General features: G+C 34.6%; 8 protein-coding genes, 3 long non-coding RNA genes and 2 pseudogenes across 22 annotated transcripts in view; 7 read left to right on the plus strand and 6 right to left on the minus strand.

Annotated features, from left to right (window-relative positions):
- The first annotated feature begins 49703 nt into the window (after positions 1-49703).
- On the plus strand, positions 49704-53404 carry LOC146953371 (uncharacterized). The gene is made up of 5 exons (XM_085741448.1): positions 49704-49868; positions 50074-50140; positions 52209-52294; positions 52773-52996; positions 53281-53404. Exons 1-4 carry the CDS (start codon positions 49704-49706, stop codon positions 52992-52994), a joined length of 540 nt encoding a protein of 179 aa, XP_085597574.1. The 3' UTR covers positions 52995-52996; positions 53281-53404.
- Positions 53405-54237: 833 nt separating this feature from the next.
- Positions 54238-59336, minus strand: LOC146953372 (beta-amyrin 11-oxidase-like). Its single transcript, XM_085709276.1, has 8 exons — positions 58946-59336; positions 58046-58526; positions 57667-57921; positions 56429-56518; positions 55887-55965; positions 55681-55787; positions 54971-55092; positions 54238-54609 (listed from the first exon to the last, which is right to left on the minus strand). Exons 1-8 carry the CDS (start codon positions 59167-59169, stop codon positions 54510-54512), a joined length of 1458 nt encoding a protein of 485 aa, XP_085565402.1. The 5' UTR covers positions 59170-59336; the 3' UTR covers positions 54238-54509.
- Positions 59337-71655: 12319 nt separating this feature from the next.
- Positions 71656-77097, minus strand: LOC146953373 (uncharacterized). Of its 8 annotated transcripts, none has more exons than XR_015010088.1 (9): positions 76734-77096; positions 75956-76060; positions 75421-75500; positions 74961-75038; positions 74451-74647; positions 74307-74354; positions 73090-73156; positions 72532-72577; positions 71656-72085 (listed from the first exon to the last, which is right to left on the minus strand). XR_015010088.1 is itself a non-coding variant. In XM_085709298.1 (9 exons), the coding sequence occupies exons 4-9, from the start codon at positions 74976-74978 to the stop codon at positions 72052-72054; spliced, it is 327 nt and encodes a 108-aa protein (XP_085565424.1). In that variant the 5' UTR covers positions 74979-75038; positions 75421-75500; positions 75956-76060; positions 76734-77096; the 3' UTR covers positions 71656-72051. The 8 variants fall into 8 exon arrangements, 3 of the variants coding, with proteins under 3 accessions (XP_085565424.1, XP_085565413.1, XP_085565435.1); XM_085709298.1 differs by having other exon boundaries at positions 74451-74564; XR_015010090.1 differs by lacking the exon at positions 75421-75500 and having other exon boundaries at positions 74451-74564; positions 74914-75038; positions 76734-77097.
- On the plus strand, positions 72085-74653 carry LOC146953374 (uncharacterized). The gene is made up of 2 exons (XR_015010096.1): positions 72085-72858; positions 74263-74653. It is a non-coding gene; the product is annotated as an uncharacterized LOC146953374 (long non-coding RNA).
- An 863-nt stretch (positions 77098-77960) lies between the features above and the next one.
- LOC146953375 (uncharacterized) lies at positions 77961-79224 on the plus strand. Its single transcript, XR_015010097.1, has 4 exons — positions 77961-78193; positions 78306-78414; positions 78539-78703; positions 78803-79224. It is a non-coding gene; the product is annotated as an uncharacterized LOC146953375 (long non-coding RNA).
- Positions 79225-79814: 590 nt separating this feature from the next.
- LOC146953376 (receptor protein kinase TMK1-like) lies at positions 79815-84427 on the plus strand. Of its 3 annotated transcripts, none has more exons than XM_085709364.1 (3): positions 79815-80256; positions 80634-82524; positions 83717-84427. In XM_085709364.1, the coding sequence occupies exons 1-3, from the start codon at positions 79870-79872 to the stop codon at positions 84250-84252; spliced, it is 2814 nt and encodes a 937-aa protein (XP_085565490.1). In that variant the 5' UTR covers positions 79815-79869; the 3' UTR covers positions 84253-84427. The 3 variants fall into 3 exon arrangements, with proteins under 3 accessions (XP_085565490.1, XP_085565497.1, XP_085565482.1); XM_085709371.1 differs by having other exon boundaries at positions 79815-80198; positions 80567-82524; XM_085709356.1 differs by having other exon boundaries at positions 79815-82524.
- A 1444-nt stretch (positions 84428-85871) lies between these two features.
- On the minus strand, positions 85872-86980 carry LOC146953377 (uncharacterized; annotated as a pseudogene).
- A 4601-nt stretch (positions 86981-91581) lies between these two features.
- Positions 91582-95364, plus strand: LOC146953378 (receptor protein kinase TMK1-like). The gene is made up of 2 exons (XM_085709391.1): positions 91582-93871; positions 94597-95364. Exons 1-2 carry the CDS (start codon positions 91621-91623, stop codon positions 95130-95132), a joined length of 2787 nt encoding a protein of 928 aa, XP_085565517.1. The 5' UTR covers positions 91582-91620; the 3' UTR covers positions 95133-95364.
- Positions 95365-97161: 1797 nt separating this feature from the next.
- Positions 97162-99100, plus strand: LOC146953379 (uncharacterized; annotated as a pseudogene). Its single transcript, XR_015027576.1, has one exon. The product of XR_015027576.1 is annotated as an uncharacterized LOC146953379 (transcript).
- Positions 99101-105709: 6609 nt separating this feature from the next.
- On the minus strand, positions 105710-109541 carry LOC146953380 (receptor protein kinase TMK1-like). Its single transcript, XM_085709402.1, has 2 exons — positions 107270-109541; positions 105710-106451 (listed from the first exon to the last, which is right to left on the minus strand). Exons 1-2 carry the CDS (start codon positions 109539-109541, stop codon positions 105916-105918), a joined length of 2808 nt encoding a protein of 935 aa, XP_085565528.1. The 3' UTR covers positions 105710-105915.
- Positions 109542-112081: 2540 nt separating this feature from the next.
- LOC146953381 (putative pectinesterase 29) lies at positions 112082-115614 on the minus strand. The gene is made up of 5 exons (XM_085709412.1): positions 115379-115614; positions 114870-115029; positions 113457-113663; positions 112839-113086; positions 112082-112360 (listed from the first exon to the last, which is right to left on the minus strand). Exons 1-5 carry the CDS (start codon positions 115612-115614, stop codon positions 112198-112200), a joined length of 1014 nt encoding a protein of 337 aa, XP_085565538.1. The 3' UTR covers positions 112082-112197.
- A 19072-nt stretch (positions 115615-134686) lies between these two features.
- LOC146953382 (uncharacterized) lies at positions 134687-139121 on the plus strand. The gene is made up of 3 exons (XM_085709421.1): positions 134687-136002; positions 136497-138655; positions 138747-139121. Exons 1-2 carry the CDS (start codon positions 134808-134810, stop codon positions 138617-138619), a joined length of 3318 nt encoding a protein of 1105 aa, XP_085565547.1. The 5' UTR covers positions 134687-134807; the 3' UTR covers positions 138620-138655; positions 138747-139121.
- A 3526-nt stretch (positions 139122-142647) lies between these two features.
- LOC146953383 (uncharacterized) overlaps positions 142648-144179 on the minus strand; it is an 8927-nt gene continuing 7395 nt past the window's right edge. The window contains exon 3 of one of the 2 annotated variants that reach the window (XR_015010170.1): positions 142648-142980. This is a non-coding gene — a long non-coding RNA (uncharacterized LOC146953383). Of the gene's footprint in view, positions 143069-144179 lie in introns of both variants that reach the window. The other variant, XR_015010167.1, reaches the window with a different exon arrangement.

Here is a 144179-nt window from a genome sequence, read left to right on the forward strand (position 1 = left end):
TATTAGATCAACTAAAAAACATATTTTTATAATAGACCGTCAGTATCAAATCTAACACCCACCCCCTACAAACTCATCTTCCTCCTTGGCACACCCCATTGATGATGATTCATAATTTGACGCTCTCAGTCTATATCTAACCAGGTGCAACTCGTCTCCCTTCTTGCCCATCATCACACCAACAAACTCAAAATGCAATTGTTCTCGTTAAAGCAGAGTTTTCACTGCACGACAAATCCAGTCAAAACCTCGACATTTTCAAGTTGTTCAGGCACCACCATGAGATTTATGAGGTACCAATGTTGTCTTTGAAAACTTCTCAGTTTAATAAATAGTTACATTGTACTTGCAGTGAGTACATTATCTGAAACTAAGGTTTAGTCTGTTTAGGTCATACCTTGAGAATGATCTATGTAACACCCCGAATTTTATTATTAATTAACAATATTATTTATACGTAATATTAATATTATTTTTGGTTGAGAAATAATAGAATGGAGAATGAGATAATAATGAGATAAAAGGTGTAGGGGGTGTGAAATAGAAGTAATAAAATAAACGGGGGAAGAGGGAGTAAAATTACGATAGGTAGAGGAGAGAAAAGTAATAACAGATGGTTAACCTAGTTTCCTAGTATAAATAGAGGAATAGAGAGTCAGAAATAGATTATTGTTGCACGTGAAAACCAGAAATAAGAGAGGAAATGAGGTAAACCCTAGCTAAGGAGAAGAGAGCCAAACATCACGTTTTCGGAGAATTCGAGGTAAGGGGGAGAATCCTTTCAATTTAGGGCATCTTATTCTATGGTGGGGGTTGTTTATCTTTTATGATGATGTTCTTATTATGATGTGAATTTTTATGAGAGATTAATGATGAAAGTGCATGACGATGTTGTTGGAAGATTAGACTCGAGGAAAATTTGCATAGAGTTTTGAATGGAGTATTTTAACCCTAAATAGAGTTTTTGGTTCAGTAGGTTAAGGGAAAATTTGAATTTAGCTTTTCTTCATTCAAATAAGAATCTTTTAGGCATTTTGTTGTGTTGGTGGATAAATTGTAACAATCCTTTTGACTGACATGAGTGATAAATTTTTCTTACTCTATGCAGATATCATAAGTACTAACTATTATGCTGCTTTTAGTTTGCAACATGGCCAAGATACCAATGTTCTACCTCATTACTTTTACATCATGATAATTGGAAATGCTTTGTCTCTTTTACATCATTTGTAGTTATTTACAATAAGATGCATCTTATTCTTAGTCCTTAGCCACATTGGTTTATTTGTTTTGGTGTTTGTATATCAGCATAGGCCCTGAGCCAACACCAGAGGATTGCTTCCCTGATGCTTCAAAGGGTTGGTGTTTTGGATTTGTAATGATTATTAATGCCAATAATTGATTGTAGTTGTTTGGCTCAGAAATTAAACGTTGATTTTTCTAGGTTTTGACCATTCAAGCAATGTGTTTGGCAGAGCTATGAGTCTTAGTGGTCAGGACATTGTTACTCTATATGGTAGGCACATCACTGAATGTTAGTTTAACAAAAAAATAAAAATAAAATACCTATGTCACTTTTCTTCCTCATCTCTCTTTCTCTTTCATTTTTAATCCTTATGACATATTACTACTATTGTTTCCTTATGTTTGTCTTTCTAAACTTATTTCCTTTTTTTTTTTGACATATTTCACATCTATGGATCTCTTTTTAGCTCTCTATTTTTCTGTTGATATAAAGGGTATCAGGACAAATTAGTTTGTAATTACTGTGTGTTAGCCACATGGTTTTGTTACAATGAATAGGGAATGAAAATTGGACATAAAGAATTGTAAAGTGTTAACGTGTCATTGAATTCTTCAAGGCTTCATCGGATTGGATTATGATGTATTTTCTTATAATATTTAGTGACTATTCTTATATTAGACAACATAATATAGGTAAAGATGATAAAACGTTGGATTTTATGTAACTTCAAGAAATTATCAAATGCTTCTAGCAAGTGTTACTATTTTACTCGTGGCATAAACTTTAAATTAACATTATGTATTCAATTTCCATCAAAAATTTGTGGTTAAGGGATGACTTGGCAACAAAACATTTCTTTGTAATTATATCACAAACTTTGATCCCCTGCTCTTTTTAATTTTGATAACCGGTGAAGAATATGATGAACATAGTAATATAACTTCAAATGTGTTCTATTAAAAAGTTTTTCATAATTTATTACTAAGTACGTTAATGTATTATCAATTGTATTATACAGCTTATTTAACCTCAAATCTTATATACTTTATTCGTATTCAAATTGACTCGTGCGACGTATGGTTCGAAGTTCTAGTAACAATTTAATTTGGACATTTTTCTAGGGTTTCATCTCATAGCATGTGCACCGCTTTTTTCCTTTGATTCACATCCACTTAATTTTTCCACAATCAACACGGCTTTTGTTTTCCAATCAATTGATAATATCATTCGAACATGGCTTTCTACAATCATTTGATTTCTTTCCACTTCGTTGATTGAAATCAAATAACACATATTCACTCGGTTGTATGGTTTCTAGTTAGTTGTGTGAAATTGTTGTAAATTAAATCATATGAATTATCTCTAAATAATAATCAGCATAAACATATAAGCATTAAAAAACAATAAGCAAAAGAGAGAGATCATAGACTTATCTATCTTTAAATTGCGGTGACTTGAAGCCGGTAATGGTGAAGTAAACAAACAAGAAATCATGAACAGAGATGACCTGCAACATAGTAAATCGTTAAATAACCTGAGGTGTGACATAGTCACTGTCCTTGAGGATTTTATCCGCCTCATAAGCGCATATCCTCCCAGGATACAACAGTTCTTCCCCGTTATGAATCATAACCGGAGGTGACAGAACAACTCAAATTTATCTTATAGATATCAGGAAGTATTTGTGAGTACATAAAAACATGAAGTGAAAGAGTATGTATCTGTGGTTATTTTTCTGTACTGACAATTGCTAAGCGTCTTGTTTGGAGAAATAAAAGAAGGATATATATATATATATATATATATATATATATATATATATATATATATATATATATATATATATATATATATGAGAGTTTTGGTGAGTTGTTCCTTATATTAAGGAAGTAATTAACACATGGTCAAAGCAAAAAATAATTGTAAACGTTGGGAGAGAAAAACTACAAATAAGGCTAATTTCAAGCACCAATACCAACCCACATTTACAACTTTGACCAAGTATATCAACATGTGGTCAAAATAGTAGTTTAGTAAAATAAAACATATTTCTAATTAACTTTTGAAATAAAATAAAACTCTAAAATTACAACAAATCCATCCAGCGTCGTCATCCCAATTCACGTCAGATTTAGTGCTTGCTCGATGGCAAAATCACCAATACAGGCGCCCATCTACCCTCGGAAATTTGAACGGTCACTAATGAATGCAATTTCGAAAAAGAATATTTACAAGCCTCATTCATTTGTTCATGTGCAACCGAGTCATCCTCCAAAACTGTGTGTTAAGGGTGATTATGTGTACATAAAGACTTTGAAAGAAGAGTATGTTCAGGGTTTGAAAGATTGTAGGTACAACCGTCATGGTTGTGTCATTCATTGAAAATGATGCAAGCGTACTAAGGATCTGTTTACCGGTGTTTTTAGTAAACAACATGTCTAGTTTTGATTATTACAAGATTCAAACCAGAAATCTAGGACATGTTATGCAATCCTTTTTCCAGAACATACATGAATATTCATCATATTCATAGGTTGTTTTATGAGTTTTATGAACAAGATGAATAAAACTGTTTTTTGTATGAAGGTAATGTCTGTTTTATCTTGGTTTTCGGGTGTCAAACATTGATTACGTTTGAACCTTTTTAACCTTTGATATCTCATTTTTCTTGGGAAGGGAAAAATAAGCAAAACCCTTGAGAATCGAGGTCCGGGAGTTGTTTTCGCTACGGGGAGGTGTTAGGCACCCATAACGACTATAGTATCCTATAGGAACCGTCTTTACTTTCTACGCGCGCGCTTTATTTTTAAATGCTATTTGAAAAAAATGATATTTACACCTAAGAGTTTACTAAGTGAAGAATTGGAGGGAGAAGAAGATGTTTGAATTTTTATTTTATTTGAATTGAAGGAATTTTGATTCCTTGCCTACGTACCCTTTTAAGGGATCAAATCCACCGTAGTTCTCTTCCAAAAAAATGTTTTTTGTTTTTGTTTGGTTGATTTTAAGTTTGAAAATTGGAATTTGAAGAATGAGAGAGAGAGGCCTCAAGGACATAAGATTGTGAAATTGTGAGGTTGAACTAGTTATTTTGCAAAAGAAAGTCAAAGTATGATTAAAATTCATTAAGATTTTATTTAAGGAAAGAAAGGGAAAATTCAATGGGATTTGATCCCAAGGTTTATTTAGAAAATGATTTGAGTGATATTGTTCATATTTATTTGGAAAATAATTTTTTTCTAAGTGTAAATCCTAGGCATTCATCTAAACATTCAATCCTAAACATACATCTAAACATGCATAACCTAAGCATATATCTAAAGATATCTATGTGATGTGTGTGCATGTGTCGGTGCTTGTGACGGTGTACATCATTAGAGTCCATTGTCCTTTACATCATTGGCCTAGATACATTCTATGGTCTTGCAAGAATTTAAAATTGCATGAAGTAAAATACAAAATTCCTAAGTCTTTACATTCTAAGTATTGCATGAATTGTAAAATGCAAGAAAATAAGGGCTAAGAATGTGAGAGGGTAGCATAAGGTGTAATATGGTAAAAGTAAAGCAAGAGAAACACTATAACAAGAGCATAGAAATTAACACAAGATAATGCAAAATATAGCTAAAAATCCCACTTCAAAAATACAAGGATCCTATGGCCTATGATTCTCATGATTCACCACATTTTTTAAAGGCATAAACTCAAATTTTAGAATGAGAATCAAGACAACATGAGGAACTTGACATTTTTAAAGTGAAATTAGACATATATGCATTATTTATTCACAAACATAACTTGCAAACCAAGCAATTGAGCAAAGTTCACACACATGCAGCAAAAGCACATACAAACAGTAGTCAAAGCTTCACAAAATCATATGGTAATAGATCACAAACATTTATCAAGAAATTGGAACTAGAATCAAGCAATTTTCACAAGTTTTTAATACAAAACATCACAAAATTAGCAAGAAAATCATCACATTATTTTTATCAATTTTTATCATGCAAAATCATCACACAAATATCACACAACTAATAAAAAATATACATGAAATTTCTTAGGATTTTTAAAAGATTTTTACACTCAAAAATATACAAAAAAAAATTCACAAGTTTTAACAAAAATAGTAAACAAATTAACAAGAAACACTACATATATTTTCCTCAAGTTTTGACACATGAAAACATCACAAAAAGGTCAAGAAAAATATCAAACACATATGGAAAATTTTATGGAATTTTTATAAGAATTTTTGAGTGAATAGGGGCGCAGGAAGCAACACAGCAAGTGTACATAGCAAAAAAACCAAAACTAACAAAGAAACCAAGCCCAAACCCAAACCTGCATGGATCCTGGATCATCCAAACACATCAGGGACGTTGGATTGATCCAGGATCCCAAACCCTAGATCAGACGGTGGCAATCAAGGTCCAGGAGTGAACCAGACTGGTTCAGGTGAACCGGTCTGGTTCACGTCCCTTTTAAAAGCACAAGGACCGGTCCACAACTCATTTCCCACCTCGCTTTCTCTCTCTTCTCTCAAACCTAGTGAGAGAAGCTCTCACTTCTCTCTAAGATTTCGTCGTCTTCTCCGACGAGCACAACGGTGCAGGTACGGTGGCCCGCCGGTGGCGCCGCCGTACCTGAAGCTTTTTCTGAAAATTTTAACACCGTTACGTTCGTCTTCGCCTCCTCTTTAAGGTTTAAGGTTCTGAGACTAAATTTTTGAAACGAGGCTTTGATAAGAGCAGATCTGAACTTGAACCTTACGTTCTTTAGGTTTTCGAAACTTCTTGAACTAAAACCCTAATCTACACTATTTTCTTTGCTGATTATGATTATGAGCTTGAAATTACAAAATAAACGGTGAATCTTCACAGATTACGTTTCTAGGGTTTCGGTTTGAATTTCTTTTCAAATCTTTTTAGAGTTTCTGCTTCGATTCACCGTTTATTTGAGTTTACAAACCTTCAATGATGATTTAAAACGAAAGACGAGAAGGATTTCTATGTTTACCTGGATTTGAGTGGGAGATTCGAACAAATAGATCCTTGCGAAGGCTTCTGGTAAGTTCTTGAACTGAAAATAAATCAGTTATCCTCTTCTTCTTCTTCTTCACTGATGTGATTTTGCTTCGATCCTCTTCTTCTCACTCTCTTCGCTTCTGTGATCGTTCAAATTTGTCACTCAGGTGATGACTTTGAGCTTCGAATTGCAGAAATAAAAGTTCGATGATGAAGATTCTTCAGTGAATCTCTGAGAACTGCTTTGAATTCATTGCAATTGATTGAAATTTTTGTTACTGGAAAGTTAAGGTTTGTGTGTGTTCTTCATGTTCTTGAAGTTTCTGTGTTTTGATCGTAACTGAATGGAGAGAGAAAGTATGGAACTGTTTGTGATGATTTGGCACTGAATGAATGGTGTGATTCTGACACATGTGATGAGTTGGCCTGTATTTATAGGCCAGCTGTGATATCTGAACCAATGAGCTCTTGACACCTGTGCTGGACTGTAACTAACTCGTCCTTGGCTTGAAACTGGCTTGAGGACCATTCTGCAATTTTTAAAAGTTTGGGACCAATCTGTAAATTAAAAAAAAGGACTATTCTGTAATTTTTTAAAACTTTGGGATTGAAATGCAATTGACCTAAAAAAGGACTTAAAACAAAAGTTTGACTTAAAGGACTAAAAATTAAAATAAGAAAAACCTTAAAAGAAATAAAATGAAATAAAAGGACTAAAGTGCAATTTTAACAACTTTGAGGGACTAAAATGAAAATTAAAATAAAATTGGTAAAAAAATGTAATCTGACAATAACGTAAAGTGAAACGATTAAAAACAACAAAACGGACTAAAATGAACCAATTACTTAAATGAGGTACTTTAAAGTAACCTCTCTCTGTCGAAATTTTGTGTGAAAAGACCAAAATGCCCCTGGGGACTAAAACGACTCAGAATGACTCTGATGTAATTTTAAAATGGCTTTTAACAAGGAAATTAAGCAAAAAACTTATACAAGCACATTGAAAAGACTCAGGGACCATTTTTAGAAATTAAACAGAGCTTTAACACCTGAAAGGACTAAAATGCCCCCTAGGGGCTAAACTGACTCAAAATGACTTTAAATGCAATTTTTGTAATGGATTTTGACATGGAATTGAAATAAAGACTTATTCAAACCATTTGAAAAGACTCAAACAATTTTTAAGGACTAAAATGAGTTTTGAATGCAGGAAATGACTAAAATACCCTTTTTCATGAATTTTGCAAATAACATTGAAATAAAATGCAGAGACATATGCAATTGATCAGAGACCAATTCAAATGACTTGAAATGCAAGAAAACATGGACAAATATACAGTTGAAAAGATTTGTAAAGCTAAGTTGAGAGATAAAGCAGAGTGAAATGTCAGTGTAAACAATAACAAATTGGCAAATGTTCAAGAATAATTGACATATATCAAAGATGAAAGGAAATTTTGAACAAGTATTTTTAGGTCCAAAATTAGGGTATAACAGCTGCCCCTATTTAAGTTTCTTTGTCCAGAGAGTCAAGAGACGAAGTCCTTGATTTGACGGGACGAAGATACTTAAATATTAACATTTGCACTGTTTTTGGACATAAAAATACGCTCTTAGATTTCAAAATATGAATACCATGCAACCTTTTTGATTATGTATGCAAGACAAACAAATTGGAGTCTACAGAGCATGTCATATCACTGGGGATTTAAGTAGACATTGACAGGGTAGACAAACCAGGGGACCAAAGATAGGTACAAGCTGTCCTTTGGATCGAACTTGCCACTTGACCGAGAGACACAAACAAGAGATGGGTACAAGCGGTTCTTTGGATCGAACTTGCTGCTTGACCGGGGACAGAAGTACACAAGACAGGTACAAGCTGCTCTTTGGATCGAACTTGGCACTTGACCGGAAACATAGACATACAGAAAGATACAAGCTGTTCTTTGGATCGAACTTGTCGCTTGATTGATGATACAAACAGATAGACCGGTACAAACTGTTCTTTGGATCGGACTTGCCGTCTGGCCTGGAGGCATAGACAAAAGGCTGATACAAGCTGTTCTTTGGATCGAACTTGCTGCTTGATCAATACCACAACATATAGATAGGTGCAAACTGTTCTTTGGATCGAACTCGCCGTTTGACCAATAACAAACATAAGTAGGGTACAAACTATTCTTTGGATCGAACTTGCCGTTTGACCGGAAACATAGGCATATAAGCAGGTACAAGCTGTTCTTTGGATCGAACTAGCCACTTGACCAATAACGAGGTTGATATTGACTTGACTTGAAAATAGACATGACCATTATTGTTGGCCCAAAAGCAAATTGAGAGTGGATTGGAAGTTGATATTGAAAGAGACATAGTCAAAGACATAGACATTGAATTGGAGAGTTGAAATTGAGTTGAATTGGAGATTGAAATTGAGTTGAATTGGAGATTGAAATTGAATTGAATTGGAAATTGAAATTGAGTTGAATTGGAGATTGAAATTGAGTTGAATTGAAAATTGAAACTGAACTGAGTTAAATTGACATTGAGATTGGATTGAAAGTTGAGATTGAATTGAATTTGACAGTTGAAATTTGAATTGAATTGGAATTGAGATTGGATTGAAATTGGAGATTTGAGTTGAATTGAAAATTGAGATTGGGAATGCAACATGTATGTATGGTATAACAAGATTATTAAATGTATGAGCACATAAAATGCATGATTATGCATGCATGAATGCTTGAAATGCATGATTGGTTTGTAATTTGACAAAGAAGTTTCACAGAGACAGACAAAACATTGGAAGATTGGGCACGTAGTGACTCGTGCTATAACATATTCACATGGAAATCCTCTTTGGAGAGACCGTCGTTGAAAGACGTATCAAAACCATGGCTGAGGGCAATAAAACTTGTAGAGGAGGGACCTCGGAAGAATTCTTTGATACAGGTCGCCGTTGCTAGGCGTGTCAGTGCTGAGTAAACATTGGATGTTCGCATCTGTGGTCAATGCTTTTTATATCATTTTCATTCTTTCATTTTTCAATCCCATTTTTGCCTGAACCGCCCTTTCGGGTTTTCGATTCACCGGGAATAAATTCTTTTCATTGCCCCATTTTTGCCTGAATTGCCTTCATAGGTTGTCAATCAGCGGGGTGCTCATTTTTGCCTAAGCCGCCCTTCCGGGTTTTCAACTTAGCGAGCTTTTCATTTGTATTTTTTTTTCAAATTTCCATTCTGTTTTTTCATTCTTGCCATTGACCACAGATCATCTTGGGGAACAACCTGCTTGTAACACGTATTGGAATAGACATTGACACTCATTTATTCATGCATGTTTCACTGGAATGTACCTTATTGCTCAGGTTTGTTTTCAAAATAGACGGAAATGATTTTTCAATTTTCAAAAATGTTTGTTTCAGACATTGACATTATCAAAATGGAACGAAAATATTTTGTATATAGCATTGAAAATAGAAAGAAAAATAGAATTTCAAATAAAAGCACAGGCTCAAATTGATGTAGAAGAGTGAGAGTCAGCCAAAGGCATGACTACTACACGGATTTTCAAAGCTTGGAAAATGGTAATTTTATTGGTTGGTGGTACATTGAACACGATGACCGCTACATTTCATAGAAATTTTGAATTCACCAGTGCAGAAGCTTCTGATGAAGACGATCATTGACAGTTGCAGATGCCCCAAGGAGTGATGGTGATTTTCCAGATATAGTTACTTGTCTTTTATTGTCAATCTCATTTTTGCATGAACCGCCCTTTCGGGTTTTCGGCTCATCGAGACGCTCATTCTTGCCTGAGTTGCGTACAATCTCAGCGTGCTTTTTCATATTCATTTTTTTTGTCCCTAACTTTTGCCTGGATCGCCCTTTCGGGTTTTCGATCCACCGGGAAGCGCATTTTTGCCTAGGCCGCCCTTTCGGGTTTTCGACCTACCACGTGTTTTATCTTGGTTTTTCGGGTGTCAAACATTGATTGCGTTTGAACCTTTTAAACCGGTGATATCTTATTTTTTCTTGGGAAGGGAAAAAAGTAAGCAAAACCCTTGAGAATCGAGGTCCGGGAGTTGTTTTCGCTACGGGAAGGTGTTAGGCACCCATAACGACTATAGTATCCTATAGGAACCGTCTTTAATTTCTACGCGCGCGCTTTATTTTTAAATGCTATTTGAAAGTGTTTATTTAACCTTAAGAGTTTCTAAGTGAAGAATTGGAGGGAGAAGAATGTTTTTGGATTTTTATTTTAGTTGAATTGAAGGAATTTTGTTCCTTGCCTACGTACCCGATTAAGGGATCAAATCTACCGTAGTTCTCTTCCAAAAAATGTTTTTGTTTTGGTTGGTTGATTTTAAGTTTGAAAATGGAATTTTGAAGAATGAGAGAAAGAGGCCTCAAGGGCATGAGATTATAAAATTGTGAGGTTGAATTAGTCATTTGCAAAATGTGGTCTAAACATGATTATTTTCATTGAAATTTGATTAAGAAAATGAAAAAGGAAAATACAATGGGATTTTGATCCCAAGGTTTATTTCAAAAAATGGTTTGAGTGAAGTTTGTTCATATTTTTTTTGGAAAATGATTTTTCTAAGTATAAGGCCTAAACATACATCTAAACATACAATCCTAAACATACATCTAAACATGCATATTCTAGCTATATAGTGATGTGTGTGCATGTGTCGGTGCTTGTGTCGGTGTACATTATTAGAGTCCATTGTCCTTATTACATCATACCCTAGATACATTCTATGGCCTCTTTGCCAAGAAAATTAAAAGTGCATAAAGGAAAAATATTACAAAACTCCTAAGTGTTACATTCTAACTTTGGTACAAATTAAATTGCAAGAAAGAAATAGAGATGAATATGGGATGAAATGGAGATGCTTATGAAATGATGAAACATGAAATGAAAGGAGTTAGTAGCACATGACAATATCAAAGGAAATAAAGCAAGAGAAACACTAGAACATAAAGGATAGAAAATGAGTGCAAACATGGCTAAAATTTGTTCATAGAATGCAAGAATCATATGACCTATAATTCTCACATTCCAATAAATTTTTAAAGGTTTAGAATCAAGTCTTGGAATGGGAATTAAGGCAACATGATTTACTTGGCATTTTAAAACAAACTTCAAGCATATTTGCATTATTTATTTACACAAGTAACTTGTAAACTAAGTAACCTATCAAGATTCATTCTCATGTGTTAATATCAAACACAAACAGTAGCTAAAATCCTATGAAATCAAGTGGTATAGGTCACTAATATTCATCAAGCAATTTGGACTAGAATCAAGCAAATTTTCATTCATTTTTAGCACAAAATATGACAAAAATAGCAAGAAAATTAACACCTTATTTTTTAACCAATTTTGACAAGTGAAAATCATCACAAATTGCTACAAAACTATCAAGAAACCTATATGAATCTTTTTTGGAATTTTATAAAGGTTTTTTGGACTAAAAAGTGCAAGAAAATTACTAATTCTAACAAAAATAAGGAAAAAAATGCTTCAAATATTTTTTCACAGGCTTTAGCACAAAAAAGGTCACAAAAATGTTAAGGAAAATATCAATAACACATAGAAAAAGATTCAAGGATTTTTGTGAAGAAAATTGGACGGGTAAGGGTGCAAATAGCAAGAAACCAGTAGAACATGCAAGATACAGGGGTGTGCATAGCAAAACGTGTGCCGGCATGGCAACTGGGCTTAAAACAAACGGAATGGACCGGGTAGGGTCAAGAAACGGGTTGATCCATGGGGCGAACCGGTTCAGTGGCCTATATAAGGCCATGAACCGGTTTTTTCTCATTTCCACTCCCTCTTTCTCTCTCTAATGTCGCAAAGCTCTCTTTCTTCTCTCTAACCATACAGCCTGGGAATTCATGAAGATGGAGGAAGATCTTCATCTTCTCCGGCGAGCTTGATTGCTCCGGCGTGGTGGTTGCCGGCGGCACCACCGCCGGAAAAGTCAAACTCCATCTTTTTTTAAAAACTTTTGATGAAAAATCTTCCTCTCCTCTTCCTCTTTCCGAATTTAAGCCTCAATTTCACAGATTCAACGTAATATGTCCTAGATCTAGACTTAGGGTTTCGTAAATTTTTTGCATGAAACTGGTGAATTAGAAGCTAAGGACGAAATCATTACCTTGAACTCAGATTGGAGACGATGAGAACACGAGGGAGAGTCTTTGAGCACCTTTGATTCTTGCCTTCGTATTTTCGCACCTGATTTTGTTGTGATTCGTCTTGAATGATCTTGTGTGTGTTGAATCCGTTTCGTTTTCGCGTTTCTTGATCCCTTCTTCTCTGATTCACTGCAAACTTCGAATTCCTCTTCTTCTCTGATCTAACACGCGCCTCTGTGATCGGTGCTGGAGTTTGTTACGCTTCGTAACGAATTCGCACCTTGAATTGCAGAGTTGATGCTGTTCTTGCTCGATGATGATGATGATTCTGAGAGCCTCGGCGAATTTCGTGGAACCTTCGTGATTTTCAGTTGAATTCGGTTAGAATTTGTCGAATTTGGAATCTGTTTCGATGAAATGCTTGCTGAAATGGATTTGTTATGGTTGAATTGGTGAAAATTGATGTGAAATTGCAATGATTCTGAGGATTTTTGTGGTGATTTTGGTGCGGTTAGGGTTGAGGATGAAGATGAATCTTCTTCATCTTGTTCTTGCTGGTTTTTGCAGATTTTCGTTTTTTGATCTGAATGAAGAAGAGAGAGAAAAGAAAAAGTTGTTAGTGCTGAGTTGTTAGAAAATGAATGGTATCCTTGACCTTTTGACTGTGATGTGGCTTATATAGCTGATGACTGTACTGCCTGGACCAATGACAAACTGCCATGTGGCGTAACTAACTCTTGGACAAAAATGGACTAAAAATGCAATTTTTTAGGAATTTAGGACTAAAAAATAAAAATAAAATGAATTAAAATTGGTAATTGGAAAATAACGTAAAGTGAAACGATTAAAATTGACAAAACGGACTAAAACGAACCAATGGCCTAAATGAGGTACTTTAAAGTAACCTCTCTCTGCCGAAATTTCGTGCGAAATGACCAAAATGCCCCTGGGGCTAAAACGACTGAAAATGACTCAGATACAAATTTTAAAATGGATTTTTACAAGAAACTGAAGCAAAGACTCATACAAGCAAAATTAAAAGACTCAGAGACAATTTTTAGGATTTAAACAGTGATTTAACACATGAAAAGACTAAAATGCCCCTAGGGGCAAACTGACTCAAAATGACTTCAAATGCAATTTTTAAAATGGATTTTGACATAGAATTGAAGCAAGGGCTTATTCAGACTATTTGAAAGGACTCAAACAAAATTTTGAAAGACTGAGAGAAAATTGACATAGGAAATGACTAAAATGCCCTTGCATGTAAATTTTGCAAATAACATTGAAATAGAATGCAGAGACAGATGCAGTTGATCAGAGACAGTTCAAATAGCTTGAAATGTAAGAAAGGAAAGATTGATTAGTATTTTTAGGTCCAAAATTAGGGTATAACACCACGGTGTTCTTTTCTTTTGAGACAAAGTATTTCTTGACTATATCGGCATTAACAGGATTCGGAAGTTCGACACCATCCATGTGTGTAAGAATCAAAGCACCACCAGAGAAGGCCTTCTTGACAACATAAGGACCTTCATAGTTAGGTGTCCACTTGCCCCTTGGATCGGGTTGCTGGCTTATTCTTCTTTTCAATACAAGTTCGCCTTCCCTGAATTCTCGAGGTCGGACTTTCTTGTCAAAAGCATTCTTCATTCGCACTTGATACAATTGTCCGTGAGCCATAGCATCCATACGTTTTTCTTCAATCAAATTCAATTGATTGTACCGACTCTGACACTATTCAGCCTCAGTTAGTTTTGCTTCCATGATCACTCGAAGAGATGGAATCTCCACTTCTAGAGGGAGAACTGCTTCCATACCGTATACCAAAGAGAAAGGAGTTGCCCCGGTTGAACTGCGCACTGTAGTACGGTAACCATCCAAGGTAAACGGTAGCATTTCATGCCAGTCTTTGTAAGTAGTGACCATCTTCTGAACAATCTTCTTGATATTCTTGTTAGCGGCCTCAACTGCACCATTCATCTGAGGTCTATAAGGAGAAGAGTTGTGATGTTCAATCTTGAATTCTTCACATAAAGCTTGCATCATGCTGTTGTTCAGATTGGAACCATTGTCAGTGATGATTTTGTTGGGAACACCATATCGACAGATGATGTTATTCTTGATAAACTTCACTACCACTTGCTTGGTCACATTTGCATAGGAGGCAGCTTCAACCCACTTGGTGAAATAGTCAATTGCCACTAGAATGAAACGATGTCCATTGGAAGCTTTTGGTTCAATTCTTCCGATCATGTCAATGCCCCACATAGAGAAAGGCCATGGGGAAGAGATAACGTTGAGGGCATGTGGAGGCACATGAATCTTGTCAGCATAAATTTGACACTTGTGGCATCTCTTGGCATGTCTGTGGCAGTCATGCTCCATAGTTATCCAGTAATAGCTGGCTCTTAACAGTTTTCTTGACATAGTGTGACCTGTAGCATGGGTCCCAAAGCTACCGTCATGTACATCATGCATCAATTTCTCAGCTTCTTGTTTATCAACACATCTCAATAAGACCATATCATAATTCCTCTTGTATAGGATTTCTCCGTCCAGAAGGAATCTGCTAGCCCATCTCCTCAGGGTCTTTTTATCCCTGTTGGAAGCACCAGGTGGATATTCATGACTTTGCAAGAACTGTTTGATATTATGATACCAAGGTTTTCTATTATTCACATCTTTATCAGCTTGATCTGGCATATTTTCAATAGTAAACACATGAGCGGGTCTATCAAGGCATTGTACTTTGATTACAGGCACGTCATTCCAATGGTTCACACAAAACATGGAAGACAAAGTAGCAAGAGCATCAGCCATCTGGTTTTCATCTCGAGGGATGTGGTGCAGCTCAACCTTGGTAAAGTATGTCAACAGACGTCTTGCATAGTCACGGTAAGGGATCAGCTTCTCATGATGAGTCTCCCATTCACCCTTTATCTGATTAGTAACAAGTGCAGAATCTCCATAGATGTCAAGGTACTTAATTCTCAGATCAATGGCTTCTTCAATTCCCAAGATGCATGCTTCATATTCAGCTATGTTGTTCGTGCATTCAAAAGTTATTCGAGCAGTGAAAGGAATGTGGTGCCCCTGCGAAGTTACAATAATGGCCCCAATTCCTTTACCATAAGCATTGACAGCACCATCAAATACTAATCCCCACTTGCTATTGGGATCTGGCCCCTCATTGATCAGTGGCTCTTCACAGTCTTTTGCTTTCAGATACATAATCTCTTCATCAGGGAAATCAAACTTAATTGGCTAGTAATCATCGAGAGGTTGACAAGCAAGATGCTCAGCAAGGATGCTTCCTTTGATTGCTTTCTGAGCTTTGTACACAATATCATATTCAGACAACAACATTTGCCAACGTGCAATCTTTCCAGTAACAGCAGGCTTTTCAAAGATGTACTTGATTGGATCCATTCGGGATATCAACCAAGATGTACGATTCACCATATAATGACGCAGGCGTTTGGCAGCCCAAGCTAAAGCACAACAAGTCTTTTCAAGCATTGTATACCGAGTCTCACAGTCGGTGAATTTCTTGCTCAGATAGTAGATAGCATGTTCTTTCTTTCCAGTCTCGTCTTGTTGACCGAGTACACAACCCACGGAATCATCTAATACTGACAGATACATGATCAAAGGCCTTCCTTCCACTGGCGGGACAAGGATAGGTGTTTCCAACAAGTATTCTTTAATGCTATCAAAAGCTTCCTGACATTCATCATTCCATACAACAGGCTGATTTTTTCTGAGCAATTTGAAAATTGGTCCACAGGTAGTGGTCATGTGAGATATAAATCTTGAAATATAATTCAGGCGTCCGAGGAAACCTCTGACTTGCTTTTCAGTTTGAGGGGCCGACATCTCTCTGATGGCTCGGACTTTGTCAGGATCAACTTCAATGCCTCTTTGACTGACAATGAAGCCTAGCAACTTTCCAGATCTTACACCGAATGTACATTTGTTAGGATTCAACCGCCGCTTGTACTTTCTTAATCTTTCAAACATCTTTTTCAAATATACAACATGCTGCTCTTCATCACTTGATTTCACAATCATGTCATCAACATACACTTCAATTTCTTTGTGAATCATATCATGAAACAGAGTGGTCATACCCCTTTGATATGTTGCACCAGCGTTTATCAAGCCGAACGACATCACTTTATAACAGAATGTTCCCCATGGAGTGATGAAGGACGTCTTTTCTCTATCTTCTGGTGACATTCGTATCTGGTTATAGCCAGAGAAACCATCCATAAAAGAGAACACTTTGGATTGAACAATACTGTCAACAAGCACATCAATATGAGGCAATGGGAAGTTATCTTTCGGACTGACTTTATTCAGATCCCTGTAATCGACACACATTCGAACTTTCCCATCTTTCTTTGGCACTGGTACAATGTTGGCAATCCACTCAGGATATTCAGCTGTCATGAGGAAACCCGCATCAATCTGCTTCTGCACCTCAGCCTTGATCTTAAGAGCCATGTCTGGACGAGACCTTCTCAATTTCTATCTGACAGGAGGACATTCAGGTCTTGTCGGTATCCGATGTTCCACAATCTTGGGGTCTAGACCCGGCATATCTTCATAGGACCATGCAAAGACATCTGGATAATCATGGAGAAGCTGAGTAATCTTCTTTTTCACTTCTGGCTCAAGTGCAGCACCAATCTTGATTTCTCGCTTGTTTTCTTCAGTACCCAGGTTGATAAGCTCAATTTCTTCCTGGTGAGGCTGAATGGCTCTTCTTTCTTGCTCAAGCAATCGAGTGATCTCATATGGTATCTCTTCATCATCTTCAGCTTCATACACAGGGAATTCAAAATTTGGAGGAACCATAGGGTCACTGTGTTCAACGGGTTTATTGTGGTTCAATCTGCATAATATGATTGGGATGATTTTAGAAAAATGTTTTTCATGCAGATTTTTGAAATTAATAAGAAAATACAGATGTTTTGGTTTTTTCTAGCATTACCATTATTTCCAAAAAAAGGCACTAAAAAGTAAAAAACAAAGAGTCGCGGAAAAGACGACAACTTTTATTGATAACGGCAATGCCGAAACAAACATGCCCTTACAATGATATCACTTTCGCCTTGGGCAGGGCGAAAGGATTGTTATTTTGAAAACAAAGAAAAACATGAGCAACATGACACATTACATGGAAGCATGCATGACTAAAGGAACATCAATGGCCTCCCAATTCCTCACAGTGCCTCCTGGTACAACAAATGTGGGCACATAACTACTTTCAGCAGCATCTTTAGCAACAGCATTGATAAACCCAGCACTATAGAAAGTTCCTGTTGAAATGCCTGAGGTCGGGGAGAACCCAAGGCCCTCTTTACGCTTGTTTTCCAAAATCTGTATCACTTTGCCCCAGCCAGCAGCTTGCCCTTCTTGAACAGCCTTCTGGGCGTCTTTCAATGAAGCCATACTAGCACCAACTCTCCGGGGTTCTGCACCTTCAATAGTCAAGCCTTGAAATGACGTCCCTTCGGCGTATCCTGCTTCAACACAAGAGAAGGATGACACATGGCTAACCAGATATGCTTCTTCACCATGTACAGTGACAAGCTTACCATTCCTCACAAACTTGAGTTTCTGATGCAGCGTAGAAGTTACTGCCCCAGCGTCGTGAATCCACGGTCTTCCGAGGAGACAACTGTAAGAAGCATTGATGTCCATGACCTGGAAAGTGATCTGGAATGTCTCAGGACCAATAGTAATTGGTAGATCTACCTCCCCAAGAACATCCTTGCGAGATCCGTCAAAAGCCTTAACCAGATATCTGCTTCCCCTTAGGGAGAGTCCATGATGACTCAACTGTCTCAGCGTAGACTCAGGAATTACATTTAAGGATGATCCAGTGTCCACCAGCACATTGGATATCATGTCAGACTTGCAGTGTACTGAGATATGCAGAGCCAAGTTGTGGTGTTTCCCTGCTTCGGGGAGCTCATCATCACCAAACCCCAAGCTGTTGCAAGCAGTAATGTTACCCACTATTCCGTTGAACTGATCCACGGAGACTTCATGATCAACATAAGCCTGTTCCAGTACCTTCATTAACACTTTCCTGTGAGCTTCTGAGCTCAAGAGTAGAGACAAGATGGATATCTTTGACGGAGTTTGCAGCAGCTGGTCCACAATCTTATAATCGCTCTTTTTTATAAGCCTCAGAATTTCGTCCAGATTAGACTCCTCAATAGATTGGCCTGTTGGGCCGGTGTTCTTGTCAACAGGAGGAGCAACTGGTGGAGTTATTGTAGCAACAAGTGTAACCACCTTCTTTTGGAACAAGGGTGGACGGACTTTTCCGCTTCTCAGAGCTGTAATTTCACCGGCAACATTATCAACCGTAGCTGAGGATAGTAGAGGCACTTCCACTCCATTCTCAATCATGGTTGCACCATACTTGTAAGGGATTGCCTTTGTAGAGGCATAAGACACCGGGCCAGGTAGCCTGATTACTAAGGGTTCAACATTCCTTGTCTGAGATGCACTTTCAACCGGGGAATCGTGAAACACTGGCACAATCACGCAAACATCACTGGCAATCAAGTGCTTGGCATCCATTAGGCTTTGTATATCATCCTGCACCACACAACAACCCATAGGATTGTGAAGACATTCTGAACAAGAAGCATGATCGTGATTGAACAAAGAAGCCTGACAAAGTTTGACATGTAGCGGTACCAAGGGAGTAGCAACATTACGGACATCCAGCATGGGAGCCTCTCTAGGAACAGGAACTCTTTCGAAAGCCTCAACCATGTTAACTGCGGCATGATTTGGAAGTGGGTTGTCAAGAACATGAGGAACACTATTTTCAAAAGTCAACCGTCCTCTGTCCATTAGGTCTTTTACAATATACTTCAGAGCATAGCAACCTTCAACATCATGGCCTTGAGCACCCTGATGGAATTCACATGTGAGAACCTGGGAGGCAATGGTGTAGGCGGAGGCTTGCCTGGTCTGGTGACGCAGTGGCCTTTAGCAAGTAGAGTTGGGAGCAGATCAGCATACCGCATTGGTATTGGTGGAAAATAAGTCTTGGGCCGAGGACCCTGTTGTTGCTGCTGTTGCTGTTGAGCAGGAGGATGCTGTTGTACTTGTTGAGCAATGGCATTAACGGGCACTGGTGGTTGGCCCGGTGGCATAGGATATTGCTGGTAGAATGGCGGGAAGAAAGGATGTTGAGAGTACTGCATGTATTGGTAGGGTAGAGGTGTTTGAGTAGCCGCTATAGACTGGTTACCAGACACCATCCCGACTTCGGATTCTTTCTTCTTATGGTGGCCATTACCATACTTCTTAGGTGCACTAGCTGAAGATTCACCCTTTTCAAGAACAATGATACCTTCTCTGACAGCCTCCTCTAGACGAGTTCCCATAGTAACCATGTCGGAGAAATTATTCGGAGCAGAGACTATCATTCTTTCAACATATTCCTTCTTCAAGGTTTTCAGGAATGTTTGTGTTAGTTCTTCCTCATCATGCCGAGGAGAAACACGGGCAGCTGCCCCTCTCCATCTCTGAGCATATTCACGGAAAGTCTCGCCTGACTTTTGAGACAAAGACTTAAGCGAATCCCTATTCGGCTTCAAGCGGTTGTTAAACTCATAATGATTTTCAAAAGCAGCAGCAAGTTCCTCAAAAGTATGGATATTTTCTTTGCTCAAACCAGTGTACCAGTCTGCCGCATCTTCCATCAAGCTATCCTGGAAGCAGTGGATCATCAGCGCATCATTATCTGCGTAGTTGGCCATCTTTCGGACATACCGAATGACATGGCTATGTGGACAAGAAGTTCCATTGTATTTGTCAAAATCTGGCACTTTGAATTTCTTAGGAACCTCAAATCGGGATACCAAACATAGATCACGAGCCTTAGCAGAAACACCGTTCCCACGGCTAGCCTTGACCTCACGGAGTTCTCCAGCCAACTCTCTTAACTGTTGTCTCATAGCCTCCATTATAGGGTCTTGTCCACGCGGAGTATCAACATCAATTATCTGTTGCACAGTGTGTACAACAGGGTCGGTAACAACAGTAGTCACTTGAGGCATAGAAGTAGGTGTAGTAGCAAAAGTTGTCACAGGAATCTGTCCTTGATTGCCAATACCAGAAATACCAGCCGCAGTGTTAGGAGCATAGAAAGCTGAGAGTCCGTAAGGATGTCCATTGGGCATGACAAACCGAGCATCGGACATCACAGTAGATAGTGGGATAGATGGAATCACCTCAGTAGAAGCCGGAACAGATGTGGCTGGTTGTTCTTGTGCAGCCATCATAGTGGACATAACGTCATGAGCCTTAGCCAAGGCTTCTTTCATAGCAGCCAATTCGGCACGAAGCTGATCATTTTCTTCTTCAAAGTTAGCCATGTTTCTTCTCTTGTACAATCTTGTTTGATGAACTCTATCTGGTTGATAGACCTTACGAGCACGAGCCACTTTTCAGACTGCGGCAGAAGAACCAGGAGACAATGAGCACGAGGGAAGTCTTTTGTGACCAATGAATGCATATGATGCATGAGATGTGTTAATGCATATGCAAAAAGACTCTTTTTTGTGTTATCGAAGGGTTTTAGACAAATTAGAAACTTGTAAACATTACTAAACAATCAAAACCAGGCAAAACAATCAAACATCACAGAGTCTTACAAGATGATTCACTTTGAAATACTAAGCCAAGGGATAGACTTTGAAATGTAAAACAGTAATAACAACTGGAAATAACAACAGGAAACAGAAATCCTCAAGCATAGGAAGTGGAAGCATCATCCTCAGACTCAGACCCAGACTCATAGCTGCAGTATCGTGCATAGAAGTTACGGGTACCCCTAGCCCTCTTGGAGTCCCTCATGAGTATCTTATCCTTTTCTTCAATTTCCTTCCGAGCTTTGGCCAATTCTCTCTTCAGTGTCAACACCTCATGAGTCTTCTGTTCATCTTTTCCATCCAGAGTCATGATCAAGTTCTCAGCCTCGTAGTATCTAGTCTTCCACTGATGCTTCTCCCGACTCTCCATAGCTAGATGCTCCTGATACATCTCCTGAGTAGGTGGAAGTAGAGGCAAAGGCATGGTTGGAATAGATGCAGACACATATCTCATGGTGGGGTAAGGCATACCAATCTTCTCAGCTTGGTTTATCACCCACTGTGTATAGGCCTCATGAGCAACACCGGACCTTACACCCATATGCTTCACCTCTTTCTTCCAGAGCTTGGACCAAGCCTCTATGAAATCTTCTCTTATTCCTGCGGGAGCATTGGAGTAATGGAAGAAGTAAGGAGATGTAGCAAGATTGATGGGCTTTTCTTTCATCGGGAAACCAAATTGTCGCAAGGCGAGCTCCGGGTTATAGTTGATTCCACCCCGGGTACCAAGAAGAGGTACATTAAGAAACTTCCCACCACCGAAGATGATTTCCTTAACTCTAGCAGCGGGAGTGAGCCAAACCACTTCATTAGGGGTGAGAGCCATGATCCTTTGCGAAATAGACCAATTCTCTGGATTATCATGGAAAGACTTCGGGAGGTGCGAAATAAACCACCTATAGAGGAGCGGTACACAACAAAGAATGTATCCACGACCCTTGCCAGATCGATCGTGAATAGCATGGTATGTGTCAGCTAGCAAAGTAGGAACTGGATTCTTGGAGTGGAAGATCGTAATAGCATTCATATCCACGAAGTCATCAAGATTTGGAAAGAGAATAAGCCCATAGATGAGTAGTGCAAGGATAGCCTCGAGAGTGTCCTGACAAGTGGTCTTGAGGTTGGCCTTCTCAAGTAGATACTCCAAAGTGAACCCTCGGATGTGAGCCTTAGTGACAAGATTCTTGGAGACATCGGTGGTCTTGAGATAGAGATCTTTAGCAATAACCAATGGAGTAGGAGGATTCTCAAGTCCCGCGAAGGGTACCCCCTTAGCAATAGATAGATCCATCAAGCGAGAATAAGCCTCGAGTGTGGGCACTAACTGAAAGTCGGGAAAAGTGAAGCATCGATAGTCCCGATCATAGAATTGCACTAGAGTGTGCACAAGCTTCTCATCCGCATTAGTCTGGAGAAGAGTAAGTAAAGCCCCGTAACGATGTCGGAAACCAGTCGGATCCTCGATCTTGAGTTCCAAATCTCTCAAACTAGCCAAATCCACTTCCTTGAACTTGTAGGACTTAGTCTTCCCCATTCCTACAATGTTTACAAATTCAATTTGTCTAATCCCTTCGATAAATGCATGGAAAAAAGTTTATGCATGTATGCATGAATGCATGATTATGTTCAAGTACGGAGAAAACATGGTGGGTTGAAATTCAAAGTCGAGGAGTCATGGGTGGACACGGTGTCCGGTGAAACAAGGGCTTTGGATAATAGTAACCGGGTTCTAAAAAGGTTCCTAAGTTTCAACCTCTCCGACGTATATCATGGTGCCACGAGACGAACACTCGCTCCATGATTATCCGTAAGAAGGTCTAACTTGAGAGTAGTATCCCGTGACGACTAAAATTCGAGACAACACTCGATTTAGCCTCCGCACTACATCCTAGAAAATGGCCATGGATAGGTTCGGTTATCTACGGTTCATAGTGTCATAGAACAATTAGAAGTAAAGTGCCTAAACGCGACAACACGCGCCGACAACATCACCCCCAAAATGCCTCAACTATGTGGGATTGATCGCATAATCCAATGCACGAGGCAACCCCCGGAATGAATTGTCGATTATATCCCTCCTAAATCCTAAGTTCACTCAGCCCGGGTGTAGGACTTTTGATATTCTCACCCCACACGTTTGCAAGAAATTAAACATTTATTCACATAGGAAAACAAATAAAAGAAACAAGTAAAAACAAAGCGCAAGCGTGGAAATAAAGACTAGGCGTAACTCTCGAATCCCCCAGCGGAGTCGCCAGCTGTTTTATCTTGGTTTTCGGGTGTCAAACATTGATTACGTTTGAACCTTTTTAACCTTTGATATCTCATTTTTCTTGGGAAGGGAAAAATAAGCAAAACCCTTGAGAATCGAGGTCCGGGAGTTGTTTTCGCTACAGGAAGGTGTTAGGCACCCATAACGACTATAGTATCCTATAGGAACCGTCTTTACTTTCTACGCGCGCGCTTTATTTTTAAATGCTATTTGAAAAAAATGATATTTACACCTAAGAGTTTACTAAGTGAAGAATTGGAGGGAGAAGAAGATGTTTGAATTTTTATTTTATTTGAATTGAAGGAATTTTGATTCCTTGCCTACGTACCCTTTTAAGGGATCAAATCCACCGTAGTTCTCTTCCAAAAAAATGTTTTTTGTTTTTGTTTGGTTGATTTTAAGTTTGAAAATTGGAATTTGAAGAATGAGAGAGAGAGGCCTCAAGGGCATAAGATTGTGAAATTGTGAGGTTGAACTAGTTATTTTGCAAAAGAAAGTCAAAGTATGATTAAAATTCATTAAGATTTTATTTAAGGAAAGAAAGGGAAAATTCAATGGGATTTGATCCCAAGGTTTATTTAGAAAATGGTTTGAGTGATATTGTTCATATTTATTTGGAAAATGATTTTTTTCTAAGTGTAAATCCTAGGCATTCATCTAAACATTCAATCCTAAACATACATCTAAACATGCATAACCTAAGCATATATCTAAAGATATCTATGTGATGTGTGTGCATGTGTCGGTGCTTGTGACGGTGTACATCATTAGAGTCCATTGTCCTTTACATCATTGGCCTAGATACATTCTATGGTCTTGCAAGAATTTAAAATTGCATGAAGTAAAATACAAAATTCCTAAGTCTTTACATTCTAAGTATTGCATGAATTGTAAAATGCAAGAAAATAAGGGCTAAGAATGTGAGAGGGAGGATGAAATGTTTTATGAAATGAATGGAACACAATGAAATTGTTAGTAGCATAAGGTGTAATATGGTAAAAGTAAAGCAAGAGAAACACTATAACAAGAGCATAGAAATTAACACAAGATAATGCAAAATATAGCTAAAAATCCCACTTCAAAAATACAAGGATCCTATGGCCTATGATTCTCATGATTCACCACATTTTTTAAAGGCATAAACTCAAATTTTAGAATGAGAATCAAGACAACATGATGAACTTGACATTTTTAAAGTGAAATTAGACATATATGCATTATTTATTCACAAACATAAATTGCAAACCAAGCAATTGAGCAAAGTTCACACACATGCAGCAAAAGCACATACAAACAGTAGTCAAAGCTTCACAAAATCATATGGTAATAGATCACAAACATTTATCAAGAAATTGGAACTAGAATCAAGCAATTTTCACAAGTTTTTAATACAAAACATCACAAAATTAGCAAGAAAATCATCACATTATTTTTATCAATTTTTATCATGCAAAATCATCACACAAATATCACACAACTAATAAAAAATATACATGAAATTTCTTAGGATTTTTAAAAGATTTTTACACTCAAAAATATACAAAAAAAAAATTCACAAGTTTTAACAAAAATAGTAAACAAATTAACAAGAAACACTACATATATTTTCCTCAAGTTTTGACACATGAAAACATCACAAAAAGGTCAAGAAAAATATCAAACACATATGGAAAATTTTATGGAATTTTTATAAGAATTTTTGAGTGAATAGGGGCGCAGGAAGCAACACAGCAGGTGTACATAGCAAAAAAACCAAAACTAACGAAGAAACCAAGCCCAAACTCAAACCTGCATGGATCCTGGATCATCAAAACACATCAGGGACGCTGGATTGATCCAGGATCCCAAACCCTAGATCAGACGGTGGCAATCAAGGTCCAGGAGTGAACCAGACTGGTTCAGGTGAACCGGTCTGGTTCACGTCCCTTTTAAAAGCACAAGGACCGGTCCACAACTCATTTCCCACCTTGCTTTCTCTCTCTTCTCTCAAACCTAGTGAGAGAAGCTCTCACTTCTCTCTAAGATTCCGTCGTCTTCTCCGACGAGCACAACGGTGCAGGTACGGTGGCCCGCCGGTGGCGCCGCCGTACCTGAAGCTTTTTCAGAAAATTTTAACACCGTTACGTTCGTCTTCGCCTCCTCTTTAAGGTTCTGAGACTAAATTTTTGAAACGAGGCTTTGATAAGGGCGGATCTGAACTTGAATCTTACGTTCTTTAGGTTTTCGAAACTTCTTGAACTGAAACCCTAATCTACACTATTTTCTTTGCTGATTATGATTATGAGCTTGAAATTACAAAATAAACGGTGAATCTTCACAGATTACGTTTCTAGGGTTTCAGTTTCAATTTCTTTTCAAATCTTTTTAGAGTTTCTGCTTCGATTCACCGTTTATTTGAGTTTACAAACCTTTGTTTTATCTTGGTTTTCGGGTGTCAAACATTGATTACGTTTGAACCTTTTAAACCGGTGATATCTTATTTTTTCTTGGGAAGGGAAAAAGTAAGCAAAACCCTTGAGAATCGAGGTCCGGGAGTTGTTTTCGCTACGGGAAGGTGTTAGGCACCCATAACGACTATAGTAACCTATAGGAACCGTCTTTAATTTCTACGTGCGCGCTTTATTTTTTAAATGCTATTTTGAAAGATGTTATTTAACCTAAGAATGTTCTAAGTGAAGAATTGGAGGGAGAAGAATGTTTTTGGATTTTTATTTTAGTTGAATTGAAGGAATTTTGTTCCTTGCCTACGTACCCGTTTAAGGGATCAAATCCACCGTAGTTCTCTCTCAAAAAATGTTTTTGTTTTTGTTGGTTGATTTTAAGTTTGAAAATGGATTTTGAAGAATAGAAAGAGGCCTCAAGGGCATGAGATTAGGAAATAGTGAGGTGGAATTAGTGAATTGCAAAATATGGTCAAAGTTTGATTATTTTCATTGAATTTTTGATTAAGGAAAACAAAAGGAAAATTCAATGGGATATTGGATCCCAAAGTTTATTTGAAAAAAGATTTGTGTGAAGTTGTTCACATTTGTTTGGAAAATTGGTTTTTTCTAAGTAGAAGTCCTAGGCATTCATCTAAACATACAATCCTAAACATACATCTAAACATGCATATTCTAGCTACTTAGTGATGTGTGTGCATGTGTCGGTGCTTGTGTCGGTGTACATCTTTAGAGTCCATTGTCCTTTACATCATACCCTAGATACATTCTATGGCCTCTTTGCCAAGAAAAATAAAGCATGAAAGAATATTACAAAATTTCCTAAGTGTTTACATTCTAACTTTGGTACAAATTAAGTTGCAAGAAGAATAGAGATGAAAATGGGATGAAATGGTGATGCTTATGATGAATATGAAATATGAAATGAGAAGGTTAGTGGTATAAGGCAATATCAAAGAAATGAAGTAAGAGAAATACTAGAAGATAAAAGATAGAAAATAAGTGCAAGCATGGCTAAAATTTGTTCATAAGATGCAAGAACCAAGTGACCTATAATTCTCACATTCCAATTACATTTTAAAGGTTTAGAAACAAGTTTGGAATGGGAATTAAGGCTATATGATTTGCTTGACATTTTTAGAACCAATTTTAAGCATATTTTCATTATTTAACTATACAAGTAACTTGTACTCTAAGTAACCTACCAAACTTCACAATTGTGCAACAAAACTAAACACAAACAGTAGCTAGACTCCTAGGGATTCAAGTAACTAAAACACCAACATTCATCAAGCCATTTGGATCAAAATCAAGCAAAAATCCACTTATCTTTAGCACAAAATATGACAAAAATATCAAGAAAATTGACACCTAATTTTTTTAACCAATTTTAACATGTGAAAGTTATCACAAAATACTACAAAAATATCAAGAAGTCTACATGAATTTTTAGGAATTTTTTAAAGGGTTTTTTGGGCTAAAAAGTGTAAGAAAATATTAATTCTAACAAAAAAAATAAGAGAAAAAATGCTTCAAAGATTTTCCACAGACTTTAGCACAAAAATACCACAAAAATGTTAAAGAAAATATCAAGAACACATGAAAAAATGGTTTAGGAATTTTTTAAAGGATTTTAGGCAAGGCAGTGGTGTAAGCAGCAAGATTCAGTGGTGCACATAGCAAAAAAAACACAAGAAAGCACGCAGGAAATTAAGCCCAAACCCAAGCCCAAGGGGTGAATGGATCCTGGATCCTCAGGGAGTTCAGGGACCGTTGGATTGATCCAGACGGATCAACCCTAAATCCAACGGTGGCTAGCACAAGGTTCAGGAGTGAACCAGACTGGTTCAGGTGAACCGGTCTGGTTCACGCTCCTTTAAAAAGCCAGAAGACCGGTCCAAGGTCACTTCTCACCTCTCCTTCTCTCTCTTCTCTCAAAACTAGAGTGAGAAGCTCTCACTTCTCTCTAGAGTTCCGTCGTCTTCTCCGACGAACACTACGACGGAGGTACGGTGGCCGCCGGCGGCGCCGCCGTACCTGAACCTCTTTTTTGAAAACTAAATACGTCGTTGTGTTCGTCTAGAAGTCCTCTTCATGATTCTGGTACTGGTTTTTGGAATAGAGTCTTAGATTCGAGCAGATCTAAGCCTGAAGCTTACGTTCTTAGGGTTTTGAAAAAGTTCTCTGATCTTCTTAGAATCAAACCCTATCTTGACCTATTTTTCATGCTAATGATGGATTCAAGCTTTGATTTGAAAAAATAAACGGTGGATCTTCATGATTTTGCTTTTTAGGGTTCGGTTTTCAATCTTTTTCAAATCCTTTCGAATCTTTATATCAATTCACCGTTTATTTTCCATTTTAAGCCTTCGATGACGAACATGAATGCAAACGAGAGGGTTTTTGTGTATTTACCTGGATTTGTTTGGAGATTCGAACAAAAAGATCCTGCGTTCGTTCTTGATTGTCCTGGTAAGCTTTCGAAACCTTTGCAACCGAAAATAAATCGGTGAATCTTCTTCTTCTCTTTCACAAAACCCTTCGTGATCGCAACGAATTCGTCTCCGATGAGTTCTTGCTTGAATTGCGAAGGTGAAGGTTCAGTGATGACAATTCTCTGAGAACCTTCTATGAATTTGCATCGATGCTTCTGCTTTGATTGTAGAATTAGATTGATTTGTGATGGAATTGGTTCGAATCTATGATGAATTGATGAATTGAGTTCTGGAAATTTTCTAGGGTTCTATGGTGTTCTTGATGGTTTCTGGAAACGGTTACAGTTTTGATCTTTGAAATTGGAGAGAGAATGATGAAGTGTGTTTATGATGATTTGTCACGTAATGATTGATGATCTCTCTGTGACTGGTGATGTGGCCTTTATATAGGTGACAAGTGTGATAATTGGACCAATGTGAAAGCGCCACCTGGACTTGGAATAATTCGGCCTTGGGCTATTTTTTTGGACTTGGGGACCTGTTTGCAATTTTGAGAAATAAAGGACTGACCTGCAAAAACTAAAACTTAAAAAGAAATGACCTGGACACAAAAAGGACCACATTGCAATATTTGGAACTTTGGGACTAAAATGCAATTTTGACCAAGAGGACTTAAAGGAAATTTGACCTAAGATAAAAAGAAATCTTAAAAAAAAAATAAGAGAAAATGACATGAAGGACCAAAGTGCAATTTTAGGGACTTTAGGACTTAGGAAAAAAAACTAAAATAAAATTGGAAATAAAAAAAGTAATTTGACTAAACGTAAAGTGAAACGTCTAAAATTTGACAAAACGGACTAAAACGAACCAATGGCCTAAATGAGGTACTCTAAAGTACCTCTCTGCCGAAATTTCGTGTGAAATGACCAAAATGCCCCTAGGGCTAAAAATGACTCAGATGCAAATTTAAAATGAATTTTTAACAAGAAAATGAATCAAAGACTCATACAAGCAAAATTAAAGGACTCAGAGACAATTTTTAGGGTTTAAACAGTGACTTGGCACTTGAAAAGGCTAAAATGCCCCTAGGGGCAAAACTGACCTAAAATGACTTCAAATGCAGATTTTGGAATGGATTTTGACATAGAATGAAACAAAGACTTATTCAACCTATTTGAAAGGACTCAAAACAAAATTTTGAAAGATTGAGAGAAATTTGACATAGGAAATGACTAAAATGCCCTTACATGTAAATTTTGCAAATGGAATTGAAATGAAGTGCAGAGAAAGATGCAATTGATCAGAGATAGTTCAAATAACTGGAAATGCAAGAAAAGAAAGATTGATTAGTATTTTTAGGTCCAAAATTAGGGTATAACAGCTGCCCCTATTTAAGTTTCTTTGCCCGGAGAGTCGAGAGACGAAGTCTTAGAGTTGACGGGACGAAGATACTTAAATATTAACATTTGCACTGTTTTTGGACGTAAAAATACGCTTTCAGATTTTCAAAATTATGAATGCTATGCAATATTTGATTATGAATGCAAGACAAACAACTGGAGTCTATGGAACCTATCATGTCACTGGGGATTCAGATAGACACTGACAGGGTAGACAAGCCAGGAAGTAGAAAATAGGGTACAAGTTGTTCTTTGGGTCGAACTAGTCACTTGACCGAGGAATACAAAAACAAGGGATAGGTGCAAGCTGTTCTAGGGATTGAACTTGGCACTTGACCGGAAACATAGACATATAGGCAGATACAAGCGGTTCTTTGGATCGAACTTGACACTCGGTTGAAGATACAAACAGATAGGCAGACACAAACTGTTCTTTTGGATTGAACTGGCCGTTTGGCTGGAGACATAGACAAAAGGGTTGATACAAGCTGTTTCTTTGGATCGAACTTGCTTGTTGGGTTATCACCACATCATGTGGGAGAGTACAGACTGTTCTCTTAGAACGAACTTGTCGTTTGACCGATAACAAAGCATAAGCTGGGTACAAACTGTTCTTCAGATTGAACTTGCCGTCTGACTGATAACAAAGCATAAGCTAGGGTACAAACTGTTCTTCAGATTGAACTTGCCGTCTGACTGATAACAGAGCATAAGCTGGGTACAAACTGTTCTATCGAACTTGCCGTTTGACCGATAACAGAGCATAAGCTGGGTACAAACTGTTCTATCGAACTTGCCGTTTGTCCGGAAGCATAGGTATACAAGTAGGTACAAGTGGTTCTTTTTTGGATTGAACCCGGCACTTGACCAGCAATGAGATACCAATTGAAAGTCTGGCTTAACAAGATACCAATTGAGGGTAAATTGTTATTGACTTGATTTGAAAAATAGACATGACCATTTTTGTTGGCCCAAGAGTAAATTGAGAGTAAATTGACATTGATTTGAGTTGAAAAATTGACATGACCATTTTTGTTGGCCCAAGAGTAAATTGACATTGATTTGAATTGAAAATTGACATTGGCAGAGACATAGACATAGACATTGAAATTGGAATTGAAATTGACATTGACATGGAAATTGGAATTGAATTTGACATTGACATGGAAATTGGAATTGAATTTGACATTGGATATTGGAAAGTTGCAATTGACATTGAGATTGGATTGAAATTGGAATTTGACATTGAAATTGGATTGAAAATTGACATTGACGTTGTCATTGGATGTCAACATTGGAATTGAAAGATTGACATTGACATTGTCATTGGATGTCAATACTGGAATTGAAAGATTGACATTGACATTGTCATTGGATGTCAATACTGGAATATGAGATTGACATTGACATAGTCATTGGAATTGAAATTGGAAATTGACATTGGAATTGGATTGAAATTGGAATTTGACATTGGAATTGGATTGAAATTGGAAATTGACATTGGAATTGGAAATTGGCATTGGAATTGGAGTTGGAGATTGACATTGACATTGTCATTGGATGTCAACATTGGAATTGGAGATTGACATTGACATTGTCATTGGATGTCAATATTGGAATTGGAGATTGACATTGACATTGTCATTGGATGTCAACATTGGAATTGTTATTGGAGTTGAGATTGCTTCGAATTCGACATTTGACATGGTTTGGAATTGAGATTGGAAGGTTGAAATTGCATCGAATTTTGACAATTGAAATTGAATTGGATTTGACAGTTGAATTTAAAATTGGAATTGACAGTCGGAATTGAGTTTGACAGTTGAAACTTTGATTGAATTTGGCAGTTGAAAGTTGGATATGCAACATGTATGTATGATATAGCAAGATCATTGGATGCATGAGCACATAAAATGCATGATTATGCATGTATGTATGCTTGAAATGCATGATTGGTTGGCAACTTGGCAGAGAAATTTCACAAAGGCAGACAAGACATTGGAAGATTGGGCACGTAGTGGCTCGTGCTGCAACATATTCACAGGGAAAAAACCTCTTTGGAGATACCGTCGTTGGGAGACGTATCGAAACCATGGCTGAGGGCAATAAAACTTGTAGAAGAGGGACCTTCGGAAAGTCCGTGGATACAGGTCGCCGTTGCTAGGCGTGTCAGTGCTGGATAAACATTGGATGTTCGCATCTGTGGTCAATGCTTTTTCAACATTCTTTCATTTTTCATTTTCAAACCCCATTTTTGCCTGAACCGCCCTTTCGGGTTTTCGATTCACCGGGGAGTAAAGATTCTTTTCATTGCCCCATTTTTGCCTGAATTGCCTTCATAGGTTGTCAATCAGCGGGGTGCTCATTTTTGCCTAAGCCGCCCTTTCGGGTTTTCAACTTAGCGAGCTTTTCATTTTTTCATTTTTTCATTTTCATTCTGTTTTTTTCATTCTTGCCATTGACCACAGATCATCCCGGGGAGTAACCTGTTTGTAACATGTATTGAAATAGACATTGATATTCATTTATTCATGCATGTTTCATCGAAATGTACCCTGTTGCTCAGGTTTGCTTTCAAAAATAGACAGGAAAAGATTTTTCAATTTTCAAAGATGTTTGTTTCAGACATTAACATTATCAAAATAGAGAGAAAACGTTTTGTATATAGCATTGAAAGTGGAAAGAAAAATAGAGTTTCAAACAATAGAAAGGCTCAAATTGATGTAGAAGAGTGAAAGTCAGCCAAAGGCATGGCCTCACGGATTTACAAAGCTTGGAAAATGGTAATTTTATTGGTTGGTGATACATTGAACACGATGACCGCTACATTTCATAGAAATTTTGAATTCACAAGTACAGAAGCCTCTGATGAAGAAGATCATTGACAGTTGCAGATGCCCCAAGGGGTGATGGTGATTTGCCAGATATAGTTACTTGTCTTTTATTATCAACCTCATTTTTGCATGAACCGCCCTTCCGGGTTTTCGGCTCATCGAGGCGCTCATTCTTGCCTGAGTTGCGTACAATCTCAGCGAGCTTTTTCATATTCATTTTTTGTCCCTAACTTTTGCCTGGATCGCCCTTTCGGGTTTTCGATCCACCGGGAAGCGCATTTTTGCCTAGGCCGCCCTTTCGGGTTTTCGACCTACCACGCTGTTCTTTTCTTTTTAGACAAAGTATTTCTTGACTATATCGGCATTAACAGGATTTGGGAGTTCAACACCATCCATGTGTGTAAGAATCAAAGCACCACCAGAGAAAGCCTTCTTGACAACATAAGGACCTTCATAGTTAGGTGTCCACTTGCCCCTTGGGTCGGGTTGCTGACTTATCCTTCTTTTCAATACAAGTTCGCCTTCCTTGAATTCTCGAGGTCGGACTTTCTTGTCAAAAGCATTCTTTATTCGAACTTGATACAACTGTCCATGAGTCATAGCATCCATACGTTTCTCTTCAATCAGATTCAATTGATCGTACCGACTCTGACACCATTCAGCCTCAGTTAACTTTGCTTCCATGATTACTCGAAGAGATGGAATCTCCACTTCCAGAGGGAGAACTGCTTCCATACCATACACAAGAGAGAAAGGGGTTGCCCCGGTTGAGCTGCGCACTGTAGTACGGTAACCATGCAAGGCAAAAGGTAGCATTTCATGCCAGTCTTTGTAAGTAGTGACCATCTTCTGAACAATCTTCTTGATGTTCTTGTTAGCGGCCTCAACTGCACCATTCATCTGAGGTCTATACGGAGAAGAGTTGTGATGTTCAATTTTGAATTCTTCACATAAAGCTTGCATCATGCTATTGTTCAGATTGGAACCATTGTCAGTGATGATCTTGTTGGGAACACCATATCGACAGATGATGTTATTCTTGATAAACTTGACGACCACTTGCTTGGTCACATTTGCATAGGAAGCAGCTTCAACCCATTTGGTGAAGTAGTCAATTGCCACTAGAATGAAACGGTGTCCATTGGACGCTTTTGGTTCAATTCTTCCGATCATGTCAATGCCCCACATAGAGAAAGGCCATGGGGAAGATATAACATTGAGGGCATGTGGAGGCACATGAATCTTGTCAGCATAAATTTGACATTTGTGGCATCTTTTAGCATGTTTGTGGCAATCACGCTCCATGGTTATCCAGTAATAGCCGGCTCTTAACAATTTCCTTGACATGGTATGACCCGAAGCATGGGTCCCAAAGGTACCATCATGTACATCATGCATCAATTTCTCAGCTTCTTGTTTGTCAACACATCTTAACAAGACCATGTCATAGTTCCTCTTGTATAGGATTTCTCCGTCCAGAAGGAATTTGCTAGCCCATCGTCTCAAAGTCTTTTTATCCCTGTTGGAAGCACCAGGTGGATATTCACGGTTCTGCAAGAATTGCTTGATGTTGTAATACCAAGGCTTTTTGTCATTCACATCTTTGTCAGCTTGATCTGGCATTTTTTCAATGGTAAACACATGAGCGGGCCTGTCAAGACGCTGCACTTTGATTACGGGCACATCATTCCAGTGATTGACACGAAACATGGAAGACAGAGTAGCAAGAGCGTCAGCCATTTGATTTTCATCCCGAGGGATATGGTGCAGCTCAACCTTGGTAAAGTATGTCAATAGACGTCTTGCATAGTCACGGTAAGGGATCAGCTTCTCATGATGAGTCTCCCATTCACCCTTTATTTGATTGATGACAAGTGCAGAATCTCCATAGATGTCAAGATGTTTGATTCTCAGGTCAAGGGCTTCTTCAATGCCCAAGATGCATGCTTCATATTCAGCTATGTTGTTTGTGCATTCAAAAGTTATTCGAGCAGTGAAAGGAATGTGATGCCCCTGCGGAGTTACAATGATGGCTCCGATTCCTTTACCGTAGGCATTAACAGCACCATCAAACACCAATCCCCATTTGCTATTGGGATCTGGCCCTTCATTGATCAGCGGCTCTTCACAGTCTTTTGCTTTCAGATACATAATCTCTTCATCAGGGAAATCAAATTTAATTGGCTGGTAATCATCAAGAGGTTGACAAGCAAGATGCTCAGCAAGGATACTTCCTTTGATTGCTTTCTGAGCTTTGTACACAATGTCATATTCAGACAACAGCATTTGCCAACGTGCAATCTTTCCAGTAACAGCAGGCTTTTCAAAGATGTACTTGATTGGATCCATTCGGGATATCAACCAAGTTGTATGATTCACCATATAATGACGCAGGCGTTTGGCAGCCCAAGCTAAAGCACAACAAGTCTCTTCAAGCATTGTATACCGAGTCTCACAGTCGGTGAACTTCTTGCTCAGATAGTAGATAGCATGCTCTTTCTTGCCGGTCTCATCTTGCTGACCGAGAACACAACCCACTGAATCGTCTAACACTGACAGATACATAATCAAAGGCCTTCCTTCCACTGGTGGGACGAGGATGGGTGGCTCTAACAGGTATTCTTTAATGCTATCAAAAGCTTCCTGACATTCATCATTCCATACAACAGGCTGATTTTTTTTTTGAGCAATTTGAAAATTGGTCCACAAGTAGTGGTCATGTGAGATATGAATCTTGAAATGTAATTCAAACGTCCGAGGAAACCTCTGACTTGCTTCTCAGTTTGAGGGGCCGGCATCTCTCTGATGGCTCGGACTTTGTCAGGGTCGACTTCAATGCCTCTTTGGCTGACAATGAAGCCAAGCAACTTTCCAGATCGTACACCAAATGTGCACTTGTTAGGATTCAACCGCAGCTTGTACTTTCTCAATCTTTCAAACATCTTTTTTAAATACACAACATGCTGCTCTTCATCACTTGACTTCACAATCATATCATCAACATACACTTCAATCTCTTTGTGAATCATATCATGAAACAGAGTCGTCATACCTCTTTGATAGGTAGCACCAGCATTTATCAAGCCAAACGGCATTACTTTGTAACAGAACGTTCCCCACGGAGTGATGAAGGACGTCTTTTCTCTATCCTCAGGAGACATTCGTATCTGATTATAACCAGAGAAACCATCCATGAAGGAGAACACTTTGGATTGAGCAGTACTGTCAACAAGCACATCAATATGAGGCAATGGGAAGTTATCTTTCGGACTGGCTTTATTCAGATCTCTGTAATCAACACACATTCGAACTTTCCCATCTTTCTTTGGTACTGGTACGATGTTGGCAATCCACTCAGGATACTCAGCTGTCATGAGGAAACCCGCATCAATTTGCTTTTGTACCTCAGCCTTGATCTTAAGAGCCATGTCTGGACGAGATCTTCTCAATTTCTGTTTGACAGGAGGACATTCAGGCCTTGTCGGTATCCGATGTTCCACAATCTTGGGATCCAAGCCCGGCATATCTTCATAGGACCATGCAAAGACATCTGGATAATCATGGAGAAGCTGAATGATCTTCTTTTTCACTTCTGGCTCAAGTGCAGCACCAATCTTGATCTCTCGCTTGTTCTCTTCAGTACCCAGGTTGATAAGCTCAATCTCTTCCTGGTGAGGCTGAATGGCTCTTCTTTCTTGCTCAAGCAGTCGAGTGATCTCATACGGTATCTCTTCATAATCATCATCCTCATCTTCAGCTTCATATACAGGGAATTCAAAATTTGGAGGAACCATAGGGTCACTGCGTTCAACGGGTTTATTATGGTTCAATCTGCATAATATGATTGGGATGATTTTTAGAAAAAGTTTTTCATGCAGATTTTTGAAATTAATAAGAAAAATACAGATGTTTTGGTTCTTTCTGGCATTACCATTATTTCCAAGAAAAAGGCACTAAAAAGTAAAAAACAAAGAGTCGTGAGAAAAACGACAACTTTTTATTGATTAACGGCAATGCCGAAACAAACACGCCCTTACAAAGATATCACTTTCGCCTTGGGCAGAGCGAAAGGATTGTTATTTTGAAAACAAAAAACATGAGCAACAAAACACATTACATGGAAGCATGCATGACTAAAGGAACATCAATGGCTTCCCAATTTCTCACAGTGCCTCCTGGTATAACAAAGGTAGGCACGTAACCACCTCCAGCAGCATCTTCAGTAATAGCATTGATGAACCCAGCACTGTAGAAGGTTCCCTTTGAAACAGCAGATGTCGGGGAGAATCCAAGGCCCTCTTTACGCTTGTTTTCTAAGATCTGAATCACTTTGCCCCAGCCAGCAGCTTGCCCTGCCTGGACAGCCTTCTGGGCATCTTTCAATGAGGCCATGCTAGCACCAGCCCTCCGGGGCTCTGCACCCTCAACAGTCAATCCTTGAAACGACGTTCCTTCTGCGGACCCTGCTTCAACACAAGAGAACGATGATATTTGGCTAACCAGAAATGCCTCCTCACCATATACAGTGACAACCTTACCGTTCCTCATGAACTTGAGCTTCTGATGCAAAGTGGATGTGACTGCTCCTGCGTCATGGATCCATGGTCTTCCGAGGAGACAGCTGTAAGAGGCGTTGATATCCATGACTTGGAAAGTTATTTGAAATGTCTCGGGACCAATGGTAATTGGCAAGTCCACTTCCCCGAGGACATCTTTGCGGGATCCATCAAAAGCTTTAACCAGATAGCTGCTACCCCTCAGAGAAATTCCATGATGGCTCAATTGCCTTAGCGTTGATTCGGGCATTACGTTCAGAGATGATCCAGTGTCTACCAACACGTTGGATATCAGGTCAGACCCACAGTGCACCGAGATATGTAGAGCCAAGTTGTGGCGTTTCCCTGCTTCGGGGAGCTCATCATCACCAAACCCCAAGTTGTTGCAGGCAGTAATATTGCTCACTATCCCATCAAATTGATCCACAGAGACTTCGTGGTCGACATACGCTTGCTCCAGTATCTTCATTAACACCTTCCTGTGAGCTTCTGAGCTCATGAGCAGAGACAAGATGGATATCTTTGATGGGGTTTGTAGCAGCTGGTCAACAATCTTATAGTCACTTTTCTTGATAAGCCTCAGGATTTCGTCCAGATTGGACTCTTCAATAGATTGGCCCGCTGGGCCGGTGTTCTTGTCAACGGGAGGAGCAACTGGTGGAGTTACCGTAGCAATGGGTGTGACCACCTGTCTTTGAAACAAGGGTGGACGGACCTTTCCGCTTCTCAGAGTTGTGATTTCACTAGCAACGTTATCAACTGTAGCTGGGGATACGAGTGGTACTTCCACCCCATTTTCAATCATGGTTGCATTGTATTTGTAGGGAATTGCTTTGGTAGAGGTATAAGGTACAGGACCAGGTAGCCTGATCACCAGAGGCTCGACATTCTTTGCACTTTCAACAGGAGAATCATGGAACACTGGTACAATCACACATACATCGCTGGCAATCAAATACTTGTCATCCATCAGGCTCTGGATATCATTTTGCACAACACAACAGCCCATAGGATTCTGCAGACATTCCGAACAAGAATCATGATCATGATTGAACAGAGAAGCCTGGCAAAGTTTGACATGTAATGGTACCAAGGGAGTAACGACATTGCGGACATCCAGCCTGGGATCCTCTTGATGGACAGGAACCCTTTCAAAGGCCTCAATCATATTGACAGCAGCATGGTTTGGAAGCGGGTTGTCAAGGACGTGAGGAACACTATTCTCAAAAGTCAACCGTCCCTTTTCTATCAGATCTTTCACAATATACTTCAGAGCAAAGCAATTTTCAATATCATGGCCTTGAGCACCCTGATGAAATTCACATGTTAGGTCCTGACGGAACCTGGGAGGCAATGGGTTAGGCGGAGGCTTGCCTGGTCTGGTGACACAGTGCCCCTTAGCAAGTAGAGTTGGGAGCAGCTCACCATAAAGCATTGGTATTGTTGGAAAAGAAGGTTTGGGCCGGGGACCCTGTTGTTGCTGCCGTTGCTGTTGAGCAGGAGGCTGTTGTTGTACTTGCTGAGGAATAGCATTGACGGGCATTGGTGGTTGACCCGGTGGCAGAGGGTATTGCTGGTAGAATGGTGGGAAGAAAGGATGCTGAGAGTATTGCATGTAGTGATAAGGCGGAGGTAGTTGCATGGCTGTTGCAGACGGGTTACCAGACACCATCCCTACGTCAGATTCTTTCCTTTTGTGATGACCGTTACCGTACTTCTTTGGTGCACTGTTTGAAGATTCACCCTTCTCAAGGACAATAATACCATCTCGGACAGCCTCTTCTAGACGGGTTCCCATTGTAACCATATCAGAGAAGTTGTTCGGAGCAGAGACTATCATTCTCTCCTTATATTCCTTCTTTAGAGTCTTCAGGAATGTCTGCGTTAATTCTTCCTCATCAAGTCGAGGAGAAACACGAGCAGCTGCCCCTCTCCACCTCTGAGCATATTCTCGGAAGATTTCATCTGATTTCTGAGATAGGGCTTTAAGAGAGTCCCTGTTTGGCCTTAGACGGGTATTGAATTCATATTGACCTTTGAAAGCAGCAGCGAGTTCCTCAAAAGTATGAATGTTGTCTTTGCTCAGACTAGTGTACCAATCCGCTGCATCATCTGTCAAGCTACTCTGGAAGCAGTGGATCATCAGTGCATCATTGTCGGCATAGTTAGCCATCTTTCGGACATACCGGATAACATGGTTGTGTGGGCAAGAAGTCCCATTGTACTTGTCAAATTCTGGCTCTTTGAATTTCTTAGGAACCTCAAATCGGGACACCAAGCACAGATCACGAGCTTTAGCAGGAGCACCATTGTTTCCTCGGCTAGCCTTGACCTCACGGAGTTCCCCAGCCAACTCCCTTAACTGTCTCTTCATAGCTTCCATTGCGGGATCTTGTCCACGCGGAGTATCAACATCAATCACCTGTTGCACAGTGTGTACAATAGGGTCGGTAACAACGGTGGTTACTTGAGGCATAGCAGTAGACACAGGAATCTGTCCTTGACCAGCAAACCCAGAGACACCAGCAGCAGTATTAGGAGAGTAGAAAGGTGGGAGTCCGTAAGGACGGCCGTTGGGCATAACAAAACGAGCATCAGTAGCCACAGTAGACAGTGGGATAGAGGGAATCACCTCAGCAGTAACTGGAATAGAAGTGGCCGGTTGTTCCTGTGCAGCCATCATGGTGGACATAGCGTCATGAGCCTTAGCCAGATCTTCTTTCATAGCAGCCAATTCGGCCCGGAGCAGAGCATTTTCTTCTTCAAAGTTAGCCATTATCCTTCTCTTGTGAAATCTTGTCTGATGAATTCTATCTGGTTGGTAGACTTTGCGAACACGAGCCACTTTTCAGACTGCGGCGGACAAAACCAGGAGGCAATGAGCACGAGAGAAGTTCTTTGTGGTCAATGAATGCATATGATGCATGAAATGTGTAAATGCATGCAAAAAAGACTCTTTTTGTGTTATCGAAGAGTTCTAGACAAATTATAAACTTGTAAACATTACTAAACAACAATTGACATAAACGGGAAACAAACAACCAACATATGGTTTTACAAGACCATTTCAACATAAACAAAAGGAAATAACAAACAGGAAATGGAAGTCCTCAAGCATAGGAAGTGGAAGCATCGTCCTCAGAGTCGGACTCATAGTCGCAGTATCGTGCATAGAAGTCACGGGCCCCCCTAGCTCTCTTGGAGTCCCTCATAAGCAGTATATCTTTCTCTTCAATCTCTCTCTTAGCTTTAGCTAACTCTTTCTTCAGTGTCAAGACCTCATGAGTCTGCTGCTCACCCTTTCCATCCAAAGTCATGATCAAGTTCTCAGCCTCATAGTATCTAGATCTCCACTGATGCTTCTCCCGACTCTCCATAGCTAGATGCTCCTGATACATCTCCTGGGTAGGTGGGAGTAGAGGCAAAGGCATGGTAGGAACAGTTGCAGACACATATCTCATAGAAGGGTAAGGCATACCAATCTCCTCAGCTCGGCTTATCACCCACTGTGAATAGGCCTCATGAGCAATACCGGACCTTACACCCATATGCTTCACCTCTTTCTTCCGAAGCTTAGTCCAAGCATGCATGAAATCTTCTCTAATTCCGGTGGGAGCATTGGAGTAGTGAAAGAAGTAAGGAGCCGTAGCAAGATTGATGGGCTTATCTCTCATCGGGAAACCAAACTGTCGCAAAGCAAGCTCCGGGTTATAGTTGATTCCACCCCGGGTACCAAGAAGAGGTACATTAAGAAACTTTCCACCATCAAAGATAATTTCCTTAACCCTAGAAGCCGGAGTAAGCCAAACCACTTCATTAGGAGTAAGAGCCATAATCCTCTGTGAAATAGACCAATTCCTCGGATTGTCGTGGAAAGACTGCGGAAGGTGCGAAATAAACCACCTATAGAGGAGAGGCACACAACAAAGGATGTATCCACGACCTTTGCTGGAACGATCGTGAATAGCATGGTATGTGTCAGCTAGCAAAGTAGGAACCGGATTCTTGGAGTGGAAGATCATAATAGCATTCATGTCCACGAAACCATCAAGATTCGGAAAGAGGATAAGCCCATAGATGAGAAGTGCAAGAATAGCCTCAAGAGTATCCTGACGAGTGGTATTGAGGTTGGCTTTCCCAAGAAGATACTCTGAAGTGAAACCTCGGATGCGTGCCTTAGTGACAAGATTCTTGGAGACATCGGTGGTCTTGAGATAGAGATCCTTAGCAATAACCAATGGAGGAAGAGGATTTTCAGGTCCTGAGAAAGGTATCCCCTTAGCAATAGATAAATCTGTCAAGGAAGAATAAGCCTCTAGAGTAGGCACCAACTGAAAGTCTGGAAAAGTGAAGCACCGACACCCCGGATCATAGAATTGCACTAGAGTGTGCACAAGCTTCTCATCCACACTAGTATGAAGAATAGGAAGTAAAGCCCCGTAACGGTGTCGGAAACCAGTCGGATCCTCAATCTTGAGTGCCAAGTCCCTCAAACTAGCCAAATCCACTTCCTTGAACTTGTAGGACTTAGTCATCTTCATCCTACAATGTTTACAAATTCAACTTGTCTAAGCCCTTCGATAACAATGCATGACAAAAAGTTTATGCATGTATGCATGTATGCATGGGTGCATGATTATGTTCAAGTTCGGAGAAAACATGGTGGGTTTGAAGTTCAAAGTCGAGGAGTCATGGGTGGACACGGCGTCCGGTGAAACTAGGGTTTTAGGATAATAGTAACCGGGTTCTAAAAAAGGTTCCCAAGTTGCAACCTCTCCGACGTATCTCATGGTGCCACGAGACAACACTCGCGCCATGATTATACGTGGAAGGTCTAACTTGAGTGTAGTATCGCGTGACGACTAAAACTCGAGACGACACTCGGTTTAGCCTCCGCACTACGTCCTAGAAAATGGCCATGGATGGGTTTGGTTATCTACGGTCCATAGCGTCATAGAACAATTAGAAGCAAAGTGCCTAAACGCGACAACCCGCGCCGACAACATCACCCCCAAAATGCCTCAGCTATGTGGGATTGATCGCATAATCCAAAACACGAGGCAACCCCCGGAATGAATTGTCGATTATATCCCTCCTAAATCCTAAGTTCACTCAGCCCGGGTGCAGGACTTTTGATATTCTCACCCCACACGTTTGCAAGAAATTAAACATTTATTCACATAGGAAAGCAAGTAAAAGAAGCAAGTAAAAATACAAGCGCAAGCGTGGAAATAAAGACTAGGCGTAACTCTCGAATCTCCCCAGTGAAGTCGCCAGCTGTTTTATCTTGGTTTTCGGGTGTCAAACATTGATTACGTTTGAACCTTTTAAACCGGTGATATCTTATTTTTTCTTGGGAAGGGAAAAAGTAAGCAAAACCCTTGAGAATCGAGGTCCGGGAGTTGTTTTCGCTACGGGAAGGTGTTAGGCACCCATAACGACTATAGTAACCTATAGGAACCGTCTTTAATTTCTACGTGCGCGCTTTATTTTTTAAATGCTATTTTGAAAGATGTTATTTAACCTAAGAATGTTCTAAGTGAAGAATTGGAGGGAGAAGAATGTTTTTGGATTTTTATTTTAGTTGAATTGAAGGAATTTTGTTCCTTGCCTACGTACCCGTTTAAGGGATCAAATCCACCGTAGTTCTCTCTCAAAAAATGTTTTTGTTTTTGTTGGTTGATTTTAAGTTTGAAAATGGATTTTGAAGAATAGAAAGAGGCCTCAAGGGCATGAGATTAGGAAATAGTGAGGTGGAATTAGTGAATTGCAAAATATGGTCAAAGTTTGATTATTTTCATTGAATTTTTGATTAAGGAAAACAAAAGGAAAATTCAATGGGATATTGGATCCCAAAGTTTATTTGAAAAAAGATTTGTGTGAAGTTGTTCACATTTGTTTGGAAAATTGGTTTTTTCTAAGTAGAAGTCCTAGGCATTCATCTAAACATACAATCCTAAACATACATCTAAACATGCATATTCTAGCTACTTAGTGATGTGTGTGCATGTGTCGGTGCTTGTGTCGGTGTACATCTTTAGAGTCCATTGTCCTTTACATCATACCCTAGATACATTCTATGGCCTCTTTGCCAAGAAAAATAAAGCATGAAAGAATATTACAAAATTTCCTAAGTGTTTACATTCTAACTTTGGTACAAATTAAGTTGCAAGAAGAATAGAGATGAAAATGGGATGAAATGGTGATGCTTATGATGAATATGAAATATGAAATGAGAAGGTTAGTGGTATAAGGCAATATCAAAGAAATGAAGTAAGAGAAATACTAGAAGATAAAAGATAGAAAATAAGTGCAAGCATGGCTAAAATTTGTTCATAAGATGCAAGAACCAAGTGACCTATAATTCTCACATTCCAATTACATTTTAAAGGTTTAGAAACAAGTTTGGAATGGGAATTAAGGCTATATGATTTGCTTGACATTTTTAGAACCAATTTTAAGCATATTTTCATTATTTAACTATACAAGTAACTTGTACTCTAAGTAACCTACCAAACTTCACAATTGTGCAACAAAACTAAACACAAACAGTAGCTAGACTCCTAGGGATTCAAGTAACTAAAACACCAACATTCATCAAGCCATTTGGATCAAAATCAAGCAAAAATCCACTTATCTTTAGCACAAAATATGACAAAAATATCAAGAAAATTGACACCTAATTTTTTTAACCAATTTTAACATGTGAAAGTTATCACAAAATACTACAAAAATATCAAGAAGTCTACATGAATTTTTAGGAATTTTTTAAAGGGTTTTTTGGGCTAAAAAGTGTAAGAAAATATTAATTCTAACAAAAAAAATAAGAGAAAAAATGCTTCAAAGATTTTCCACAGACTTTAGCACAAAAATACCACAAAAATGTTAAAGAAAATATCAAGAACACATGAAAAAATGGTTTAGGAATTTTTTAAAGGATTTTAGGCAAGGCAGTGGTGTAAGCAGCAAGATTCAGTGGTGCACATAGCAAAAAAAACACAAGAAAGCACGCAGGAAATTAAGCCCAAACCCAAGCCCAAGGGGTGAATGGATCCTGGATCCTCAGGGAGTTCAGGGACCGTTGGATTGATCCAGACGGATCAACCCTAAATCCAACGGTGGCTAGCACAAGGTTCAGGAGTGAACCAGACTGGTTCAGGTGAACCGGTCTGGTTCACGCTCCTTTAAAAAGCCAGAAGACCGGTCCAAGGTCACTTCTCACCTCTCCTTCTCTCTCTTCTCTCAAAACTAGAGTGAGAAGCTCTCACTTCTCTCTAGAGTTCCGTCGTCTTCTCCGACGAACACTACGACGGAGGTACGGTGGCCGCCGGCGGCGCCGCCGTACCTGAACCTCTTTTTTGAAAACTAAATACGTCGTTGTGTTCGTCTAGAAGTCCTCTTCATGATTCTGGTACTGGTTTTTGGAATAGAGTCTTAGATTCGAGCAGATCTAAGCCTGAAGCTTACGTTCTTAGGGTTTTGAAAAAGTTCTCTGATCTTCTTAGAATCAAACCCTATCTTGACCTATTTTTCATGCTAATGATGGATTCAAGCTTTGATTTGAAAAAATAAACGGTGGATCTTCATGATTTTGCTTTTTAGGGTTCGGTTTTCAATCTTTTTCAAATCCTTTCGAATCTTTATATCAATTCACCGTTTATTTTCCATTTTAAGCCTTCGATGACGAACATGAATGCAAACGAGAGGGTTTTTGTGTATTTACCTGGATTTGTTTGGAGATTCGAACAAAAAGATCCTGCGTTCGTTCTTGATTGTCCTGGTAAGCTTTCGAAACCTTTGCAACCGAAAATAAATCGGTGAATCTTCTTCTTCTCTTTCACAAAACCCTTCGTGATCGCAACGAATTCGTCTCCGATGAGTTCTTGCTTGAATTGCGAAGGTGAAGGTTCAGTGATGACAATTCTCTGAGAACCTTCTATGAATTTGCATCGATGCTTCTGCTTTGATTGTAGAATTAGATTGATTTGTGATGGAATTGGTTCGAATCTATGATGAATTGATGAATTGAGTTCTGGAAATTTTCTAGGGTTCTATGGTGTTCTTGATGGTTTCTGGAAACGGTTACAGTTTTGATCTTTGAAATTGGAGAGAGAATGATGAAGTGTGTTTATGATGATTTGTCACGTAATGATTGATGATCTCTCTGTGACTGGTGATGTGGCCTTTATATAGGTGACAAGTGTGATAATTGGACCAATGTGAAAGCGCCACCTGGACTTGGAATAATTCGGCCTTGGGCTATTTTTTTGGACTTGGGGACCTGTTTGCAATTTTGAGAAATAAAGGACTGACCTGCAAAAACTAAAACTTAAAAAGAAATGACCTGGACACAAAAAGGACCACATTGCAATATTTGGAACTTTGGGACTAAAATGCAATTTTGACCAAGAGGACTTAAAGGAAATTTGACCTAAGATAAAAAGAAATCTTAAAAAAAAAATAAGAGAAAATGACATGAAGGACCAAAGTGCAATTTTAGGGACTTTAGGACTTAGGAAAAAAAACTAAAATAAAATTGGAAATAAAAAAAGTAATTTGACTAAACGTAAAGTGAAACGTCTAAAATTTGACAAAACGGACTAAAACGAACCAATGGCCTAAATGAGGTACTCTAAAGTACCTCTCTGCCGAAATTTCGTGTGAAATGACCAAAATGCCCCTAGGGCTAAAAATGACTCAGATGCAAATTTAAAATGAATTTTTAACAAGAAAATGAATCAAAGACTCATACAAGCAAAATTAAAGGACTCAGAGACAATTTTTAGGGTTTAAACAGTGACTTGGCACTTGAAAAGGCTAAAATGCCCCTAGGGGCAAAACTGACCTAAAATGACTTCAAATGCAGATTTTGGAATGGATTTTGACATAGAATGAAACAAAGACTTATTCAACCTATTTGAAAGGACTCAAAACAAAATTTTGAAAGATTGAGAGAAATTTGACATAGGAAATGACTAAAATGCCCTTACATGTAAATTTTGCAAATGGAATTGAAATGAAGTGCAGAGAAAGATGCAATTGATCAGAGATAGTTCAAATAACTGGAAATGCAAGAAAAGAAAGATTGATTAGTATTTTTAGGTCCAAAATTAGGGTATAACAACCTTCAATGATGATTTAAAACGAAAAACGAGAAGGATTTGTATGTTTACCTGGATTTGAGTGGGAGATTCGAACAAATAGATCCTTGCGAAGGCTTCTGGTAAGTTCTTGAACTGAAAATAAATCAGTTATGCTCTTCTTCTTCTTCACTGATGTAATTTTGCTTCGATCCTCTTCTTCTCACTCTCTTCGCTTCTGTGATCGTTCAAATTTGTCACTCAGGTGATGAATTTGAGCTTCGAATTGCATAAATAAAAGTTCGATGATGAAGATTCTTCAGTGAATCTCTGAGAACTGCTTTGAATTCATTGCAATTGATTGAAATTTTTGTTACTGGAAAGTTAGGGTTTGTGTGTGTTCTTCGCGTTCTTGAAGTTTCTGTGTTTTGATCGTAACTGAATGGAGAGAGAAAGTATGGAACTGTTTGTGATGATTTGGCACTGAATGAATGGCGTGATTCTGACACATGTGATGAGTTGGCCTGTATTTATAGGCCAGCTGTGATATCTGAACCAATGAGCTCTTGACACCTGTGCTGGACTGTAACTAACTCGTCCTTGGCTTGAAACTGGCTTGAGGACCATTCTGCAATTTTTAAAAGTTTGGGACCAATCTGTAAATTAAAAAAAGGACTATTCTGTAATTTTTTAAAACTTTGGGATTGAAATGCAATTGACCTAAAAAAGGACTTAAAACAAAAGTATGACTTAAAGGACTAAAAATTAAAATAAGAAAAACCTTAAAAGAAATAAAATGAAATAAAAGGACTATAGTGCAATTTTAACAACTTTGAGGGACTAAAATGAAAATTAAAATAAAATTAGTAAAAAAATGTAATCTGACAATAACGTAAAGTGAAACGATTAAAAACAACAAAACGGACTAAAATGAACCAATTACTTAAATGAGGTACTTTAAAGTAACCTCTCTCTGTCGAAATTTCGTGTGAAAAGACCAAAATGCCCCTGGGGACTAAAACGACTCAGAATGACTCTGATGTAATTTTAAAATGGCTTTTAACAAGGAAATTAAGTAAAAAAACTTATACAAGCACATTGAAAAGACTCAGGGACCATTTTTAGAAATTAAACAGAGCTTTAACACCTGAAAGGACTAAAATGCCCTCTAGGGGCTAAACTGACTCAAAATGACTTTAAATGCAATTTTTGTAATGGATTTTGACATGGAATTGAAATAAAGACTTATTCAGACCATTTGAAAAGACTCAAACAATTTTTAAGGACTAAAATGAGTTTTGAATGCAGGAAATGACTAAAATACCCTTTTTCATGAATTTTGCAAATAACATTGAAATAAAATGCAGAGACATATGCAATTGATCAGAGACCAATTCAAATGACTTGAAATGCAAGAAAACATGGACAAATATACAGTTGAAAAGATTTGTAAAGCTAAGTTGAGAGATAAAGCAGAGTGAAATGTCAGTGTAAACAATAACAAATTGGCAAATGTTCAAGAATAATTGACATATATCAAAGATGAAAGAAAATTTTGAACAAGTATTTTTAGGTCCAAAATTAGGGTATAACAATGTCTTTCGATAGAAAGCACTAAAGAGTAAAGAAAATGCAAGTAAAATTACTTAAAGTTAAGATTAAACGCAGAAACTTAAAGAAATGTAAATTGCATTGCATTTGAATGTAAAGGTGGTTCAACAATTCAAGTTACATACATTTTGTGACTCTTTTCTCTATGCGCTGGTACTTCGAATGCTAGAACTCTATAAATAATTTGTGACCCGTTTTTCCTATGAAAAAAATATTATTTATACATAGAAGAAATGACTGCAAAAATTAAACCGCTAAGAATTGCACTTCCTCGACCAAAAACTGTCTATCTCCCACGTCCTTGACTTTTAAAACCAACCTCTTCACTAAATTAACTGCATGTCGAACTCTGGTTTCTGTCGAACGATCTCAATATCAGTTGAACCCAGCAACCTCCAATCATGGACTTAGAGAATTTTGCAGTTTTCAACCTTCTTTTACCTGTCGAATGTACATAAGATAAAATACGGTCCAACATATGCATTGACATTAATGGTGATTCAAATTCTAATATGGAGGATAACCGTGAAAAGGATCCTCTTGTTAATGCAAATGAGGAGACCATGTGTAACAACAATCACATCAAATAGATCCATGTGAACAATGAGGTTGGTATTTCAATTTCTTCTCGTAGTAATTTACTTGATCAGAGTTATGCATGTGTTGTTATCGTTGAAATGGAAGTGATTTTTATAAGTACGGAGGTGGAAACAATATTGATGCTAATCAGAGGACATCACATAATGTTATTGATAAGGCATTGGGTATTCAACTACTAGACGAGCATGACTATAGGGTGCCACCTGATGGGGATAAACTCATTCCCAAGACACCGATCGATGTTCCAATTCTAACTTCCTAGTCTAAGGTTGTTGGTAATGTTGTTCATAAGGAAGTATCATTCACACCTTATATTTCAAACAATCAAAGGAAGAAGATTAAATCAAGAAGCATATAAATAACAACTGCAACACCCGCTCTAGGGGTGCACCATTTCATCATTCCATACGATGTCGTTTTTCTTAGGTTTTTCATTAGGTTTGTTTTCCTTCTTTTATTTATTTCTTTCTTTTTTCGTTTTTATTTTATTTTTACTTTTTCTATGGGTAAGGTTTGACCCCCCACATTTCTAGATGTAGTTGTTTGTTCTTTTTTTAATACAATATTACGCGTATGCATGCATCTGTTTTTTGTTTCATGGGTGTATCGACCTATCTGAGATGTCTATCAAACATTTTGTTGCAAATTAATACTCTTAACTGACCTAAAAAATCATCTCTATTTCACTTTCATCTCACATTGATATTATAATTTTTTAATAATTCTCTATTTCTTAAAATAAATTATTGATTATTATTTTTATTTTTGAGAAAAAATAATACTCTATTCATAAAATAAATATTTAATGTTTACATTAATTGTTCATAAAACTAATTAAAACACCTGTTTACTTTTTTGACCGTAATTAAAGCACTTGCTATTATTTTATAATTAAATATAAAAGTTGGTCTTTTTTGCTTATAATTTGGGACAAAGAAAATGAGTTTTTTTTGCTTATAATATGGGACGGAGGGAGTATAATTTTTTACTTTCTTGACTGCAATTAAAGCACTTGTTATGATTTTAAAATATATGCTTTTAAAAAAAGTATACTAATACAATTAATTTCGTCAAAGTTATTTTTTTTTCCATTACTTTACCTTCTCTCCCAACTTCTCAAAATCATTATAAATTGGGAGCACAAAACTATCTTTATTTCACTCTCAAATTATCTATCCAATCTTGGTTTAGGGTATGTTTAATCACCCTGTTTTTCTTTGCATCAATCAAATTGAAACGTGTTTTTGTGTATAAATGTTTTTCATGTATACTCTAATTTTGTTTTTATATCATTGTATTGATTGATTGTTAAATAAACTTCTTCATACTCTTCAATTTTTAGGATTGAACTATTGAAATATGAGCTCTAGGAATTTGAGGAGTAACCAACAAGAAAAGACAACCTTGCAACCTATGGAGTCTTCACAGGAGAAAGGACCCTCTGAACAACATCACGTTCCCGTTATTGATTGCGACGAAAATGATGATGACGTCATTGAAAGTTCACCTGGAGCTTTTGCAGAGGTTTACATCTTTTTAGTTTTCTTTAAATTTTACTTCTGCATTTTAAATCAGTATTGCGAAATGTGCAATTTATACATACACAATAATATTAAAAGTTATCATTTTTTTTTTATCATTAGTACTTTATTATTTAGTGGATGTTTAAGAATTATTTGTTAAAACATGTATTCTCATTTTTTGTTTGTTTTATATTTCTTCATCTTAGGCAGTGGCTAATGCGAAGAGAACTCGCAGGAGGACTCGCAGGAGGACTGAAGTTGAATCGAATACAGGTAACATTGTACTCCATTTATTTTGAGCAATAATCCATTTTTTTATATAAATAAAAATATATACATATTTGGACCAAACAAATGTATACATGGAATTGTTTTTTTTTTTATAAGGGAAATATATTGAATTGTTGGTTATATAGAAATCTAGAGGAGTATTACTTTTCAAATATAATAATATGTTTTTGTAGTTATAATTTTCATATGAAAATAATTATTATGATGTTCTTTTTTATCATAATTAAAATTATGACTAGTTATTTGTGGTAAGGGGAAATGAACTTTGTGAAATCACACAATCATTTTGTGAATTTGTATTTTTTTTTTATCATCTTGATTTGATTATTTGCTATCAACATTGTATTTCAAATTCGTTTACACTCCAACCAAAATAATAGTTTATGGTGTAACACATAACTCAGAATATTTAAGACAATAATAATCCTTCAACCTTGTTAAAATCACATTCATGAAGAAAAATTGATGTGATCCATGTATAAAGATCTTAGAGCTAAAATCTGGGGAAAATTATAATTTCTCAACCGTATATGGCCATAACATAAACACTGGAAAAAAAGAAAAAGTTGAAAGATAACATCAAGCATACCAATAAGAACCTCTAACCACAAGAACATTGTATACAAGATATAAAAAGAGAAATGAGGCATAGAAAATTAGTGTGGTTTAGTTTTAAAGTTTTTCAAGAACATCACACCCAATATATAAAGCATTAATGTTCCCTAAAATTTTGTGTCTAAAACAAGTTTAATCAAGAAGGAGCCTATTAACCCAAGAGCCCTTAGATGAGATGACACGAGTCTCTTTTACCTTAATTAAGTTCATGTGTTCGAATCCAAACTTGGGCATGGAACAACGTTAAGAATCTTAGGGTGGTCTTGCCACCCATCAGGTTCTCACAAGGATCGAAGGATTAGTCTGCCAAATTGTGCACAGAGGATACCTAGTTTACGAAAAAAAAATGAGCCTATTTGAAACAATTTCCAAAAAAAAAACACTTTAGAGGTAACAAACTTATGCATTAATTGTCTCACAATAGATTATTTTTTTTCAATAAAATGATCCAACTTAGGAAGATGTTTTACATATATTGGCCCATATATTGCATTAACAAATAACATGCATTAAATTTCTACTTATGAACGTCATATCTATTCCTTAAATAATAAAAGAATTTTATATGCGAACAATATAAATTTAAAATTAAAGTTAAAGATTCTTCCCCGATGAAGAAATTTCATTCGCATATAAAGATTTACTGTCGTACAGACTGACCTTACACATTATTTCATAAGAAATTATTATCAATTAAATATTTTATATGTACTTATCTAAAAGAGTGATATTAAACAAAATGAATGTTTCATCCACAAACCATGACAATTTTGTTTCTACCCATGCCAATTTATCAAATGCCTCCCCCAAATTATTTGGTTCTACCTCTACTGATGAAAAATATGTTTTTAAATCTCTTAACAAACATTAATAATCTTCATGAAATTCTCTTATTAGAGTATTCCTTCAACAAATATGTTTATTAAGAGACTCCACTAGACATACACATTTACTATAACATACACCTTCAGTTTTATACTTTAAATAAAGCACAAGAAAGCCTAATCCTTGAAATGAATAAGATAATTTTTTACTTCTAAACTTGAAATACATTCAGGAGTCCTCCATTACTCCCTACCAGAAGAACAATACTCCAAGAACATTTTGAATTACCTTAATATTGCGTTCAATAGCTATTGTTCACCATTTCTAACTTTGTCTGTTGTATCGTGATGAGGTCTAATCTCTCCTGTCAAACCGGTGTTGCTTGATTATGATATGTCTCAGAATGTAAAATATTTTCATTTTAAAATACACATTGCAAATTTTGTGAGAAACTTTTAAATTGTTTTATGACAAGTGGAATTATGTATATAAAATAAATGAAAACTTGAGGTCATAAAATAAGGAATATGTTTAATAGAAGTTGTATATTTATTTTTTGGTCATGAACATTGTTGTCATTTATGAAATTTCTCTTTCATGATTATTATAGAAAATCGAAGTGTGTCAAGTTATTTTAGGCCTGACGGGAGCTTTATCCATCCAACTGAAGATATCTATATAGATTTTCTTGCGGAGGTAATAAATTTTCATTCATGAAGTTCTTCACATTTATAAATGGATATGTATCAATCATGTGAACTTGAGTATGATGCAATACACTCACTCGATTTATTATATTTTGATTATTGTTTTGGAAAACTATTTGGTTTGATTTTTGTTGTTGTTGTTGTCATTTTCTGTAATTAATGAAGTATTATATTTTTTTTCTAATTAATTATATGCTTGACCATTAAATAGACTGAGAGGTAATAGTAGTTGTTATCCTAGAAAAAATGATACAAAATCCAATCAATGGATGAATTAGAGGAGATATTTAGAAATTGAATAGTTATTTATGAACTCTAAAATATTTATGCAAATCATTAACTAAGATGTGTTTATTTATTTATTTATTTATTTGTGGCTGGCCATTACCTACAGCATGTAAAGAACGTAGTTTTATTTTAGAGGCTTGTTGATGTTCTTATTTTTAACTTAAATATATTTGTTCTAGAGTGCAAAACTTGATAAGGAAAACTCCGAGACTCGAGAAAAATCTTTAAACTGCCAAATATGCATGGGTCCTTTTGTGGAGGAAATGTCAACAAGGTGTGCCCATGTTTTTTGCAAGAAATGCATCAAAGCTGCAATAACTTCACATGGTAAATGTCCAACATGTGGGGAAAAAGTTAAATTGAGACAACTAGTAAGGGTGAATCTTCCATCTTCCAACTGAAGGTAATTCAATAATTTATAAATTGGTTTTAAATAATATTATGATTTAACTAAATTTATATTAAGACTAAATTGATATTACATATTCAAAAAAAATAATAAATTGATGCTCTAAACTTAATAAGAACATACTTTCATTAATATTAAAAAGTATTAGAATGTGTATCAATTTTCAATAGATTCCTGAAGTTCTTTTATGTCATTTAACTCCTTATTTTAAATAAGTAGTGTTAGAAAAAGTTGGAATTACTATAACCTTATGTTGTTTCTCTTTTTCTATACAATAGGATCATCCAAGCTTTGTTGAGGAAAATTAGGACCGAATAATACTTCATTGTGCTACATTCAAGATCATTGATGGGTTCTTCTATTTTTAAATGTTCAATGTAGCATATGTTTATTGTCATATTTATCATTTTTCATAACTTGTTTTTTATGCCATTGCTTAGATATGTTTGTTGGTACTTTGGATGCAAAATACTTTTTTAGCAATGCAGTTGGTGTTTTTCTACTTTGTTTCCTTAGATTTTGTTTTACCCCCCCCCCCCCCCCGAAAAAAAAAGAAGCTCTTTTTCAATTATTATTATAATATTTTTTGAGTGGTACATATGATAAGTGGCGAATCTATAATGCCAATATAGTAGGGATGTCTCTCATGCCATGTGATGCTTTTGCACTCTATTTGCTTAAAAAAAATGTTCTTGGATTTAATTTGATTCATCTATTCAAATAAAAACATATCATTTTTCTTTTAAGTGCGGTATCTTGAACCCCTACACTGGTTTTTCTTCAAATTAATGACATTTGAAACAATGGACGAAAACAAACCATCCAAGAAGTTTGATTAGTTTCTCTTTTTTACAAATAGAGAATGCTACATTTGAATAATAAGACAAGAGTTATAGTCGTTGAAAGAATTAGTATGGTCATCGTACAAATGTATGTTGTATCTCTTTTGTCTTAAGGTGATCTCCATATAGAAAATGATTTTTTGAGAATCACTACTTTTTACACGAATATTAATTAGTTGTAGATCCAATCAGAGAATGATTTGTCTCCGGTATCTAATCTTGATGATTGTTTTGATATTTCTTGTATCAATAATCTCGAGGATTACTTGGTCATATTGTTGAAATTTGACTTTCTTAACACCAATCAGTAGAGGATCATCATATTTAGAAATGGCTTGGACCTTTAGCACATATGATGATTTACGTTGATAATCTATTGATCGAAGAAGCTCATTCTAAAATGATCAACTTGTATTGTGTTTTCGAACATGGTGAATGATCTCTATCTTCATGTTCACGAAGATATCTATTATATCTTATGAGGTCTTATATATCAAGCTTTATAACATCAAGTCTTGTCTCTTATACAAGATAAACCAAGTCTTATATATTTTGAACGAGGAATAAGTACAAAGCAAACCAAAAGTACAAATAAAACAAGATATTTTAGGAGATCTCTCTCTCATTCTGTCATAATAAGAAGCACCAAGTGATGAAACAAACAACTATGCACTTGAAACCTTTATCACCTTAGCAAGGCAATTGTCTTTGGGCTTTGGTGATGGTAAGCTAGTAATAGGACAATCTGGATTTACTCTGTCCAGCCTACACGAAATTGATAAATTAGTAATAAAATAAAATACAGCTCAATTGTGTAAGAAAATAATAATACAGCTAGATTCTAATTTATTCCTTTCAAAAGAAAAAGAAATATAGATTAATTTTCGTATACTGTTCGTGTAAAAAAGTCTTACATTGTCCACGAATCTTAACCATTTATATATGTGTGTGAAATTTTAGAAATAATCATGGTTATATTCAAATATTTTTAATTGTATGATTGTTATGATTTTATACTGATATATATGTGTATATAATCCTAATTATATTGAAAGAAGCTACTAGTGTAAGAGGATAACAAATAATCAGAGAAAGAAGTTACATGTGAAAACGAGTAAGAACTCACTTGTAATTAAGAAGGAAATGATGTAGAAATACGGAAATTTCAATTTTTGCCAAGTCACTCCCAGGACAATACATACTTCCTGCTCCAAAAGAAAGGAAGGTCCCAACTTTGGCATTGTGATCCTGTCCATATAATAATATAAAAAAATATAGGTTATATATACTTATCATTATTCCTTCTAAAAAATATATATATATATATATATATATATATATATATATATATATATATTATTATTATTATTATTATTCATTGTTATTATATAAAGGAAACTCTAAAGCTAATTATCATCAACAACTTAATTTAGTCTGAACTCACGACAAATTTACCTTACATTGTCCGTATATCTTTCAAAATTAAATTTAAATATAGATATAATTTTTTTTAACAAAAATATAGACCATAGTTTTTTTTGAAGGAAAAAATATAGACCATAGTTAAAAGTAATTTTATAACTAAATACTAATTTAAGTGGAACATATTTGACCTTAACAAACTTAGTTTTTTTCTAAGTTTAAAATTAAAACATACAACATAACTATTGAATATGAAAAAAAATTCCAAGGAATTGAATATGGAATTTAGAAAGTTTAGATAATATAGATATTAACAAACTAAAACAAAATAAATTAAATTTAAAATATATACAACAAAACTTTGATTTAAAAAAAGAAAAGAAAAGAGTTATGCTAATAATTAATACAACTTACATCCCATCTTGATGGGTTAAATTCACCCGAATTCGGATAATATGTAGGATCCATGTGAATAGCTCTTAACCAAGGTAACACTTTCCATCCTTTCGGTATTATATAACCTGAAAATATGAAGTAGATGAAAGTTTTATTTTTCTTTAATGACCAACAATGGCAATAATAAATAGAAATATAAATATTGAAATTGAATAGCCACAAACCATTGATGGTAACATCTCTTTTTGCCTCTCGAAAACTTGCGAAGTTTATACTCACAAGGCGTAACATTTCATTGATTACCTATATGTAATGCATTGCAACAATATATATTATCAATGTCTTATCTATGAAAAAAAATTATTAGTTGAGATAAGACTATATACACCTCCGGCTTTATGTATAAGCAAGAACATAACATAAGTTTGGCAAAAAAAATAAAAATATAAGCTTTTATATATTGATGTTTTTAGTTTTAGGAAATATATTATTGAAGCTTTTATATAAGCATATATTTTTTAAAGCTTTTATATACGCTTTATTGAAGCTTTTAAAAGAAAGTATACACTAACATTGTTTATGTATAGAAGATTATGTGAGTATAAAAAATATATAGGAGTACATGTATATATCAATTTTTTATATGTTTTCCTTATAAGTTCACATTTAAAAAAAAATATTATAACTGAGTAGAAGTCAATATATTAATCATATGGAGTACTACTATACACACCAACACACATATGAGAATTCCCAATATACTTACATGAGAAAGATAAACCATTTGTTTAATCTCATTAAGACTTAATACTTTTTGCGTGGCCATTCTTCTCTTCATGATTTCCTCCTGCTCCTTCTGCAACAAATTTAATACAATCTCTATCCATCAACATAACTATAGTTCTTTTACTTTGACTGGGACAGAAAATTAAATTAAGGGTTAATTATGTTTCTAGTCCCTATAAAATAGCGACCTTGTAAGTTTAATCCCTACTTAATTTTAATAGCATTTTTAGTCCCTAATTTTGTTTTTCTGCACTGAGTATTAGTCCCTACTCAATTCAAATTTGTTTAATTTATGCTTAAACTCTTAAATTTTTGAACAATTTTTTGCAGACATGTTTAGAACATTACTAAAAGTTCGTCCGCAAAAAATTATCGCAAAATTTGATTTCTACATCCAGATTTTATTACTTTTTATCTTTAACTTTTGTCGTTTTAAAAAATTCATATTTAATTCATTTCATGTCAGAAAATTCTAAATTTTAGTAAACGAACCTTTCATAGTGTTCTAATCTTGTCTCAAAAAAATCGTTCAAAAATTTAAGAGTTTAAGGATAATTAATCAAACTTTGTTTTAGCAGGGACTAAAATTATAAGTAAATTTTTTTTTATAGGGACTAAAAATGCTATTAAAATTAAGTAGGGACTAAACTTACAAGGTCGCTATTTTATAGGGACTAGAAACATAATTAACCCTTAAATTAATGACAAGCATAGAAATAAAATGATGAGTGTCGGGAACATTCACTCTCTTATTTCAACATTTTTTAACATTCAATCTCTTATTCGATAAAAACAATGTGTATCTCAATATTGTACATTTCTAAAGTGTTAAACATACATTGATTTCACTCAATATAATAATGAGTGTCAAAAATAATATTAAAAGAGAGTGTTTTTAGTACTATTCAAATGTAGAATATGTTTGTATTCATACTCTCGCTAAATTTTGGAATGAAAATATTAATTAAAATTTTAATTTTTCTCACCTCTAATAAATTTCACTAATGTTAAGTTCTTTTAGTAGTTTAAGCATATGATCTTGAATCATTAAATCAATATCTAAAATTTAGTCAAAAATAATTAATAAATAATATACCAAATGTTATGGTGCCGATGCATTTCATAAAAATCATAGTCTACAATATTTTTACATTAAAATAAGAGTAATTCAGTAAAAAAGAAAAGTAACCGTATCTACATGATGTAAACTTAATTTACCTTGGCTCTTTTCAAAATATGTGGATTCTGCGTGAGATATATAATTGACCACATCATACCGGTTGCTATGGCTTCATGACCAGCAAGTACAAACCCTATCAACATGTCAATAATGTCCTCATCCTCAGGTTTCCAACCGTCTTCCTCTTTCAATTCCAAAATATTATCAAGCAAATCTTTTTTGTTACTATTTGTTTTCATCAACCTCCTTTCTTCTACGATAGGTTGAAATAATTTGGCCAGCTTCTCACGTGCCTATTATATGCATGCAAATGTTGATGGTACTTGTTCAAACAAAAATGTTGATGATAACTTTGTCAAAAAAGAAAACGTTGTCAAAAAAATATAAGAAGATGAAGATCATATAGGAATACATTACCAGGAGTCCTTTATGGAAAGCAAAACCAGGAAGGTTAATGGGCATAGAGAATAGAGCACTATAAATTTCAGTAAAGGAATTCCCTATTTTAGTAATGATGTGTTGATTGTAAGAGCCTATAAGAATATCGATGATTACTTTAAAGGAAATATTCTTCATCTCTTTCAAAAACTCCACTGGGTGATTCATACTAGAAATTTCATCCAAAGAATTGATCACAATGTCTTCCATACGAGTTAGGTACATTTCTAATGTATTGTGGCCCATGGTAAGAACTGAGATTAAGCGTCTCATACGCTTATGTTCTTCTCGAGATGATCTCCAAAAGAATTTACATCTCATCACTTCCATAGTGGATTTTGGATAACCGATCTTAAAAGTCTCATCGTTTGTTAGCACTTGCCTACACATATCAGCATCACAAATGATGATGCTTGGACTCCCAAACAAGTGTGACTTGTAGATACCAGTTCTTCCATACCTAAAACATAAGCTATAGCAAGTGAGTATAGAAAATCTAAATATGTTTGTGTGTGCGCGCATGTAAGTGTGTATTTAGGTGTTTTCCAAAGACGTGTTATTTCTTATTTTTAATATAATTCATAGTTTCTTTCATAATTTAGCCACGCCAAAATGGTATGTCTGAATCCGCCCTTGACTACACTAGATGTTTTTCTTTCTCTTTTATCTCCTACTCAACCTTTTCTTCATCTTTCTTCAAATTTTATTAACTTGTCTCGATTCGTCCGATTCATCAGTTTCCATGAGTTACAGGGGAATTTATGCGAACTAATTCGCAAAAGTACCATAAACCGGTACGCAAGTACCAATATGCGATCTAAATGTGCTTGTGTGTGTGCATGTAAATGTGTGTGTGAAAGGGCAGAAAATGAAAGAGACCTGGAAACAAGGTTCTTGATGAATGAATCAGGATGGCCTGATGAGAAATCTTTAACAAAGGTCAACATATTGCCAATAAGTGGCCATCCCATATGACCAGGAGGCAGTGGGTATTGTATCTTTCTAAGTTTCATATTATAATACCACTCAGTTAATCTCCTCATAAAATTGATCAAACAAAAATAGCATATGGCACACATCCAAACCCAGTATTGTATTTCCATCTTTGAATTAATTGAATATATCTATCTAGTTCATTTGCTTATTATATATAGCCTTGGAAGTAGGACGTTGAAGAGGGACTTTAATATATCTAGTTCATTTGCTTGTTGCATTTATCTCCCCCTTGATCTTGTGTCAGAGTTGGTGAGGATGAGATGGTTCAATATTGATTGGCATTTGCTTGGTTGATAGCTATAGTTGGGATAGAACTTTATGACTTTACTCTTGCATCCTAGGCTCCTAGCACATGGGTGGTGAATAGTGATTTATAAGAGTACCACTTGCTTTGTCACAATCTCATATTATTTTAATTTCGATGCATGTATTTTTGATCAAGTAGTTTACGACTAGAAATCAACCTTTGAATAAATAGTGTTTGAAGTTCAAACTTCGGCTCTTGCATGCATATATTATAAATTGTTTTTACCAATTGAGTTAAATAACATTTGAAGGGATTTATAAGTGAAAATAAGATATAAAAAATGAATTAAATAATATATTTTTAAAATGTTTAATGTGTATGTTTATATGGGTATCCAAATTTATAATTGTGTTCAAGTAGTGTTGCTATTGACACTGGTCATGTTGGGATACAGCTTTATCATTGTACTCTTCTATCCAACTAGGGTTTGTATTAGGTTGTCTTTACTGTTTACACTCTTGCATAGGAGAAATATGCATTTGATTTCCACCAAAAAAAATGTATGCATTTAACAGTATAATACGTTAAATGTTAAAACAATAGTTTTTTTTGACAAAAAATGTTAAAACAATAGTTGAATACCACAAAAATGATAAAATGAAAAATCTTATATGAAAGGCATTGAACATGTAAATAAATAATGATTGGATTATATGTTTAAAAAATTACAAAAATGCTTGAACATGTCATAGTTGAATATCATTGTAAGGGGAATTTGTGGTATAAAATCACGTCCTTATCCATGAAGCTAGGGGCAAGCTAGGAAGATTCATTGCATTAATTTTCTATGTCACCACTCATGCTCTAGCCCTAAAAAGGAGCCTTCCTTTTGTCCTAAAATTGTGAATTATCTTCATATATATTGATGTTTCTGTCTTGTTCAAGACTGTTTCGAAGAAGCGCATGTTCAAACGGCACCCAAGAAGAGATTAGTACCTAAGGTCACTCGCACCCTTGTTCAAGCTTTTTAGGTGAAAGCTCAAATCTTTGTCTTTACTATTTAATTCAAACGGTAGTTCTGAGAATTAAATTGATTGTGTTATGCATGCTAGACCTATGAAGCCCCCGATATCTGACATGATACGGATACGATACAGATATGATGATACGAGAAATTTTTCAAAACTCCCGATACGTTTTTAAAAAATTAAATTTAAAATAAATAGCATAGGTGCACAATGTATAAACATAACTAAAAATGATAATAAGCAAACATTCACAGTAATGAAAATGATCAAAACAAGTAACAGTTTCATATTTTCTCTGTACAAATTAGAATATATACATCATTAGTACCATCCAAAGAGAACATCATTACTACTATCAAAAAAGTACATCATTGTCTAATGTTAACTACTTAATAGTTAACACTAATCAAAAATGAAAATAAACAATTTAAAAACAAACAATTTTTTTCCAATTAGAGAGAAGAAGAGAATAAGATATTAAAGGGAGAAGAACAGAAGAAACATAGCATTAGAGAGAAGAGAAACACAATAGAACTCATCAGAGTTGTTAATGGAGGCAAACGGTGATGCTGATGTTGAGATTGAGTTAATCGGTGGTAATGGTTAGAAGATGGAATTGTTATCTCTCAGTGGTGACGAGGAACCCTATTTTTTTGGGGTTAGAAGAGACAATATGTTTTTGATAGCGATGTCGGTTTTATGTACTTTTATTTCTTATTCTTTTTTTTAAAGGAAATATGTAAGACAAAAGTATCAGTGTCAGAGTATAAGTTAGCTGTATCGGAGTATAAGTTAGCCGTATCCAACACATATCGGCCATTTTTTTCAAAAAAAATAAATATTAATTGGTCGATACTTCTTCGATACATGTATTAGGACGTATTGAGACGTATCTATATCGGATACGTATCAGACACGATTCTTCAGCATTTTTGGAGTATCTGGGCTTCACAGCTTAGACGAATTGCCAGTTGTGGAGTAATGGAGTCGGCACAGATCAAGCCCAGGTGTTAACATATGTGATGGTGGGAAAAAAAAATTAAAAAAAAAGGGGTTTTGAATTGTGATGAGTTTAAAAACTTTTTCCCATGTTCTTAAAAAATAAGTTAGTTTAAAACATGTCTGAAGAAAAGGTTAAGAACATATGAAATAACAAAGATGGTTTTATATTATTTCACTCCAATCTTTGCAACTACCTCCAACCCTTCTCATACATAGAGTTTTCCTCGAACCTTTGAAAATTTAATCCACTATAATCCAAACTAATTACAAGCACTGATATGTATATCCTTGTCAGGGCTGGCCCTAAGCATAGGTCGGGTGTGCGACGGCTTAGGGCCCATGCCGTTAAGGGGGCCTAATTTTTTATTTATTTATGGAGAGATATGTATATAGAAATATTTGGTTTATGAGTGTTTATATAGCAAAGTTCACTAAAAAGCCCAAAATATTGACATGATGAAGGGATGTGCTCAAATCTGTTAATGTTTTAGGCCCTTTTAACGAGATTTGCTATATATACCCTCGTATTACACAAAGATTTCTGTATACACCCTCCCTGTAAATTTTTTTGGTTATTCATAATAATGTGTCAAAATATTTATTATCGAAGAAATTGACGATATTTTTTTTGGCCCTTTGTTCCTAATAACGTGCCTCACTAATATTAAAAATATTGATGATATTTATTATCCAAGAAATTGGGATAATTTTCATAACAATATAAATTATATTTTTGTTGAAAATGAGTCTATGAAATTAATCTTAATCATGTCTTTCTAAGGTTCCAAAAAAATAAATCATATCAATATTGTAATGTCAAATTTCTTGAATTGATTGAAAGGATTGCAAAATTGAATTTGATATTGCAAGATCATACAAGATGCATTCATGATCATGAAACCGATGTGAGACGCATTCATGATCATTTCTCTTCTACAATATTTTATTTTATTTTGGTGTCTATAGAGTATTTGATTTATTTTTAGATGCTGCCTAAAAAAAATTATTTGGTAGTGACAAGCGGGAAATAAACAAAATGAATAGCTAATAAAATCACAACAATGAGCTAAAAAAAATTATGACGTATTATATAAGGGACCATTTTATCATATTATGCCTAAGGCCCGGAAAACGCTATGAACGACCCTGATCCTTATCCATCCAACGACACCTTAGATGTCAACCTACAAAAATTAACATAGAGAGTTTTCCTCAAACCTTTGAAAACCTAATCCACTATAATCCAAACTAATTACAAGCATTCATATGTATATCCTTATCTATCTGACAACACCTTGGATGTCAACCTACAAAAATTCATAGAGAGCGTTTTCCTCAAACCTTTGAAAATTTAATCCACTATAATCCAAACTAATTGCAAGCAGTCATATCTATATCCTTATCTATCCGATAAAACCTTAGATGTCAACCTACAACAATTCAACTCAATTAGGTCTCTTTGTCTTCCCAACATTTGGCTACAACTTAGCCTTTAAAGGACATACAAAAATTGTGAAATACATAGTTTGTATTGGTGTACAATTTTTACCCTCACAAAGAGGATTTTACGATATCTAGCTTACACCAAGAACAATCTATCAATGTGAAGATGTATAGCAATGTGTTGTACTCTATAGATTTTCTTTTTGTGTTTCACTTGAGAACAAATTTGAATGAGCTTTAACTTTGGATCTTGATTTGTTTTTTGCTCTTTATTTTTTGAATACTTTGCTCTTTATTTTTGAATACTTTGCCCTTTATATATTCCTCATGTTTCTTCAAGTGTAAATAGAGGGTCGATCCTTTCAATAGTCTTTCTACATTTGAACAAACATTAGAGTATAAGGTGTTCTCTTAGACTTTGTTATCATCAAAACCTAAATTAAGGGTATTGTTCTTCAAACCATTTTAGCTTAGCATGATGTACTACACGAGCTAAGATAAAGACATAGATGAATCTATCTGAAATCATTGCCAGAGCATATATATGGCAAACATCACGTTTGTATTCTCTATATTTTGGGGAGCAAAGTAACTGTTGAGCCATATTGAATGTAATTAATGAACTAAATGGTTATATGATTTGGTGAGCTTAAAAGAGGTTTAGAAAGGGTATTAAGAGATTATGTGATTTTTGTTACCCTAATTGTTTAATATGTATGCTTATTTCCAAGTATACGAAATTTTGCGCTTCTTGTGAATTGCCTAAAAACCCTAATAAGTAAGGCAAGGCATGTTTGTGATGTTGTTGGTTATAATTGTGTTTCTTGAACTATGAATCCTTGAATGATGTATCTTTGATTATATACATGTGATTTGTGTTTTGTGTTTGTGCTAAGTCTTGAAAAGGCACCGTTGTCTAGCTTTTATCCTATGTTGACAAGAGCCCTCTAACTTAGTAGTGGCTCAAGTCTACCGAGGGAAGAAAGACAATTATAGGATTGATGATCCTTTTGAGAGAATTGGAGTTATATTCATTGTCGTTTGTTTATTAAAGAGAGACACAAGTTGATTCTTTAGGGAGAGTTCCATGGTTATGTGTTGTCATAATATAGGTAGGGTGTGACAAGCTTAGTAACAGGAACACTGATACTGAATAGATACAGGGAAATATTAACGTGTGCTCTTAGGACACATGTTAAGAATTCCAATAATAAAAATTATGTATTGAAAATTGTGTCAATAAGTCGAGCAAGCACGTTAGGATCTAATAGTATCGTGCATCCGTAGGTATATTCCTAATGTATTGCTCAAAGTAGTGATACCATGAGTCGGAATTGTTTCATGTGTGGATTGCATTGAGAGTACGTAGTATTGCGAGTGAACATATGATTGTGTATAGTGTATTTAAAGAGGACTACCATGCATCATGAATTCTTTATGAGCTATACCCGAATCTCCAAGGGAAATTGGGAGTATGCATGAATTTACAACATGTTAAATGGAATGTCTTCTTAATAGTTTTTTTTTTTTTTTTTTCTAGATTACCCTCTTTTGTTTAGGGGTATTTACCCCCTCATGATATCAACCAATCAAAATGTAATATATTGACAATATTAAATGTCAAATAAATGAGTAAATTTTTTCTATTTTTTTTAATCATAAGGTAACTTTTAATACTTTTAATTTTTATTTAATTATAGACAAGATTACATTAGAGGTCATTTATCTTATTTATTTGTAACACTTTGGTCATTTATCTTTATTTTTTTTTCCATTTTGGTCTTTTATCTCTCATAAAAAGACCCATAATGCAAAGGACCAAAGTGTTACAAATAAATAAGATAAAGGACCCCTAATGTCTTGCCTTAATTATATTTAGGTGTTCAATCTTAATTAATTTACACTACATGACTGACTTAGAATAATTAAAATTTCACATCAAATTTCTTTCATCTGAATGTCCTTAAATTTATTAGTTACATTCATAAAATTTCTTCTTCCCATTTTGATTGTTCAATTTTGTCATTCCAAACTGCCGTAATTTTCAATTTTCGTGAGAATCGTCATCGTTCGTTTGATTCCGAATATCGTGAGAATTGCCGTTATTTCCAGAACCACGTCAGGTATGGAGACTTGATTTTTCTTTTTGATTTGATTTTTCTTGGTTGTGAGGTAGTTAATTATAGCAATTGAGTAAGTCATATGTTGTACTTTGAGGACTGCTAGCAGGTGTTGCCGCTGTGATGTTATGGGAGTTTGCTAGCATTTTTTCGGTTGCTGCTGAAATGGTCACAAGGCTTTTAATCAAGTCACGATACCTGATGCGGTTCTAGAAACAACGACAATTCTCACTATAATTGAAAACTGCGACATTTTGGAACGACAAAATTGAACAATCAAAATGGGAAGAAGAATGAAAAAGAAACGAGAATTGATCAATAGGGAAGAATAAATAAGAAGAAATTTGAATGAAGGAGATGTTTTTGTTTTCACGTTCGGGGTTCTGGAATGGAAGAAATTTTATGAATGTAAGTGATAAATTTAATGACATCCAAATGAAAGAAATTTGATGTAAAATTTTATTTGTTATAAGTCTTGTGGTGTAAATTAATTAAGATTGAACACCTTAATATAATTAAATAAAAATTAAAAGTATTAAAAGTTACCTACCTTATGATTTTTTTTTTGTGCTGAGCGGGGTTCGAACCCCGAACCTTGCATAGGTGTAAATTAATTAAGATTGAACACCTTAATATAATTAAATAAAAATTAAAAGTATTAAAAGTTACCTACCTTATGATTTTTTTTTTGTGCTGAGCGGGGTTCGAACCCCGAACCTTGCATATTTTATGCATTGTCCATATCAACTGAGTTAAGCTCACGAGGACAAAAGTTACCTTATGATTAAGATTAAATCTTTTATTTTTAGAAAAAATTAACTCATTTATTTGACATTTAATGTTGCCTATGTATATTACATTTTGATTGGTTGATATCATGAGAAGGTAATTACCCCCTAAATAAGATAGGGTAATGTAGGCCTCACCCTACTTAATTACCTTGTATCTGTTTACTTGTCTATATAAATGTGTTCTGATTTAATAAATGATTTGTTGAGTTTTCATAAAACCGCAATAAAATTATTTGTTGAGTTTAAAATTCATAAAACCGCAATAAAATTTCCATGACACAAAGGCTGAAATCCCAAATCTTTTTCACCTACCAAGTTAACATGTCTTAACTTTCTCACCCGTACGTAGTTACTGCTGCTACGGTCACAGTTTACTACTTCCACCATTTCATTTATTTGTACTAATAAAAGAATTATTTTCAAAATAATTATTTATTTATTCAAAATATCTTTATTGAAATTTATGTCATAAAAATAAAAGAAATTTTCAAAAATTATCCACTTTCATTTATTTTTATTAAAATTTATATAGTAAAAAATACCTCTATTTTAACTTTGTTGGCACCCACCATAATACGATGGTTTGAAATTTCTGTTATGCTGACATCCAAAACATCGTTTGTCAAATGCAGCTCAACGTATATATTATTAATAAAAAATAATAACAAAAAATGTTGATGGGGACAAACCAAATCGAATGAACCTATGTAAAATGAGAGGTAGACATATCAATTTGCTGGAGACTGCTATGGTTTTGCTCGATGGAATCAGGGGTAGTGGTGCTCATCTATTCTTTATTTTTATCCTTCTTCCAATCTGAATCTACCCACCCGCCACACCCGTAAACCAAACAAACCGAGGCCTATAACGGGCGGAGATGGGCTGGTATACACCAACCGTGGGTTCATTCGGATGGGCGTTTTTGTCCGCCACCGACCGAACCCGACCGTTTGTCCACCCACTACCGTTGAGAATCTATAATTGTTTTACAAAAAAAAAAAAACTTCCCTTTTATCTGTAAGTCATAAGATTGCATTTCTTAGAGTATTTTGAAATGGAAAATCTTTTTAAATATCATTAATTCCTTACATATATTTTTCAAAGATGTAACTGTCATATTAACAACAATGAGAAAATAGTGGATTATATGAATTCTTGATGAAATAATTTGTAGTAATAAACATTATGTTATTGTAAATATATTAAGAATTCTTGATCAAATAATAAAATGTGTTCAATTCTTGATAATTTGTATTATGTCTTCTTAAATTGTCACTTTCATTTTTATCATTTTAATAATGTATGTCACTGCTTGGAAAAAAACTAGTTAATCACAATTCAAATTATAAAATCTGAAATTCACAAAATACGCTTCAAATCATAAAATCAGAACATTATAAAATGGTCAATTTTACAGGACGTTTGAGAAGTGAGTTGGATCAGAAAAGAAATTAAAATAAAAAAAGTTGAAGAATTGTTAGTGTTTAAGGCCTTTTGAATTTGTTTTGCAAAAAAAAAAAAATGTGAAGGGTTGTTGGACCTTTTTTTATACGATTTATTATGTATACCCCTAAAATTAAAGCCTTGCTATACACACCACCACCTTACCAAAAAAAATCTGGGCCCTAGGCCGTCGCACCCTCGACCTATGCCTAGCGCCGGCCATGTTAATGTTGAGAAAATTTGTTGACTATGCAAGGTAATTAATCTTTTTAGAAGTAAATTAATTACCTATTTTTAGAAGTAAAATATTTTTTAATCTCAATTCATATCCAAAAAAAATCTGGGCCCTAGGCCGTCGCACCCTCGACCTATGCCTAGCGCCGGCCATGTTAATGTTGAGAAAATTTGTTGACTATGCAAGGTAATTAATCTTTTTAGAAGTAAATTAATTACCTATTTTTAGAAGTAAAATATTTTTTAATCTCAATTCATATTTTCGTTGTATGTAAGATCATAGATAGATAAAATTACTTCACTTATTTATTTTAAGAGAAGAATTTCTAACCACTATACTACTTGACAAAAAAAAAATTCACACATAAAATCTCTTAAAGTTAGACCACCACACCTGCACAATATGTCTAGGTCTTTTACCACCCACACACTTATAAGTTGGTTAAAAATATAATAAATCAATTGAAGAATGTTTTAATAGTTGATATATAAAAATTAATTATTATATATAAGGCTTAATTAATGATTTGGTCCCTTAAGTTATTTGTTGGTTACATTTTGGTCCCATAAGTTATTAACGTTACAATTTGGTCCCTTAAGTTATTTGTTGATTACATCTAGGTCCCATAAGTTATTAACGTTACAATTTGGTCCCTTAACTTATTTTTTGGTACCTTAACTCTTCCTCCGTCAACCACTCTGGTCTTTATGTTATTAGAGTTTAGGTACAAAAACGAAACCAAAAAATAAGTTAAGGGACCAAAACGAAACCAAAAATTAAGTTAAGGGACCAAATTGTAACGTTAATAACTTATGGGACCAAAATTTAACCAACAAATAACTTAAGGGACCAAATTGTAACGTTAATAACTTATGGGACCAAAATGTAACCAACAAATAACTTAAGGGACCAAAATAATAATTAAGCCTATATATAATTACTAGTTTAGGTGTATCACATCAAAGTACTCCTACTTCTTGTCAATGAAGATAGTGCATACAAATAGGTAAAAGAGATAAGCTTTGATACAACTAGTCCTGTGTTGATATCTTACAGCCTCCATCCCTTGTGCATTTTCAAACTGCAAGGCTTTGATATGATGTTCGTGGAAAACTTGTTGAGGCCAACTAAAGTGAACGTATAACACGTTTAAGAAAAATAGTAACTAAAACAAATTTACTTACTTTGCAACGAAGATGTTGGCTGCAACGTGCTTACATAAATTTGGGAAGAGTGACACATTAGAAGGATCACTGTCAAATTCCATATCAGTGTCCTCTTGTGGTGGTGGTGGGTTACGTGTACTCTATGTTAATATTCATCACATGATCATGAAATATAATTTACACATCATGAACAATAAAACTTTGATCATAGTTGCATGAATTAGGACACCACTAAAATTAAATAAGAGGGTTTAGAACTTACTTCTTGAAGTCATTGATTGTCAACGTGTATGTATGTTCTTTGACGATCTTGAATTCCAATTATGTTAGGTAGGATCTTACTCTGCTTCTTTCTCAAATTTTGATGGGTAAGTATGTAATAACATGGATAATATTTTGCATATGCCTCAAGACATATTTATAGAGAAAGTGGAGAGGGGACCTACCCTTTCATGTAGGGTTACAATGGTTCTACCAATTCTTTCATGAATAGTCACAAGATATCAAACCATACCCTTTCATAAAGAGTTGAATGGTTCCACCCATCATGGATTCATTCAACTATAGGCTACATTATTCAAGTACACCTACCATGTGATGTCTAAATATCTATTGATCACAATATAGATATTTCAAGACCCATCAAGATATCATTCAACCAGTGTTTAATTTTATAAATCAATGGAAGACCAAAAATTTCTAACACTCTAGTGTTGGTACTTGTGGAACTCATCATCATGCTCTTAAGCTTATGAATTGGAGGCTTTAGCTATGTCCCTAACCATCCCACATCCCCACTTAGGAGAATTATTTGCCACACAGCCTCTACGCATGAAACTGTGAAATGTCTTGCTATCGAGTTTCGTCCAATAAATTGAAGGTTTGAAAAATACAAGAATGGAAGGTTGAATTGTGTTGGCTTTTTTCTGAAAATCCTTTTAAGTATTTAAACAAAACAAAACAAGCAGATCATTGGAGAGAGAGAAGAGATATAATACAAGTAAATTATCCAAGTTCACACCACAATCCTCCCGTCCGCTTGCACTTCCAATGAATTTTTCACTATAATTATACAAAATTACAATTGCTCAAACACACAAGTTTGAGACTTCTTTGCCTCAAAAAGAGGACTTTTACAATAAGAGTTTTAAAAAAGAATTTATATGTGATTACACTTTGTACTCAGATAGTGATAAACTAACTTTCAGTTGATCAAGTAACTTATGACACTAAGAAATTCTAAGATTCTATGTTTGTAAGAATTTTCTAAGCGTTTTTGTGCTTTTGAATTTGACAAAGTTTTGACACTTGTAAAATATGTGTAGTCTTTTAATTTCTTCAAACTACTCAGGTCTTTATTTATGAGATAAATGAGAGAGCCGTTGTTTGAAGAGTGTCCGTGCATCAAATTCGTCCTTAAGAAGCTTTGATCAAATTTGAAAACTTTGCCTCAAATGCTTAATGTCTTTGAATGATATTATGAGTCCTATGTTTCTTATGGAAATATAGGTTACATTTTGTTTGTCGTTGAAGTTCTTTGTTTGTTTCTGCACGAGGTCGGAAAAAGACAAACAATATTATCAGAACTTTGAAAGTGGCGTTCCTTTAGAAAAAGACAAAACTGGTCAAAACTGATGTGTCCTTTAGAATTTGTTCTCATCAGAGTCTTCAAGGCATCTTCTAATCATTACTTTGACTTTCTGTTGACCTTTCTTCTGATCATCTTCTAAATTTTAAGATGTTTCCAATGCTTGTCTAGAGATCCAAAATGTTTTTCTTTTTGTTCAGAGTTTGATGTATCATAACCAAAATCTTGACTTTAAAGTCATACTTTAATTATAAGGTCATGCAAATTTGAACACACATAAGAGCACCAAATTGTTATTTATACATTGTTATCATCAAAACCTTAGATACATTGTTCTAAAACCCATTTTAGTTCAACACCAACATCGTCAGACATATCTAGAACAAGCAATAAAAAAAGACTAATTAATCAATGAAGCATTCAATAAAAAATATAGAACACAAAAATAACATTCACAATCCTAATTAGCATTTCAATACCACATTTCACATTCAAATTGATTAACAACTATAAAGAAGATTAAAACATTTCATTGGACTAGATCTGGAGTTTAAAAAAAAAAAAGTTACAACATTCACATTCGAATGCACATTGTAATTGTTTAACAACTAAAAACTCTGACCTTCGGTTAAAAAAAGGAAAAAAAAAAAAAATTCTAACCTTGAACAACTACATAATGAGAGGAAGTTAAGACTTACATGCCAAGAAATACAAGGCACTTGCTTCGGGTAAAGATATCTCCTAGTGACTTACATGCCAAGAAATAATGATGGTGGGATCCACTTAGTGATATGACCCACCACTTATTTTTTTTGTGTTTATCTCTCTCCAAATTGCAACAAATGGAAAAAGTTATAAATGGAGAGGATCTTGACCCGCCCGATTAGATGAAAATTAACGGTTGATGGGATTAGTGTATTTGAGTATGTGTCAAGAACTCGAGCTTTTGTGTTTTGTTCCAACAAATACGCATATGTGAACAAGGCTCATGTTGTTTTATTAATTTGATGATAATCTGGTTGTAAGACTTGAGTCGATCGGGAGTTAACTTTCGATTTAATCTTTTTGTAAGTTCCAATGGATGTATTAATGGTAATTTCATAATTTTGAGGGACTTATGCGCAATCAAACGTGCCCTTATGGCAATTTTATTAATATTAGAGTTTCTTGGACCTGTCCGATAAAACTTGAAGCATGTTATAACTAACCGAGTAACGCGTTTTAACACCTCTAAATACAACATGTGATTGCATGCAGTCACACACGTCAGAACGGTCTAATCAAAACCCTTGTCTATCCAGCTGTTGGTTTCATACTGTTCATCAAGAATGGGATTTTCTCAGAATTTTGATTTATTTTAGTTGGAGAATCATTTTAATAGGGGATGGCCCGGTGAAAATTTAGCATGTTTACCTACACCCTAATTGTTCTGCCCGATGAAAGGATAGCCTGGTTTCCAGCTATTAAGAGTTTATGGTACTTGATAAAAAATTAATAGAGTACCTATGCATTCTATAGCATGTTGATTTACTTTCTTTTACCTATGCATTCTTTTAATACTCTACAGCTCATTTAGTAGGTTCAAGAAAGTAAAAAAGCATATTAAACTACAAAAACAATATAACAAATACAGCCTAAAGAGGCTCCGCCCTACAAAGCAAAAAGAAAGAAAACAATATTTAAATGCTACAAAGACAAGTGAAAGTTTGACTTATTTGATTTTATTTTTCTATATATACAATGCTTTTGTTGCAGGTCTTCCATCCCTTTCCATTTCCTTCCACCTCTCTATTTTTTTGTCCTTCAAAACTTCACTTTGCCTAATTGTTCTACTACAAGTTCAATTTCCCATTTCCTTCCACCATTATGTTTAGGTCCAGATTTGGCTGGTTCAATGATCCTTGAAGGTTTCCTTATATTCTCCAATTAACATCTCATATGTTTCCTTTTTTTGTTTTCCCTGCAGAATTATTTCAAGAAGGAAAAAATTATTAGAGAAGTTATTCCATGAGAATGGTGATGAATGAGAAACAACAAATATGTGTGTGCTACAACAAACCAGTGTTTGAACTCCATTTTTTGCTTCAGTTATAGAAAGTTATATTTTTAATACACATCCTTTTATGGTTTTGCTTAACTTTTTATCATCATCATTTTTGTAGATGAAATCCTTTATAATGATAGAAAATGATATTCCCAGACACTTTTAGTGTAATCAACATTTAAAAATTAAAGATATAGAAAACTCAATTAGAAGCATAAGCATCAGATTTAATTTGTGTACAGTGATTGGCAACTAAAATAAATTCAAAAAATAATCTTTCCTTTTAAGGAATAGAATCTCCTTTCTTTATGCACAGTGATTTTTTATAATGAAGATTTGATAAATAGATTTCAGTTTTAAACCTTTCATCTCTTCTTGATCCTTTTCCTTTTCTTTCTTTAAAACAATCTGTCCAATAAAGAAGAAAACTTTCACTTAAAATACTTAATTCATATGAATATGTTATAACTAAGTCTACAGAAAACAAAAATTTCCCAGCATGGGCTAAATCTGCACTTACATTGTTGCATGTATATGTTAAAACTATTAATTCAATTGCTCCTACAATGAAATTTGTACTAAACATGTTCAATTGTATGAATGTACGACAGGTACCATGAAAAAATAGATGTGAGCTCTAACCAAGAAATGAATTGCTCTTTCTACGGCTTACAAACATGAAAGAATCTGTGAGATTGTTTACTACTTCTAGCTACAATATTTAACATACTTAACATATGCGTTATATTCTCAAATAATTGATCATGTAACTTAAACTGAAATTCAAACTCAAGAAATTAAAGTTTGATTTTTTATCTATAAATCACTAAATCATACAAAACTTAGACTCAAAAGAGATAGTGGATAACAAGATTTAGTCCACCACAATAAAAGTCAAGAAATAGAAAAGCCAAACGCACCTTCTGTCAAAGAGTACTTAGGCTTTTCGCGTATTTCACAAGATTTAGTCACCGATTGATTCATAGCCTGAAATAGACCAAATAAATTAGCATAAGGATAAAGGTCTCAAAGAAAAATTAAGATTAAATATTTTTTTGAAAACTGTCCACAAAAGAAGAATCACTTTTTAACATAACATTTTATTCAATATAGGGTCAATTGTAGGGTTTGATCAAGAGTAAGAGAAGGAAAATTAATTGAAAATCCATTCCAAATTTATTCATTAAGTATAAAATTGAACACTATTTATAACTCATAACTCTGTTTAACTCTACCTTGTAATGGTTTTTAATTCACGTTCATAAATGCCTATTACATGGATTTATTTCTTCAATCTAAAACCAAATAATCCCATAAAGATCTAAGATTAACAAATTCAAACCTTATGCTTATTAATCTATAAGATAGTACATTAAGCATCGACGATGTCTCTATCTGGTAATTATTATATCTTCCGTGCAAGAATGAAAGTTAGGACTACATAACAAAACAAACTATGAAAAATACATATTAATATGACACCAATACATATCCAACCACATCAATATAATTTGATGACCAAAAATCTTTTACCAAAAATTGAGACATTGAGGTGGATGAGTAGACATTACAAGAAGCACCCTTTTCATACGAAACAGGTTAGCCCATTTAACATACACACTAGCTGTACCGCAATACCAATAAATTTATTCATATCATGGATCTGAAGTAGAGCAAGTTCACTTTAAAATTATTCAAGTGACTTCAAAAGTCAAAATCTCCCTAAAAACAAAAAGGAGGGCAATAAAATTTCTTATATGGGAATCCCGAGCCAGTTCGAGAGTTAGCAAGACATTTCCTACTATATGGCCCTGACTGTGGTTTATAGTTATACCTTCTCAACCACCAATTCACCTCATAACAACTACAAGGCATATCAGCAGCCTACTGATGGACAAGCAAGTGAAAGGAAATTAATTTTTAAACATAAGAGACATACCATAATTTCCATATAAGTAATTTAAAAGTACAAACAATGACAACTATTGATTTTCTTTGCTATTCCTTATATTGCAAAAATTTATGGATTTAACAGAATACTACTCAATCATCATATCAACCAATAATAGGTTATTCAAACACTAATTCGACAGATAACTTGGTGAAAATATCCAGCAGAGGGAACATCAAAGATTACCTTCCTCCGTGGACCAGCTTTTGACGACGGTCGAGTTTGGTTGTCAGCCTGTAGGTGCAAAAGGTAAAATGACAAAAAATGGACAATGAAAACAGCAGAAAAATATCTATACAAAATAAGAAAGGAAATGATAGACTAATATACCTCATCAAACTTTTCAAAATTCATAGTATCTAATCCATCATTGACCTCAGGTACAAATGCAGCTTCAATTTGATATAGTTTATCCCATTCAACATCTTTGAAGAACCGATGAGCCTGAAGGGGAATGCAACATAACTATAACAAGAGTGGAAGAGGTACCATGGATGCAATAGAAATGTGTAACCCATACACCATAGCTGAAATGGAAGAAAAAATGTCATCTTTACATGGGAAATAACAACAATGAACAACATGCTCATATTATCTATTTCAGCTACTTTGAAAAGATCAACAAGTTTCCTTAAGTTATTTATAGGTGAAAAAAATATGTCAATTTCTTTGGATAAGTATTAGGTGATTTAAGAGAAATAATCCAATCCGAGAGAGGAAAAACCCCAATGTATGTTCATTAAAACTATTACATTTTATCTTTTTAAATCTTTTTAGTAATAGTTATACTTACCTTAAAAAAAAATAAAAAGAGGTAATAGATAGAAGAGGGAAACCCACATGTTTTTGTTTCATCATTTCAATCCTTGCATAACAATTGCTTCCTCTAGCTCTCTAAACTCAAAATCATATCCATTGCTGGCAAACAAACAAATAAACCAACACATATTAGATATAAAAAAGAAAACAATGACGGATTATAGATCATGGTTGATAAAGAGTAGCTAATCCTATGATGAATTCCATATAGGAATCTTATTTATGATTAGAACCTTTTTACTTTAGTGTTCTTCACAAGGTACAAAAGTTATCCAAATTACAACATTCTTACTACTATACTAATTAGCATTTTGTTCCATCATATCTATTATAACTGCTTAAAGGCTACAAATACTAAAAAAAACGGTGTAGATTGATTAGAGAAGCAAAAATCAATTGATTAGAGAAGCTAAAAAATATCTAACCAATTATATGAAAATAGTAGAAGCAACCTACTACGGTAGTATTTGGAAGAAACAACCTTAGTAAAGTCTCTCAACTGTGTCTCATTTTCCTTTTCCTCCTATCTTTGACCATTCTTTTAACTCCACTTTTTTTTTTCTATCATTTGCAGGAAAATTGCTATTAAAAAAAAAAAATAACAGGTACAGGAATTCATTTTCATCTTTTGACAACGCTGTCAAAGTAATCATTAATTCTGTATTTTTTTGTCTTCATTTGTTGTTGAGTTTCATATCATATCATATGTATATTTAACAAACTACATTTTTTATGTTCAGATAAACTTGCGGCATGACATATGTTCAAATTCAGCAATATGAAGATAAACAGTTAAAGAGAAGATACATTAGAAAATACATATCTAAAACAGTGCTAACATATTTTTACAATTATCTCTACTATAAAAAATATCTACAAAAGTATGAGATATAAGTGCAAATTGGAAGTCTGGCCATTGAAGGTTCTGTTCCAAATCAAAGCTTAAAAAAAAAACGACTGTGAAAAATAGAGAGGGGTGAGCTCTTGTACTATTTTTTAGTATTAACAATACTTGCCTTTCTCCTTGCAAGCTACAACCACCTTGCTCCATAAGTCCTTTACCTTTCTCTGTAAGTCCTTGTCTTCCTTGCTTTCCTTGCTCCATAATAACTATAGAAGTTCTTTTTTCCAAGAATAACCAAAGTTTAAAACATGTAAAAGCAAATCAAAGAGCAATTTGTTAGACAAATAAGCATTATTACAAATGACAAGCTTATTCAATTAGATACACTAATAAACATTATTACAAATGAAAACAGAATTCAATTAGAATACAACATATCATATTGATAAGTATAGGTTCATCACTGTGCAAAGAATCTCTAATACATGCAGAGCAAAAGTTCTGGTGGGGACCAAATATAAACCATGAAAAGTAGTGATAAAAAAGCACGCTTCAGTGGAATGTGGTCCTCGTTTTTTCTTGTGGATTGTACAAATCTTCTTTCATAATTTATGTTAACATTTATTCAATGAATTGATACTTATCTTCATGTATATGTTTTGGTTCATATACACTACATTGATATTTAAAATGATAATTTTTCAGAAAGGTTCACACATCTTGTTGGTGATTAAGATAGGCAAAAAAAAAATTGCAGAACAAATATCAAACTATTAGTACTTGTTAACTAACCAGAAAAATAATGAAACTTTTATTTATTTATTAGTACTTAGTAGTACTAAAGTTGACAAAAAAAAACTGATAGACTAAAAACACTAAAAGATAAGAAAACAACATATCAGCAAAAAAAAATACACCCACAGAGTCACAAAAAGAGAATAAAAGAATACCTTATGTTGTCTTTTTTCACAGCTGAATAAGGTACAAAAACCGCAAGTTTGCAAGCCAAAGCCGAATAAGGTAGAACAGGGGAATTTTTTTTCTAGATCTAGGTTGTTTGATTATGTTTTTGTGAATTTTGAGTCTGAAATCGTGTAGAGGAGGGGGAGTAGAAGAGAAAGAACAAAAAAATTTAAAAAAAGGAGTGATTTTTAACACCGGTACGGCGGCGGCGCCGCGATGGCTCGTCGGCCACCGCACCGGAGACCTCCGGCAACCGCTCTTCTCGTCGGAGAAGATAAAAAGGAAGGAGAGAGAAGAGAGCTTCTCTCTCTAAAAAAGAAGGTAGAGAGAGAGAGGGAAAGAAAAAATGAATAAAAAAAACCAGTAAAACGTTTATATACGACTAAACCGAACCGGTTCAGCCTTTGAACCGGTCTAACCCTGTCAGGCCCACACCCCTGCATCCTTTAGGTCCAATTCTGCATCATTTTCTTCGTCTTGCACCCCCATAATACTGCCTGCACCCCCCTTCTCTTTTATTTTCTATTCGATTTTATTTTATGTCTTTCATGCATTTTTTTTATCTTATTTTATTTTGCATTGCACTCTATTGTTTACTATTATCATACGCATATTTAAATTCTGTCATTTATTTTATTGCATAGCCCTTAGAATTATTTTAGGTCAATGTAAATCGTAAAAAATGAGAAAAGTGTGCGTCCGTGTGTCTTTTATTTTCTTTACCGCTTTATATATCAAAAAAATGCAAAAATAATTAGCCCTTAGTATGCTTTGTATTTTAGAATTTGTTTCTCTTTTTCATGTTGGACTGTCCCTGTTTTTTTTAAGAAGTTGTTCTTATTTGTATTTTCGAATTGTTATTTTTGTTTGGACTTCTTTTTTTTCTTTCTAAATTGTGTTTTGTTTGTATAAGGCTTTAGATTTCTGCGTACTAATCTCTTTATTTTTATAGATATATTTTCACTTAGAGTATGTTTTTTGGGGTTGACAATGTCTTGTGTAAATAATTTTTACTTTTTTTTTACTTTGTTTTGTCTGCAACTCTAACTCAAACCAGAGTATCGTTCGTGTGGACTGGCTTTTTGTTTGTTTCGCGCATTTAATATGCTCTTTGTAATCAAACTAAAGTGTTGTATGCAGGGTGTTCCCAGCTGTGCGTTGCACACTTAGTTGTTGTCGGATTTAGTTTACTTTTATCTTAAGTACTGATGATTTGTTCAAGATATTTGATACTCCCTCCGTTTCAAAATGAGTGTCGTTTTAGGTGTTTACACACATATTAAGAAATGCAATGATTAAAAGAAAGAGAATGGTTATTTTACCAAATTATCCTTATTAACTATTGGTTAGTTTTAAAAGTAATACTTTGGAAGTAGTGTGCAGAGTATGAATCAAGTTTGATAGGTGATCATGGAAATGCTGCTTATGAATTCCATTTAATTCAAAGGTTGATGAATGTTCTTGTCGATATTTGCTCTATTGATTCATTCCGGTTTGTATATAATGGTTTTCATCCCAATTTCTAAGTACTTAATTCTTATTTTTTTTTGTGATAACAGTCATAGGGCCAAACTAACTGTCTTTGATGGCAACAATGAGGCAGTTTTTGTTTTGTTCGACGATGGTACACGAGAAGAAAGATTTGCTCATTTGCTTCCGAACACAGAGGTTCTACAACTATCTTCTAACACCAATTTCAATTTTTATTCTTAAGGCCATAAAATTTTACATGTATGGTTGTTTGTTGAGAAATACTTAACGTCTTTATTTATTGTCTTGATTGAACCGATAGAGAAATCATTCAAAGGTCTGCCCACATCAATTTCAGTCCTTCTTTGGGAAGAATTTGCTTTTTTTGGTGGAAAAGGAGTCTACTTCCAATCCAACTTTGGATTGTTGTTATAGAGTTGTGGAGATTTGTGGCAATCCAATCATCATTGATCTATTCAATAGGAAGGTGATGTACTTTTTCCTTTTGATATTACACACTTATCTCATAAACTTTTTTATTTTTATGTTCGTTGAGACTTATGCAAGGCTTTCTTCTACTGTGCAGAATTCCAAGTTTGACTTTGAGTTTTTTCCAATCGGTGGGTGTGAATGTTATTCGAGGGGACAATGAACTTGATGAGCATCTAGATTTTTTTTTGGTTAGTCTGTGAAAGCATGTAGATTCGTATGGTTTATACAATACATTGTGAAAACAGTTTGTCTGTTTTGTATTGTGTTTTCTACACTATGTTTAATATTTCTTTGTGTTTTGAAAGAACATGGGTGAAAAAGGGAAACAAGGTGAACAGTTTCAAACAAAAAGGGGTATTTTTTACATTGTGAATTTGAACAGTCTGTGAAAGGATGTGCTCTTTATCAATGCATCTTTAGCACAACAGAATACAGAAAAAGAGATTGTATTCTTCTCTGTGGATTTCCCCTTGATGGTTAATATTATGTATGTGTGCTTTGGTGGTTTTTGTATTATTGCTGCTGTTGCTGAGTGATAATATCTATTCTTAACCGAATATATTTGGTATGCTCACGTTTTCGAACTTAAATAAAAATTAACAGGATATTCCAGCCGTGCGTTGCACGGGTTCGTACACTAGTATTTATCATTAGATCATGATCGGAGGGTTCAAATGTGAGCATGCACACAACCCAAATCCATCAATTACCATAAAGCCACTAGGGTGGACTCCACTATCAATTTCCAAAAGTGATTTTCACCTTTCTCAAACACCAAACAACACCTTACACTACACACTACTAGTACCACGTACGTAGACTCTCTTCAGTTTCTTTCTCACTCTCTATATTCTTTCTCCCTCTTTCTTCGCCGTGTATCAAATTCCAATAACTTCATACCATAAAAGCCTTTTTTCTTTCTCTTTCACTTTATTCCCTTTTGAGTAGAATCCTTATCACAAGTCACAACCGCGTAAGTGATTACTGATTAAGCGATTTTTCTTCTTCTTCGTCTTATTCTTACAGCATTATTCTCTCTTCTCTTATTCCTCTGTTTTTTTCTTCTCTTTTTCCTTATTAAACCCTTTCACTCAAAATCAAAACCCATTTTTCTCATCAACAAAAAGCAAAGATTTTTACAATAATCCTAACAAACCAAAAATGGGTTTTGGAGTTTCCATCATTCTTCATCTTGTTGTGTTATTTTCTATGATCTTTGTTTCTGCATGGTCACAAGATGATGCTGTTATGCAAAAGCTGAAAACTTCAATCAAATCATCAAGCAGTAATCTTGATTGGTCAAACTCAGATTATTGCAAATGGGAGAAAGTTTCTTGTAATGGAAATCGTGTCACTGGAATTCAAATTTCAGATAAAAACATTCAAGGTTCTATACCAAAAGAAATCATGCAACTCACTGAGTTAACTCGGTTTGAATGCAATGGAAACAGTTTATCTGGTGATTTTCCTTACATGCCAATTTCACTTCAGTATTTGAATATTGATACCAACAATTTCGCTTCGATGCCGAGTGATTTCTTCATCAACATGAGTAATTTGATTTGATTGATGTTGTGTTGTTTACTATGATGTTTATTTCTGCATGGTCTCAAGATGATGTTGTTATGCAAAAGCTGAAAAGTTCTATAAAATCATCAAACAATGATCTTGATTGGTCTGACTCAGATTTTCGCAAATGGAATCGTATTCAGTTTAATGGAAATACAGTCACTGCAATTCAAATTGCAGGTCTCAATATTCAAGGTTCTTTACCAAAAGAATTGGTGCAACTCACTCAGTTAACTCGTTTTGAATGCAATGGAAACGCTTTATCTGGTGATTTTCCTTACATGCCAAGTTCACTTCAGTTTTTGTATATTAACAACAACAATTTCACTTCCATGCCAAGTGATTTCTTCACCAACATGAGTAATTTGATAGAGGTGAGTATTGGTTATAACCCTTTTCCTCAATGGCAAATTCCTTCTAGTCTTAAGAATTGTTTAGCCCTTCAGAATTTTTCTGCTATAAATGCTAGTTTTTTTGGTGTAATCCCTGAATTCTTTGGAAAAGATACTTTTCAAGGTTTGACTGATTTGAAGGTGTCTTTCAATTCTCTTGAAGGGAATTTGCCTAATAGTTTATCTGGTAGTTCTATACAGAACCTTTGGGTAAATGGTCAAAAGAGTAATAATAAACTCAATGGCACACTTTCTGTTTTGCAAAATATGACATCATTGAAACAAATTTGGGTTCATGGTAATTCTTTTACTGGTCCGATACCGGATTTATCGAATCATGATCAGTTGTTTGATGTTAGTTTGAGAGATAATCAGTTAACCGGTGTTGTTCCACCGTCTTTAACTTCGCTTCCAAGTTTAACGGTTGTTAATTTGACAAACAATTATCTTCAAGGGTCAGTTCCGAAGTTTCAAAATAGTGTTCGTGTTGATAATGATGTTGATAGAGGGATTAATAGCTTTTGTACTAAGGTTGTTGGTCAACCATGTAGTCCGGTTGTTAATGCTTTGCTTTCGGTTGTTGAGCCTTTTGGTTATCCTCTTGAACTTGCTAAAAGCTGGAAAGGTAATGACCCTTGTGGTGGTGATAGTTGGAAAGGGATTATTTGTTCTTCTGGTAACGTTTCAGTTATCAACTTTCAAAACATGGGTTTTTCTGGTAGTATATCTCCTAGTTTTGCTAGTCTTAGTTCTGTGACGAGGTTGCTTCTTAGTAATAATCATCTCACTGGCACTATACCTAAGGAGCTTGCTAGTATGCCGGCTTTGAAAGAGCTAGATGTTTCGAGTAATGCATTGTATGGTCAGATACCATCGTTTCGCGGAGATGTTGTTGTTAAAACCGGTGGAAATCCTGATATTGGAAAAGATAAACCACATGACTCGCCCAACTCGCCCAACAGCCCTGGCTCTAGTTCTGGAGGTAAAGATAAGAAGAAAGTTAGTGTTGGAGCGATTGTTGGGATTGTGATGGGGATTGTTGGCTTAATAATTGTTGGTGTAGGGGTTTTGGTATTTTTTATGTATTGTAGAAGACATAGTAAGCGTGATGGAAAAATTCAAACTCCGAATGCGATAGTGATACATCCTCATCATTCCGGAGAAGGAAATGGTGTGAAAATAAGTGTTGCGGCAGCTGAAAGTTCTGGTTCCGGAGTTACAGGAGGAACTAGTGGATTAAGTCCATCGAGGAGTGTTAAAAATGTGGAAGCTGGTAGTATGGTGATTTCAATTCAAGTGTTGAGAGAAGTTACGGACAATTTTAGTGAAAAGAACATATTGGGAAAAGGCGGGTTTGCCACTGTATACAAAGGAGAGTTGGATGATGGAACAAAGATTGCAGTTAAAAGGATGAAATCTGAAATGGTTGGTGACCAAGGGCTGAATGAGATCAAGTCCGAAATCGCGGTTCTCACTAAGGTTCGACACAGGCATTTAGTTGCACTCCTTGGCTATTGTTTGGACGAAAATGAGAAACTTCTTGTCTTTGAATACATGCCTCAGGGAACTCTTAGTCAACATCTCTTTGACTGGAAAGACGACGGCTTGAAACCACTCGGATGGAAGCGAAGGCTTTCCATTGCCTTAGATGTTGCTAGAGGTGTAGAATATCTTCATGGTTTGGCACAACAAATTTTCATCCACAGGGATCTGAAACCATCGAATATCTTGCTTGGAGATGATATGCGTGCTAAAGTAGCCGACTTTGGATTAGTTCGACTTGCTCCAGAAGGACAAGCTTCATTCCAGACGAAACTTGCAGGAACTTTTGGATATATGGCACCAGAATATGCAGGTAACACATTTTAATTATAATTTAGAATATTTTTGTTGGATATGACTGTTTTTTGTTGCACATGTTAATTATCTAGGTTATAACGTTAGTGTTAGCTGAACTACTAATAGCGAATTTAGTTTTGCAAAAACAATTTCTTTCCAACGATCTCAAATACTAATCAAATTTTGTCTTGTAACAGCTATAATAATAGTCACATATACCATATAGAAATTAATGTTGGTAATTATGGTTTTAGCTTGTAGTGATAAAGGCGGATTAAAATTTGTCTATACCTAGTGGATCTAAGATTCAGATGAGGAAGAAAAACTGAATTATCCTTTTTGTGATTGTAACAGCTACTTCTTATGTAACAAGTTATGATGGTAACTATACATTGCATATTTGACCGATAGCATGTCCGCACATAACAGGGTATACAGTGTTATAAAATTTCTGTTACAGCGGAACAGTACTAAGTTCACACTCAAATTTATTACAACGTTTAATTTTTCATTTTATTTAAGGCTAAGGGCTTGTTTGAGCCTGTGACAATCAAGAAAGTAACCAAAACCATAAACCATGTTTTTCAAAGTAGCCTCATGAAAATCTGTATCAGATGTAGTAGTGGTATTATTGGAGAAGAACACCCTGAAGGCTCTAATAAAGGCCTCACAAATAAGTCATATCACCCGTCAATATATCAGTCACATATACCATATAGAAATGATTTATAACAATGATGTAAAATTGTTTTTCTCGTCTAAGAAAAATTGACTTGAAATCAGGTAGGTTTGTTTCAGTAATCCTCATAAATTCAATTTTGTTTTTGATTACTTTGTGAGAAAATCACTCATAAGAATTTTCAAAGTGTTTATTTAAACTTTTGAAAAGTAATGGAAGCATGAAAAAGACTGACATTTGATTATAATGAAAAGCTATGTTGAGTAGCTCCTGAAAAACAATCTGAATGAGTGTGATAGATGAGAAAAAAAAAATACTACAAAAGTGATTTTCATGATTGTAAAGAAACACAAACAAATTTATGCATTGCATAAAAATTGTATATGGCATTCAATTTTTATACAATGTTAAATCACTTTTTTTATTGGGTCATTGTTTAGCATTTCCTTTTTTTATTACTAAACAAACAGTCCCTTATCACTTTCTTGTTCAATTCCCTAACTCATTAAAATGGTATGATATGTCACAGTCACCGGCCGAGTCACCACAAAGGTAGACGTATACAGCTATGGCGTGATTCTTATGGAGATGATAACTGGAAAGAAGGCAATTGATAACAGCCGACAAGATGAGAACATCCACCTTGTTACATGGTTCCGCAGGATGCTACTGAACAAAGACTCATTTGAAAAGGTCATTGATCCAGCAATGGACATCGACGAGGAAGGCTTGGAGAGTTTCAGGACTATTGCAGGATTGGCCAGCCACTGCTGTGCAAGGGAGCCTCATCAGCGTCCTGACATGGGACACGTAGTGAATGTGCTAGCACCCCTTGTCGAGATTTGGAAGCCGGCTGAACCTGATGTTGATGACATATATGGGATTGACTTAGATATGAGTTTGCCTCAAGCACTCATGAAGTGGCAGAATCATGAAGGAATGAGCAGCACACTTGATGTTTCGTATTCTTCGTCGATGGCTGCTAGTCGTGAGAATACACAGTCAAGTATACCACCTAGGTCTCCTGGATTTGCTGATTCCTTTACATCTGCTGATGCAAGATAAAGTTTGATATGTATGTATGAAAATGTTAACATGTGCCCTTATGGTACATGTTAATGAACTCAATATAGGATATTCATCTTAAAAATGCCTTCAACATTTTTATTGGGTTTTATGGCTATGACAGTTGAGTTTCCATAAAACCGCAATAAAATTTCTGAGACAAAATGCCTACCAATTTAAAACACCTTAACTTTCTCAGTCTTACTAGGAGTACTTTTTTTTTGACAAAGCTAGTTTCTTACTACTATTGCTACCTTTTACCACTTTCTTCATTTTATTCAACTTTTCGGTAATAACGAAAAAATATGATTATTTCAAAATATCTTTGTCAAAACTTATATCATAATAATAAAAAAAAAATGAAATAGAAATTTTATGTTAATTTTGTATAATCACATTACAATTACTAAAGAAATATCGACAATAATTTAGTCGTGATTAATCTCAAGAAAACTTATTGAACACACAATGTGAATTATTCCATCCAAATCGATATATTTTTTTAAACACGAGTATGATTCAAATTACTCGCCACTTCTTTAAGGTGTCTAAATCTCTTAAAACTCATATTGGTAGAAATAGAAAATTGATGATAAAAGAGTTTTCTAGAATTAATTGATAAAACAAGGACACGATTACAATGGTGATTCTAACTATGGATTTAAAACAAGGACACAGAGTTTGTTAGTAGTTAGTTTCTATCTGTAGAAGTAGTAAGGTTTTAATAATTGTTTTAATATTTCAATACTTGTAGAAGTAGTTATAAATACTTATAATTCCTTGTTTACAAGTTCAATACAATCATTCTTTGCATTCATTCCAATTTATCAATATCAATTTGTGTGTGTAAAAGTGTTTGAAGTGATTAATTTCTTTCGACACTAACAATTGGTATCTGTGAGCAAGGTTAAGACTCAAGGGAGATTCATCATCGCGTATCGAAAGAACTGGGCCCAATGATATGTTGAGATGGAGGTGTTGTTTGGAGTGTAAGAGGTTCTTCAAATCGAAAATCCAATTGAGAGGCGCTACAAACTCCTTATCGTGATGCACAGAAGACAGACTGCAAAGCATTGCTTTATATTCAACAATGCTTGGATGCTGGTAATTCTGAAAATGTGGCAAATGCAGAGACTTCGAAGGTGGCGTGGGATGTTCTTGTGAAGAATTACATGTGTTGAACCGAAGTGAAGAAAGTGAAGCTTCAATCCTAAGGTGCAAGTACAAGCTCTTGCATGTGTAAGATGAAGAAAATATTGTTGTACATTTCACAAGATTGATTACCATTACTAATCAAATGAAGAATTGTGAAGAGATTGTATCCGATCCTAATCAAATGAAGATTTGTGAGGAGACTGTATCTGATCAAATGGGGGTTGAAAAGGTACTTAGAATTAGTAGCAATATAAGAAACTAAGGACATTAGTGAAAATGATAGTGGAAGAGCTTCAAAGTTCTTTAGAGGCTCATGAGCTCAGGGTAATTGGCAGAGGTGCTGAGAGAAAAGAAGATCAAGCCTCACAAGCTCAAGTGTCTAAAAAGAATTTTCATGATAGTAAGAAAGGAAATTTTGTAAATGGGAAATTTAACAAGAACAGGTCTAGTAACAAAGATAAAGGAAAGATGGTTGATGATAATCCTAAAACTTAAAAGAAAGGTAGAGGATCTAATGTCAATCAAGAAAAGAAAAAGAAATGGAGGTCTTCATATACTGGGGATGAGTCAACATTTTACAAACTGATTGGATGTAACCACCAAGTATTGGAAGGAAGGTATACAACATTAGATTCAAAGCAAGCTAGAATTAGGAGTGTACCTAGCTTCTCATTTTTCTTTTTCAAAATAAAGCAATCATCAGCCTTATGACCATACTTCTTGCAATACTGGCATTCCCCTCCAAAGAAGGTTGACTTAAAAGGTTTCTTCTTAGGTTCTAACTGATGCATTGCTTTCCGCTTTTTCTTGTCATCATGATGATACTTTCCTTTGTGGTAATTTTCCGGACATCCGTTGTGCCTGAGGTGGAAGCAGCAAGGTTAACACTATGAGATTTACTCTTCTTGAGAGAATCCTCCTCTTGAACTACTATAGCAATCATCTTATCTATAGTTCATTCAGCTTTCTGGGTATTATAAGAGGTCCTTATAACGTCAAACCGTGGAGGCAAAGATTCAAGGACTATCCAGATCAAAGTGCTTTCACCAATCTCGACCTTGAGATCCTTCAACTTATTGTAGTAGTTCATCAGTTTCATAATATGCTCTCGCACACTGCTTGTGCCATCATACTTTGTCTTGTCAACCAGTGATAAATACTCACATTTCTTGGCTTTGTCAAAGCGGGTGAACTTTTCACCAATGGACTTCAGATAATCTTTAGCATTGTCACTTTCTAGAATGCTTTGCCTAATGGACTTCTCCATGGTATAAGTTATGACCATAAGACACACCCTATTAGAGGTTTCCCACTTTTCATAAAGGGCTTTTTGGGAATCAGTAGATGCATAAGTAAGGGCAACATGCTTGTCAGTTCTTAAGGATAAGTCAAAGTTATTAATAACAGTAGATGCATAAGTAAGGGCAACATGCTTGTCAGTTCTTAAGGATAAGTCAAAGTTATTAATAACTAAGTAGAGATCCAGAGAATCTTTCCAGTCCTCGTAGTTAGTTTCATTGAGAGTTTTCACAGAGCTAGGAAAAGAGATTGTCATTGAACAATAAGGAATCATTAAAAAAATTATGCAAAAAATGATTCCACATATATGCAGCCAAAATTATCCTAATGAAAAAACTCTACATCATCATGATCTTACATCGCAAAGTACAATAATAATCAAAGCTTATAACACAAAATTTCAATATCGATAGGATATTCGAACAAAATAAGCATAAAAGAAAACAAGATATTGTACCATAATAATTAAAATAATAATAATACATCGATAGGATGTAATTATTATTAATATAATATAGATCATAATTACTAATAAACAAAATTTACATCAATAATAATACACCGATAGGATGTGATTACTACAAATATAAACAATTAATTTTTACCGAATTTGCATCAATAATAATACACCGATAGGATGTAATTACTACTAATGTAAATAATTAACTTCATTAATAAATTGATTCTACAATCAAAAACAAAATTCACATAGTTGGTCTCATGATGGGTGAGAATACAACTACACAAACAAACAACTTATACAAAATTCATATTAACAATATTACATCGATAGGATGTAATTACTATTACTATGAATAAATTAATTTCTACCAAATAATTATCAATTATGCAATTTAATGGCTCAAATCAGCTTAATCAATAAAACAAATAATGGGCCGGTCCAAATAAATGACCCAGAAGCTCAAGAAGAAAAAGAAAATTGAGGGACCTACAAATAGAGTTAGTGCGTGCGTCACACACTTGCGTCACACACGCGGACAAGATGTGAGTGGTCCAAAACAAATAGACATGTGCTTACAGTTTTTTTTTAAATCATCTTTCTCACCCGGATGTCACATAAACGGGTCAAAACGACCCGTGATCGTATCCGAATAAATCTATAGTTTCAGTCATCGAAAATCAACGGTTTTTATAGGGTTTTGATCGCGAAACAATAACAAACAATTTCCCAAAATCAATTTCATGAAAAACGTTGAACCAAATCACAGATAAAAAATTAGGTTTTCATTAAATTTGAAAATCAATTTATTATTTTTTTTGCATCGATGAACATAATCAATTTTCATGAAAAAACAGATATCACAAGCAGGGAAAGCTTATCCATCGTATAAAATAATATTTATTGAAAACATGTTTTCTTGATCATGTATCCAAATAATTATCAAAAAAGGAACCGTACTGTAAAAAAAACCGTACGCACATGCATAATAGAAAATTGAAATCACATGCATACAACATATATAAACAGAATCGTACAATAAAAATCAGTAATATTCATGCAATCGTTTCATTGAAAACAATAACCATACAATGTGTCTAATTGGCTCTATCACCAATTGAAGTAAATTATGATCTTTTAAGCAATTATAGACACAAAACATAACATATTGAATGAATGCAAATTTATCAGTAAAGCATGTAAACATGTACCTGTCATTGTTGGATCCATTGATTCTTCTTAAACGGTTGAGAGAGAAGTTGTAACTGCCCTCTTGCTGATGGAATAACGGCTCAATGATAACTGACCTAATGGGATAGTCAGGTTATATATCCACCAGATGACGGTAGAGACCTCTCAACAGGCTAACAGTAAGATTGGCCCAACCCATCACGGGTCATTCTCAATTAAGCCCAATACAAATATTCATTATATTTATTTAACCAAGTGCATTAACAATTAATAGTAATTGATATTATATTTTATATATCAACGTAATTAAAGTTATCCATAAATTCCAACATACCAAACTGTACAAGTAATAAGGTAGTATGTATATCGTTTTTTTTTGGTAGTGTGTTTATCGTTTCTATAACACCCTAAACCCTTTAACGCAATAAATCATATCAATAATCCAATTATTCAAAAGAGTTTAGATGTTACATCTTCAATTATCTCAAAACATGCATAACTATGCTTCAAAAGCTCGCAGCGGAAAATCATCATGCAAAATAACTCGACAACATATAAAATCTCAACAACCATGTCTCATAATACATCACCAAAGAAATCTCAAATCTCATGCATAAGTGAGCAACAAGTCTCAGCAAAACATAAATAAGTAAATAAGTCTGACACGTAATCAGAGCCCTAAACTAGACCCCGAGCAAAAAGAAAAGAGGTAGCTCCATAGCTAGTCCTCAAGCAACTCACAAGCAATAAGAGAATCAATCATGCACGCCCCATTCATACAAATAGACAGGTAGTCAACCAAACACCACTAGGGGTTAGATTATATTCCACATAATAAACATATAATCTAATAAATGCATAACAACATATTCATTTTTCAATGTTCAATAAATAACTCTTAATCAAATCATATAACATCGAATCAACACATCAACATTATTATTCAAGTGTACAAGCATAATCAAGCAACATATACAAAACCACATTTTCACATAGTCACAACATTCACCAAGTTTCACCAAATCACAGAGTCAAGTATGACTACATGTATGTGGTACCAATTGGATTCCGGATATAATTTTTATCGTATGAATCTACCAACGTAATATCGTATGAATCTACCAACGTAACAAATTGATTATGAATGCATGGACTTTCAAGTACAGTTTTGAAACTCGACTCCAACCGGCCGGTCAAAACGAAAACCGGTGGGTAGACCGATTCGAACATACCTTTTTTTTCTTTTTTTTCTTTCAACTTTAAATATATTTTAATTTATGTTACCAAAAAATGGCACAGATGGGAGTTAAACTCATGACCTCCCATTAAGAAACAAATTCCTAACCACTGAAGCGCTTGTTCATATTGTTTTTGATTTTCTTTTAATAAGAATATATTAAACAAATTTTTGGATAAGATCATAACTGTCGAAATATTGAATACTGTACAAAGCAAATACCCATAAATTATTATTTTTTAGTTGATAAAAATGCCTCACAAAATTAACGTTTAATACTTTAGAAAGCAAATACTATCCTTTTTTTTTTTATAAAAATAACTCACAATATTAACGGACAAAAACATAGACATATATAATTATAAAGCTTCCCTAAAAAAAAATAATTATAAAGCTCAAACATTTTATTTAAAGCTCATGAATAATTACTCTTCTCTTTTTTTATCACATGAATAATTAGTCTATGAAATTATGTTTGTTGGATATATTTTTTTTTTATATATGTTATTATTTTAGTTTTTGGAGTAATCGAGTCACCGGTTCAATCCGGTTTAATCTGATTAAACACCTATACAAATTTAATCTAAACACCGGGTTATCTAACCGAGTCATCCGATTTAATCCAATTTTGTCATGCGGTTCACCAATTACCCGATGGTTCGACCATGGACTCAAATTGTTTAGTTAAAAACATCAACAAAATTTTTGGTTTTACTATTTGTATTTTAGGAATATCAACAAATTCTAATGATAATGCATGATGAAAGGGAAAATAAAACTTCATTATTAAAATATAAAGTTTGTGTTTTGGTAATGGTTTGGTTTGGTTCAAAACGGTTCGATTCGGTTCAAAACAAATCGGTTATGGTTCAATAATCGTTATTAAATTACCGGTTTGGTTCACAAACTACTTAAATTGTTCAGTTAATTTTAATTTAGTTCGCAGTTCAGTTCGGTTTTTGGTTCTTTTTGACTAGCAAACTAATCTAATACCATTTCTCATATCACTGTATGATTTTGTTGTATGATTTGATTTTTAAAATTTCTATATAATACGTCTTACTTCTCTAAAAAAAAAATATAATACGTCTTACTATTGGCGAGGTTAATTATGGTGACTTGGAAGGATGAATGATGAAAGCAATCTAAGGTAAACATTAATTTGATATAATAAATTGGAAATATATTATGTTTTGCATTTTTCTTCTAATTATGTGTATAGTTCATTTCAGGATGGTGAGTTGGTGATGCAAGTCAATGAAGATTTTTTTTTCTTTCCTTTTTCAAATAAGTATGAAGATGTTTGTAGTTGAAACTTACCTTTTTTATCAAGTCATTTGAGTGAACAACCATTTTAATTTGTATTTGAAATTGATTTAGTATCATTTTAAGTAAACCATCTGGTTTATAATATGAGATTTGGAGTTATGTGTGCTAAAATTTGTAATTTACAATGCAATATGTTGTAATTTGAGATTTAACGCGTGCCGCGTACACTCTTACAACCGATGCGCGTACTGTTTAAAATCCAGCATTGCAATTTTCCATCAAGACGCGTGACGCGCAACATGTCACACGCATAAAACAAGATAGAGTGTGGTTTAGTATGCATGATACTCCATCCGCTCTTTATTATAAAAAAATAAAATAAAAACCAATGTAACCATTAATCGTTATAACTTTTTTAAATATTTTTACAAATATATCTCTTTAGTGTCTTTTTCTTCCTCTTTCCCCGCCATGTATTTATTCCAATTCATTCATACCATAAAAGCGTTTTTTCTTTCTTTCTCTTTCAATTGATTCTCCCTTAAAAACATTCCCTTTTCCATTACAATCCTTATCAGTGCCAGCTTGATTAAGTGTTTTTTGTTCTCATTCTTGCAACATTATTCTCTGTTCTCTTACGCTACCTTCCTTTGTTTTTTTCTTCTCTTTTTCTTCTTATTAAACCCTTCCCTCAAAACTCATTTTCATCAACAAAAAAAAAAAAAACTTGAGAGAAAAAACTTGCACAAAACACAAAATGAGTTTCGGAGTTTCCTATGTTCTTCACCTTGTTTTACTGTTTTTTATGATGTTTGTTGCTGCATGGTCTCAAGATGATGTTGTCATGCAAAAGCTCAAAAGTTCTATAAAATCATCAAGCAATGATCTTGATTGGTCAGACAAAGATTGTTGCAAATGGAAGGGAGTTTCGTGTAGCGGAACGACGGTCACTGAAATTAATCTAGGACAACTCAATCTTCAAGGTTCTTTACCAAAAGAATTAATGCAACTCTCGGCTTTAACTCGTTTTGAATGCAGTCAAAATGGTTTTTCTGGTGATTTTCCTCACATGCCAAATTCACTTCAGAAGTTGTATATCAGCAACAACAGTTTCACTTCCATGCCAAATGATTTCTTCACCAACATGAGTAATTTGATAGAGGTCGTAATTGATTCTAACCCTTTTTCTCAGTGGCAAATTCCTTCTAGTCTTAAGAATTGTTTAGCCCTTAAGCTTTTTTCTGCTAATAGTGCTGGTTTAGTTGGTTTAATCCCTGAATTCTTTGGAAATGACACTTTTCAAAGTTTGACAGATTTGAAGGTGTCTTATAATTCTCTAGAAGGTAATTTGCCTAATAGTTTATCTGGTAGTTCCATAGAGAACCTTTGGGTGAATAATCAAAATGGTAATAATAAACTCAACGGTACACTTTCAGTTTTGCAAAATATGACGTCGTTGAAAGTAATTTGGGTTCAAAGTAATGCTTTTACTGGTCCAATACCAGATTTTTCAAATCATGATCAATTGTCTGAAGTTAGTTTTAGGGATAATCAGTTAACTGGTGTTGTTCCACAGTCTTTAATTTCGCTTCAAAGTTTGAAAGCTGTGGCTTTGACGAACAATCGTCTTCAAGGGTCACCTCCTAAGTTTAAAGATGATGTTAAGGTTGATAATGATATGGATAAAGGGATTAATAGCTTTTGCATTAAGGATGTTGGTCAACCATGTAGTCCACTTGTTAATGCTTTGCTTTCTGTTGTTGAACCTTTTGGTTATCCTCTTAAACTTGCTCAAAGTTGGAAAGATAATGACCCTTGTGGTAATAATTGGTTAGGGATTGTTTGTTCTAGTGGTAACATTTCAGTTATCAACTTCGAGAAAATGGGTTTTTCCGGTAGTATATCTTCTAGTTTTGCAAGTCTAAGTTCTGTGACAAAGTTGCTTCTTGCTAACAATCATCTCACCGGCACTATACCTACGGAGCTTGCTAGTATGCCGGCTTTGAAAGAGCTAGATGTTTCGAATAATGCATTGTATGGTCAGGTACCATCGTTTCGCGGAGATGTGGTTGTTAAAACCGGTGGAAATCCTGATATTGGAAAGGACAAACCTCCTGGCTCCCCCGGCTCTAGTTCTGGAGGTGAATATAAGAAGAAAATTAGTGTTGGAGCAATTGTTGGGATTGTGCTGGGGATTGTTTGCTTAATCGGTTTAGGGGTTTTGGTATTTGTTACGTGCCGTAGAAGACATAATAAGCGTGATGGCAAAGTTCAAACTCCGAATGCAATTGTGGTACATCCTCGTCATTCAGGTGATGGAAATGGCGTGAAAATAAGTGTTGCAGCAGCCGGAAGTTCCAGTGTCAGCGTTGCAGGAGGAACTAGTGGATTTAGTCCATCGAGTAGTGTTCGAAATGTGGAAGCTGGTAATATGGTGATTTCAATTCAAGTGTTAAGAGAAGTTACAGACAATTTTAGCGAAAAAAACATATTGGGGAAAGGCGGTTTCGCTACTGTATACAAAGGAGAATTGGACGATGGAACAAAGGTTGCAGTGAAAAGGATGAAATCTGAAATGGTTGGTGATGAGGGGTTGAATGAGATCAAGTCCGAAATCGCGGTTCTCACTAAGGTTCGACACAGGCATTTGGTTGCACTCCATGGCTATTGCTTGGACGACAACGAGAAACTTCTTGTCTTTGAATACATGCCTCAGGGAACTCTTAGTCAACATCTCTTTGACTGGAAAGACAATGGGTCAAAACCGCTCGGATGGAAATGTAGGCTTTCCATTGCCTTGGATGTTGCTAGAGGTGTTGAATATCTTCATGGTTTGGCACAGCAAATTTTCATCCACAGGGATCTGAAACCATCAAATATCTTGCTTGGAGATGATATGCATGCTAAAGTAGCCGACTTTGGATTAGTTCGGCTTGCTCCAGAAGGACAAACTTCATTCGCGACGAGACTTGCAGGAACTTTTGGTTATTTGGCACCAGAGTATGCAGGTACGTGATCACATGTTAATTATAATTTAGAATATTTTTTGTTGTATTACTGTTTTTTGTTGCGAATGTTAATTGTGTAGGTTCCTACTTTAGTGTCAGATGAACTGCAGAAACAATTTTTTGCAACATTCTCAGATGACAAATTGTTTTATTAAATTTACTAGGGGATTAAAAATTGATCTAAAATCAGGTTTGTTTTATCTTACTATGTGAGAAAATGAATCTTAAGGATTTTCAAAGTATTTGTTTAAACTTTTGAAAATAAATAGAATCTTTAAAAAGACTGAAATTTGATTATAGTGAAAAGTTGTGTAGCTGCTGAAAATAGAAACACAACCAAATTTATGATTTTTATGATTGTAAAGAAACACAACCAAATTTATGCATTGCGTAAAAATCTCTATATAGCATTCAGTTTTTATACAACGTTAAATCACTTTCTTCATTCATAATCAACCAGGTCCTTATCATCTCTAGCCAATTCACAGGCCTTGTGTTATTTCCTATACTTCGCCGATTGATTTATAGTTTTTAGTTCATTAGGAAGAATATTTGGTGCTAGATTTCGTAAAAACGGGAAAACATGATTCATATTGTTCGTGTGATTCTCTGTCTGTGTGTTTCTATATTTTGTTGTTAAATGTTATATAAATTCTAGCATATTCGTAATTCTTCTCCTTTCTTGTTCAACTGCTAACTCATTTAATTGGTATGATATGTCGCAGTCACTGGTCGAGTCACCACAAAGGTAGACGTATACAGCTATGGCGTGATTCTTATGGAGATGATAACCGGAAGAAAAGTAATTGAGAACAGCCAACCAGACGAGAACATCCACCTCGTTACATGGTTCCGAAGGATGCTACTGAACAAAGACTCATTCGAAAAGATCATTGATCCATCAATGGACATAGACGAGGAAGGCTTGGAGAGTTTCAGGACTTTTTCAGGATTGGCCAGCCAATGTTGCGCGAGGGAGCCTCATCAGCGTCCTGACATGGGACATGTAGTGAATGTGCTAGCACCTCTTGTCGAGATTTGGAAGCCGGCTGAACCTGATGCTGATGACATGTATGGGATTGACTTGGATATAAGTTTGCCTCAAGGACTTAGTAAGTGGCCGAATCTTGAAGGAACGAGCAATGCACTTGAAGTTTCGAATTCTTCTTCGATGGCTGCAAGTTGTGAGTATACGCAGTCAAGTATCCCTCCTCGGTCTCCTGGATTTGCCAATTCTTTTACATCTGCTGATGCGCGATGAAATTTGATGTACATTATTTAACTTTTTCCGCTTTTTCCAACAGTCTGGAGTTTCCTTTCAAGTTTGTTTCATGACATATATTACATCCTAATTGATTCTTTCAAATAGCCCTTTTTAATCTGTCTTTTGCTATAGAGATTTTTCAATTTCCTAGTACTTAAGAAACAGTTAAACTTTGTTGTTCTCGTGCTTTTCAAAGAATGTTGACATATTGATATTTGTTTTTTTGACAGATTGATATTTTGTTTAGTTCTATTGATCAATTAAAATAGGATTTAGTTACTCATATCAAATATGTTATTTTACTATTTTTCTACTTTTTTTTCTCCTCTAGTAAGTTTGTTGCTAAAGTCTGATGAATGAGTTTTGTTATTGGACCACCAAAAGAAGTATCGGTCCACACCCTCAACATATTGGTGAACTATCCTCAAACATTCATTTTAATGTCATGCTTATAAAGCACTTCGCCTAAGTTTTAGGCTCGTGTTTGGGGGACCGTGGACCATCATATGAGATATAGCTCTATACCCCGTCCTAAATAACGGAATTTTTTTTTTTTTTGTACCAAAAAAAAAACGGATTTGGTGTACTCCCCTATAAACAATACACACACAAACTCAACATTTTTTCATTTAAATATGGATAATTTTTGAACGGAAACATTAGTACTGAACTGTTTTTATGGTCACACTCCATTAATTGTTGGAAAATACTTAAGGGATAGTAGGCTATTTCCATATCTTCGATGAACTTGAACATTTGCTAGCTCTACTCCCAAATCAACCATAAGAAATGGACATGTAATGAAAAAAATACCATTGAAAAGACATAATTAAAATTATTATAAGGAACAAGAAATGAACAATAATATTTTCAAAGTTGAGAAATTTTGTTTCTTAGCTTGAACAACCAAAAATAAAAATGGAACGTATTGAAAGGTGAATATAAAAAAAAAAAGGTGAATATGTATTTAAGAGTGTTTTCAAGAAAATGTTCAGGACAGTCAAATTATGGTTTATTATTGTACTAGGAAAGTGATTCACTTACGGCATCCGTTGTGTTTCTTAAAAATCATACAAAAATAAAGTAATGGTAATTTCATTTCGAAAACATCAAATTTGTGCTTCTTTGTTTCAACTTTGATTGACCTAATTCAGTGTCATGATAATTTTCCAAACCAAAATCATAGCCTTAACCTTTAAAAAGAACTATATACATAGCCTCTATTTTCAATTTCATTTTTGGGACTATTGATGACCATATATTTTCTGAGAATTTCTTATCACCCTCACTTTTCTCGCATGATCTACGGAATTCTCATTTTGTCTCGTTTAGATTATATAAACCGAAGCGTATTTATGAAATTTCGGGACATTGAATCTGAATTCTATCATAACACATAAGACCAAGTATTTTGCCAATCAATAAACAAAAGTAATGTTGAGTAATGCTAGTAACATTAACTTTTAAACACTTTCTCTAACACTTACTTTTTTGTTGGATGAAATAAACACTACTCTTGTCAAATATTTTCTTGCCACCTCTTCCTCTATTGTTATTTCCACCTATATATTTCCATTAAAACCACCACGATTTCTGTTTTGAAGAACTGCTTTCACCTTGTGATTATCTTCCATTTGAATTATGATAGTCTCATCTTCCTCTATTGCTTGTGAATTTTCCCTTTCCTTTCTTATCTTTATTGTTGCATTGTGCTTGCAAAGCAACTTCATTCTTTGATTTCTCATAGATTCTTTCATTCATATGTTGTTCATGAGCTTCCAAGGAACCTTTCAGTTATTCCTTTGTCATTGTAGCAAGATATTTTTACTCCATCAAAACAATCACCACAACATCAAATCTTGGTGATAAAGATAATAGAATCTTTTCAACCAAAGATTTCTCTGACACAATTTTTCCACAAGATTTCATCTTATTCACTAATTTCGCAATTCTTGCAAAGAAATGATTGATGATTTTTTTTTTCCTTCTTGATATGATCAACACCACCGTATGTTTTCTTTGTTGGATAATAAACTTGATTTGGTCCATTGGACTAATCAAGTGTTAGGCCCAATTAGATAATAAATGGTGTAGCTCATAAAAAGTTCTAGAGTCATGTAGAACTAGGTTGGTAGAAATATCATTGAGAGAAGTGTGTAGAACTCTCATGTATGTAGTTGAGAGAAGTGTGTAGAACTCTCTCTTGAAGTGTGTAGAGAGTTATCCTAGGATGTGTCTAGAACTCTCCCTAGGATGTGTCTAGAACTCTCCCTTAGAGACTATAAAAAGGAGAGAGCTTGTCATTTGTAAAGCAAGCAAGAAAACAAGAATCAAAGTATCCTCTCCAAGTAATAAAAAATAGTTATTCTCCTCTCAAATATTCTCTTCTCCTAAATTCCTCACAAAATTCTCACTATAACCTTCTCCTTTTCCAACAAAGTGGCATCAAAGCTTAGGTTCTGAGAAGAAATTATTCCATAGTTATGGCGGTCAATGGAGCGGCGTCCTTCCAAGTTCCACTTCTTAAAGGGAGTACCTATGATGGTGCATCAAAATGATGGCTCTTCTTGGAGCACATGCTGTTTGGGAGGTTGTTGAAAATGGCTATAAGGAATCAGAAGATGAGGATTCCTTAACTAAAGCACAAAGAGACACTTTGAAGCATTCAAGAAAGAGAGACAAAAAAGCTCTCTTCCTCATCTACCAAGCATTGGATGAAGATGAGTTCGAGAAAATCTCAAATGCAACATCCGCTAAGGAGACATGGGAAAAGCTTAAAACCTCTTGCCAAGGAGAAAACAAGGTAAAGAAGGTACGTCTCCAAACTTTAAGAGGCGAATTTGAATCCCTACATATGAAAGAGTCAGAGTCTATTTCAGAATATTTTTCTAGAGTTATCGATATATCAAATCAATTAAAAAGAAACAGTGAAAAGTTAGAAGATGTGAGAATTATGGAGAAGATACTCCGATCATTAGACCCCAAATTCGAGCATATTGTTGTGACAATTAAAGAAACCAAAGAGAAGCACAAGAAGAAGAAAGAGATCACGGAGAAACTCTTCAAGATGCAACTAAAACAGAAAGATGAAGGTCAAAGAAATGAGAGGAGCCAATTAAGTCAAGGTAGAGGCCGAGGACGAGGTCGCGGTCGAGGACAATTTGGACGTGGCTATGGTGCACGTGGTTCAATTTTTACCGGAAGCAATCATGAGAAAGGAGAGACCTTAACAAGAGGACGTGGGAGAGGATACCCAAAATCAAGGTATGGCAAATCTCAAACTCAGTGCTACAATTGTTAGAAGTTTGGACACTACGCTTCAGTGTATCTTATGCTTCTTTGGTAAAGTCTGCATCACCAACCTTCTCAAAGTTGTCAACAGTCACACATTTATAAATAATGAACAAAGCCTTGTAATCTTTCTTCTTCTTCTCTCTGTTTGCAATTTTTTATACATCAATGGCACGATCACCAATGGGTTATATCCCATTCTGCACCATATCCCATAAATCTTGGAAAACAAACACCACCTTCGTTTGTTTGCTCCAGTTGTTGTATTGAGAATTGGAAGGTTTAGAAGGAAAGTTTCCATTTGTATTTGCCGCCCCATTGATGACTCTTTTCACTTAGAACTAGGCTCTTGAGGCCAGATGTTTGAAATTGAACTGCTTACTTAGTTCACACACACGCACACGCACACTGATATGCACTCGCGCGCACGCATGCGCGCGCGCATACACATCTTCTTAATTAACCGAATCTTTATGTAGACACATACTATCGTGAGTTTATATTAATAATTGGGTCTTTCTAACAAGTGACGCAAAAACATTGTTTAAGGAATCCATTAAAAGAAATTTTATCGTGAGAATACAAGTCAAACAAATGTAAAAGTCATAACTACACAATTTCCAATGTAAAAATTACTACTTATGTTTAAACAATGTCCTAAGGGCACTCGTTGACATTTTTCTCAATCATTTATAATGATATGAAATAATGAAATACTAACTTGGGTTCAAAAGAACAGTGAGACCAGCGTTAGCGAAGTAACAGCTGGAAACACTATTATTCCTTGCATAGTAGGAGTTCATGACCACAGAGGCATGGTTCCCTCAGTGTGTGTAGTGTCGGGGAAGAAACAGGAACCATCTGGCAGAATGACACTGCAATCACCCAAGAAGAAAACTAAAAAGAGTATCACTACAAGCAATGAGACCAGTGTTACCAAAGTAGTAGCTCGAATCGGTTCTTTGATTCTTCGCGTAGCAGAGATTCATGACCTCTGCTGCATGGTTCCATGTGAAGTCGGGTAAGAAACATGCTCCATTTGGTTTTCCATTAGCTGCAAAAATTCAAAATCAAAATAAGAAATTATAGACTCTAAGAATAAAGATCATAATATAAACTAGATAGCTAATGAATGAATGGTAGAAAAATTTAATAAATTAATTAAGTACCTCCTGCTAGCTTGCATCATAATAAGAAAGATCATAATTGAACCAATCAAGTATTTGAAGAACTTCATAGTGAGATTCCTATAGCAATTTTTATCTTAAGACACTAAATGGTTGGTTGGTGATACACACATATATATAGACACACACATAACATGAATGAACGTGTATACAATTTAAACATTCATTCATCACTTTTCTTACGTCTATGGAATTGATATCTAATTGAGAAATGATATTTGAACAACCATTTAGTGACAACTTTTATGACAACTTTTTCTCTCATACTCACATTATGTTATCATTTTCTCTCTCTATTGATTTGATTTTTGTGTCAAAACCTACATTTCTTTGTATATTTTGGTTGTCTCATAAGTTGTTCCATAAAATGGTTGTTCAAATAACATTCCTCTATCTAATTTACTTAAGAGTTAAGAAAATATAGTTGTCGTCTTTCTCTGTATTGTATTTTACTTCATGGCAAAATTGCTAGTAATTGTGATATCAGAAACTTAATTAAATGGTGATAATGTTTAGTGAAAAAGTCACATTGCATGAACGTGTATGGAATTCAAACAATCAAGTTGTAACCAAAAAAAAAATTCAAACAATCAAGAATGTTATCACTTTTCTTAAGTGTATGGAATTGACACCTTACTAAAGAAATTTTATTGATTATTGGTTATGGAGAAAATCAGAGAGAGTGTAAATTGAATACAATTTACATTTTAATTTTATCATAATAAGTAAACAAACAATTGAGAAAGATGTTTTATTTTTAAACAACATGATTAAATAGAGTACAAAATTGTCTTTTTTGCTTATAATTTTAAGACAAATAAAATAATTGTTTTTATAGTTTAGGATGAAAGGAGTATAAAGTTATGAAATCTTTGAAAAAGAAATGAAACTATATAAAATATTAAGTAATACACGCACGCACGCGCACACATACATGGTTCAATGGTAAAGGCTTCTCGTATGACTTGTAAAAATTGTGTTCGATCCAAAGGGCCTCATTTTTACTTCATAGATTTAAGTATTAATAAGAAACTATTATGAATAAGAAAATAATATAAAAGAAATGTATCCTTAAAAAAAATATAAAAGAAACGTAAGTGCCTTAAGATATGAAAAACCAAAATAGAAAGTATCAAAAGTCAGTCATTAAACTGGGCCACATGTCATTTACATGGGATGAGGAAAACTTAGATTATAGATGCAAAATATTTGAAGCAGATGCAATAGAAATTTTTTAAAAAGTTCAAATAGAAATAAAATTGAACAGCATGATGTAAATTTTGAAAGTCCAAGGGATGCAGCTCAAGATAATTTATTAGCGTTTTTATTTATTTTTACGGTCAACCTTTTTCCATTACAAACTATATTGTTACATGTAATAGTACCTCAGTGGAAATTTAAATAATGTAGAATCAATTTCATATAGGGAACTGTTAATTTTATTTTTTATAGGGAGATTTTATTTTTTTTTATAGGGAAATGTTAATTTTATTAGTGAATTTGTTAATTTTTAGGATTATAAAATTGCTAGTGCTCATTCGGTGTCCCTAAGAAAGAATATACGGTGAATCTAGTATAGACCTCTCAAAAAATAGTTTAAAGGTGACTTTGAATGGTAAATTTTTTTAAGATGAGTTAAATTAATCATTGTTATATGTATATCAAAAAGTTGTATTATTTCTACAAAAATAATTTTGGTAGGGATAAATTATTTTTCTCTAATTTACTAATAATTGAGAAAAAGACTTATGACAACAAATTAAATTAGTCGTTGTTATTGTTAGGAAGTATTACATTAATTTGTCTGTTGTTAAATAATTGTTAATTGAATAATTATGTTTGTTAGTTAGTTTCTTAGATGGCTTGCATCACAAGCAAGTTAGTTAGATGGTAGTTTCTCTGTCCTCGTGAGCTTAGCTCAGTTGATAGGGACAATGCATAAAATATGCAAGGTTTGGGTATCAAATCCCGGCCACCACAAAAAAAAAAAAGATGGTAGTTTCTCTCGTACAATAAGCCTGTAAGGCATTACTTGATCAATAATATTCAGTTCAACAATTTCACCAAAATCTCTCTTCTACCTTCTTATTCTAACCCTCCGCATTTCGTATCAAGAGCCCGGTTGGGCCTTGAGATTCACAAATCAAATAATCAGTAAAATAGTTTGATTTCTTTCATCCATGGCGGAATCTAGCAATTTTATGCAACCTCCGATTCCTCGATTTGATGGCTAATATGATCACTAGGCAATGTGGATGGAAAACTTGCTTCGATCCAGAGAGTATTGAAATTTGATAGAGGATGGAGTGGTAGTCACACGAACTGTTTACTAAAGCAACCCCTTAGCAACAGAAAGCTGCATATGATAGCAAATTGAAGGATTTGAAGAGCACGAACTACTTGTTTCAAGCAATTGATCGCTCAATTCTTGTTTGTGACACTGCTAAAGATATATGGGATTCCTTGCGCCAAAATATCAAGGTTCTACTAAGGTGAAGAGAGCTCAGCTGGAAGCTCTGCGCAAAGAATTTGAGATTCTTAGCATGAAAATTGTTGAATCTGTAGAAGAATACTCTGCAAGAATTTTGGCAATTTCTAACAAGATGAATGCCCGTGGTGAAAAACTGACCCAGGTATACCATTGTTAAAAGATTTTAAGATCTTTAACTTCAAGATTCGATTATGTTGTATGCTCAATAAAAGAATCAAATGATGTAACAAGTAACAACTATGACAGTTGATGAGTTACAAAGTAGTTTATTGGTTCATGAGTAACATATGAAGGGTCGGTCATAAAGAAGAACAACCATTCCTGATGATTTCCAATGCAGGAAGAGGATTTGGTCGTGGAAGAAGTCGTGGCAAAGGAAGTGAAAGTGGACGAATGAATAAAGATAACGTGGAATGCTACAACAAGTGTAATAAACTGGGACACTTTCAATCTGAATGTCCAAGCTCGGAGGACAATGCAAACTACGCAGAATTTAATGAAGAGGAAGAATTGTTGTTGATGGCTCAAGCAAGCAATGAAACTTTTGCAAAAGAAGAAATTTGGTTTCTAGATTCAGGTTGCAGCAATCATATGATAGGTAACAAAGATTGGCTATTTGATTTTGATGACACTTTCAAAGAATCAGTTAAATTAGGTGATAATTCAAAGATGTCTGTGATGGGGAACGGAAACCTCAAAAAATGATTTGTTGAGCATAGATCTACTCCAACAGAAAAAGTCTCACAATCATATTCAAGAATGATTCATGCAAGGTTTTCCATGAAGAAAGAGGCTTGATAATGTCAACTCAAATGTCATCTAATTGCATGTTTGTAATGTTTGCTCCAGTCATTATTCCCTATTGCTTTCAAGTTTCTAAGGAAGACAATACTCGCATATGGCAATGGCATAGAAGATATGGACATTTGAGCTTCAAAGGCTTGAAAATTTTGGCTCAAATTGAAATGTGAAGGGTCTTACCACTTTGAGAGAGCCTGAGTTTAAGTGCATTGATTGCTTAAAGGGAAAACAACATAGAGAGGCGATTCTCAAGACAAGCTCATGGAGAGCAACAAGCAAGCTTGAACTTGTTCACTAAGATATTTGTGGCCCCATCAATCCTGAATCTAATGGAAAGAAAAGGTACTTCATCACTTTCACCGATGATTTTAGTAGAAAGACTGGATTTATTTCTTAAACGAGAAATCTGAAGCTTTTGAGGTATTTAAGAGATTTAAGCTTCTTGTTGAAAAAGAATCAGCTTGTAGAATAATCTGCTTAAGAAGAGAGAGAGGGGGAGAATACACTTCTAATTCGCTCAATGCATTTTGTTATTAATTTACATGGATTTAGGAGCCAACTCATTACTTCTTACACTCTCCAGCAGAATGGTGTATCTAAAAAAAGAATAAAACTATAACTAATATGGTTAAATGCATGCTTAGTGAAAAGAATGTACCAAAGAGATTATGGTAAAAAGCAGTAAATTGGTCAGTGCATATTCTAAACAAATGTCTTACTCTTGTTGTAAGAAACATGACACCAGAAGAAGCCTGGTGTGGAATGAAACCATCAGTACATCACTTCATAATATTTTGATGCATAGCTTATGTTCATGTCCCAGATAATCTAAGGAAGAAGCTAGGTGATAAGAGCATGATTTGTATCTTCTTAGGATTGGGAGAAGAATCAAAAGCATACAAGTTGTACAATCCTATTAAAACGAAAATTATAGTAAGAAGAGATGTTTCGTTTGAAGAATCCAAACAATGGAATTGGGAAAAGAATGAAGTGGAACAAATTGTCACTAAAAATGAAATGAGAAACACGGACAAGGTAACTTACAGTGCAAGCAACCATAGTGAAGATGAAAATGATCCTCAAGAGCCTGAAGTAAATAATGAAATGCAACCAGAACTTGATGAACAAAATGCGATAGTATCTGATTCTGAAGATAGCAATGATGAGGATCAAGATTTGGGGAAAAGGGTACACAAAAGGCTTGCATATCTGGATGATTATGTCACTGCAGAAAATATTGAAGCACAAACCTTTCATAATCTTGTTGTGTTCAGTTCCAGTGAAAACCGCAATTATCTGAAGGATGAATGTGGAAATGATTGTTACCATCCATGGCAGCCATGGGAGGTTCAAAGAGCTCAAGATGAGCAGAGATGAAGAGGGAAAGAAAAAAAAAAGGAGTGCGAAAACATAGAAGGAGACGCGCGAAGGTTAGAGAGAATTGCTAAAAATCTTAACTTCTACCATATTAAATCTCAAGCAATGGATTTCATTGATTGAGTGAAGAATTGATTGACTGATTCTACAATGATAATCATCCAGCTTATTTAGGATCTGAATCAGTGATGAAAACAGAAATAATTGTCTAACTAACAGTAACATCTAACTGAATTTCTTTCTAACTAATTTTGGTTAACTATAACTAACTAACAAAGATTTGGTCGTAGCTTATATATTCTAATACCCCCGTTCAAGGTGGAGAAACAATTCCCAGCTTGCATAGTTGCATATGAAATTAGAGATATTACAAAAGAGTTGGTCGCAGGAAAATGTAAGCCTTGGCCTAGATTAGATTGGAGATACTACAAATGGTGACGAATAACAAGAAGATGAGGTTGCCTTGGCTGTTGCATAAATTGAATAAGCTTGTCTCAGTAACGCGTATGTCAGAGCTTGAGAAGCTCAGATACATTAAGCGTCCGATGAGTCTTCTATAGAGAGAGGGATCAGGTATAGGATCATCTTTTGCGGAAAATAATTTCATGTTGGGATAAATTGGTAAGTAAGCTGGTTTGCAAACTAGAAAACCAAAATCTTCAAGGATATTGAGAGTATATTTCCTTCGGGATAAGGACAAGCCTTTGATAGAACGTGCAATTTCCAAGCATAAGAAACATTTCATGTATCCAATGACCTTCAACTTCAACAAAGATTATAGGAGGGCTTGTATCACAACAATTTTCATAGAGTTTGGTCTAGCTAGAATGATATCATCGACATAAACAAGTAAGACAACTAATGAAGACACTGAACCTGAAGTGAAAAGAGGGCGATCAATTTTAGAGTGCATAAACCATGTGTCACCAAGGAGGTGGAAATGTATCAGATAAATTAATATCATCCTTTTGAATGTAGCCTTTGGCTACTAGTCGAGCTTTGTGTCTATCGACATTGCCGTCAGGCTTAAATTTCACCTTGTAAACCCATTTGATGCCAATACATTTTTTTCTAGGTGTAAGTGGTCCAAGAGACCATGCATTATTTGTTTCCAAAGCCTTGATTTCCTCGTTCATTTCCTGCTTCCATTCAGGATGTATCAGTTCTTTGCGACGTATCAGTTCCATGCGTTAAAATTCAGGTTGAAAAACAGAATTTACTGCACAGATAAAGGCATTGTAGGATGGGTTGTGTTTGGTCTCATGAAGTTGGGATCAGGGATGGGAAGTGAAATCACTAAATCCTGGAAAGGATCTTGTATTTTAAGTGTTACCTCTCCTGAATTAAAAAATATTTTTGAAAAAGACAATAGAAAATTGATTATCAGTTAGTAATGCAATAACAAACATCAATTTAACAAAAAATTGGGGGATATATAATATATTGTGCAGAAGAAAATTAGGGGACAATCTAATAGTTCCAACTGCTGCAATTGAAACAAAGATTTTGTTGGGAAGCGTGACATATTTATCAGTGACTTTTTGACATTAATGAAATAATACACGAGTTAGTCAAAAAGAATCCCCTAATCTAAATCCCCTAAATTGTATACTCGACCGTGTATTCTCAAAATTCATCGTGCATCGGAAGATGTAAAGGAATCAGCAAATCCAGGAGACCGGGGCGGTATACTCGACTGTGTATTCTCATAACTTGCAGCCTTCGACGAACAATACGAAACATCGAGTGTGTTGCTCATTCCTTCAAGATTCTGCAACTTACTCACAGCTTGAGGCAAACCCATATCCAAGTCAATCCCATACATGTCATCAGCATCAGGTTTAGCCGGCTTCCAAATCTCAACAAGAGGTGCTAACACATTCACTACGTATCCCATGTCGGGACGCTGATGAGGCTCCCTTGCACAGCAGTGGCTTGCCAATTCTGCAATGATCCTGAAACTCTCCAAGCCTTCCTCGTTGATGTCCATTGCTGGATCAATGACCTTTTCGAACGAGTTTTTGTTCAGTATAATTCTGCGGAACCATGTAACAAGGTGTATGTTCTCGTCTGCTTGGTTGTTGTCGATTGCTCTCTTTCCGGTTATCATCTCCATAAGAATCACGCCATAGCTGTACACATCTAACTTTGTGGTGACACGGCCGGTGACTGTGACATATCATACCAGTTTAACGTGTTAGGGAAATGATCAAGAAAAGAGAAGAATTACCAATATGCTAGGATGCCAGTTGCTACACATAGATACGGGGCATGGCATGAAAAATATGAATCATATTTACAAGATTTTATGAGATGCTAGCACCAAGTATTCTTTCTAATCAACTTAAAACTAAATATCAATCGGCGAAGTAGAGGGAACATCACAAGGTATGCAAATTGGCTGTAGATGATAAGGGCCTGTTTGTTTAGGAATTAAAAAAATAAGTAATTTAACATTGTTTAAAAATTGAATGCCATATAGAGATTTTTATGCAATGCATAAATTTGTTGTGTTTCTTTACAATCATTTAATTTTTTTGAATAAAAGTGTTTCTTTACAATCATAAAAATCACTTTTTTAATATTATCTCTTACCTATCACACTCATTAAGATTGTTATTCAGTAGCTAGTCAACATAGCTTTTCCTTATAATCAAATTTCAATTTTTTCATGCTCATATTTATTTTCAAAAGTTTAAACAAGGGAAAATTGCATTGACATCCCTTAAAGTAGGTTGAAATGTCACTCACATGTACTGTAAAGTAGAAAGGTGAAAAGAAAACTACACATGTACTGTATTGGTGAAGCGATTCACTACGAAATTCCCTATTCGAGAATGTTGCGAAAAAATGTTTATGCATAGCTAAATTTACGATCTGCAGCTCATTCATCTGACACAAAAGTAGGAACCTAGATAATTAATATGTGCAACAAATAAAATGTCATGCAACAAAAAAAATCTAAATTATAATTAAAATGTGATTACCTGCATACTCTGGTGCCATATATCCAAAAGTTCCTGCAAGTCTAGTCTGGAATGAAGCTTTTCCTTCTGGAGCAAGTCGAACTAATCCAAAGTCAGCTACTTTAGCGCGCATATCATTTCCAAGCAAGATATTTGATGGTTTCAGATCCCTGTGGATGAAAATTTGTTGTGCCAAACCATGAAGATATTCAACACCTCTAGCAACATCCAAGGCAATGGAAAGCCTACTCTTCCATCCGAGTGGTTTCAACCCGTCATCTTTCCAGTCAAAGAGATGTTGACTAAGAGTTCCCTGAGGCATGTATTCAAAGACAAGAAGTTTCTCATTTTCGTCCAAGCAATAGCCATGGAGTGCAACCAAATGCCTGTGTCGAACCTTGGTGAGAACCGCGATTTCGGACTTGAACTCATTCAACCCATTGTCACCAACTATTTCAGATTGCATCCTTTTTACTGCAATCTTTGTTCCATCGTCCATTTCCCCTTTGTATACGGTGGCAAAACCGCCTTTGCCCAATATATTCTCTTCACTAAAATTGTTTGTAACTTCTCTCAAAACTTGAATCGAAATCACCATATTACCAGCCTCCACATTTTGAACACTACTCGATGGACTAAATCCACCAGTCCCTCCTGAAACGACGGCAGCAGAACTTCCGGATGCTGCAACACTTATTTTCACACCATTTCCATCTCCAGAGTGACGAGGATGTACCACAATCGCATTCGGAGTTTGAACTTTGTCATCACGCTTATTTTGTCTTCTACGGCACATAACAAATACCACAACCGGTACACCAATTAAGCATACAATCCCTATCACAATCCCAACAAATGCTCCAACACTCAATTTCCTCTTATCTTCACCTCCAGAACTAGAGTCGGAACTAGATTTGGGGCTGTCAGGTGAGTCACGAGGTTTATCCTTTCCAATATCAGGATTTCCACCGGTTTTAACAACCACATCTCCGCGAAACGACGGTATCTGACCATACAACAAATTATTCGAAACATCTAGCACTTTCAGTTGAGGCATACTAGCAAGCTCCTTAGGTAGAGTACCGGTGAGATTATTGTTAGCAAGAAGCAACTTCGTCAAAGAACCAAGACTTGCAAAATTAGGAGATATACTGCCAGTAAAACCCTTGTTTTGAAAGTCGATAATGGTAATGTTGCCACTAGAACAAACAACCCCTAACCAATTATTACCACACGGGTCATTACCTTGCCAACTTTGAGCAAGTTTAAGAGGATAGCCAAAAGGTTCAACAACAGAAAGCAAAGCATTAACAAGTGGACTACATGGTTGACCAACAACCTTAGTGCAAAAGCTATTAATCCCTCTATCAATATCATTATCAACACGAACACCATTTTGAAACTTAGGAAGTGACCCTTGAAGATAATTGTTTGTCAAATTAACAACTGTTAAACTTTGAAGCGAAGTTAAAGATGGTGGAACAACACCGGTTAACTGATTATCTCTCAAACTAACATCAAACAATTGATCATGAATCGATAAATCCGGTATCGGACCAGTAAATGAATTACCATGAACCCAAATTTGTTTCAATGATGTCATATTTTGCAAAACAGAAAGTGTGCCATTGAGTTTATTATTACTCTTTTGACCATTTACCCAAAGGTTCTGTATAGAACTACCAGATAAACTATTAGGCAAATTCCCTTCAAGAGAATTGAAAGACACCTTCAAATCAGTCAAACCTGGAAAAGCTTCTTTTCTAAAGAATTCAGGGATTATACCAACAAAACTAGCATTTATAGCAGAAAAATTCTGAAGGGCTAAACAATTCTTAAGACTAGAAGGAATTTGCCACTGAGGAAAAGGGTTATAACCAATACTCACCTCTATCAAATTACTCATGTTGGTGAAGAAATCACTTGGCATGGAAGTGAAATTGTTGTTGTTAATATACAAAAACTGAAGTGAACTTGGCATGTAAGGAAAATCACCAGATAAAGCGTTTCCATTGCATTCAAAACGAGTTAACTGAGTGAGTTGCACCAATTCTTTTGGTAAAGAACCTTGAATATTGAGACCTGCAATTTGAATTGCAGTGACTGTATTTCCATTAAACTGAATACGATTCCATTTGCGAAAATCTGAGTCAGACCAATCAAGATCATTGTTTGATGATTTTATAGAACTTTTCAGCTTTTGCATAACAACATCATCTTGAGACCATGCAGAAATAAACATCATAGTAAACAACACAACAAGGAGATGAACGTAGGAAACTCTGAAACCCATTAGGGTTTTGTGTAATTTTTTTGCTGTTGAAAAAATAGGGTTTTGAGTGAAGGGTTTATTGAAAAAAAACAGAAGACGGTGGCGTAATAGAAGAGAGAAATTTTTTTGCATGAATAAAGGAACAAATCTCTTAATAACGCTGAATTGTAGGGTTGTGAGTGACAATTATTCTACTAAAAAAGGGAATGTTTTTTAGAGAGAATTAAGTGACAGAGAAAGGAAAAAATAATGCTTTTTTTGGTATGAGAATCGCTTTTGATTAGGCGGAGAAAGAGGAAGAAGAATAAAGAGTAGACTGAGACATTAACTGAAGTTTCTGTGTACTTTTATGATTTGTTCTATTTTTTAGGGGTGCTTTTTGTTTTTTGAAGGATGTTATGTTAATCTCTCCTATCATAAATTAAATAAAATCTTTTTTTATTTTCAAAATTAAATTAAAACTTTTTTTTTTTAGAGAAAAATTAAATCCTTATTTATTAATGTTGTTAAGTCTGCAGCAACTTAACCTAATTTTTTTCCCGCTCATTTGCTTTATTCGGTTTGCAATTATTCAACCTAACAAATTTCATCTAAAAAATGCATCGCACCAATTTCATTCCTATCCTCTTCCCTTTTTTTTTTTTAAAGGAAGTATTTTCTACACTTATTTGATGATGCACGTTTGTTCTAGAAACTATGAGCATATCAATGATCATGTTTGATGCCTTCTATTTTATACTTTTTTTTTCGGCTACCCTAATTTCCATGTAAACTTGGTTATATATACCTGAATTATTGATAGGATTATCGAATTTTCTTTTATAATATTTTCAGATGTCATACATTTTATGAAGTGTTTTATTTTGTCTACTATGGATTATCACGTGGTATTTTTTCACTGTTACCTATTATATATTGCATTTTATTATTCGTATGTCAATCCATTTACAATAAACCCGAGCGGAACATGCGTCAAAAATCTAGTTAAAATTTAAACTTGATAATTTTTGTTTTAATTAATAATCACTCTTACCCTATTATGGTATCATATTTATTAATTTTTTTTTATCAGAAACAAAGTTTGGGCCCTTTTATTTTAGGAATCAAATCAATAGTAATAACGAAAAAAAAAAACCTTTTACAAAATTATCTATCATACTTATTAAATTACTATTTTATTTAGAAAAATAAGGGTTACTAGCTAGGGCCCCTTTTCTTTATAAATCAAACAGTTTTAACAAAAAAATATTTTCTATGTCCTCGTGAGCATAACTCAGTTGGTAAGGACAAGGCATAAAATATGCAAGGTCCGAGGTTCAAACCCGGCCACCGCAAAAAAAAAAAAAAAAATTCTATTAAAAACAAAAAACTTATTAAAAACGTTTAATAAATTATAATCATTAGTGACAAATATTTGTCTCATATTTTTTAAGTATTAGTGACAATTATTTGCCATATCCTCTCCCCATCAACGAGTCTGAGGCTTGAGAGCTATACTACTGTTGAAATGGAAGGCACCGATGAGGCGGAAAACGTGGCTTATAAGCATACCTCTCCCCTGCTAGACGAGCACGAGGGGAGGGTAATACTTGAAAGGAATAAAACCATTCTAGAAGCATCTTTAGGAATGATGTCTCAGTTTAAGACAGAGGATATATTCGAGTTCAAAGAGCTCATAGAAAAATATATATCTTTGTTGAAATGGAAGGCACCGATGAGGCGGAAAATGTGGCTTATAAGCATACCTCTCCCCTGCTAGACAAGCACGAGGGGAGGGTAACACTTGAAAGGAATAAAACCATTCTAGAAGCACCTGTAGGAATGATGTCTCAGTTTAAGATAGAGAATATATTCGAGTTCAAAGAGCTCTTAGAAAAATATATATCTTTATCTCCATCCAAAGGCCTTAACGTACATAACTCAAACTCGGGACCTCCTAATCTAAAACATATCCTTTTATTATAGAAGCGTAAATTGATAGTATTATTCGCATTCATTTACAATTTCCATAAGGTTATCATTTTATAAGGAAGATGTATTAATGGTATTGGTATGAAACAATTTAACAACAAATTAGCAATACACACTTAGTTACAATTTGTGTTAATCATTAGGTACTTATTTTGTAGACATAATGGTTCGTACATTGCCTCAGTGGAGGACTTTGCAATCGTAGGATGCTTTTTGCATGACCACAAGATTGGATTTGAGCCAAAGTATACCAATGCTTCATGCCCAATCTGAAGCACAGAATCCTTGAATAGAAGGAGTAGAATCACACGATAGTTCCAATCCATAATCAATAGTTCCCTTGAGATAGCGAAGACCACATTTGGAAGCCGACAAATTTGGCAAGTGCACGAAATTGTGCTAAGTAATACAATAGTAAGTTCTCTTTTTCATATGGATTGTCGTTTTCTATTAGACAATTTACTAAACTTATAATGAAAAATTGTAAATGATTCAAGAAATTTGTATTTCCCTCAAAACAAAACAAAAACAGACCATATATTTAGGGACACCACTTTTTTTTTTTTTTAAATGATCTTACAACGGAGAAAGTAAAATACAATCAGTATTAAATTCACATGTTGGGAGAAATTAAAGTACAGGGTATTAGCCCCATCAAAGTGTCCTTTTTCATAATTAAAGTGAGAAGTTGTTTTACATCCATTAGCTAAATTTCTGAAGCTATCTTAAGCCATCCTTCATTATCAACAAAATTGTCACTCGCCATTATATTAACGGTTGTCCAATCCAACTTCTTCATCCATTTCACTCGTTTGTTTGTTTTAGAACCTGGTCCCAAATTTCCATACTCTGCGAATTGTATGCGGTTCCTGCAAAAGAAAAAATGTAGATATATTGATATAGATCCAAATTAGAATTTCAAATATGTAAATCAAATAAATAAAATCAAAAATGAAAAAAAAATTATAATGGACTTTAATGCATTTCCTAATTTGTAATAGGACCTTTCTTTAATACACCCCATACGCTCAAGAGACTATTGGGCTTAGTTAAACTTTTTTTTTTAAAGAAAAAAACTTTAAAAAATATAAATAAATAGTTTTCATCCGATTGTTATGGTTTTTCGTCGTGCACACCAGATACTTCACAAGTTTTTCGCCCAAAGAAGTTAATATAAAAAAAAAAAATTGACCTAATACTAAATTTTTTGACCTAATACTCCCCATAGGATTCCCGCCCAGAGAAGACACGAGTTCTATTCACCAATTATATAATGATGATGATGATGATGATGATGATGATGACGACGATGATGAACAAAAAAATGGATGTAAATTAGGATCTTACTCGTGTCCGGCGAAAGACCATGGCGCCCAACCAGTAGGTACTACAATGTTGGACATATTGGTATTGTAGAATAGAACTCTAGCATAAGCTCTCCATGGTCTTCCCAAGTATGTCGTACCATCTCCATACACATTACAATTCTTGAAAACAAAACCATTTGCATCATTTTGACCTGTTCTCCCTTGTGCTGTAATAAAACCAGAAATTCCTCGACCTAGAGCAGCAGCAATTACGGATATGGAACACTCCTGCATAATTATAATTATATAATATAATAAGCAAATAAATAAACATCCAAATATATTTCCACTATCACAATAAAAGTAATACTTCTTCTGGTCTTATTCATAAGCGAAAGTTTGGTTAACAAAAGTTGATGTACCTGGTTAAAAATTCAGTCCAGATATATCAACTTTAATTGACTCAAAATTTTCTCTTATAAAATTAACACACACTTTAATGTCTCTTGAATGTCTCTTAATTACAATTTTATTTAAAAAAAATCACTTTTTAAACTAGATAAGCAGTTTTATAATTTTTACTAATACCCTAGGGCACTAGTTAGGAAGGTCCTATAATTTTGGACCATTTATTCAATACGACCATATCAATTATTACCTCATATATAGACTGGCCAGCACCAAATATAAAATCAACAGCACCTTCAATCAAGCAATTCTTGTAGTAATGCCTTCCTTGATCATCCCACAAAGTGTCTTGAAAACCAAAGAAGCCAACACTATAGAAGTAAGTCTTGTCACCACTTACCATCGCAGCTACGGCAGGTACCCATGGGTTACGATTTCTTGGATTATTGTATGAATTCTGTTTCCAGAGATATAAAGAGTCAAATTTATTTAAAGTTTAGCTCAAAGGAAACAAAAATTAAGATATAACAAGCACTCACTTCTAGGAAAGACAAGATATAAACTAAACTTATTTTGTAAGCCTAAACCTGGTCTTTTGAAAGTCTAGTTTGGTCTACTAGCTTATTTAAAAGCTTATTTTATATGAACATATTCAAATAAGTAATGTGATATAGGTTTAAAGAGACTAATAAACTAATAGATCAATTATATTAATCTCTCTTTTTATATTTAACATGAATTACTAAAGAATTTGACTATATATTACGTAATATTTCAATTCTAGTTTATAACAATACATTTGCATATGCGAAAAATTAATGTATACTAATAAACTTAAATAACTATAAAAGTTAACAAATTTATAATTTGATTCAAAGTAAATAGGCCGACTTGGTAGGCTTAAGAGGCTTTTTTTTATAGCTTATGGTCTGACCTATTTAGCTAAATAGCCTTTTAAAAAAGTCTAAGTCTTCTCAACTTAAAAAAAAAGAGTCTGACATGGTCTAACATATCGTAGGCTAGGTTGTATGCCCCTGTAAACCGGCCTAACCTATTCCATTGCTAGTTGAAAACTCTCTAATGTCTTATTAATCAATATTTAGCTCTTTTCAACAAGAATTAATCAATTTTAGTTGGTCCTTTAACTAAATATTACAGTAATAAATTTGATAGCTCTAGGAACGACCTTAAGATTGCATTTGGATGGAGTAATTTGAAACTCTAAAGAAATCATAATTTTAGATAATTGAAATGTTTCAATTGAACTTCTTTCGTTTCAAATTTTTTTTGTTTGGATAGAACAATAAAAAATTTCATTCCTAAACTTTGTTGGACTATATTTATCAATTTTGCCTAAAGTTTGAATTTCTAAATATAAACAATATGAACCAATTTGAATTTTTTTTAAAAAAAATCTTGATTCTTAAATGATGTTGTCATATTCTCAAAATTAATCATAAAGATTCATTTCCTCTCCTCTCCAAAGCCCTGCGATCTCATGCCCTCCAAACTCTTAATAAACCCTAAGTTATTGAAAATGTAATTAAAGTAATACTAAGAAGTAACAATAAGTGAATGCATGGGAATGAGTAACTACATATATATGCAAGAAGAGAAGTGCACAATAGGCATTAATATGAAACAGCAAGGGATTATTTCTCACCCTAAAGCTAATAAACCTGACCACAATATTGTCAGCCATGGTGAAGAACGTAGGGCTCTGTAAAGTTGTTGCATGGTCATTCCATTCAACTATTGTCTTGCTCATCCCTGCTCCTTGTATAATGATGTAAGGCTTATCATAAGGGATCTTCAATTTCTCCCTACACAAAATAAACCACACAAAAACTCAACAAATTTTCATTTAAATATCAATATTAATTTGTTGTATGGAAATATTAGTACACAACTAAAAAAAATAAAAAAATAGTACACAACTGTTTTATGATATCCCACATAGTTCTACTTAATATGGTTAAATTATTTATCATTTTTCTCGTAAGTGTAGAGTAGCTATTAGAGATATTATTTGTAGGGGATTAGGGTTTGAACCCCGAATTCCAGAAAAAAAGAGTGTTGATTTTTTTTTGTTACTAGACTATTGATTTAAATACAAATTAATGAATTTGTCAATCAAAAAAAATTAATGATGAAAACTACTTATAATTTTACCTGTAGATGCCTTCTTTTATAATGATGGAAGTCCAATACCTATTCTTTGAAGGTATGGAATCAATAGCAGATTGTATGGTAGAGAAACTTCCATGGTGCCCCTTTGGGTCAACTGTTATTTTCCTGTAAGGGAGTAACCTACTTCCATATCTTCGGTGAATTTGAGCATCTGATAGCTCTACTCCCAAACCAACCATGAGAAATAGACAAGTAAAATAACACCAATGAAAAGACATAATTGTTGGTAACAAATGAGATTTTCAATACCGTAAAAAAAAACAAGAGATTTTCAAAGTAGAGAAATTTGGTTCTTAGCTTGAACAAGAAAAAATTACAATAAAACGAACTGAAAGGTGAAGTATGTATTTAAAGAGTTACTAGTAAGAGTTATTTTGAGGGAATGAAGACAGTCAACTTAATCAAGGTTTAATAAGGAAAGTGTTCCACTAATGGTATGGCATATTTATGATTCTCAAAAATGATAGTCAATTTTTGTTTCCAATTGTAAATATAATAATGTAATAATAATATATATTCTCAATGTCAAGAGAATATTTATTCATTTTTACAATACAATGATGGTAACTTTATTTTGATATCGTCAAATTAATGGCACTTTATTTTATTTTAGTTTTGAAAAAAAAATTAATGGCACTTCTTATTTTGTTTGACCTTTGGTTGAACTAATTAAATGTCATGATAATTTTCCAAACCAAAAGTGCCTACACCTATAAAACTAACCACTCATTCCGTCTCAAAATATAAGTAAAAATGGGTCAGCATAAGTTGATGTATCTGGTACAAATTTTGAACCAAATACATTAATTTTTATTGACCAACTTTTTCTTATATTCGAGACGGATGGAGCATGTGCATAGGGTCATAGCCTCGATTTTTAGATTTATTATTGGAACTATTGATGGCCATATATTAAATTTTGTCAAAAAAATAGTTTTCATCAATTAATGTGCATTTTAATTACTTTTTTTGTTCGGGTTAGTTACTATGATTCAATGAATTTGTCAAAATGAATTATTCATTTTAGCAATATTTTATATGCTATATATGGAATTAATTGTCCTTGTCAGAGTACATTTAAGAAAAATGTTATTTTTTTAAAGTTTATTATATATTTATTTTATGTTTGAACTTTTTCAAATAGAAGGAATCATTAATGATTATTTTGATATTATGCTTCACTAATTATATCATTGGAATATTTTTTATATAGTTGTGTTTTTTTATAAGTATTAAATTAATATATTTATCGAATTAATATTATTTAGATAGGAAAATGTTATATATACATACTTTTTAATTGTTATTTAAAATGATTTTATGATAAACCAAAAATGTAGTTAGTGTTATTTTATTTATACTTGGGAAGCACAAAAAATCCAAAGTCATACCAACCGGCAAAGTTCATCTATGAGATAAGTTTGAGCAAATTGGAAGTCTACTAACCCTTAAGAGATGATTAAATTACGCTTACTTTCCCTCCTAAGTTGAAATCTACATTCCCCCTCCCTTCCTGTTAAACTTAGCCCATTTTAATACAGTTCAACATCTAATATGCTTTTTTTATCAATTTTTTAGTCACAATTTCGTTAACAACATATTATAACTTTGAAGTAAAATAAGATAAAACATAATTGTTGTGTTTCATCAAAAATAAAATAAAAATAGTGGACAAATCATTAAAATTGATAAAATAGCTTATTAAATTTTATATTCTAAAATCATAAAATTAAAATAAAATATTTTAATTTAATTAGTATTAACATTTGGAGTTATAAATAAATTAAAGTTGATTTCTTAAATGGTGCCTTGGAATTTTTTGACATAAAATTATGATTTAAAGTTTATTATTGTTATAAAAATGTTTAATCCAAACATTTTTAAGAGAGTGGAGTGTAATCCAAACATGTCATAGGAGAGAAGAGTATAATTTTCACAACATATTTACTTTTAAGATAGGAGAGTGTAATTCAAACTTCTCTCATGAGAATATAATTATGAGAGTGTAATTTTCTCTATTTAATTTATTTAAGGGTAAGAACATGACTTGGGTTTAAGGATGTTAAAGATTTAAAGGGGTAAGGCCGGGTGCGGTGTGCTCCTCAATTCCAAGATCAATCTCAATTAGGCCCGGCCCAAGGGAGGTGCAAATAGCTCAATCGAGTTGGGACTCCCAAAGGCATGGGCCTCAAAAAGTTTTTTATAGCCCAGTATAATATCATCTCCCACTAAAAAAAATCTTTATTCTGATAGTGATACGTGTTCCATCCGGCTTATGTCTTCTTGTGTATGCGGTATACGCTTGCGACTTCTTCTTCTCTCAAGGACAAAAACTCAACCATTCCCTCCACCTCCGACCGGCGACCTCCATCTCACACATAGTTTCCTCTGAATCTGATGTTGTCAATATCATCAAACCACCCCTAATTTGTTATAATCACTTAATCAGTCGATTCGAAAAGCTATTTCGAAGAATCACAACAATCATCTCCTTTCTGCAGAAAATATTCGTTTTCCCCTTTTCGAAACGACACCGTTAGGTAAGTTTTACCTCATTTTCGTTAATTTTTTTACTTCCTTCCATAAAGAAAAAAAATTCAGTGTATAGCTTCATGAAATTGCTAATAGAGATTGATAGAGATTGTCTGGTTTTTTATAATGATAGAGATTGGCTGATTTTTGTGACCATATTTGATAGAGATTAGCTAAATTTCATAGAATCACATAAGTCAGTAACCATGTTTGATTGAGATTGACTGATTTTTTTATTTTGTTAATTTTAATGAAGCTAAAAATCATAGAATTAGTAATAACTTGATAGTGCATAATTGCTAATTTTGTTGAATGTTGAACATTATGGTGCATATTATTTCTTCATATTTCAGTGTATAATTTATATATGTTGCTAATTTCAATTTAAATAGGCGATTGCTCTTTTAATAAAAAATTCGTTTTTATTTTCTTACCCCTCTGAGCCTCTAGATTCATAGGAATGGTCATGATCTCAATCCCCCGTTCTTTGCATGGACCCAATCAACATAAAATAATAGTAAATTCTATATTATTTTTTAGATGGATATCAATCTAATTTGATCTCCTCATCCCTATTCCCAAACTTCTTCCCTGCAACATAAATGTTTTTTTTTTTTTACTATTTTATATCAAAATTCGCGGACTTAGAAAATCTATTGATCAACACATTTTGCTCATTCCTTAAAAAAAAAAAAAAAAAAAAACACATTTTGCTCATTTTTGTTCTCATATAGGAAAACTAGTTAGTCTTCCCAAATGAAAGGTTTGTTTCTCTAAAACTACTTCTAAATCCATTGTAAAGTATATCAGCAATATTTTAAATATTGAAGTCACTAATGATTTTGGGAAGTATCTTGGTATCTCTGTTATCAATGGTAGAAATGATAAATCCTCTTATCCCTGTTATCATGGATTATTAGGAATGGTCATTCAATCATAATCAGTGCCTTCCTTTGGAAGCTCTTAAATAATGCTGAAAGAAAGCATCGGTGTATGCTACATACTGATGTTTGCCGAAATTGCTCTCAAGCCCTAGCTATATATCATCATGCATTCACTTAGAGATTTTTATTTAGTTAAGAATATGTGAGATAATTTTATCCCAATGGACCGACTTTAACCTTTTTACGTCTAACATTGGCTCGATTTGAGGGCAATGGCAACCGGTTCTAGGTGTCATGGTTTGATAGGAACCAATTCGTCTTCTCATCATCCCGACGACAGATTCATAAAATTTAATCTGTGGGACAAGTTTTTATACCGTGATTTTTTTTTTATCATCAAAAAACACATCAATGTATGAGTGATTAAAATAAAAACATAATTATTACAAAGCAAAAACGTAGACTAAGAAAATTATGCTATTTTTTATTTTATTTTTATAAGAAATTATTCTATTTTTTATTTTATTTTTATAAGAAAAATATGCTATGTTATATCTAAAAAATCAAAGACATCTAAATATAAATGAGTTATAATTCTCTACTAATATTTATATTTTAAAATTATTATGTTTTCGGCACTATCAAATATATTTTTTGTATGTATGTTACAAAATTGAACAATTTATCTCTCATACCAATATATATACTGATTTTTCACAAATAAATTTTTCAATATTTTTTATGTGGAGTCAATACTTCATTTTAAATAGAAAAAATAAAGTCTTTGTGAGCTTAACTCATTTGGTATGGACAATGCATAATATATGCAAGGTCTGGGGTTCGAACCCCAGCCACCACAAAAAAAAAATAGATAAAATAAAATAAAATCATTGGATACTTTACAACAGAATAATTGAGTGAGTGTGGACCCTTGTCTGTATGTTAGACAAGTAGATCCATATTAGAGATATAGTTTACTTATAAGTAGTATTAGTCATATAGTAGTATATATAGTTGTAACCACCCCATTAGTGGGCTAATTCAGTCATTTGTAACATTACTCTTTACTATCAATAATATACTTTCAAAGCTTTTCTCTCCTTCATCTATAGATGCCATGTTTCCTAACAATCCATGCCTATAATTACATCCCTTAACCTTGAGCAATTGATCATGCATTCTTTTTATCGTCAATTTTCTTCATCGTATATATCTTTAGCTTCCTTCCTATATCGAGGTTCACAAGAATGAGATTAGTGTTAAGTGTGTTGGAACAAAATGTGTTTTACATCACCCTTTGAGTTTTGATGATAACAAGGTATTAAAAATTGTCAATTGGATATGCTAATATTTGTTCAAGTGTGTAGGACCATAGACAAAAATTTAGTGTCTTTTTAAAGGTTAGGTTTTCGAAGAACAAATGAGAGCAATTGGAATCAACAAGAAGGAAGCTTGAAGGGTCTGAAGAAAAGAGGTACAGAAGACATGTGCTCCTGAAGTGCTGACGTTATCAGAAGCACCTCATCAGAAGTAGATCACCAGAAGCAGATTTCATCAGAAGTTCTGAAGATCATCAAGAGCTGAAGATCATCAGAAGCTGAGAGAATTAAAGCTTCAAAGGCTGTTCAAATGATTTAATCACACCTATCATTGCAGAAGACTTGAAGAATGAAGCAACGGCTAATTCAAATGAATTTGAAGGCATTGGATGCTTTTTCGTTGGAGAGAGTTGAAAAAGGACAATTCCACGAATTGTACAACCACTACCTCCACTACTCTATTTTGTCTCTGCAACAAGACAAGAACAACAGCTGTGCCTGCAACGGTGTTCCTCCAGACTTGGAATGGATTTGAAATTGATCCTTCATAGGACAATAACCATATCAGGCAAAAGATCATTGGTGATTTGATCAAGCTTCAAACGACTCTTTTTGATGTGTTGGCAATTCAACAAACGTCTCTTTCACACCTCTATATAAAGGAGTGAAGACTTAGAGAATTGCAAGACTCTTACAACAATTTTACAAGTGTCAAAACTCAGCTGAAATTGTTCTGCATCAAAAGTTCACTTAGAATTTCTTAACCACTTTCATATCTTAGAAATTCTAGTGTCTTATGAGTCTGTATCTGATTTGTATTGTGAACACCACTGATTGTATATCAAGTGTTCAACCTCAAACAAATTTCTTTGTAATTCTGTTTGAATAGAAGTCTCACGCAGTTGTGCTAGAGCATAGGAAGTCTCTTGATTTTGTTCTTGAGCATAGGAAATCTCTTGCAGTTGTGCTTGAGTAGTTTGAAGTCTCTTGCTAGTTTTAGCAGTGAGCAGTTGTAATCAGATATTACATTTTAGTGAACTTTCCTTGGAAGTGCAAGGGGGACAGAACTACTTCCGGTTTGTGGAAGGAACCTGTATAATTGCTTTGTGTCTTTCTTCTATCTCTCTCTCTCTCTCTCTCTCTCTCTCTCTCTCTCTGTGTTTTTTTTTATCCGCTGCATTTAGAATCTGAACATCACTTCAGAAGATGAACTCTATCTGCTTCTGACCAGTGATTTCAGTAGGAGAAAACGAAGAAAAGGCTAACACAATTCAACCCCCCTTCTTGTGTTTTTCTCACCTTCAAAGTGGTATACCCTATATTGAGGCTCACAAGAATGAGATTAATGTTAAGTGGTATCCTCATAATACTTTCAAGTTTAACGTTGATAGAACATATCACGACAATAATGTCATTCATCTTGTGAAGGGCTTATAAGAGTGTTAGATAATGAAAATTGCTCATCTCCCTTTCCATTTTGTTCATTCACATCTCAAACTTTCAAAAATAACCTCAACGTAACAACTCACGTTGACTCCAGCATGAGTTAACTTGCGTTAGTTTTAAGACTAATAACAGAACAACAACTGTGTCAAGAATTGTTGTTTTTTATCACCTAAACACCTAAGTGTGCACTTTTCACAATATCAATCATTGATTACAACTACATTCATTTACCAAATTCATCTTTCAATCTAAATCAAAATAAAAATATTTTCAAAATAACGTAAATGTCATCGATAAAAATGCGAATACGCAATTATCATTTATTTACATCAACATCCGCCAAAATGTCATAAAAAACTAAAAATATACAATTAAAATAAACTAAAAAACCATCAACAACTACCCCTCCTCGTTCGAACTCCGGCTCTCCCTCCTCCTCGTCCATACAATTTGTAGCTCGGTCACTGGGTGCATCTCCTCATGGATCCTCATAAACATATTGTGATATATGGATATGGGTCAGGATAACGCAACACCTCCTCGGTGATACCGTAGATGTTTCGCATAACTTGAAGTGGGTCAAGAAGCTCCCTCGCATACTCCTCCTGAATAATGACCTCCTGATTAGGAGGCCTAGGAGGTGGCTCATCCACAACCTCCAATCGATGGCTCATCACAGGATTAGAGACACGGTAGAACCAAGATGTGTACCCCCAATCTAGTCTACCATGGAACCCTTGCCACTCGACCCTAATCAGCCAACTGCATGACATGGATCATATAATCTCTGAAGGTTTGGGCTATGTCCTCTAGATCAAGAGGTGCCACGTCGGTAGGAGGTCTCAGAATGTTCTTCAAACGCCTGTAATGCCTTATCTCCCACTCCAAAAAATGACGACACTTCATCCTAGTGTTGGCCATGAGCCAACCGGAGTACCAAAAAATTTCTCGAAAAAGGCATAATGTCTCGGTGATCATTATAAGGGCTTCGTATGACATCCTCCATCATCAGCCGATCTAGGAGGCCTCGGTGGAGATGGATCACAAAATGTTTGACTACAACTTCAACTTCAGTCGTGATGAATGGAAGTCCAACTGATGAGTTTAAATTTTAAAGAGGGTTTCGTCAAGGAAACCCCCTTTAACCCTTTCTCTATTTACTAGCCGCTGAAGGGATCAATGTTTTGATAAATGCAACCATGGAGGTTGGGCTATTTATAGGATACTCAATTGGTCGTTCAAACAACACACCTATTTCTCCCATTCTCAATTTGTTGATGACACTTTATTGTTAGGAGTCAAGAGTTAGGCAAATGTTAGATCCCTAAAAGTTGTTCTCATCCTTCTGAATTCTGTTTTATCCTCTCTTCTGGTCTACTTACTTTCCGTATTCAAGGCTTCCGCATGTATCATTTCCTCTATTGAATTTTTTTTAATTGTTTTTCCCCCTGGCGGGGGGGGGGGGGGGGGGTGTGAATGTTAGGAAAGTTTCTTGGATAAATTTTGATATTGTTTGTTCTGACAATGGAGAAAGAGGCCATGGGGGTAAAGCGGTTAAGAGAATTTAATATGGCTCTATTGGATAAATGGTGTTGCAAGTTAAAGGAGGAGTGCGATAGTTTATGGTATATAGTTTTATCAACCAAATTGTGAGAGGATGGATGCATGATGCATGTAGAATGAAAAGACACGTCATTGTGATGAAGTAAGTTAATCAATACTAGTCAAGGTGCTGGTGCGGGTGTGGGAAGATGGGTAGATGATAATTATGTGTGTGAGGTACATGACAGAGCTTCGATTTTATTTTCATGGAGTCCTTGGTTGGAATAAGGGTTTTTGAAGGATAGGTTCAACCGTCTTTTTTATCTTTCTGATAATAAAATGACAATTGTGGCTAAGATGAAGCATTTAGGTTGGGCTGAGGGTGGTGGAGCTTGAGAATGGGTGGCTAAAGGGAGTGCAGTGCTATGTCAAATTCTATTATTTTGTAGGATGATATTAATGACAGGTGCTTATGGAGTATGCATACTTCAAAAAAAAAATATACATTCAATATTGCTTACCATTTTTTACTATTAGCAAATCAACAAAACATTGCAGATGATAATCATGTTTTTTGGCATCGAGATGTTCCTATGAAAGTTAATCTTTTTGTATGGTGTCTTCTTCGCAAACACCTTGCAAAGAAAGACAATTTAACCAACAGGGTTGTGATTCCAGCTACTGCTCAGTCTTGCATGAAAAATTGTGGTAATTTAGAGAACGCGGCTTAACTTTTTCTTCATTGCGAATATTTTCGTCAAGTTTGGATCACTGTTTATGATTGGTATGGCTTCGCCATGGTAGCTGCATTCCGTATCTCGAATCATATAACATAATTTAGTGTTTTGTTAGGCTTCTCAAAATACAAACGTGATCTTCTTCTTTTTATTTGATTTTCCACTGTTTGGATTATTTCGAGAAAAAAAATGCTTGAATCTTCAAGAATAAAGATGATACTATCCACCACCTGCTTGACAAAAGTAAGGCACATTCTTATGGGTGGCCTAAAGGCGAAACACGTCAACTTTACTTTTGGTTACCAAATGTGGTGACTAAATCCTTTATTATGCTTGTAATAATTTCTTAGCATTGTTTTTGGTGTTTTTTCATGTTATTTGATGTAACTACATTTTTCTCTTTGCTTCTCTTTTTATTTTTTAGCATTGTTTTTGGTGTTTTTTCAAATTATGTGATGTAACTATATTTTTCTCTTTGCTTCTCTTTAACACTTTTTACTCTTTGTGCGAGAAAAGTAAAGTTGTTTGGTTATAAAGTTTTAACTTGTTAAAAAAAACTTTTCCCTCAACAATTTAAAAGATAATATTAATTGAATTGAATCAAAAATATATTCCATTTCATGCTGATCCATTTCCTTCACATCCAATTTCATTCAGCTGGATTTCCATAAACATCCAGCAGACATAGTTATACTAACAGAAATATTATCCATCTCTAACATATTTTTTTAAAGGCCATCCATCTTTAAGATTGATCATGTGAAAGTACGCATGAAATAATTTATATAAAAAATGGATGATAAAGCTTTGAATTGATTAAAAACAAATTAGAATGAATCAAAATATCATTGATGCATGTAAAACCTTCCATTTGCACAAATTTGTACGCGTTATATGGTAGATCTACGTACGATTACCGCCGGCACCAGCTCATGTATAACTTCAAGCACCAGCTCATGTATAACTTCAATAATGATCAAGACATTTTTTATTTTAATGAATAAAAAAATTTACCATCATGGTCATTAGATACAATTTTCTAAGTAATTTTTGTCAAAAAAGAAAATTCTAAGTAATTCTTTATTTCATTCTATTTAATGTTATTCTTTTAAAACTAAGTTCGATTTTTGGATAAAACAATTATTGATCAGACTTTATTTATCTCTCGATCGAAGTCCAGATTTTCAGAACTTTTTTCCCTTAAAACCAGAGGTTAAGATAAGAAAAAAAATCAGAAAAACTAGTCTAGAAATAAAATTATATTCTTGATCACATCAACAAAATTAAATGAGATTAATTATATTTGCGTTTTATCAAATATTCTACACTTAATGTGTGGAGAAAGGTCTCTGCAACTAGTATCATTTAAATTATACTTACGAGACAAATTAACATTCTTAATTATTGTATAAATGTTTTTTCTTTACAAGAATTTACTGTATAATTGATAACTTTTACTTATGATTGAATCATGAGTAAATAAATACATATCAAGAAGAGCATTGTACACTTTCTTCAATCTATTAGTGCATGTTTGAATGTTCAATCACTTGACAGAATTACATGAACCACTGCAATTTATTAAGATAAAACTATAATGTAGAGTTTCAACAATATTATAGGATACTCAATTGGTCGTTCAAACAACAGCTATTTCTCCCATTCTCAATTTGTTGATGACACTTTATTGTTAGGAGTCCAGAGTTGGGCAAATGTTAAATCCCTAAAAGTTGTTCTCATCCTTCTGAATTCTGTTTTATCCTCTCTTTTGGTCTACTTACTTTCCATATTCAAGGCTTCCGCATGTATCATTTCCTCTATTGAATTTTTTTTAATTGTTTTTCGGGTGGGGGGGGGGGGGGGGGGGGGGGTAGATGTTAGGAAAGTTTCTTGGATAAATTTTAATATTGTTTGTTCTGACAATGGAGAAAGAGGGCATGGGGGTAAAGCGGTTAAGAGAATTTAATATGGCTCTATTGGGTAAATGGTGTTGCAGGTTAAAGGAGGAGTGCGGTAGTTTATGGTATATAGTTTTATCAACCAAATTTTGAGAGGATGGATGCATGATGCATGTAGAATGAAAAGACACGTCATTGTGGTGAAGTAAGTTAATCAATACTAGTCAGGGTGCTGGTGCGGGTGTGGGAATATGGGTAGATGATAATTATGTGTGTGAGGTACATGACAGAGCTTCGATTTTATTTTGTTGGAGTCCTTGGTTGGAATAAGGGTCTTTGTAGGATAGGTTCAACCGTCTTTTTTATCTTTCTGATAATAAAATGACAATTGTGGCTAAGATGAAGCATTTAGGTTGGGCTGAGGGTGGTGAAGGTTGAAAATGGGTGGCAAAAGGGAGTGCAGTGCTATGTCAAATTCTATTATTTTGTAGGATGATATTAATGCCAGGTGCTTGTGGAGTATGCATACTTCAAAAAAAAAAAAAATATACATTCAATAGTGCCTACCATTTTTTACTATTAGCAAATCAACAAAACATTGTAGATGATAATAATGTTTTTTGGCATCGAGATGTTCCTATGAAAGTTAATCTTTTTGTATGGTGTCTTCTTCGCAAACACCTTGCAAAGAAAGACAATTTAACCAATAGGGTTGTGATTCCAGCTACTGCTCAGTCTTGCATGAAAAATTGTGGTAATTTAGAGAACGCGGCTTAACTTTTTCATCATTGCGAATTTTTTCGTCAAGTTTGGATCACTGTTTATGATTGGTATGGCTTCGCCATGGTAGCTCCATACCGTATCTCGAATCATATAACATAATTTAGTGTTTTGTTAGGCTTCTCAAAATACAAACGTTCTTTTTATTTGATTTTCCACTGTTTGGATTATTTCGAGAAAAAAATGCTTGAATCTTCAAGAATAAAGATGATAGAATAAAGATGATACTATCCACCACCTGCTTGACAAAATTAAGGCACATTCTTATGCGTGGCCTAAAGGCGAAACACGTCAACTTTACTTTTGGTTACCAGATGTGGTGGCTAAATCCTTTATTATGCTTGTAATAATTTCTTAGCATTGTTTTTGGTGTTTTTTCACGTTATTTGATGTAACTACATTTTTCTCTTTGCTTCTCTTTTTAGTTTTTAGCATTGTTTTTGGTGTTTTTTCAAATTATGTGATGTAACTATATTTTTCTCTTTGCTTCTCTTTAACACTTTTTATTCTTTGTGCGAGAAAAGTAAAGTTGTTTGGTTACAAAGTTTTAACTTGTTAAAAAAAAAACATTTCCCTCAACAATTTAAAAGATAATATTAATTTAATTGAATCAAAAATATATTCCATTTCATTATGATCCATTTCCTTCACATCCTATTTCAGTCAGCTACATTTCCATAAACATTCAGTGGACATAGCTATACTAATGGAAATATTTATCCATCTCTAACCTATTTTTTTTAAAGGCCATCCATCTCTAAGATTTATTTTTTGGTGGTTGGGGTTCGAACCCCGGACCTTGCATATTTTATCCATCGTCCTTATCAACTGAGCTAAGATCACGGGACACCCATCTCTAAGATTGATCATGTGAAAGTACGCATGAAAAAATTTATATAAAAAATGGATGATAAAGCTTTGAATTGAATAAAAACAAATTAGAATGAATCAAAATATCATTGATGCATGTAAAACCTTCCATTTGCACGCATTCGTAAAGAATCAACAAATTTGTACGCGTTATATGGTAGATCTACGTACGATTACCGCCGGCACCAGCACATGCATAACTTCAATCATTATTAAGACATTTTTAATTTTAATGATTAATAAAATTCACCTTCATGGTTACCGGATACAATTTTCTAAGTAATTTAATCCCCGTGACTATTGCTCAGTTGACAGGGACATGCATAATTATATGTAGAGGCTGAGGTTCGAACCTCAGATATCCCACTTATTCACCTTAAAAAAGTGAATTCTAACCACTAGGCTACTTGACAAAAAAAATCCAAGTAATTCTTTATTTCACACAAGTTTATGTTATTCTTCAGAAGAATTAAATTCGATTTTTGGATGGAATAATACATTAGTTAGACTTTACTTATCTTTCCACGGAACTCCAAATTGCGAGAACTCTTTTCCGTTGAGAGCCAAAGGTTAAGACAAAAAAAACAAATTTTTAGAATAACTAGTCTAGAGAAACAATTATATTCTTGATCACAACAACAAAATTAATGTGTGGAGAATAGTCTACTAGCAAGAATTTTCACTTAATGTGTGGAGAATGGTTTCTACAACTATCATTTAAATTATACTTACGAAACAAATTAACATTCATAATTGCTGTATAATTAATAACGTTTACTTCTTATTGAATCATGAGTAAATAAATACATATCAAGAAGAGCATTGTACTCTTTCTTCAATATATTAGTGCATGTTTGAATGTTCAATCACTTGACAGAATTACATGAACCACTGCAATTTATTTAGATAAAACTATAATGTAGAATTCAAACAAAATTACGTTAATTCACCTCTAATTCAAACATAGCCACCTAGAATTTTTGACCCATCTCTTTTCAATGGTGAATTTTATCCCATTATATTTTATAGCATCACCTTTTTTTCTTTTACATTTACCTTTTTTGAAGGATTTTACATTTACCTATTTTGGTCAACATATCCATTTGTGACAAACATGCACCTGTCATTTCGGTGGAACATATAAGTAAATTTCCATGTTCTTTCATAATTGATGTACTATATTGTCATATATTATACTACCTCCGTCCCAATTAAATTGACACAATTTTGTTTTTTACACATATTAAGAAAAATGTATAAATAAAGGGGAAAGTGAAATATATTGTATTGGGAATGATAAAAGTAGTATTATTTAGTGTTATATTGTATTGGGAATGATGAAAGTTGTATTGAAAATTGAAATGAGTCAGTTATTTTGGGACACTTTTTTTAGAAAATGGGTCAGTTATTCTGGAACGGAGGAAGTATATAACTTGCTAGGTTTGCTTTCCTTATTTTTTGACCCCTATAAAAATTTAATTTATCCATTTTGATGAATATTTAACTACAGCTAGGTAGCTAACAACCCTTAAATTATGGCTTTGCACATTGTACCCTAGCCATGATTTCCCATTTTATTTTTAATAATTTAAAGACCAAAACAAAGTCAATTATAATGTTTTGCTTTTATAAAAGTGCACACATATATGGTCTTGATATTATAATGCTCTTTATATAAAGCATTCAGTACAATGTCTCTTTTGCAAAACAGGTAGATGATTCATAAAAGGACTACATGATTTCATGTTTATTAATTTAATATATTTTTTTAATTTCATTTCTCTTTCCCCATTATACAAATTATAAAGTCATCGTCACAATAGTTGTTAAAGCCAGAGGTGTATATAATTATTAATTAAACAAATGCTATGAAAACTATCCTTATATAAAACAAGTTGCTATATGATATAAATTGTTCTATATATTTGATTCAAATTCAAAGGTATAGAACCAAATAGAATGTTCGAATATAGCTAGAGTAGTCTAGAATTAACATCATATACATGTAAGAGATAAAAAAAAGGGGAATAAATATCATATTCAAAGTTGGAAAAGACACTCTAAGATAGCTTCAATCTGAAAAAATTTAACAACTTACACTACACCTAAACTCAATAATTTATGTCCAAAGAGGTTGGTGGTGTGGTCATCCATTCAAATAACTTTAACATAATTAGTTGTCCAAAAATGGAAAAAAAATAACTTTAATTCTTTTATCTTATATTTTCACTATATGCTTTAATTGTATATTTCTTACATTATGAGAGTCCACAGGCACTCTCTTTTTCCATCTTATTTCTCACATCCTCTCTAATCTTTTCACCTCATCAATATGACTACGAACAAATTCAAATTAAATGACGCAAATTTACATTTGTATTTTCTACTCAATTTATCAAAATGGTTACTATTTTCATTTTAATTAATCTCTAGATTAAAATGCAAAGTTTCTTTAACCTCAAGGAATAAGAATTTATTACCACATTTCATAATGGAACTAATGCACGAGTAGATCTCAAAATTATCATCTCATTTCATGTTTAAAATGGTCTAATCAAATGTGATAAGTTATTCTTCTTAAGTTCAACAACCATCACGAATTTGATGTAATATTTACATAATTCAGATGCGTTATATAACACGGCATTGACAAATCTTAAAGAAAGTGTTAGAGAGGTGCACGATGGCATATTGATCAATTTAAGTATTATTAGTAGGAATATCCACATTTGGGACACAATTATATTAATGCACACATTATAATATGGTAATTTTGTCAAATGGCATATGCACCGCAATTCAAGTCACTGCCACTGCCAGCTTTGCCCTAAGATAGAGCTGTAAATAAAGAAATAGACATATTGCAACAAAATCAAAAGGTTACAATATTTCTCTTGAAATAACTAGCACATCAACTATGACGATAGTGCCAGCCTTTTGTTCCAAGAGAAAAATATATTAAGAGTGTCCTTTTCAGTTTTCTTTTGTATCTCCTTATATAGCATGCGGTTTAACAACAAAAATCGGCAATATTAGGAGAAATGATAGTATTAAACAAAGACTTTTTTCAAAATTGAGTTATTAAAGTGGTTCATAATTAAACTTCGGTTAAAAGAATCTGTCTTAATAGCCTCATAATAGTGATATATGATTTAATAATGTATTTATAAGTAAATACGTTGTCAATCAACAAGATTGATATCAAATAAAATCGCGTTCTCTCTCTCTTCTCTCCTCCTCAAAACCCTAGCCATCACTCCTTTCTTCATCTTTTTCTTGTCAGAGAGGTGATTTATGGTCAATTTTGACCCAAAAATCACCCTTCGAGTTGTTTTTCCTTCTATCTTAATTGAATAAGTGATTTCACATATTTTCTGTTTTCTTTCGTTTGTTTTTGTGATTTCGTTGTCTCTGAACGACTTTGTTTGTTTTGATATCCCGTCTTTGTGCGGTGTGTTTTTGATTTCCCGTCTTAGTGCGGTGTTTATTTGATTCAGGTAGGAAGATTAGCTTTGAGCAAGTGCAGATCCGATCAATGACAATGACTTTGGCGTCGTCAACGCTGCAGATCCGGAGACATTAATATTTCAGAGACTTGAATATAGTCATATTAGTCATATTTGTAGGCATATATACTTTGCCGTTTTATGTTATTAACATGGATGCTGTGAGTTTGTTCACAGATTCATCCTTTTTGTTTTTAGCGAATTTGAATTTGTATTGTATCGATGTACTCTATCAATTTGAATGAATGAATATCGTTTAGTTTTGTCAAAAAAAAAAGTAAATACGTTGTCAATTTAGAAATCAATTTTATAAGCTTAAGTTAGGTATAACCCAAAATTTTAATATGGCATCCGAGTCTATCCTATATCAGTTTGGCCACCTCCTATAAGGTCACCGTTATTGGACCACATGAATCACACTCCAAACATGTGAGGAGGTGCATGTTAGGAGTCTTGTTTGTTGATATCAATAATAGTTAAATATAAATTTATAAATATCGTCACTTACAAATTGGTTTTGTAAGATTGAGATAGGATCAACTTCAATTTTAAAATCCCAAGTTTGTTTTAATAGTTGGTCAAATATTACTTACCACTCAATTGAACCGTAGATTCTCATAGTCCCTCCCTTAAAAATCGAAGGGTTAAGACAAAAGATTAATTTATGTATATGTAAGTGTCCAGTTTTTTAAAAAAATGTTGAAAAGAACAAATAAACGGTTGAGTAAAAACAAAGCAGATAAAAGGGTACTGATAATTTTAATCTGGAATATATGACTATTCAAACATAGGAAAACCAGATTTTATAACATTATCGACCAACCTACTGATATCTTTCACTTGAACTGTAAGTAAGATTATTTTAATTGGCAAATAAATGCTAAGTTGTCCACTTATTATTAATATTATCCAACATCACAAAACCCAATTTCATAACGGTAGTTTGCACGTTTCATTCATCAATTGATTCCATAGTTTTGTGTTACAAGACGACATTGATCAGTTGCTAAAACCTATGCAACGAGCAAAATTAACTATTAACTACTCCTATATTAATTTTAATCCTATGAAATTCACCAAAGGGACATATCTATAGGAAAATCATATAATGGTCAATTTAAGTCAGAATTGTACTTTGATTCAAAAAAAAAAAAAAATTAACGTAGTCAGAATAGTACTACTAGTAGTAGGTTTATTTTGCAAAATAGGACCACATGCATGCAACTGGTTCTCATACCCTACTAATAACAAAACTTCAAACACATTAATTATGTTGAATTTGGCTAGCAAAAAAGAATCTTACATAATTTTGTGTGCAAATAAAATTACAACAATTATTCATTATAATTTTGAATGTTTGATTCTCTGTGTGTATTTCATTTTTTAAGTTGAGCACAAATATTTAAAGTATTTTTTTTTTTTAAAAAATTGTTCATTTGATACTGAAACAACTGCTTCTTGATACTATATGAGACAAAGACGATATTTAATGTAAAAAAATATATGCATTGGAAAAATATAGCCGTTTGGGAAGTGTTCAAAAAAATTTCTATGGCCAAATAAAGAAACGTGTTTGTTTTGGTTTGAAGGTGGGAGAGAGTTCAAAGTGATTTTGATATGTTTGAATTAATGTTTTTGTTGATTGTAATTGATTTTGACTTACATTTACTTCTAGCTCTTTTTCGACAATTACATCTAACTTAAAGTTATAATTTAAATATTTCGATTCCAAACATAATTTAGTTTCAAATAAATTTTTCAACTCATTTATACTTGAAAATATTTAAACATAAGTTTAAAAGGGATGCACTATCAGTGTTAATCAACTGTGCAACCAATGAGAATCCACAAATTTTTTTTAACAAAAATAAACGTTATTTAATCATATAATTAATTGAATACATCGATACAATACCTATTCAAAGTCGCTAAAAATAAAAAGGATGAATTTGCGAACAAACTCACAACATTCATCTTAATAGCATAAAACGACAAAATGTCTATACTTGCAAATATGATTATATTCAAGTCTCCGAATGTTCATGTCTCCAGATCAACAACGTTGACGACACCAAACTCATTGATTGGATCTGCACTTGCTCAAAGCTAATCTTTTAACTTGAAGCAAATAAACACTGCACTAAGATATGAAATCAAACACACAACACAAAGACGGGAAATCATAATTAACAGGATCGTACAAAGACAATGATATCACAAAAACAAACAAAAAAAGACTGAAAATACGTGGAAATCACTTATATAACTAAAAAAAAAGAAGGAAAACAGTTTGAAAGGATAACTTTGGTTCCCTAAATCACCTATATTCAATAGATAAGAAGAAGAAAAGTAGTGCCGGCTACTTTTGAGGAGATAAGAGAAAGAAAAAAATATATGTTTCAAGTTTTTAGAGATTTCACAATTTTTACATGTCATCCTACTCTAGTAAGTTAATCTTAAAATAAGTACAATAAAGTGCAAAATAAAAGACACTCGTTGCATCTCCCTAGTGTTAATTTTTTTAATCCAAGTACATGATTTCATATTTCTTCAATGAGCAAAATATAAGCACAGTTCGTAAAAAGACTTATTTCAAAAATAACACTTCCTAGTGTTAATATAAGCACATTCCAACAAAAATTCAAGATAAAAAATAAAAAATATTCGAATGATTATTTTCAAAAACTAATCTGAAAATTTGCATTCTTCTTTCAAAAGTATTTCCTAGTTATAGTTTTATATATACTTTTCTCCATCAAAAGCTGCAATGTTAATCTCATTATTGCACTTTTTCCGGGTATTGTTGACAACATTATATCTCACATGTTAATCTCATTATTGAGAAGTCACATGGCTTGAAAATTCTTAAAGAAAGTGAAAGGAAAAAAGGGATAGTAAATATAATAAAAGAAACCAAAATGAAGATGAACTTGTTCTCTTGGCATAGTAAATAACTCCTCATTCTGTCTTCTTCTCCCCACATATTGCCCACACTAAGGGTATCATGTTTTTAATATTGATTTTGGTTATTTTAATATTGATTTTGGTTAGCTATTTGTACCATATTCTATAATTCATGCTCATAACCCCACAAATACGTGGACATGTAGTAGGAAATACAAAGCTAAATTTGGATTATTCTTTATCACAAACTACCAAAAGGTTATGTTCAAAAATATCATAAAAGAAATGATGAAAAATCAAATATATATCTTCATGCTTAAACATAAAAAGAAAAGGAATCAATTAGTGGAACCAAATCTTACAATCTTACAATAGCTACAATCAAGGATTTGAACAAATATCATAAACCACTTTGGATCCATGATGCATAATACTGAAAATACAATATATATTCACTTTCCCTCTAAAACAACTTGAAATTGAAAAAGAAAAAGGAATAAAATGAAATAAATGCAAAAAGCATTTTGGAGTTACTTTTGTCAAATGAGGCAACTCAGCAGGGCTGCTAAGAGGAAATGACATAGGAATGAATAGGACACAAACATATTACCTTACCCTTCACTACCAATCATTCAAAATTTGTCAAGATGCTTGTTGCATATTTTAATTAGTAATTGAAGATTGAAACAGTGACTGATTCTAACCATTTAGAGTAAAACAAAGTAATGGGAGAGAAGTGGCCAGCTGGGAAACATAATATAATGCAATTACATAAAAATGAAACCAATTGAATATTTGAATTGGTCCTTCATGATGGCTACCCTTTAACAATTCAATCACATTATAAATACTTGTCTCTCATTTAGCTTTTCACAGTAATCACTTACACCAAAACATCTTCTTTTCTTCCAACTTTTCTTCTACTTCTAAGAATATTAGGAAGGATAACTAAAAACCAAAGCATTGGAGGTGTCAAGTTTTTTCTTTCTACCCATGACTGCTAAGGCCAGTAGCCCCAAAAGGGGTCATAACTGGCCACCAATGGCAATGGCATTGGCCATTGTTTTGATTTCGACTTCCGTGGTTTCTGCTGCTGCAGACAGTTATATTTACTCTTCTCCTCCACCACCTTACGAGTACAAGTCACCACCACCACCGTCACCTTCACCACCACCTCCTTATGTTTACAAATCGCCACCTCCTCCATCCCCATCACCTCCACCACCATATGAACACAAGGCTCCTGCTTATGAGTACAAGTCACCACCACCACCAACTCCTTCACCACCACCTCCTTATGTGTACAAGTCACCACCACCACCCTCACCTTCCCCACCACCTCCATATGTGTACAAGTCACCACCACCACCCTCACCTTCCCCACCCCCACCATACTACTACAAGAGTCCTCCACCACCTTCTCCTTCACCTCCACCACCTTACTACTACAAATCTCCTCCACCACCCTCACCTTCCCCTCCACCACCATACTATTACAAGTCTCCACCACCACCATCTCCATCACCCCCACCTCCATATTACTACAAGTCTCCCCCACCACCCTCACCATCCCCTCCACCCCCATATATACACAAGGATCCACCATACTATTACAAATCCCCACCACCACCTTCACCATCTCCTCCACCACCATACTACTACAAGTCTCCCCCACCCCCTTCACCATCTCCTCCACCACCATACTACTATAAATCTCCTCCTCCTCCATCTCCTATTCCCCATACACCTTACTACTACAAATCACCCCCACCCCCTTCACCATCTCCTCCACCACCATACTACTATAAATCTCCCCCACCCCCTTCACCATCTCCTCCACCACCATACTACTACAAATCCCCTCCTCCTCCATCTCCTATTCCCCATACACCTTACTATTACAAGTCTCCTCCACCACCTTCACCATCTCCTCCACCACCATACTACTACAAATCTCCTCCCCCTCCATCTCCTATTCCCCACACACCTTACTACTACAAGTCTCCACCACCACCCAAGGTCCTTCCTCCACCATACTATTACAACTCTCCTCCTCCACCCGTTGCATATCCTCACCCACATCCCTACCACCACTCATTGATTGTGAGGGTAGTCGGTAAAGTCTACAGCTTCAGATGCTATGACTGGGAGTATCCTGCAAAGTCACATAACAAGAAACATCTCCAAGGTACATTACATTACTTAGGATTGGACTTCTTTAGAGTAATGAGTTTAGACATAATGCACGATGTTTAACTGTTTATCTGATAAAGTTTTATTTATTTAAATTTAATTTCTATTACAAAATTACTTTTTGTAAAAAAAAAAAAAAACACAATTTTACTATAGTTTTAATTATTAACATTTAGATGAAAGAATATACAATTCTCTGTTTTATTTTTTTTGATAAGTACAGATTATTCAATTCTAATATCCAGCTTAATTTTTATCCATAATACAAATAATAAGTTGCTTAGAATCAGCTGCAGCCTAACATGAATAAATAAAAACAATCAATATGTCAAATTAAGATATGCACTCTACCATGTTGTTATAATTTAATAACCATGCCCAATATAAAAATTCTTTCTAACAACGATTGTTAAAACATGCTGCTATTACAATAATACTGTCCTATATAATATGTCTTTATACGAGTAAACTAATTTTGTTTTGGGGCAGGTGCTGTTGTTGAGGTGACATGCAAAGCCGGGAGCAAAATCGTCAAGGCTTATGGTAAAACTAAGAACAATGGAAAGTATGCCATCACAGTTAAGGACTTTGACTATGTCAAATATGGTTCCACGGTGTGTAAGGCTGCCCTTTATGCTCCACCTAAGGGTTCACCCTTCAACATACCTACAAAGCTAAACCAAGGAACAAAGTTGTACTTGAAATCCAAAGACAAGTATGAGGTTGTGCTCAAGGCTAAGCCATTTGCCTATGCTTCAAAGAAACATTTCAAAGAATGTGAGAAGCCTAAGCCTTCACCAACTCCTTACTACTACAAATCACCCCCACCTCCCTCACCGGTTTACAAGTACAACTCGCCGCCACCACCCGTCCATTATTATTCACCGCCATATTACTACAAGTCACCCCCTCCCCCTGTGAAAGCGGCACCAACTCCTTACTACTACAAATCACCTCCCCCACCGGCACCGGTTTACAAGTACAACTCCCCACCTCCACCGGTCCATTATTATTCACCTCCATACACCTATAAGTCACCTCCTCCCCCTGTGAAAGCAGCACCAACTCCTTACTACTACAAATCACCTCCACCTCCAGCACCAGTTTACAAGTACAACTCTCCACCTCCACCGGTCCATTATTACTCACCTCCATACACCTATAAGTCACCTCCTCCCCCTGTGAAAGCGGCACCAACTCCTTACTACTATAAATCACCTCCACCTCCCGCACCAGTTTACAAGTACAATTCACCACCTCCACCAGTCCATTATTATTCACCTCCATATACCTACAAGTCACCTCCTCCCCCTGTGAAAGCGGCACCAACTCCTTACTACTACAAATCACCTCCACCACCCGCACCGGTTTACAAGTACAACTCACCACCTCCACCGGTCCATTATTATTCTCCTCCATACTACTACAAGTCACCACCCCCACCATCACCATCACCTCCTCCACCATACTACTACAAGTCCCCACCTCCACCATCACCATCCCCTCCTCCACCTTATTATTACAAATCTCCTCCCCCACCCAAAGAGATTGTACACCCTCCATACTACTATAAGTCACCACCCCCACCATCCCCATCACCTCCTCCACCATACTATTATAAGTCTCCACCTCCACCATCACCATCCCCTCCTCCACCTTATTATTACAAATCTCCTCCCCCACCCAAAGAGATTGTACACCCTCCATACTACTATAAGTCACCACCCCCACCATCCCCATCACCTCCTCCACCATACTATTATAAGTCTCCACCTCCACCATCACCATCCCCTCCTCCACCTTATTATTACAAATCTCCTCCCCCACCCAAAGAGATTGTACACCCTCCATACTACTATAAGTCACCACCCCCACCATCCCCATCACCTCCTCCACCATACTATTATAAGTCTCCACCTCCACCATCACCATCTCCACCACCACCATACTATTACAAGTCACCACCTCCACCATCCCCATCCCCTCCTCCACCATACTACTATAAGTCACCACCTCCACCATCCCCATCCCCTCCTCCACCATACTACTATAAGTCCCCACCTCCTCCATCACCATCTCCACCACCACCTTACTATTATAAGTCACCACCACCACCATCCCCATCCCCTCCTCCACCATACTATTACAAGTCCCCACCTCCACCTAAGGAAATATCACATCCTCCTTATTACTATAAGTCACCACCCCCACCGTCACCATCCCCTCCACCTCCATATTATTACAAATCTCCTCCACCACCATCACCATCCCCTCCCCCTCCATACTATTACAAATCTCCTCCACCACCATCACCATCCCCACCACCTCCCTACTATTACAAATCACCTCCACCACCATCCCCATCACCGCCACCTCCTTACTATTACAGATCTCCCCCACCCCCATCTCCATCTCCACCACCTCCTTATCACTATCAAAGTCCTCCTCCACCATCTCCCATTTCTCATCCTCCCTACTACTACAAATCCCCTCCACCACCATCGCCGTCTCCTCCACCTCCTTACCACTATGTGAGTCCTCCCCCACCAGTAAAGTCACCTCCACCACCAACATATATCTATGCTTCACCACCACCACCTCACTACAACTAAGCTTAAAGAGCAGAAGCTCCATTCATTATAAATCATGTAAGTTTATCATCTTCAATTTTCTGAATGTGTGCGTATGTGTTTTTTTGTTACATAATACTAACAAAATTCTTTTCTTATTTATGTTCAGGTTTTAGTTTTCATCTAGGAATAAAGGCAAGCTCCATTTGGAGTAAAGTGAAACTTCTAGCTTCGTGTCTGAATTCGTTAAATAAATGTCGGGATGTATCGTCTTTGAGCTACAATATTTCTGATCCAGACAATATCTATTTTGTTTCTTTGGTGGCAATCTTGCACTTCCTGGTCTTAATCTATTCAAGTGACAGACAAATCAAGAGGGAGAAGCGAGATTAATTTATTTGTGATCTCTTTGATTTATTTGTGCATATATCAATATGAACGTGTATTATAGTTTTCTATTTATTGAAGATTTTTTTACTGTAACCTGTTATTGTGTTTGCCAAAAGGTGTTAGCAATAAAGAATCACATTCAATTTCTGTTAAATTATCAGTATTTGTTTCTTTCTAACAACTACCATTCATGCAAATATGGCTATTAAAAAAAGCTCCAATGACACATAAAAAGCTTCCAAACAATATATATATATATATATATATATATATATATATATATATATAACAAAGATGCATTGTTTTCTGTTAAGAATGGGACAGGGTTACGGTTACTTGTGTACCTAGTTAGTTATCCATGCTTTCTTGTTCATAGGAGTTATATGGTGTAGCTGCCCTTATAGTTGCTAAATGTATGCAAGCTTTTCCTTTCTATAAATAAGCACACCTACTATCATTCTTCTCCACATTCCTTTCTACTCTTCTATCATGAATTGTTCATCCACACAAGATGCTAACATAGCACATCTAGTACTCTGCTTCTGGCGTATCAGTTCCTAGGAATATAATTCTATACTGAGACTAATCCATATCCTAATCACAATCCTACTTTCAGTAAATATTTTCACTCAAGTGTGTCTTGTAAAGGACAACTAGATAGAAGTCACTTCTTTGGAACATGTTCATGATTAAGTGCTGACAAATGAAGAAAGACATTCCAGAGGTATGGTAAGGGACAATATCCGCAGTTATGTACATATTGCAGGATTGTGAGGAACTACATGACTGATTTGATTCACCAAAAATTTTGAAACAAATATTTCAGCCCAGAACTCAGACAATGGCTGGATTGGAACCTTTCAGCTTCTAATATCGGTACTGTCCAAGGAAATGGGCATTCTCTTTTTGGAGTAGCTGTGAATGATTTGTGGAAAGATAGAACTGAGCTGATCTTTTCTAGAAACACCGCGACCGGAACTACTCTATTTCGGCTTGTAGCCAATCAAGCTAAGTTTATTAACAATGTAGTTTTTAATCAAGCTCACAGTTACAATGCTGTCAGCAACAGTGGGCATATTGTTTAGGAAGCCTGGAATTGTCCTCCCCAACGCTTCTTCAAAGTGAATATGATGGATCTCTACGGGATTATGTTAGTTTCCAGGATCGAACTCAGAACGTACTGATTATAACTCCTTCAACGTCCCTTACCTACGCGGGCCTCGGTTGTTATTGTTAACATGGTAAATTTTGGCTCTTTGAATTATGGTTTTATCCATACTCGAGGCCGTTTATTTTCTCCAACAATCAGATTGGAGAATACTGGTGGTTCATTCCTTTGGACAAACTAACTCTTGTGCAGATTTTCTAGCTAATTAAGGTCATTCATCCCCAACCTTTGATTGAGTTCAAGTTGATTTTGTTTTTCCTTCTTAGAGTATTTTATTATCCAATGATATAAGAGGTTGTAGCCTGCCTCTTTTGATTTCTTAAGACAATCACTTTTGCATTAGAAAGAAACGACCCTACATAAAATTAATGATTAGATTGAGATAACTTCAGTTTGAAATATTGTAAAACCCTATACAGCCAAAACCTGAGAATTTTAGAACCATACAGGTTGGTGGAGTGGTCATCCAGATAACTTTAACATAATCAACAGTCCAAAAAGTAAAAAGCTTTATCCTTTATTTTCAATCTGATGTGATTTACTCTTATCTGTTAAACATTATAATTAAGAATCCAAAGGGAACACTTACCTAATATTCCTTCACTTGTTTTCTAGCTTTTTCACCCAACCATTGTGTCTGTGGTTACCACATTTCCTTATGGAATCAATATCCAACTTATGTTAAAAACCATTTCTACATTTTGTGTTAAAAATCATCTAATCAAAGATGATTTATTTCTCTTAAATTCAACAAAGATCATATTTACATGGTTCAAACTTTCTATTACACGGTATTGACTTAGTAGCTTCACATGGGGACACAACTAATGTATATATTATTTTATATGTTTATAGTAATTTTAACAAATGGCAATGGGGCATATGTTTTGTCAAAAAAACACAAAAAACAGGAGGCATGTGCAACTGAAGTCACTGCCAGCTTGGCACTAAGATATAGTAAGAAAAAAAAAATGACATGTTGAAGAAAACAAAGACGTTGCTACATTTCTATTCAAACAAGCTACATCAATATTAGACAACGGTGCTACATTTAATAATACTACAGCTATCCCTAATCATAAGCACACCTGTTAGTAAAAATAAGAGAAATGATATTTTGACAACCACTTTTTGACAACTTTTGGACAACTTTCTCTCTCATACTCACATGATGTTGTTATTCTCTCTCTTCCTTTTTCTCTCTCCATTGTTTTTGACCAATAAGAAGTGAGAAAAACAAGGTTGTCAACAAAGTTGTCATCAAATGGATGTCAAAATATCATTACTCTAAACATAAATAAATTATTCAATCAATATGGTGTTGGAAGAGTTAGCAACATGCTCTCTCCCAAAAGAATCAGTGTTTGATTCCTAGAGTCGCTCATTTGGAAAGAAGCCCAACCCCTGATAAAAAAACCAGATGTTACGCTGCCGACTTGAAGATCAATCTCATAATCGGTCCAAAGAGTCTAAGCCTAGGGGATACTTAGGCGCATATTGAGGCATTAGGGTCAAAGATCTTAATCATGGTTGGTTAGCAAAAGAAGAAAAAAAAAATTTATCCCTAAATATAAAGTCTACAAATTTTCAAATTGCTAGATACATTTATTTTTTTACAAATATACACACACACACGAACTACGAATTTATATTTTAAAAAATTATACCTCTTATTAATACTATTAATTTGTCTTAAAAGATAAAAATTACAATTAGACAGATCTACACAAAAAAAAAAAAACATCTACAAACAAAATAAACGAATAAAAACAATCCAACTTTTTTTAATACTGTATGTGAAAATGACAAAAGCTTAAAAGATATGGAAGTAACATGCATTTTATTTTATTTTATTTTATTTTTTTGAGAGGGGAGGGAGCATGTACTTTTCCACTAATAATGTTGATAAGAAACATATAAAATACTATTAGAAGAAAAAACAAAAGAAACATATAAAATACCGAGGAATGAATGACTCACTCGTGTCAATTTTAACAAGGGAGAAGTGATATCACATCATTTTAGAAGAGATGAAAATAGATAGATCTAATTTTTGTAATAGGTTTGAATAGTGGAATCGTACTTTTTGTCTTATGTGAAAATTGCACATTATGGGATCTATACAGGTGATTTTATTCTGGAAGATTGACTTTTTATTAAAATAGTAAAATACAACTAAATTTTTAATAACATAATTAACATTCCAAAAAGTAAATAGCTTTATCCTTTATTTTCAATCTGATGTGATTTACTCTTATCATCGAATCAAAGATGATTTATTTCTCTTAAATTGTTTGGATGCACAAAGAAAGTGAAAGGAAAGAACGAGAAAGGAAAGATTGTCTAAGGAAAGAAAGAGAATAGAAAGTAAGAGGATTGTTTTGGTTGTTTGGTACAAGAGAAAGTGGAATAGAAAGTTGAAGGAAAGAAAGACCTAAATTTATTAATTGACATAAATACCCTTAACCAAAAATAATATGTTAGTATATATAAACTAATTGTCTATAGTTCATTGGAAAAATAAAATGTAACATAAAACAATTATATGTACTAACAAAGTGTCAAGCGGTTAATTATTTTAAAAAAAAAGTTACCAGTGTATTGCAAAAATAAATAAAAACGAACATCTGGAATACTAAAATGAATAAAGAATACATAATAAAGGGGCAATCTGGACATTTAAAACAAAACACTCGTTTTCCTCAAGCATTCCGTCCATATGTGGGTGGAAAGATTTCTAACGTAGGTCCCGCATAAATTCTTTCTTTCCTTACACTTTTTAGAGTGTTCCAAACCATAGAAAGTCTTTCTTTCCCTCATCTTTCTCTCCTCATCACTTTCTTTCCTTTGAAACAAACATACCCAAAATCAACAAAGATCATATTTACATAGTTCAAACCTTCTATAACACCGCATTGACTACCATAAACAACCTGAGAGAGGCAAATGATAGGATTGACTTAGTAGCCTCACATGGGGACACAACTAATGGGGCATATGTTTTGTCAAAAAAACACAAAAAACAGGAGGCATGTGCAACTGAAGAAAAAAATGACATGAAGAAAACAAAGACGTTGCTACATTTCTATTCAAACAAGCTACATCAATATTAGACAATGGTGCTACATTTAATAATACTACAGCTATCCCTAATCATAAGCACACCTCTTAGTAAAAATAAATAAATTATTTCATCAACATGGTGTTGGAAGAGTTAGCAACATGCTCTCTCCCAAAAGAATATGTGTTTGATTCATGGAGTCGCTCATTTGGAAAGAAACCCAACCCTAAAAAAAACCAGATGTTACGCTGCCGACTTGAAGATCAATCTCATAATCGATCCAAAGGACCTATGCCTAGGGGATACTTTTAGGCGCATATTGAGGCATTAAGGTCAAAGATCTTCATCATGGTTGGTTAGCAAAAGAAAAAAAATACATTATCCTTAAATAAAAAGTCTACAAATTTTCAAATTGTTAGATACATTTATTTATTTTTCAAATACACACACGGACTATGAATTTATATTTTAAAAAATTATACCTCTTATTAATACTACCTAATTTGTCTTAAATGATAAAAAATTACGATTAGACAGATCTAAAAATAAAAAAAAAAACATCTACAAACAAAATAAACAAATAAAAACAATCCAACTTTTTTTAATACTGTATGTGAATATGACAAAAGCTTAAAAGATATGGAAGTAACATGTATTTTATTTTATTTTATTTTATTTTTTTAGAGGGGAGGGAGCATGTACTTTTCCACTGACAATGTTGATAAGTAACATATAAAATACTATTAGAAGAAAAAACAAAAGAAACATATAAAATAATGAGGAATGAATGACTCACTCATGTCAATTTTAACAAGGGAGAAGTGATATCACATCATTTTAGAAGAGAGATGAAAATAGATAGATCTAATTTTTCTACTAGGTTTGAGTAGTGGAATCGTACTTTTTGTCTTATGTGAAAATTTCATATTATGGGATCTATGTACAGGTGATTTTATTCTGGAAGATTGACTTTTATTAAAATA

The sequence above is a fragment of the Medicago sativa genome, chromosome 1 (genome assembly GCF_051527215.1).
Source record: "Medicago sativa cultivar Bolivia chromosome 1, Bolivia_mono, whole genome shotgun sequence".
NCBI lineage: Eukaryota > Viridiplantae > Streptophyta > Magnoliopsida > Fabales > Fabaceae > Medicago > Medicago sativa.

What these genes read in the sequence shown, in the direction of transcription:
- LOC146953371 (XM_085741448.1), top strand. Translation starts at nt 49,704, where the DNA reads ATGAGCTCTAGGAATTTGAGGAGTAACCAACAAGAAAAGACAACCTTG. An exon ending in TGAAGTTGAATCGAATACAG is followed by an intron (nt 50,141 to 52,208) that starts GTAACATTGTAC and finishes TGATTATTATAG; the next exon opens with AAAATCGAAGTGTGTCAAGT. An exon ending in ATATAGATTTTCTTGCGGAG is followed by an intron (nt 52,295 to 52,772) that starts GTAATAAATTTT and finishes TATTTGTTCTAG; the next exon opens with AGTGCAAAACTTGATAAGGA.
- LOC146953372 (XM_085709276.1), bottom strand. Translation starts at nt 59,169, where the DNA reads ATGGAAATACAATACTGGGTTTGGATGTGTGCCATATGCTATTTTTGT. An exon ending in TTAACCCATCAAGATGGGAT is followed by an intron (nt 55,093 to 55,680) that starts GTAAGTTGTATT and finishes TTATATGGACAG; the next exon opens with GATCACAATGCCAAAGTTGG. An exon ending in CATTTCCTTCTTAATTACAA is followed by an intron (nt 54,610 to 54,970) that starts GTGAGTTCTTAC and finishes AATTTCGTGTAG; the next exon opens with GCTGGACAGAGTAAATCCAG.
- LOC146953373 (XM_085709287.1), bottom strand. An exon ending in ATTTTGAAAAGTTTGATGAG is followed by an intron (nt 74,355 to 74,450) that starts GTATATTAGTCT and finishes TTGCACCTACAG; the next exon opens with GCTGACAACCAAACTCGACC. An exon ending in AAGCTGGTCCACGGAGGAAG is followed by an intron (nt 73,157 to 74,306) that starts GTAATCTTTGAT and finishes GGTCTATTTCAG; the next exon opens with GCTATGAATCAATCGGTGAC.
- LOC146953376 (XM_085709371.1), top strand. Translation starts at nt 79,870, where the DNA reads ATGGGTTTTGGAGTTTCCATCATTCTTCATCTTGTTGTGTTATTTTCT. An exon ending in TACATGCCAATTTCACTTCA is followed by an intron (nt 80,199 to 80,566) that starts GTATTTGAATAT and finishes TTACATGCCAAG; the next exon opens with TTCACTTCAGTTTTTGTATA. An exon ending in TATGGCACCAGAATATGCAG is followed by an intron (nt 82,525 to 83,716) that starts GTAACACATTTT and finishes GATATGTCACAG; the next exon opens with TCACCGGCCGAGTCACCACA.
- LOC146953378 (XM_085709391.1), top strand. Translation starts at nt 91,621, where the DNA reads ATGAGTTTCGGAGTTTCCTATGTTCTTCACCTTGTTTTACTGTTTTTT. An exon ending in TTTGGCACCAGAGTATGCAG is followed by an intron (nt 93,872 to 94,596) that starts GTACGTGATCAC and finishes GATATGTCGCAG; the next exon opens with TCACTGGTCGAGTCACCACA.
- LOC146953380 (XM_085709402.1), bottom strand. Translation starts at nt 109,541, where the DNA reads ATGGGTTTCAGAGTTTCCTACGTTCATCTCCTTGTTGTGTTGTTTACT. An exon ending in TATGGCACCAGAGTATGCAG is followed by an intron (nt 106,452 to 107,269) that starts GTAATCACATTT and finishes GATATGTCACAG; the next exon opens with TCACCGGCCGTGTCACCACA.
- LOC146953381 (XM_085709412.1), bottom strand. Translation starts at nt 115,614, where the DNA reads ATGTCTTTTCATTGGTGTTATTTTACTTGTCTATTTCTCATGGTTGGT. An exon ending in TCAGGTTTATTAGCTTTAGG is followed by an intron (nt 113,664 to 114,869) that starts GTGAGAAATAAT and finishes CTCTGGAAACAG; the next exon opens with AATTCATACAATAATCCAAG. An exon ending in TGGTCTTTCGCCGGACACGA is followed by an intron (nt 112,361 to 112,838) that starts GTAAGATCCTAA and finishes TTTCTTTTGCAG; the next exon opens with GAACCGCATACAATTCGCAG.
- LOC146953382 (XM_085709421.1), top strand. Translation starts at nt 134,808, where the DNA reads ATGACTGCTAAGGCCAGTAGCCCCAAAAGGGGTCATAACTGGCCACCA. An exon ending in TAACAAGAAACATCTCCAAG is followed by an intron (nt 136,003 to 136,496) that starts GTACATTACATT and finishes GTTTTGGGGCAG; the next exon opens with GTGCTGTTGTTGAGGTGACA.